Source organism: Hippocampus bargibanti, linkage group LG06, assembly GCF_051943395.1.
Source record: "Hippocampus bargibanti isolate YZ-2025 linkage group LG06, ASM5194339v1, whole genome shotgun sequence".
NCBI lineage: Eukaryota > Metazoa > Chordata > Actinopteri > Syngnathiformes > Syngnathidae > Hippocampus > Hippocampus bargibanti.
The window spans coordinates 23,120,167-23,264,345 of NC_142739.1; the positions used below are offsets into that span (position 1 = coordinate 23,120,167).

Here is a 144,179-nt window from a genome sequence, read left to right on the forward strand (position 1 = left end):
GATAGTCTTCGGGCTAGTTTGTTTTTTATTCTGGTACACTGAAATCTTGACATGTCAATGGTATCTTAGCGACATGTTCGACTTCGATGAAAACCTCCGGTGGAAGATGCCGGTAAAAGCCAGTGGCGGACCGTCAAGGCTTGCGAAGCCTTCTTTGCTGGCCTAAAAATATCGTTTTTCGTATTTCATCCATGAATTCTTATTAAATAATTCCAAATTGTATTTCAGGTTTCTTTTATTACTTTCCCACTGTTACGCTACTTCCAGATGTGTGTTTTCGTATTTAAGTATTTAACCAATCACATTTCAGCCATCTTTTGTTACCAGGGTCAGAAATCAACCTGTACGCCTTCACAATCAGTTCTGCAGGCCCCGGAGCATAAAATAAGTGTCGATCAAACTGTTGTTTTAACCAATCAGATTTCGAGTTGGCAACCCAATAGGGGTACCAACGCCATCTTGAAGGCGCTGGTCAATGTCAGAGTTTTCTCAAACTGTGATTGACTAGTCACTAGCCAATCATAGTTTGCGTAAAGTTGCTCTGATCACAAGCCGCTAGTGATAAAAGCATACTGGCCAGAGCTAGCACATTGTATCTGGATTGAGCTGCATAAGCAAATATATTTTTGTGTTGATTTAATAGCGTTTTTGTCAACCCATAATATCTGAAGAAGGAGAAGACATTGATTTGGTTGCAGATTTACTGTTAAAGCCACTTTCAAGAGGGAGTTTTCAAGAATAGATGGACATTTTTAAGAAAGGTTGGACAGCTTCGAAGCTAGCAGAAATAGCAATTAATTGCACAATTTTATGAGGTTAAAAAAGGTCGGTCAGTTATTTCCGGGCTAATGGTCCCCTCTGGTGGACTTTTTTTCAGTCTGCATTGATTCAGACATAGCACTACTGCAGGCCTAGCGATGAAATCCATAGCAGGCCACTGAGTTAGACATGTACCGGCAGAGGGATACTGGGTGGGAGGGTACCAGCACGTGAAAGGATATATGTGCTTGTGTGTGTGTTATTGTCTGTGTGTGCATGTGTGTGTGTGTGTGTGTGTGTCTGTTTGTGTGGCTTGTTTGTGTTGCAGAGGATTTGAGATTCAGGTTTGGTCTCCAGAGGTTCCCATATGCTTGTGTTTCCCTTTGTAGCTGCGAAACGGAAGCTGCAATAAACACTGGTCTTTCGTTCAACATGGTAACATCATAAAGTGTATTGACTTGTGTGTGTTTGACTAGTTCTGACCTTGTTTTCTCGAGCATTGATATGGAAACAAATATCAATAACCAAAATAGACTGAATCAATAAGGCATCGCATCCATCCGCCGTTTTCTTCCTACTAGCGAATAGTGTGTCAGAATTTTGGGCTTGAGGAAAACAGATTACACTGAAAACGCAGCGATCATTTATTGTCCTGTTCTAATACTTTTCAAAGACCTGCTGCTAACAAATTGAATGGAATTGACCTTCCACTCCCTCCCCTTTACAATACCAACTGCACCATTGTGTTGCAGCATGCCACCTCTGGTTTGCTGCCATTCAGCTCATACCTTTGAAGTATTCCCCGCCCCCACCCTCTCCCAACTCACCTATTTTCCTGTCAGAAGACCATTCTGCAGAGCCCAGGCAGACAGTGTGTTAAGGCCTTTCACCACAGTTGCTCCGGGGACCAGTCTGGAGAACATAAAGCAAAGGTTTAATCTGACATTTTTCAACGCCCTTCTCAAAAAAGATAAATGGAGGAGGGGGCGGGGGGTAAACTGAACTAGGGGGTTCGGAACGTTACAAATCAATGTCTCCACTTTGCTTAAATCGAAACTCAGTTGATTTTTCTGATGGAGGAGGCGCTTTCGTTTCTTTGGGATTCGGTGGGTGGGTTGAATTCTATATGTTGGATCCTAAATTGGATTTCAAGATAGTTACACCCCCAAATGTTTTCAAATGGTTTATTTTTCCTTCAGATTTATGCATTTGACTAAAAATCTTCTTCTTTTCCTTTCGGCTTTTCCCCTCAGGGGTCACCACAGTGAATCAGTGGCCTCCATCTATCCCGGTTTTGTGCATCCTCTTCTCTCACACCACATGCATTTGACTGAAAATAAAGAGTTTAATTTTTTTAAAGTGGGCTACTTCCTCAAGTCTCCATGGATGCATTAGAAAAATATGTTATCCATAATAGTTGGAATCTGAAGAGGTTGGGCGTGACATTAAATAAAAAATGTTTCTGTTAAAATATTGACTTTTTTTACACATTGAAAAATGCCATATACAAAAAATGTATCTGTACTGGCCAATGACCTGTCAGCATTAATGTTATTTTATACATGCCGGCAAATTTACAAACAAACAAATAAATAAACACATAACTAAATAAATAAATAAATAAATAAATAAATAAATAAATAAACTTAATCTATCAACTTTATTTTTGACATACTGAAAAATGCACAAAAAATGTATCTGCACTGGTTAATGACCTGTCAGTATAAATGTATTTTATACATGCTGACAAATGTATAAATAAACAAATAAATACATAAATAAATAAACTCTTAACCTATCAACTTTATTTTCGACATCTTGAAAAATGCACAAAAATATAGCTGCTGACTTTGAGCAAATAAACAAATGTAAATAAAAAAAAAAATAAAAGTTTGTAAATAAATAAATATATAAATAACTGAATAAACAAACAAGGAAATAAATAAATAAATAAATACCTAAATAAATAAATAAATTTTACACGTTTTTACTTGTAATATTGCGTTTAGCATTTTTTGCTTTTTCTTGGTTAATCAGATACTTTTATTGTTACGCAAGAAAAAAAAGGAAAACCCTGGCAGTCTTTTGAAAATTACAATGTACAATGAAAATAATTATGCAAAAATGGCTTTTCATTATATACACCGGTTCGGAAAAGGATTACGATACCTTTGCAAATAGACGCCATTGGCTTCTGCGTACATGTCTTTCTTCAAATTATTACTGAGATCCACTAACACCTGTAAAAGTCAAACACGTATTACCATTTACCATTTACATGTCACCAAACCTCGAGATGACCATTCAATTTTATTTCTTAGCATTCATCAAGCTTAGATTTGGCAACTAGGGCTTAGTCATGACAAAAGTGAGAACAAGAGAAAAAGATTATCCTTAAAAACAGAATATGCTACATATTTACATGAATTATGAATAGCTTTACATTTAGCAAGCTGGTTGCATCCTGAACACACTCACGGCGCCACAAATTGTACCTACTAAGCCAGCCATGGGCAAACTACGGCCCGCGGGCCACATACGGCCCGTTAGGCTTTTTAATCCGGCCCGCCGAACCTGCCCAAATTATAGTAAAAACAGTGTCTGAAACTCATGACAAAAAATTAGCGGACAACAGGGCAGATAACTGAAAAGTTGCCTGCCCCATTTTTCACAACTTGAAGCACAATGAGACAAGTAATCATATTAAAAAACATTGTCACAAAGTATAAAGTTTTTTTTTAAAAATTAAGAATGTACCTACTACAAACGCTACCTTGCTTAATTTACGGTAAATGTGCATGGCTAGATTTTGCTGCAGTAGTCGATTGTCATTGTGGTGCACAATGCAAAGTTTGCATTGCTTCCTACGAGCCACTAAGCCCCGTTCATAAGTACACTTTACAGTCACGGTTTAATGTAAATTTACGTTTTGTAGCATCACATATGTTGTTAGCTTCTTTTGAATCTTTCTTCTGGGCTGAGGTTCTGTGCATCTATTTTGGAAAATTATATGCAATTGCACGACTTTATAACGCTTGCGAAAGTCCGGAAGAAAGAAGCAGGCTTCTGATTGGCTGCCGAGTATGCAAATTTCACTGCAGGTAGTCTATGTCTGTGTGCTCGGCGACGGTACACGTGTATTGTTAGCGCGTGAAGGCGAGAGCGTCAGTGAGGAGTTTGTTGTGCGCGCGGTCAGGACAAACCATCTATGATTTGGCGGAATTTAACACAAGTAGGTATTATTTAGCTTGAATATTTCGTTGTGTAATATGTTTTGAATGTTGAAAGTGATTCCATTTTTCAATAAATGTTGATTTCTTTAACTTTGCCCCTTCAATGAAAACCTATTAAAAACAGACGCAATCTTGATGAAGCACAGTGCATATGTTATTTTAATCTATTTCCATTTCCTCCTCCAAGTATCTGCGAAATAGTATGTAAACGCCATATTCCTTGAGACAAATTTATTAACTGATCAGGGATATTTTTCACATTTGAAAGACAGTTAATAAATTGGGTTCTTACTGTGCTATGAGGTTTGTACACACTACATTTAAAGGACAACCGGCACCATTTTTTTGTGTTTCCCACTGACATCAGAAAAACGTTTTGTAGCATCTAAAATACCCAAAACAGGCAGGCTGATATTTTTAGTTAAATGAAAAACACCAATAAAAATGACTTCAAAATGAATGCGGAAATGGCCAGTTTCAGAAGGTCCCACCCCCCTGTTCGTGACGTCACGCCAATACGTCTTGCCTTTGATCGAGAATCCAAATAATGGCTTCAGATTCGGAGAAGATGTTTTCTTGTTACTCATCCAGTTATGAATATGATTCAAATAGTTATGAAGAGGAAAACATAAATGTTTGCAATTGATTCAAGGAGTCCTCCCATATCAATTCGAGCCGTCAATGACAGCAATGTAGCACCCAGAAAATGCAGAAGATTGCGCCCAAGCTCTGTTGGAAATGGGCTGATTTGTCAGCTGGGAATTTGTGTCAGCGAATATCAAATAGTTGTCTTGGTGCAACACACAACGATTCACCATGGCGTTATTTATGTGTTTTCCTTCTAATTCCGCCATCAACACGGATCAACACGAAGTTTTCAGACAAAACAAAGTACCCAAAATGCATTGTGTGTCGCTTTCTTGGTCAGGGGCGGTCCAAACGTGACGTCACATGGGGATCGTCATCAACTCGAAAACAAGACTTCGTGAATATTCAGCGCAAGTCTTAGAAGGTAAACTATAGCTATATGCTGTGGAATCTTTGTAAAATATGCTCAGTCAAAGTCATTTTATAAATTATGGACATAACTTGTCCGGAGGCGTCGGTTGTCCTTTAATGCTTTAGGTTTAGTATTTCCGGCCCAAACACTCCCTCCAAATGCTCCTGGCCCGGCCGGCCCCTCTGTCAAATTTTAGAACCCAATGCGGCCCGAGTTAAAAAGTTTGCCCATCCCTGTACTAAGCCATAAGTGTCAAAGTGAAGGCCCGGGGGCCAAATCTGGCCCGCCACATGATTTTATTTGGCCCGCGAAAGCAAATCAAGAATGTCAAGTGCCATGATGCTTGCTAAAGTGCAACCCAAAAGTTCAAATTGTCGTATGTAAACCACAATATCAGTCATTATTTTGTACTTTAAATATGAAAAATAGTTATTGATTAATTAGTTGTGCGTTCAATATGTAATATTGGGGTGGGTGAAATTTTGTAATGGCTTCTCCAAATTTATAACAGCCCCTGAGCGGAAACCGTAACGTCAATGTGGTCCACGGCAGAAAATGAGTTTGACACCCTTGTGCTAATTAGGTACGGGGCATTATTACATAACACATTGGCCATAAATTCACCTTTCCCTCCAAATAAGGTGCCAGCGTCTCCATGAATGTGTAATGTTCTCTGTGAACACAAATGAAGACGAGTCGTGCTGCCTTCGCTGCTGCCTCATGGCTCATCACCTGCGCGGCACAAACATTACCCGTGGTAAATCGCGATTGACTTGCACAATCATTCCTGTTGATCGTAGCGACCCCCCGATGCCCCTCTCACCTCAGCTCCTTGAGGCAAGGGGCCACAGCTGTGAGGTCTGCGGCTGCCGTAAACCACCCTGTAGCCGGTCTGCAGCAAGCGAAGGCCCAGGGAGCGTCCTAAATCTCCTGTTCCAAAGATACACAGTGGTTCCTGCTCTCGCTCGTGCTCTTGGGGCATTGCCATCGCTGCCCCTCTTCGTCCGAGGGGATGCAGGGATACGCTCTCCAGCTTGCAGTTTTCTGTTACACCACTTTCCACGATCATGTTGATGTGTCGGTGTTTCTTCTTGCGTTGTTATATATTGCGGTTCTGCAGCGCGTAGACATGCCTTACCCTGTTTCTCTTGAGGTTCACCGCAACGCGTGACGATCCAATTGTATATTATGACTTGGAGATAAAGAGTGAGCAAGGCGAGGTTGTTTATGACACCAATAATCGACATCACGTGTGTTGACGTGTTTGTGAGATCGTTTAGTATCTGATTTAGTGTGACTCAACACTCCACCTAACAATCAATGGGTTTGAATTTGTTTTGATTGACATTTGAGTGACAAGTTTTATTTGGCCAGACTTCGCACAGCAATCAGATGCAATTGAAATGTGATCATCAACTTCAGATTAATACAGTTCTCAGTACATTTTTGCAGTCTCATGAGATTTTAAAGCAAGCGTATCAATACTCCGGCCACCGTAAAGATAAGAAGACAATTCAGAGAGCGTGAAACATCTGCCAATGTTTACATTTAGCGTACCGTAATATGCAAAATCTATGTGAATCAAAGCATTTTAACTCATTCACTGCCATTCCAGAATGTCTTCTCAAATTTTTCCGGGTTTGGGTTTTTCTTGCGTGTGGGTGCCGATAAAGCGCTGGTCAGACTACTGGCAATGTATCAGTTTATAATTCATCCATTCATCAATTCAGTTTAGTACAGGCACCCCAATTATCAAGTTACTACACTGATGGGCACAATTTTTAGAATTACATATGACCCCTGAGACAAGAAGCGAATCGCCATAAACCACGTGTTTTAACTTCAGTTGAGTTTACTCAGCAAATTCAAAGTGTTTTCATTAGCAGGAAGTGTGGGGGGAGAAACAACAACACCAAATCACCAACGAGTGAGATTTTTAGGAAAGGGTAAGCGTAGAAAAAGAAGTTGGCCCTAAGGAAGAGCCATAAACGAGTCAAGTGGCTCTTCTATCTATCAGTTCTATTGAAATGGAGTGCGAAAAGTGAATTAATGTCTTAAAGGTTAAATATTAAATGATTTCCAGTTTGGATGCGATTCCCCTCCTCGGGTAGACATTAATGCTGTGGTTATGGACTTCACTGTAAAAGCTCTTGAGGATATGTGCTTCGTACGTTCCATAAATATAACTTAGTATTCAAATGCAGTTTGTGATGTGAATGGAAGAGGCAAATTGTCAGGAAAGGGAAAGGTGGTGTAATGCAACATCATTGCACTCTTCTCTCTTCAATCTTCTGGCCCACTTTAGGACACACACACACACATACACACTCACACACACACACATACTCGCAGAGTCAAGTAAAGTGATGTGTTCACACGGAGCAGTTCCATATGTGCCACGCTTCATTTCTGCACTGATGCATCTGTGTCATGTCACAAGTTTGCAAATGCGATCGCCGTGGGGACACGAGTACTAAATTTGCACAAATTCTTTTTCCCGGCCGCTTGGCTGGAAGAGTGAGTTTTGAAATCATAATGAATCTGTGAGCCTCGATCTCAAGCAAGGGAGTGTTGAAAATGGAAGTGAAAGGGAAGAGAAGACGGGAAGCACAAAAATCCCCTTGTCCTGAATGGGAAAATTGATTTAAATCTAAGCTGCAGTTTCATAAAGCACCAGTAACAATATCAAAGAAAAATGACCCATAATGCATTTACAGCTACAACATTACGTATACTCTCATAGGCCAATGAAATCAAATACAGGACTTCCACCAGCCATGGATGGATGGATGGCTGTACTATCATAAAAAAAATAAACTTCTTTGAAAGTATCGGACGTTTCGCTGAATAAACCTTCTCATCAATGTACCACTGCTGTACGACTGAGAGCTTACACAGATGTGTATTATAATAAATTTAAAAAAAAATATATATATATACAGTAAAGTCTCGTTATATCGATATCGGATATATCGATAGTCCCGGTTATATCGATACTATTTCTATGCACGCACGGAGAAAATTACATGCAAACAGGGTCGTATATATCGATAGTCCCGGTTATATCGATATTTTTTCGGACTCCCTTGAATATCGATATAACGAGACTTTACTGTATATATATATATATATACAGTAAAGTCTCGTTATATCGATATCGGTTATATCGATAGTACCGCTTATTACGATACTATTTTCATTTCCCTTGCACATTTCTAGTCTTTTTATGTATAATTAGTACCGTTTAGTACGATACCCGGTTATTACGATAATCCGGTTATTACGGTGCTCCTTTTCATCCCCCGCCGGCCATTTTTGTTGTTTATATCGATATATCCGTCGCGCCATTGGTCAACTTGGTCACGTGTCTTGTTACGTGAGCCGCCATCGGTCGCGCCATTGGTCGACTTGGTCACATGAGCCGCCATCGGTCGCGCTATTGGTCGACTTGGCCGTGTGACTTTGTCACGTGACACGCCATCGGTCGCGCCATTGGTCAACTTGGTCACATGTCTTGGTTACGTGTCACGCCATCAGTCGCGCCATTGGTCGACTTGGTCAGGTGACTTGGTTACGTGCCCAGCACCCGTGTAGCAGAGCCATTTTCATTTTCAGACGCTAGCTTGTGTGTAGCAGACGAGATTGAAGTGTTTGTGTTAAAAGGTAAAAATGGGAAGCAGAAGAAGATTGATGACTTTTTTAAATTGTATACATAATACAGTAAGATGTAAGCGTTGCAGTTTCCCTGTTGTGTTATGTACATGCCCACTGTACTGTATATGAATGCAATCGTTTTTTGCAACAATGTTTCTTGTTTTGTCTTCTGAAGCGCGATGATTTTGAAAATTATTAACATTCCATACTGTGTATTAAAGGACAGCCGATGTCACTTTTTATTCAAATGCAAATAAAAATGACTTCACGCCAAGACGTCTTGCATTGCTTGTGAATCCAAACAATGGCTTCAGATTCGGATAATATGCTTTCTTGTTACACATCCAGTTATGAATATGTTTCAAATACACTGTAGTTCTGAAGATTAAAGCATACATGTTTACAATCATTAAAGAATTATATGTGCCATTTTGAGGCAACATTGGGTGAACATCTCTCACCCCAAAAAAAAGGGAGCTAATGGCCAGCTCCGTTTCTTATATGGCGCTTGGCTGCCCTCTTTTGGCGGCTTTTGTTTAATGCAGTTCGGCGCAGGATCGGATATATTGAAAGTCCCGGTTATATCGATATTTTTTCGGACTCCCTTGAATATCGATATAACGAGACTTTATGTATATATATATATATATATATATATATATATATATATATATGACAGCATGATAAGGGAAAAGCCGAATGGAAAAGAACATGATAAATAAGTTATTTCCCTGAAATATCATTGAGTTTGATTTGTGTAACATGGGAGGAGTTGTGTATATTGCATCAGCATATTTAATACAAAAAGCAACTACCCTATTTTCCGGTTTATAACTGTTTATAAATATAATTGTTTTTCAAAAGATAATCCTGCTCCTAATACGCAGGTGTGCAAAGTAATATTGAGCCACAACATGTCTGGTAACTAGCTAGCTAGTTCTAGCTAGCTAGCTAAAACCTCCACTTCTAGTTAGAACAAGCTCGCGAGAGCTAGCTACCTAGCTACCTCTATTGTTCTATTATTTCCCGGGATTCAGAGACATTATTACGAATAAAAATGTTAAAATATTTGAATATTCATATTTTGGGCAGCGGAAGCATTTCTTTTTCAAGGTTTTATGTGCTGGCTCATGGCACTAAAAACATTATGTAAATATCTGTTTCTCTCTATGTGTGACTGTCTGGCAACCTGGAGGTGTACACACCTCTCCCCGAAAGTCAACTGGGATATGGTCTCCGGTTCACCAGAGAATTGAACGGGAGCAGAAGACAATTGATGAGGCGATGTTGAAATATTTACATTCCCCAACAGGTTCCGATTATTATCATGAGTGTCTGACAACATTCTGGAAAGAGTCCCTGTAGAAAAAGTCGTGTATGTCAAACGCAACCGTTGTCTTGCTCAATATATCTTGTAGGACGTGTCTTCCTGTGGGAAGATAACGGTGCAAACACGAGTGAAGATAGGAGTGAGCTCTCTGGGGAAGACTATAGTGCAGAATTTGATGGAACAAATGAAGTTTGTGGGGTGGTATGTGTGTGTTTTGGCACTTTTCTAGTTTGTGGTAATGTTTCATAAGAAGCCATATTTTCCGGTGTATAAGGCGCACCCAAAATCCTTCATTATCTTCTAAAGATGACCCTGCGCCTTTCACGCAGGTGTGCCTTATAAGTGAAGTAATGTTGAGCCACAACTGGTCTGGCCACTTCTGTCAGCAGACGACGACTCCATTTCACCCTGTAGAAGTATATTTGGAAAACTTAGATATCTTTATATTATATTGAGAAAACGTTTTTCATTCATTGAAGGTGTGCCTTATAGTCCAGTGTGTCTTATATATGGAAAAAGCTTGAAAATTCACCATTCACTGGGGGTGCACAGTAGACTCCGGTGCGCCTTATACACTGGAATATACGGTACGGCTAGTCAACCCGATAGAATAAAATACAGTATTTTTCTTGGGGGTGGGTGGGGGGGGAGTGTTGTTATCTTGAAAATTTTACGCGGCAAAAGAAAAAACGCTGACACATATCCACAAACTCAGATTGGAAGAGACTTAACCGAACGGTTAAAAACGCAGCCTCTGTCCTGGGATGCCAAATGGACTTCATCGAGGAGGTGATTGACAGCAGGATGTTAGTCAAGTTGACATTTATCTTGGACAACACGTTCCTCCCCTCACATTATACTGCAGAATCAATGAGTAGCTCCTTCAGTGCCTGACTTTTACCCCCTCGCGCAAGAAGCAGTGTCACTCCTTCCCACAACAACAACAAGACAGTTCGATTGCAGTCAATAACTATACAACATACACACAACCACATACACACCCTTGACAGCAGAATTTAGATAACCATGTTGTATAAGGCACACCTAAAAGCCTTCTTTTTCTTCATAAGATGACCTTGTGCCGAGTACACAAGTGCACCTTATATGCGAAGTCATATTGAGCCACAAGTCTCGTAACTACTCTCTGCAGCCATCGACTCCATTTCCCCCTCTAGAAGAAGCCCCTTATAATAGGGTGTGCCTTATATGTGGAAAACTTTAGATATTATATTTGGAAAACTTCGGTCATTCATTGAAGGTGCACCTTCTACTCCAGTGCCCCTCGTATATGGAAAAAGATTGAAAATACACCCATTCATAGGGGGTGCGCCTTACAGTATACTCCGATGCACCTTAAACATTGCAACATACGGTAAGACCAATTTTAGCCTTAGAGGAGACATGAAGTATTATTCTGAAAGGATGAATGATCTTTGGCAAGAAAAGTCTTAACTTCTTACAAAAAGGCTGACAGCGACCACGCCTCTTCTGTGTAAATACACTTAAAAAGATTGGGGTAGAGAGGACTGCACTGTCTCGTGTTTTGTCCCAACTTTTTGATTAACAGATCTGCTGATTGACAAACGTTAGCTAATAATGAGAGACAAAATTCTCTGTCACTCAATGGGATGTGGATAAACTAGCATCACTACTTTTCTCAAAAGATTGCCTGCACAAACACCCATCAGGATTTGCTTTGTCCTGAAACTCCCAACGTATCATTTCAGTGTATCTTGTAAAATGGTGTTGTTGATGTTGCTTGACCAATGTTGGCCATGTTTTGAAGGTGTAGCCCACCACACCAGCCATCAGCCGTCAGATTACTCCTCTACAGGTCTAATCATTGTAATTTCAGTCTTAAAGCAGCGCTTTGTTATTGACATGGAACAATTTCCGCAGACCCCTGTTTGACCGTCTTGAGTTTAGGAAATTGCCTGCCCGTGTGTTTCGAGGGGCCTCTGCTCTAATGGCAACGTGGTTGGCAATCAGTGCCTGTCAGAGATGCTTGTTCAGACACTGGAAGATTGTCTTTTACTGCCGGCAGGGGACGCAGGCATTCATTACCGATGCCCAACTTCTGCAGCCCTCTGCCAAACTATTTGTTGAGATTATATGCAAATTTAAGTGATACATTAGTAAACTGTAATCTTCTTGATTTGACTACCACACAAGTGGACGTCCCAAGCACCAACAACTATAAAACAGCAGAACATAGACATTTTAATTGGTTGTCCTTTCCACGAACTGATAGATTTGTAACCTGGCTCATGACCTCTCCCTGTGAAGGAATTTACCAAGTTGAAAATTAGTCCAAGGCCAGATCTCCTACATGAAGATGACAGTTTAACAGGCTGCGTCTGTTCACCTCAGATTCACCCCAGATTTTCTGTGCTTCCATTGTGCGTCTTCTAAGCATGAAACGTTTAAATATGATAACTTCTATTCTGTCTATTCTCTATCAGTGCCTTACTTCATGTTTACCATATAAACAGTGAATTGCCTTGCAAAATGTGACATAGTATTGAAATACTAAGATTGAAGCAATTGAAAAAAATACTTATTATCAACCATGACAACTCTGCCCATAGAAGGATAAAATCCATTAAAATATCATGATTGGACTGCCAAAGGGACTGCATAATGGTTAAAAAAAATATTGCCATGGCTCTGACATAATAATTGCTCGGATTTTCTTTTTTCTGTTGCTAGGCTTAGTTCATAAGGTCAATGAAAAAAAAAGAATTTTCTTTTGGACCAGGTTTTTTGAAAGGCCAATTAGTGACTCATCCCACTACACCCATGGACAAATAGTCTGCAAGAACAGGACACTGCCCAGACACACATGCAGAGCCCTTTGAGGATTATTCAATAGATTTTGCAGTATTTTTCAATTTCAATAACTACTCTATGCTAGTTATGCCATGTTTTCTGCTATGCACCAATCCTGCTTTCAAGATTTTGCTCTCATTTATAGGAAATGTTTCATGTTGAACCAGTAGAGGCCATAAAGAAGTATGTATATGTATATGTATGTATATATGACTCTTTTGATGATTGCATCTTGCTCGCCGATAAAACTAAATACATATTCTCGCTTTTTCGCTGTTCATTTCCTGTTTGGGCGGCAGTTGGCGTGCAATTTTGATTGGATGATACTGACTAGGTTGGCTGAAAGCGCAATTGTGATTATATAATACGGACCTAGGTGGCTGTTGATGTCGAAATAGGTAAACGCCCCCTTTTAAATAAGCCTAAGGAGTAAAAAAAAAAAGAGAAGTATCGTACACTTCAAGTTGAATGGACCGAAGGATTTGCTTCTGTGGATAGAAAAAGTTCTTTCGTGATTCTGAGTTGCACTGAAACAATACCACGAATGAAACAGTTGAATATCAGTGGCACTTTGACAAGCCCATGCTAACGTTAGCATCAATATACTTCTGCGAGAGACAGCAGAAAGCAAGCGTGCAAGCTAATGACCAGTGTGCAAGTTAGTTAGCAGTAGCTTCGGCGATGGAGCCGCCAAGTTGACTTTCATTCCGATCGTTTGGCTGGATTTTTTTTTACCAATCATGAGGAATGGAAAACTATTCATATTAATGGTGAGTATTATAACAAATTTATTTTCAATAATGCATTCAGACATTTTGTTGAAATCAGGTGCGTGTGTGTGTGTGTGTGTGTGTGTGTGTGTGTGTGTGTGTGTGTGTGTGTGTGTGTGTGTGTGTGTGTGTGTGTGTGTGTGCATGTATGCGTGTGTGTGTGTGTGTGTCTGTGTGGCTCTCACTGAAAAACATTTCTAAATATTTTACTTTTATGGCTCTCTTAGTCAAAAAGGTTCCCGACCCCTGAAGTACTGCTCTGATAGAGAATATCACTGGATCATGTTGATTTTAATGTTATGAAGTATGGCTTAATTGACTTTCATACTGAGAAAATGGGAAGACAAACATCAATATCTTCATGCAGAATATCAAGGACACATAGACTCCTGCTCACGCACGCACGGCTCTTCAAGACATGAATTCTCTAAGGAGCGTCACAAGAAATCCAGCGAGAGTTTTTAAACCAACTGAATATTTTATGCCTACCCGCAGACATCTTGCGACATTTAAAAAGGACCGTGCAGTGGGAGTGGATCGCATCGAACACATGCTTGCGCTACCATTTTGGAAATGTCAAAATGTATTTGCACCTGTGGAAAAGTTCCCCCACCGCTATGCCGAATTATTCCGTTGTAACTGATGAAGACACCAAAGCGCAGATAAACAGACAAAAAGTCTCCTTTGCGAACTTTACGGGCAACACCGCCGTTGTAAAGATTGAGAATTCCACGGGGACCTCTGCCTACATTGGATGAACATCCCATTAGGAGATATTCAGGTGAAGGCACACGGGATGTTCATTATAAAATGTAAAGCACCTACAACGAAAAAGGAGAAATAGATGAAAGAGGTTTTCCGTTCTGCGTGAGTCACCTCGACGGTTGATGAGGTGAATAAAACATGAGGGTTCAAGTGTTTTAGATCTGTATGTAAAGTCACGACTGGGGTGTTTCATTGCATGTCACTTTTTTAAAAATGGAAATTGTGTGTATGTGTGGGAGTGTGGGGGTGGAGAGTAGGCGTGGGTGGCGGAGTCTTGCATAATTTAAGTACGTCCATTAATCACATACACATTTTGTCACTCAGGGAAAGTGGAGAAAAATAAAGATGAAGGAGAAAAAGCGCTTTTGTTTTTACATCAATCATAGACTCGGTGCATGGGGCAAGCTCTAAAGGCAGTGGGGGTCTAAACTTTTTGCAGAGGGGGACAGATTTGGTGTGTTATAAATGTAGGGGGGGGACATTCTTGGTATATAACAGCAATCAATTGAAATACAGTAAAGTCTCGTTATATCGATATCGGATATATCGATAGTCCCGGTTATATCGATACTATTTCTATGCACGTACGGAGAAAATTACATGCAAACAGGGTTAGATATATCGATAGTCCCGGTTATATCGATATTTTTTCGGACTCCCTTGAATATCGATTTAACGAGACTTTACTGTACATTGTAGCGAGCCATTCTGTGTTTCATATTTGCTTTTTTATTTTAATTTCAGCTATCTGAAACATGTGATTTAGTTCATTTGAAACATGAATTGAGAATTGAAATTGGATGTTTTTAGCACTTTTATTGACATGTTTAGTAACGGTTGGATGGTAGTAAAACAATTGCTATTTTAGAGAATTGAGAGGCTAATTCCGTCAATTACTCATATACTAATTTGCTTTTTCTAATTGAGCCTTGAGATAGCAGGTAACATTGTTAACGGCCAATGTATTAATGCTACATGTAGGTTAGACAATATTGATTTTATGACAAAGTCCGCGGGCCGGATGAAAATTGCCCACGGGTCATATTTGGCAACCGGACCGGACTTTGGAAATGTCTGTTGGAGGGCAACAATTTCGATTTTGTGATGTAACAATGCCAGATCATGTCACAAATATAATAAGATTAACGTATTTTCCGGTGTATAAGGCACCTATAATAAGATTACCACATTTTCCAGTGTATAAGGCGACTTATACACCGAAGTATCAGGTGCACCCCCAATGAATGGTGTATTTTCAAACTTTTTCCATGTATAAGGCGCACCTTCCATGAATGATAAATAGTGTTCCAAGTATAATATATAAATCCAGTATATAAAAGTTTTCCAAATATAAGGCGCACACACATTATAAGGCATTACAGTACAGGCTGGGGTTACACATGACTTCTTCTACATGGGAAAATGGAGCTGCTGACAGTAATTGTGAGACCTGTTGTAGCTCAATATTACTTTACATATAAGGTGCATCTGCATATAAGGCACAGGGTCATCTTTTGAGGAAAATGAAGGCTTTTGAGTGCGTCTTATACACCGTAAATTACGATAGATATTAAATGTAGCTTGCTTAAATCAGCAGAGATCTTTATCATCTTACATTATTTCTCCCACTGTACCTATGATGCATTTATCTTCCTTTCTTTTCAGCTTTTCCCTTCAGGGGTCGCCACAGCGAATCGATGTCCTCCATCTAATCCGGTTTTGTGCATCCTCTTCTCTCACACCAGCTACCTTCATGTCCTCTTTAAGAACATCCATAAACCTCCTCTTCGGTCTTCCTCTCGGTCTCCTGCCTGGCAGTTCAAGACTCAGCATCCTTCTCCCGATATAGTCACTCTCTCTCCTCTGGACATGTCCAAACCATCTCAGTCTGGCCTCTCTGACTTTCTCTCCAAAGCCTCTAATATGAGTTGTCCTTCTTATGTACTCATTTTTGACCCTATCCAACCTGATCACTCCCAAAGAAAACCTCAACATCTTCATCTTCACCTCCAGCTCTGCTTTCTGTCTTTTCTTCAGTGGCACTGTCTCCAGTCCAAACATCATGGCTGGTCTCACCACCGTTTTATACACTTTTCCTTTCATCCTAGCTGAAACCCTTCTATCACACATCACACCTGACATTTTTCTCCAGCCGGCCCAGCCTTCCTCGACACGCTTCTTCACCTATTTTCCGCACTTTACATTGCTCTGGACAGTTGACCCAAAGTACTTAAAATCCTCCACCGCGTTTATCTCTTCTCCCTGTAGCATTTCTCTTGTACTTGGGTCCCTCTCATTCACACAAATATATTCCGTCTTGCTGCGACTGATGTTCATTCCTCTCCTTTCCAGGGGATACCTCCACATCACTAGTTTCTCCCCCACTTGTTCCCTGTTCTCGCTACAGATCACAATGTCATCTGCAAACATCAAGGTCCAAGGAGATTCTTGTCTAACATTATCTGTCAACCTGTCCATCACTCTAGCAAATAAGAAGGGGCTCAGAGCTTACTCTGGTGGAGTCCCACCTCCACCTCGAATACCTCCGTCATACCGACAGCACACCTCACAACTGTCTTACAGTCATGATACATGTCTTGCACCGCTCTGACATACTTTTCTATCACTCCAGACTTCCTCATGCAATACCACAGATCTTCTCTGGGCATTTATCTATCCATCTTAAATATTTTTATGGACATATATAGACTTAGTTAAGCCTGGCAACAAGTCTTTATACAAACGTGTGGCCAGAAAAAATGACATATGTATAATCAATGAATAGTTGTTGACTGTGAGCTATCTTTTGTCATTGCGGAAGCCTTTTGTAAAAACAAGTATGAATTTAATAGCTAGTGAGGACCAAAAGTAGGTTCTTTTCAAATGAGATTATCATAGCGTGTGCATTCATTTTCTTTACGGAAACCCATGCTGCGTATCACCGCATCTTTTGTATCCCCGCAGCCTCATTCACCACTTCAACGGGATGAAAAGTGACTGAATGTTTCGAGCTATGGATTATTAACTGCTCAAAGTGAGAGGCATAGAGGAGTTGAAGAAAGATTTACCTGAAACAAACCTTGTGATTTTCCCTTCAGTAGCCCAACTCAAATTACAGCTACAATACAATTATCACAGTCTAAGACCATAGCAGATTATGGCTGCTGTGAAAATGGTTGACACAGTAAAACCTTCCAACGTGATCACACCCGAGGCTGCACGTTGCGGAATTTGACTCTAAGACAGCGACTGGAGCTAAGCGTTCTAAGCAAACATGGTGCATCAACATGTATCTGTTGTGCTGCACACGAATGGAAGAAGCTGTCAACACAACTGAAGTTAATTTCAAGTATAAATGCTTTCATAAAGAGGTTAAAAATACCCCTCCGATGCGTTTTAATAGGATTTTTACAATTTATCAAAACTGTGTGCATAGGTGAGGCACACAGTTCTCCTGCCTCATGACAGGGGGCGCTGGTGATTACAGAGATTCTTCTTGCGCCACCTCGGCTGCAGAATAATAGAATTAGTGACAGCAAGCTACAGTAAACAGTTAGCAAGTTAAGTGCAACCATCCAGTCATTTTTCGTATTGCCTGGCCTTATTTTCAGAATGGAGGATTACATATCTAAATTGAAAGAATGTTCTAAACTGGACTTTCAATCGAAGCAGGAGATAATGATTGAAGGAAGACCAACACCGGACTGTATCGCTCACAAACGGTGAGGGAGTGAATCTCCTGGACAGCTTCTCAGCTTTTTGGCCCAGAAGGATCTCATTGAAACTATTCGTGAGGTGATAAAGTTGCTCCAGCTCGTGCTCACTGTTCCAGCTACTACAGCATCAGTGGAGCGGTCATTCTCAGCACCGAAAAGACTGAAAACATACAGTCGGAACAGGACTGATCAAGGACGACTTTCTTCACTGGCAGTGATCTCCATTGAGACAGAGAGACTTTTAAAACTGAAGAAAGATAAGGAAGGCTTCTACGAAAAAGTTACCGATGCCTTTCTTCAGAAGGAGCGGCGCATGGACTTCATTTATAAGTAAAGGTAAAGTAAAGTTTTTTTTTATTCTTTTTTATGCTATAGTTTGTATATATAAAGAATGCTGACATGACATTTTAACCAAAACACGTTAACTGTTGCCAATCAAATGGTGAATAAGCTACTCTGTGGAGTTCATATGTTTGTAAATCTGACTGTGATGATGTCAGTGCCTCACCAGCCATGAACCTCACCGCATACAATGCATACAATGGCCATATGTTATCCTCTGGGATGAGTCCTTGATTATTTTTTGGCTTCTTCTCACTTCCTTTCGCTCCCAAACAGCCTTTTTTTTTACCTCCAGATGAATCCAAATGAACAAAAGGCTTTTTGGCTGCTGCACTGACAGATGAGACAATCAAATCTCACATGTATCCTTGTCATTCCGTATCATCATATCCTTGACAAACAGCTGCTTTCCGCATACGGTGAGCGGCCACAGTGTTCACCCCCTCCAACCTCCAACCCTCCTATTCCACCCCCGGTGACTGCGGGGTAATCGTCAGCCAATTACGAGGCTGAATGGGCCGTCAGGATTTTTCGCTCCGTCTCCTCCGCCGTACCTTTGCCGGAATGAAAGAGCTGACGCTGGGAGAATACGCTGACGGAAAAGTGCGAGGCGAAAAGAATGAGAACCCCAAACTCATCACATATACGATTTCTTTCTGCTTTCTGTGGCGGAAGGCAAAAGAGGCTATGGGTGCATCTGTTGATGATGATTTGTCCAATTTTGTAACGACTGTCCACTTATTTTCCTTTTATTGTAAAGTGAACAAGGCACAGGGGTAAATCTCCTAATGAGCATGGCATTTGATCTCATTAAAAGGTCCCTGTGGGATACAATATCCTGACGTGGACCACAGATTGGCGACAGATAATGACATGCCAGCAGCCCTGTTAGATCAGCCGCATAGCAACGAACCGAGGCATTGACGGCGCGGCCTATTTGGTGATATTTCACAAATGCCGTAATTGCTAGGTTTAAAAACCTTGCCGCGATTCCTGAACAAAGACATTCCATTCAAAAGCTTTGTTTTGGTTTATGAAAGAACTCGAATTAGACATTTGACTTCTTTGACCAATCAAACGGAGCCAGGTAGTCACATGACAGGACAATAGGTCTACGCAACTTTAAGATAGAAGCAGTTTTCAAGAGCATTTTTCTATTTCACTGAATTCTTACTCAAGTAATGCGGAAAACTCATTTTTTACTTGAGTCATAGTATTCTAACTTGAGTATACCGTATTTTCTGCACTATAAGGCGCATTTAAAAGTCTTCCATTTTTTTTCAAAAGCTGATCATGTGCCTTATGATCCAGTGCCTTATATATAGAAGATGTTTTAAAATATGTTATTCGCTGAAGGTGCACCTTATAACACAGTTCATGTCATAGATATAAAAGTTTGAAAAGATGTCATTCATTTATAATTTGATGTGCCTTATATATGGAAAATGTTTCAAAATATGTTAATGAAGTCGCGCTTTATAATCGGGTTTATTTTATATATGGAAAAGTTTGAAAATGTCATTCATTTGGTGTGCCTTATAATCCAATGCGCCTTACAAATGGAAAATGTTATTAAATATGTCATTCATTGAAGGTGCTCCTTATAATGCGGTTTATTATATAGATTTAAAGATTTCAAAATATGTCATATATTTAGGTTGCAATTTATTGAAGGTGCGCCTTATAATGCGGTGCACCTTATATATGTACAGTGAGACCTCAACTTATGAACTTAATTGGTTCCCAGACAGAGTGTGTAAGGCGAAAAGTGTGTATCTCAAAAAAAAAAACAATTCCCATGGGAAACCATTAAAATGGGAATCATCCGTTCCCGGGTTTCCATAAAACATACTTTAACTAAATAAGCCTTAAAACTACACACAACATACCTTATTCTATGTATAATAAATGCTATTGTATTGTAATGAAAGAAATACACTGCATTGTATCATAAAGTCACTTTATTTACATTTGTGATGGTCATTGATGTCTTGATGGAATGGCGTTGGAGGTCAAAGGGAATTGCTATTTGGAAAGAGAGGCACATTACATGAGGACTGTAATTAAAGAAATAAAATATAAAGTTTAAGCTGTAAAATAAAGTTTTATTCACCTTTTTGATGGTCGTTGGTGGCTTATGGAAGGAGATTCGCCTTCCATAAGGACTGTTGGTAACCTAACCTCTGGTGCTGTTCGGTCGTGTGCTTCCGCCGAAGATCACTCCGCCAGCCGTGGTGGGTGTGTATTATGAAAATAGTGCTTATTATAAGGTTTAAATTTCAGAAATTTGACGTTTGTAAGACGAAAAGTTTGTAAGATAAGGTGTTTGTAATTTGAGGTCTCACTGTATATATTTTGTAAATGTATCATTAATTGAAGGTGCACCTCACAATCCGGTGCGCTTTATATGGTATATGGAAAATGCTTTAAAATGTGTATTTCATTGAAGGGGCGCCTTATAATGCGCCGTACCTTATATGTGGGCATTTAAAATATATATATATATATATATCATTAAAGGTGCGCTTAATCATCCTGAAAATATGGTAATTTATAGGTACCCTACCCACCCGTGTCCAATCCTATACTGTGGTTGTTTTACGACCAGGCCATTATGAGACCATCATTTCCCCAATATACTTTTGCCAGAGCAGTTAAAGTCCTGTTATTTCTCCATAATTAGAAAATTCCGTAACTTGGACTCATTTCACATTTCTTTGTCTCGTGTTCCTCTGAAGAGAACACAAGAATACATCCTGTCAGAGCTGATAAGACGTGTTCCTGTAGGTTTGCAATAAGAAAGAGAATTATTCATTGTCTCCTATGCTAATCTCGCATGTCCAAAAAAAATTACACGGCTGTTTGCTATTCCGTGGGATTCTATTATGTATTACGCAGCTTTCATTTCCAAACGTGTATATGTGTGAGTGCAAACGGCAGCCGACATCCTCGCAATAGTAAGGTACAAATATTTAGCAGGTAAATTCATCATTAAAAGAAAGGATGTTGTGTATTATCTCACATTCATACAAAGATTGAATTGGCAGAAAAATAAAGTGTACGGTGCTGCTATCTCTCTTGCAGTCACACACACGGCAATACAAGAGGCACGTCCGTTAAACAAAAGAGGGTGCGCGGTGACTTAAGGCAGTCGACAAAAATACCTTCACTTGCACTCATCCATCAACATGGTGAATGTTTACATCGTTTATAACCGCTCCAAATTCTAATTTCAGAATGTAGAAGGAGGTTAAGAGCGAGTTTGAGTGTGGCAAACTCTGCTTTGACGTTGCTTTCCATTGGCCATATTGTGTGTGTGTGTGTGTATGTGTGTGTGTGTGTGTGTGTGTCAGATTGTTTGAAAGACCGGTGAAAAACAGGTTCAATGAAGCTGTGCAGGGTCGCTCTGGAAGGAAAATGTCTTTTTGCGAAAATGCAAATAATTGCTAGCTGATATCACATATTCGAAATTCATCGTGTGTGTGTGTGTGTGTGTGTGTGTGTGTGTGTGTGTGTGTGTGTGTGTGTGTGTGTGTGTGTGTGTGTGTGTGTGTGTGTGTGTGTGTGTGCGCACGTGTGTGTGTGTGTATGTGTGATGCCAACGTACACCTTCTTTATGCGTGTTACCGCAATTGGCTGCCACACAACGATTCACCATTGTGTTATTTATGTAGATTTCCTCCTAATTTCGTGATCAACACGGTGTTTTCAGATGAAACTGCGGACCCAAAATGCACTGTGTGTTGCTTTCTTGGTCAGGGGCGTTCTCTCTGCGACGGCACTTCTGGCATTGGCATCAACTCGAAAACAGGACAATGAATATTCAGCGCAAATTTTAAAACGTGAAATATAGCTATATGCAGTGGAATCTTTGTAAAATGTGCTCAGTAGAAGTCATTTGAAGTGATTTTACAAATTATGGACACAACTTGTCGGGAGGTGTCTGTTGTCCTTTAAAGGACAATTGACACCATTTTTTTTGTTTCCTAACTGACATCAGAAAAACGTTTTATAGCTTCTAAAATACCCAAAACACGCAGGCTGATATTTTTAGTCAAATGCAAAACACCAAAAAAAATGACAAAATGTGCTAAAACTGCAAAAAATTGAGCTGCGAATTGGGCGTTTTCAGAAAGCCCCGCCCTCAGTTCGTGACGTCACGCCAAGACGTCTTGCCTTGCTCGAGAATCAAAACAATGGCTTCAGATTCGGAGTAGCGCTTTCTTGTTACTCATCCAGTTATGAATATGATTCGAATAGTTCTGAAAAGGAAAGCATAAATGTTTGCAATCGATTAAAGAAGATCTTCCGGGTCATTTTGAGGCGCCAGGACAGCTGTGTAGTGTCCCAGAAAATGCAGGAGATGGCGCCCAAGCTCTGTTGGAAATGGGCTGATTTGTCTGCTGGGAATTTGTGTCAGTGAATATCAAATAGTAGTCTTGGTGCAACACAACGATTCACCATCGCCTTATTAATGTGTTTTCCTTCTAATTTCGCCATCAACACGAATCAACATGAAGTTTTCAGACCAAAAAAAGGACTGCAAAATGCATTGTGTGTCGCTTTCTCGGTCAGGGGCGTTCCTGGAGTTTGTATGGATTTTTTGGGAATAATTTTATCCCAATAAGCAGGGGGAATAGGCAGTTTGATGCATCTGGCCTTGTGAAGGGCATAGGAATTGAATATCCTGTTCAACCCTGCATCCATTGCAATTTATGAATCTCTGTGTATGAGATATTTCAATGAGGGTCTATGCGTGTGAATGTATGTGTGTTTTTTCTTACAGCATTGGAAGGTTAATTACTAAATGACCAAACTGAAAGCAGCGATCTCTGACCTGTCGATGGTCGAGAGTGGCCTTGCAGAAAAAAAAATGCATAATGACTTCACATACCCTTGCCGATACCCTTCAACTTTAGTAGAATGAAGGATCCTTTGCTGTACAGCTGGAAAAAAATGTAATCATATTTGATGGGTGTTTTGTACATAATTCTTTTTACAGTTCATTATGGAGAGGAAGGTTGAACAAAATGTATTCCAAAATTGCTCAATAGATCCTCATTCGGGTAAGTGGTGAGATTTGGCCTTAAAATATATGGACACATTTTCATCTAAGTGTTGGCGAGTCAGGACTGTGCTGTGAACACCAAATCCTTTTGGCATTTTCCTTGTCATGTATCATGCCAGGTCACTGAAAGGACAACCGACGCCGCCGGACAAGTTGTGTCCATAATTTGTAAAATCACTTGAAATGACTTCTACTGAGTGTATTTTACAAAGATTCCACCGCAAATAGCTATATTTTATGTTTTAAGACTCGCGCTGAATATTCAGGAAGTCTTGTTTTCGAGTTGAGGACGATGCCTGACGTGACGCCACTTCTGGAACGCCTGCATTTGTGGTACTTGGATTGGTCTGAAAACTTCGTGTTGATCTGTGTTGATGGCGAAATTAGAAGGAAAAACACATCATAAATAATGCGATGGTGAATCGTTGTGTGTTGCACCAAGACTACTATTTCATACTAGTTGACACAAATTCACAGCAGACAAATCAGCCCATTTCCAACATTTCCATCGTGTGAATAATCTGGGATGGTACATTGGAGTCCGTGACGGCGCGAATTGATGGGAGGACTTCTTTAAACAATTGCAAACATTTATGCTTTCCTCTTCAGAACTATTTGAATCATATTCATAACTGTGTGAGTAACAAGAAAGCATCTTCTCCGAATCTGAAGCCATTGTTTTGATTCTAGAGCAAGGCAAGGCATCCTGGCGTGACATCAAAAACAAGGGAGCGGGACCTTTTGAAACTCAGCATCTCCGAGGTCATTTTGAAGTAGTTTTGGGACACTTTAACTCATTTTTATTGGTGTTTTGCATTTGACTAAAAATATCAGCCTGCGTGTTTTGCGTATTTTAGATGCTATAAAATGTTTTTCTGATGTCAGTTAGGAAACAAAAAAAATGGTGTCGGTTGTCCTTTAAGAGTTTCCAATAAAAAGCTAGAAGAATGTCCAAGAGTGTAATTCATTTCTGACTTACTCTGCCATTTATTGGTATTCAAGTGGAGCGATGATTTGCGTTTGTCCAGAAATGTCACGTTGAACTATTGCGATTCCAAATCATGCACGGAAGGTTCAAGGAACATTTTAAATTGCCCAACATGTGATTGTGAGCCTGAATGGTTGTTAGTCTATGTTTACAAACGCTCCCCTGCTGACCGACATTCGAGTTACAAATATTCGAGTTACGAACATTTGAGTTACAAACATTCAAGTTACAAACAACGGTACATACAAACATTTTTGTAGTAACATATGTCGTATTCTTTCCCGTTGTACATATCTTTATAGACCATATATTTTATTAAATGTGTATTTTTCAGTACACACCAATACAGGTTACTTATACAAGCCTTAAACATACTTATATAAACCTAAATCATACTTATATAAGCCATAAATATATTTTCCATACAAAAAATGTTAATGTGGGTTGATGCAATATATCAATATGCCTTTCTTGATACTTGCACTATCTACAGTTTTTTTTTTTATGAAATGGTTTGGCACATTTACATTTGCACAGTATACAGTTGACATTTTTATTTTGTTATGCTTAGAATATCTTGTTTTCTATCCTTTCACCCCCCCCGACCCATCCCCTTTCAAATTGCTGCTGTGGACTGCAAATTTCCCCATTGTGGGACGAATAAAGGTTTTATGATTCTGATTCTGATATAGCACTAAATCAACTTACGAACTAATTGATCTTATGAACCTATTCACCTTACGAACGATTTCACCATATAAAAAACATTCGGAATGTATCTTGTCCGTAAATTGGGGAGCGTCTGTACTTTGCTATTAGCTAGCAACCAGTTCAGGGTGTCCGCCGCCTAATGCCTGATGACGGCTGGGATAGGCTCCAGCATGCCTGTAACCCCCAGCGGATTAGAAAAATTGATGGACGGATAGATGGATATTATATGAAGGGACAAATAAAAGTAATTGCATGTCTGTTGCTGTCCTATTTGTTTTGTTTCAATACGTCCAAACATAGCCATCAAGTCCTCAGGACTACCAGTAAATGTTAATATTAGGCATCCTTTACAGAGGTACGTAGTTATACTTGCGTGCACCTTTCACAATACCAATGCCGCAGAGGATTTGTGTGAAAGTTGTCTTACAACATGAAGATCTGAAAATAGACATTTCCCAAAGGGGGAAAGGAAGTGGAAGCAAGGGAAAAATGGCTGAGTAGGTTCACGTCTGAGAGACAAAACGCCACAATTCTGGGTCAATGACAAAGATTAATTATAGATTAGAGTTGACAGTACACATGCACACAAGTACACACACATGCAAGGAAAAAAACAACACCTCCGCACAACAACACACATTTTATACAATACCCCGAAGAGGTTGTGAAAAGCCTGTTGTCATCATGTTGTAAAAGGGGGAAAATTTGCCAAAGATTTTACACTGAAAAAAAAAATTACGTCTTTGAACCAAACTATTTATCCGCATTATCATAAGCGTCACATAAGACCATGGTTTGACTGTGTACACATATGGCATTTAGTTTTTCCACATTGTACAGTACAATAAAGTTAGTGAATTGTCACAAATATTTTTTAAGAAATCAATTGTTTGGAGCACAAAAAAACCTCTCTCTCAATCTCTCACGCTCACTCTCTGTCTCGCTCTCTCTCTCTCTATATATATATATATATATACAGTGAGACCTTGGCTTACGAACTTAATTGGTTCCCAGACAGAGCGTGTAAGGCGAAAAGTGTGTATCCCCCCAAAAAATTCCCATAGGATATCATTAAAATGAGAATAATCCGTTCCCAGGTCTCCATAAAATACATTTTTCAACTAAATAAGTCTTACACAACATACCTTATTCAATGTATAAAAAAATATGCTATTGTATTGTAATGAAATAAATACACTGCACTGTTTAATAAAGTCACTTTATTTACATGTGTGATGGTTGTTGATATATATATATATATATATATATATATATATATATATATATATATATATATATATATATATATATATATATATATATATATATACATATATATATATATATATATATATATATATATATATATATATATATATATATACACATACATACATATATACACACATATATATATATATATACACACACATACATACATATATACACACACATACATACATATATACACACATACATATATATATACACACATACATACATATATACACACATACATATATATATACACACATATACATATATATATATACATATATATATATATATACATATATATACATATATATATATATATATACATATATATATATATATATATATATACATATATATATATATATATATATATATATATATATATATATATATATATATATATATATATATATATATATATAATGAGGTGATGAGGACAAATTCTGAGGTGAAGGGCCCCAGGCTGCCACATCACAGGAAGAGGTTCAACCAGAGATTGGGAGGCAAGCCCCAATGAATAATGAGATTGGGAAGCCAGCCCCAATGAATGAAATGCTGAGCGAAGCAGCAAATGACCTGAGAGATAAGATCATGGCAAGAATGAAAACTGGGCAACGAAGGCACCGATTACAACGGCTCTGTGAAGTACCACCTGAAAGTCTCATGGAAACTGTGAATGCAGCACTGAGAACGATCCCGACCGGAACCATCACGGAAACCTCACCTCAGCATCAGTGATCCTAGACATGCTTGGCTACAAGAGCAACCATGAGAGCCACGAGATTCATTACCCACCATGGAAAAGACGGTTGGAGGCCAAGATCAAGGCGGCTCGGAAAGATGTGAGTCAATTGACGGAGACCCAGAGAGGTGTGAATAAAAGGCCAATACCCAAGAGGTACATGCAGATAACCATACCTGAAGCACTTGAAACTGCCAAACAAAAGCTCCAGGCCTTGGCCAGTCGCCTAAAGAGGTACACGAAAGAGAATGAGGCCAGAAGAATAAACAGGCTGTTCGCAACACAACCTGCGAAAGTGTACGCTCAGTGGCAGGGTTCTAACAGCAGAGCAGACCCTCCAAGGCTGGAAACTGAAAGATACTGGAAAGGCATATGGGAGAAGGAGGTCGCACATAACAGCAGTGCACAATGGCTGGTGACTCTGAAAGAGGAGCACAGCAACCTCCCTGAACAGAACCCAGTTACCATCACAGCGGCAGATATACAAGAAAGAGTCTCAGGTATGAAAAACTGGACGGCACCAGGCCGGATATGGTCCACACCTACTGGCTAAAGAAACTCACAGCTCTCCACGAGCGCCTAGCAGCACAAATGAACCAGCTGCTGATGGATGGGACTCACCCAGGATGGCTAACCGAAGGGCGAACAATCCTGATCATGAAGGATTCCTCAAAGGGTGCAGTTCCTTCCAACTATCGGCCAATAACCTGTCTCTCCACAACATGGAAGCTCATGTCAGGCATCATTGCGGCTAAGATAAGTGGACACATGGATCAATACATGAGCAAAGCACAGAAAGGCATTAGTAGAGATACTAGAGGTGCCAAACATCAGCTGCTGGTTGACAGAACAGTCGCTCAAGACTGCAGGTCCCGACATACCAACCTGTGCACAGCCTGGATTGATTACAAGAAAGCATATGACTCGATGCCACACACATGGATCAATGAATGCTTGGAGTTGTATAAGGTCAACAGGACCCTGATATTCGTTGCAAACTTGATGAGGATGTGGAAAACCACACTTGAAGCCAATGGCAAGCCACTAACGCAAGTGTCCATCAAATGTGGCATATACCAAGGTGATGCACTGTCCCCACTGCTGTTCTGCATAGGACTGAACCCCCTCAGCCAGATAATCGCCAAGACAGGCTATGGATACCGCCTCAGAAATGGAGCTACGATCAGTCACCTCCTCTACATGGATGACATCAAGCTGTATGCTAAGAGCGAAAGGGACATAGACTCCCTGATCCACACAACCAGGATCTACAGCAGTGATATCGGAATGTCATTCGGGCTGGAGAAATGTAGTCGGATGGTGACTAAGAGGGGCAAGGTAGTCCACACAGAAGGGGTCTCAGTCACTGAAGGAACAATAGCAGACATTGAAAACAGCTGCAAGTACCTCGATATACCACAGGCCAATGGCAACCTCGAATTAGCAACAAGGAAAGTGGCTACGACCAAATACCTCCAGCGGGTGAGGCAAGTCCTCAGAAGCCAGCTCAATGGCAAGAACAAGACCCGGGCAATAAACAGCTATGCCCTGCCAGTGATCAGATACCCTGCAGGAATAATAAGGTGGCCAAAGGAAGAGATTCAGACCACGGATGTTAAGACCCGAAAACTCCTCACCATGCACGGAGGGTTCCATCCCAAGTCCAGCACCCTGAGACTGTACACAAGCCGTAAGGAAGGAGGCCGGGGACTAGTGAGTGTGAGAGCCACTGTCCAGGATGAAACATCCAAGCTCCATGAATACATCAAAGAGAAGGCTCCAACGGATGATGTACTCAGAGAATGTCTCAGTCAATGGGGAACAGAGGATGAGGTGCTGGAAGAGGGACAATCATGGGAGGAAAAGCCCCTACACGGGATGTACCACCGAACCATAGCAGAAGTGGCTGATCTCAAGAAGTCCTATCAGTGGCTAGAGAGGGCTGGCCTAAAGGACAGCACAGAGGCACTCATCCTGGCTGCCCAAGAGCAGGCCCTGAACACCAGAGCCATAGAGGCAGGGATATACCACACCAGACAAGACCCAAGGTGTAGGTTGTGCAAAGAGGCACCTGAGACAATCCAACACGTAACTGCAGGGTGTAAGATGCTGGCAGGGAAAGCCTACATGGAGCGCCATAACCAGGTGGCTGGCATAGTCTACCGAAACATCTGTGCGGAGTATGGACTGGAAACCCCAAGGTCAAAATGGGAAACACCTCCCAAGGTGGTGGAGAATGACCGAGCAAAAATCCTGTGGGACTTCCAGATACAGACTGACAAGATGGTAATGGCCAACCAACCAGATATTGTGGTCATAGATAAAGGGGAAAGGAAAGCCGTTGTCGTGGATGTAGCGGTCCCGAGTGATGGGAACATCAGAAAGAAGGAACATGAGAAAATCGAGAAATACCAAGGGCTCAGAGAGGAGCTGGAGAGAGCCTGGAAGGTAAAGGTGACAGTCGTGCCTGTGGTGGTCGGAGCACTTGGGGCAGTGACCCCCAAACTCGACGAGTGGTTGCAACAGATCCCGGGAACAACATCGGATATCTCGGTCCAGAAAAGCGCAGTGCTGGGAACAGCACGGATACTGCGCAGAACCCTCAAGCTTCCTGGCCTCTGGTAGAGGACCCGAGCTGAAATGGGGACAGACACATGGTGGGTGAGACGAGGATTATTTTTTTTTTTATATATATACACGTGTTCCCTGCAATTCAAATTTCAATTGCAACAATCCCTGCCACCGCAAATCCTATTCCATGTGCATTTTGCCTCCGCTCACTCATTTTTCGGAACTCGTGATTATTTTGGGCTTGGCAGAGCACTGGAAATTGCTATTCTCTTACGAGTTGCCTGGGAGTGCTGCTGAGGGATGCTGTTGAAAGACAAATTGCGGGCTACAAGTGTTGTAAATATATCCGAGCTAACCCTCAATGCCATACAAGTTAAATCTGAGCAGTGAGGACAAAAAAACCCATCGTTACTGGTCACGAGCAGAGCATCAAACAGGGGAGGAGCACCATTATGCGAACATATTTGATTTTCTTTTTTAAAACTTTATACTTCATGAACTACAGGGTCAGTTTTAACAAAAAAGGGCGGGTTGTTGGAATGGTAAATTAACAAAGAATCTAATCCAATTAGAACATTGGTGGGTTTGACCTTTTGACCTATAATTTATGAAATAGACCTTTTCGGTCACGTGACCCGAAAAAAAAATCCATTAAAATAATTGCTGAAGCGATGTCAAACAAATAAAAGTTTCAGATTGTTTTTTTTTTTTTCACAGCAATCAGTAGTCCAAGTATCAATGCCATTCTATTTACAATGAATATTCATTTGAGATTCACTGGAAGCTGAATATTCATCAAGTATTCATAAGTAGACCCCTTCTGTATGCACTCAATCTGTGAATGTTTTGTTTTTGTTTCACGATTTAGCATCGCAATGACCCAAAGGGTATATTCAAATCAACAAAAAAATCAGTTATAAAAAATAAAATGTTTTGGAATTGAATTAATTTCCCATCCAGCACTTTTCTGTGGTCAATACAACCAAAATGTTATGAGAAACTGCAGCTACTGAAGGTTTTGTGTCAACAACCTTTCTAACAGTCACTTACGATGTCCTTTTGCACAAAATTGCTCTGCTTCGATATATATTTGTTGAGGTGCAATGGCATTGACATCAACTTTATCAAGGCTAGTACTCGTGAGCCACAGATGGAACAAATTCTTCTCAAATTCCCCGCCCACATCTCGTCTTCCTCTTCCTGGCCCACCATTCCTAAGGGAGTATTTTCTAATCCCTTGAAAAACAACACCTCCGCACAACAACACACATTTTATACAATACCCCGAAGAGGTTGTGAAAAGCCTGTTGTCATCATGTTGTAAAAGGGGGAAAATTTGCCAAAGATTTTACACTGAAAAAAAAAATTACGTCTTTGAACCAAACTATTTATCCGCATTATCATAAGCGTCACATAAGACCATGGTTTGACTGTGTACACATATGGCATTTAGTTTTTCCACATTGTACAGTACAATAAAGTTAGTGAATTGTCACAAATATTTTTTAAGAAATCAATTGTTTGGAGCACAAAAAAACCTCTCTCTCAATCTCTCACGCTCACTCTCTGTCTCGCTCTCTCTCTCTCTATATATATATATATATATACAGTGAGACCTTGGCTTACGAACTTAATTGGTTCCCAGACAGAGCGTGTAAGGCGAAAAGTGTGTATCCCCCCAAAAAATTCCCATAGGATATCATTAAAATGAGAATAATCCGTTCCCAGGTCTCCATAAAATACATTTTTCAACTAAATAAGTCTTACACAACATACCTTATTCAATGTATAAAAAAATATGCTATTGTATTGTAATGAAATAAATACACTGCACTGTTTAATAAAGTCACTTTATTTACATGTGTGATGGTTGTTGATATATATATATATATATATATATATATATATATATATATATATATATATATATATATATATATATATATATATATACGTATTCCCTGCAATTCAAATTTCAATTGCAACAATCCCTGCCACCGCAAATCCTATTCCATGTGCATTTTGCCTCCGCTCACTCATTTTTCGGAACTCGTGATTATTTTGGGCTTGGCAGAGCACTGGAAATTGCTATTCTCTTACGAGTTGCCTGGGAGTGCTGCTGAGGGATGCTGTTGAAAGACAAATTGCGGGCTACAAGTGTTGTAAATATATCCGAGCTAACCCTCAATGCCATACAAGTTAAATCTGAGCATTGAGGATAAAAAAAAACTGTTTTTAATGACTGAAATGTTTGTTTTTTTATTTATCATCATTTGTTTTAGTTTGATTTTAAGAAAATCACCTCTTACAAATAAGCATTTTTTTTTCTTGGAATTCCAAATGTGTTATGTTTCCTCGATCAATTGTTTCATTTGTGCCTTTGTCGGTCGAAAAGGTGGAATAGTAAGAATACAGGATTAGGTGACATACAATGCGATGAAAAGAAATGCTATTATGGGGAAAGAAATTATCGAATCTTCAATACTTGTAGTATTTATTGGTTTTCTGCCGGTTATCTTCTTCATTGTTCGTGTATTGGAACCCATCGCTTCTGAATTTTGGGTCACTGGTCACGAGCAGAGCATCCAACAGGGGAGGAGCGCCATTATGCAAACATATTTGATTTTCTTTTTTAAAACGTTATACTTCATGAACTACAGGGTCAGTTTTAACAAAAAAGGGCGGGTTGTTGGAATGGTAAATTAACAAAGAATCTAATCCAATTAGAACATTGGTGGGTTTGACCTTTTGACCTATAATTTATGAAATAGACCTTTTCGGTCACGTGACCCGAAAAAAAATCAATTAAAATAATTGCTGAAGCGATGTCAAACAAATAAAAGTTTCAGATTGTTTTTTTTTTCACAGCAATCAGTAGTCCAAGTATCAATGCCATTCTATTTACAATGAATATTCATTTGAGATTCACTGGAAGCTGAATATTCATCAAGTATTCATAAGTAGACCCCTTCTGTATGCACTCAATCTGTGAATGTTTTGTTTTTGTTTCACGATTTAGCATCGCAATGACCCGAAGGGTATATTCAAATCAACAAAAAAATCAGCTATAAAAAATAAAATGTTTTGGAATTGAATTAATTTCCCATCCAGCACTTTTCTGTGGTCAATACAACCAAAATGTTATGAGAAACTGCAGCTACTGAAGGTTTTGTGTCAACAACCTTTCTAACAGTCACTTACGATGTCCTTTTGCACAAAATTGCTCTGCTTCGATATATATTTGTTGAGGTGCAATGGCATTGACATCAACTTTATCAAGGCTAGTACTCGTGAGCCACAGATGGAACAAATTCTTCTCAAATTCCCCGCCCACATCTCGTCTTCCTCTTCCTGGCCCACCATTCCTAAGGGAGTATTTTCTAATCCCTTGCCAATTCCCTTTGCGATCACTTCACATCTTCTGAATTCTCCTCTCTCTCTGACAGTGTACGGCGGCTTCTGGCTGCAAGGTCTGTGAGCGCAAAAAGAGAGAGAGAGAGAGAGAGAGAGAGAGACCTACGAGAGTTTTCCTTAATCCCAGGTAAGTGCAAAGCTTTTCTGTGGGAGAATTTCATTTCATCACCTCTCATCCTACACATGGAGAAGCCGGATAGGAGTTTCCTATAGTTATGAATCCAATAACTTGTGTCATACGTGTGCGTGTGTCTATGTGTGTATGAGGATGAGAAAGTGGGCAGCAGTTCGGTGGGCTGTTTACTGGAGTGAAGGTGACTTCAATAAATTCAAACTGAAGGTTAAACGGAAAAGGACGAAGTGTAGTGTGTGTGTGTGTGTGTGTGTGTGTGTGTGTGTGTGTGTGTACGCATGCATCTGTGAAAGGCAAAGTCAAGGTGGCCTCATGTCGCACGACCACACTTATCGTCTATATCTAAGCATAATAGGAATATATTAGGGTATGAGCATGCTTGCGCCTTGCCATACATTTTTTTACGAGGCGTAAACAACCAAACACATACGTGTTTTCAGGAAGTATGCAATATATCGTTTGGTCAAAAAATTGGTCTGATATGAACACTGTCAATCACAAAGTGTACAACAGGTCCTTTCTGGTCTTTTTACATTATGTTGCTCACTTGAGCTATCTAGCTGGCTACCTAGCTAGCTATCTATTTGCTATCTATTAGCTAGCTGACTGGCTATCTATCTATCTAGCTATATATTTGCTATTTATAAGCTATCTATAAGCCAGCTATCTATCTATTAGTTATCTATTAGCTACCCAGCTAACTTCCTATCTATTTGAGTTATTCGGAGGCGAGTGAACGCTGGCACATGTGGCTGCCGCTGCTCACCCTCAGAAAAACTGATCTTGTGACTGTAAAGTGACCTTGAGAGTTTTGAAAGGCACTGAGAAATGAAATGGATCATTATTATTATTATTAGTCCCAAAAATTTGTACTCACCTATCCCGTGTTCCTACAGAGTCCCAAAATTGCGGTAACCAAGAAAAACATCAGGAACACAACCATCGATTCAGATTTTGGCTCACGCATTTTTCTATGACAAAATTCTTGCAAATTGAGGACATAACCGTTTTTGGGACAATCAACTCAAACACACTGGCATTTCATGTTTTTGTGAATTTTGAAACTCATGGATACACACACACGCACACGCACACACACACACCCGCATCAAAGGCACTGCATCTGGGTAGTATATAGCGCATTGAACCTGAGGTCAACCCTAAATCATTTAAGGTCACCATAGCGACCAGATTAAATTAAAGGTCTGCTTGATAGCCCTCGCCATCCACATTAAAAACACACCCGGGCACACGGCAGCACATTAATCAAAACAGACAGAAGACGTAATGTGCATTAAAGCTCGCTTGTCCAAGTAAGAGGCCAACTTAAAAGGTTGAATGTAAGAAAGAGCTGAGCAGACTGTCCAGAAAGCAGCTGTGAGGATGCAGTTGAGACTGATTCAATTAAAGTGGAGGCTGGAAGTGGTCATTGCGCTGGTCTTCTGGCTCAGCGGTCTTGTGCCGCTCATACAGGCACCATTGGAGTCTGGGCTGCCTAATTAACAACCAAGTGAGTCTTTGCCGGCATGAAAAGTTGTTTATGTATGCAGCAAAATGGAAGCAAGGGTGGAACGACCAGAGCAGTTGCTGCTTATCCGCGACACCATACAGAGAACAAGACCTTCAATCTCAAAGGTCCAGAGGGGATGTTCTTTATATTCTTACGAGTTCAGAAGCTAACTCGCCTTGTGCGAATAATTGAGGATTTGACCAAGGGCTGCCATCTTGAAATAATATGAACGCAGGATTACCTTTTCATGGGTCAGACGATTTTCAGATCCGAGCTTCCGCACGGTGAAATTTGGCAGATACCTTTTGGTGATTTTTCTCAAGGTCTTATGAGGCAGACACCTCACAAGAAATCCATCAAGCTATTCCAGAAGCAAAAGGTCTTGGCAGACTTTTAGCTCAGCAGATGGAAGGCAGATATCATCGCCCCAAGATGGCAACAACACCTTCCTTTCAAGATGATAACAAACTGATAGAGAATAGACAGAATAGATGATATCATATTTAAAAGTTTCATGCTGTTGTATGCTCAGTTGGTCGAACACAAGGCCCACAATGGAAGCATATAAAATCTGGGGTGAATCCGAGGAGAGCAGACACAGCCTGTTAAACCGTCATCCTAAGGTAGGAAATCTGGCCTTGGACTAATTTACGACTTGGTAAACTTCTTCACAGGAAGAGGTCATTAGCCAGGTTACAAATCTATCAGTTCATGCATAGACAACCCAGTAAAGTGTCGACGTTCTATTGGTTTATGGATGTTGGTGCTTGTACCAGGGGCGTGGTATTCAAATCAAGAAGACTATGTTTTACTACTGTAGCACTTCAAATTTGTATATACTCTCAATAAATAGTTTAGTAGAGGGCTGCAGAGGTTGGACGTCGGTCGAAGAAGCGCACATGAAATGGCTTCATGAAATATGCGCCCCCTGCCGGCAGTAAAAGACAATCTTCCTGCGTTCGAGCTTTTGTTCACAGTGTCCTCACAAACATCTCTGACACAAACTGAAACGTGAAGTCACACAGAATACCACGAATAGGGAAGAGATAGAAGTATAAAGAAAATTATGTTAGTAACATTTTATAAAGATGAGGATGAGGTGAGAAGGACAGAAAGGAGAGGAAGGAAAGCGGGGTGCATCAATGGAGATCCCTGGCCTCTGGCAGGCGAACTAAGAGATGAGCCAGGACAAGCCTGTAATCCTTCACTAGAAGCTTCTTCATAAACAAAGGGGAAAGTTGGAAGTTCACTCAAACAGAAGAAGGTTCAACAGTCATTTGGAATCAACTGGAGAAAGTCTTTTCGCCAACTTACTTGGACAAACTGTTAAGGAAAGAAGTTGCAAGAATCAAATCGAGTTTTTTGCTCTGCCGTTGAACTGTGCCACAGTCTCCTTATACCAAACTGCAAGGGGTTCCAGGACAATCCAATTGTTTTTTATTTTCTCAAGTCAGAGTCTATGATATTTTCTGCCAACCAAATTGCTCAAATCACATTGTGATACGAGGATACCTTCGACATTCAGGAACTGTTTTTGACTTGTATTGTTGCTATTCCCATTTCTGAAGTTTCAATTGGACAAACAATTACAGTAAAGTCTCGTTATATCGATATCGGATATATCGATAGTCCCGGTTATATCGATACTATTTCTATGCACGCACGGAGAAAATTACGTGCAAACAGGGTCGGATATATCGATAGTCCCGGTTATATCGATATTTTTTCGGACTCCCTTGAATATCGATATAACGAGACTTTACTGTAAATACAGTGATACCTCGGTTTACCAACGCCTTAGCTAAGGAAATTTTCGGCTTACGAACGTTTTATTCACGAGAATTTAATCTTGGCATACAAACTATTTTTCTGGATACACACGGGGCGCCACAAAGAGTGATGTGTCATTCGCGAACGAGCCTGTTCGCATAACAAGGAAATGGCAGCTGACTTTTTTCGCCTCTATTCCCCGCCCGCAGTCTTCGGTTAAAGCCGCACGTGATTGGTCAAGAATACAGCAGTGGGGTGGGGGTGGGGAGGTTACAGAAACACAGTGTTGCAAATTAAAATAGATAAGCAGACGACAGAGAGTGAGAAAATTGATCGAAAACTGAAATTTGGAGTCGTTTCAACTTTATTGATAGTTCAAAGGCAGAGTGTAGATTGCAAAGTTAAAATATCCCATCAATCAGGCTCCACAAATAACCAGCACAAGCCATCTGTAGACTTGATGCAAAAAGCTATCAAGCCAGCTAAACAGAACAATTGATGAGGATAAAATTATCGCAAAGAAAGCACGGCAACTTCACTGGGATATCGTCAAGAGGCAACCTGGAAGTTCGTCATCCATTGATGATTTCAAGGTTAGCCACGGATGGTTCGAGAACTTTAAGCGTCGTACAGGGATTCATAGTGTCATTCGTCATGGTGAGGCAGCCAGTTCTGACGATAAAGCAAGATGGTGGAAGAAGAAGGCTATGTTCCTCATCAAGTGTTTAAAACTGATGAAACCAGCCACTCCATTCCATCAAGCCACCAATGACCATCACAAAGGTAAATAAAAATACTTTATAATACGCTACAGTTTATTTCTTGAATTACAATACCATAGCACATTTATTATGCATGAAATAAGGTATATTTTATGTCGTTTTAAGACTTAGAAAATTAGAATGTAGAAAATTATGTTTTATGGGGACATAAGAACAGATTATTCTCATTTTAATGGTTTCCTATGGGAAATTAATGTTTGGGATACACACTTTTTGCCTAACACACTCTGTGTGGGAACCAATTAAGTTAGTAAGCAAATGTATCACTGAAACTTCAATGGCCTCAAAATTAAACATAATATCTTCCCATCCACGTTCATTAATCAATATGATTCATGAAGTAGCTTGTCATCAGAATCAGAAAGCCTTTATTCGTCCAACAATGGGGAAATTTGACAACCATAATTGATTACAAAGGAGCGCAAAAGTTTTTGGAGAAGGAGAAGGAAGCTAAAAGTCTTGTTTGTCTTCCATTTTACCTTCGAGGCTCTGTGGTTTGGTAATTACACTTTGTTGTGCTTGAATGTTGCCGTGCAGATGACCATTTTGTGTTTGGGAGCCTTTTCCTGAGCATCTTCATCTTTATTAAGTTCATAGAGTTGCTTGTTATGTAGCCACAAGGGGACATAAGCCAGTGTCTTCTTGTGCTGGTCCCAAGCCCAGATAAATACAGAGGGTGGTGTCAGGAAGGGCATCCGACGTAAAAGCTTGGCCAAAACAAACATGCGAATCAAACCTCTGAAGATGGAGGACACTGATTCGCTATGGCGACCCCTAGAAGGGAAAAGCCAAAAGGAAAAGAAGACTTTGTTGTAGCATGTACTCCACTTCAAGACATTTTTCCCCTCTTATGTAACATATGTGACCTTCAGACATGTTTGGATTGCCAAGCACAACTATGACCCTTCCAGGCATCACTGTTGACCCTTTCTGAGCACTAAGGGGCTCACAGCCAGGCCGGATAAGAGCTTCCCCAAAATGTGCTATGACCGAACTGATAGCTCCCCATACTTTCATCTGTGCATGTTTATCAGGCATGAGGGTGGGGGGGGGGGGGAATACCCTCTGCTCTCCCTAAAACCACATTTAATCACATGCATCGTTGCTTTGAAGTATTGCAGTTAAAGTTGGGCGGACTCTGGAGCGTTCTTTCTTGTTTGACTCAAATTAGCTGAACAAAGTGTGTTGTCGCTTGTCCAGTGGGACGAACCAAAGCAGAGCTCATCTCTTATTTACTCAGCTCTGCCGCTATTTCACTAAATAGTCAAAGTCGCCATATCAAACAACCAGTCTGTAGTCACAAACAAGAAAAAAAAAAATAGCATGTGATTTCTACTACCTCATCACACTTTTGATCTCAGGCGTCACATTTTTAATGATACCTTTACAATGGCAAATAAATACCTCAGTGACGGTGTATACACATGCATTTATACTCGCAAATAAAAACACACTGGTGCACCCACGTAGTACACACGCAAAACAAAAAAAGAAAAAGTATGTAAAGTAAGCTGCGGATCCAAAGAGAATGCAATTCTACAAGAGAATGCATCAACATAATAAATAGAAAGAAAGAAAGAAAGAAAGAGAAAGAAAGAAAGAAAGAACTAGATGAATAGCTGAATAAATACTGTAAATGTTCTATTCTGTTGTTTTATTCCACATGTATAATTTGAAAGCATAATAGTGCGATAATAATACAAATAATAATAATTATGATTATAATGATAATAATGATGATGATGATAATGATGAGAATAATGTGAATAATGCGAATAATGATAATAAAGATAATAAAGGTAATAAAGATAATTGTAATTATGATAATAATGATACTACTAGTAATAATAATAATAATAATATTGAGATGAGATGAGATGAGAGATAATAATAATGCCATTCGTTGCCATTCCCAAGTGTATTCAGGAATTGAAAAATGTGGACGTGGAGCGCCATTTCCTAATTTGTTCAGGTTTTTGTTTTGTTTTTTTTTCTGTAGGGGGTGCCAATAAAGCGGTGTTCAGACCTCTGACAATGTTTTTTTTCCTTGTTACAAGGGGGCAGCATTTGCCTTTTGTACAGTCGCCACCATTTCAAGCTCAGATAACTCTAGTCTCATATAACTTAGGAATTAATTTTTTTTCTGATGGAAGAATAGAGTCTAAGGTTTCTTATGATGAATTGAATGTTTATGTAGTCCGAAAACTCAATATTCTATGGGTCCTGCTATTTGAGTGAAAATGACTAAAACCCTGGCACTGGAGTGGACACATTTCTGCACATCATATGGCAGTGAATTAGTTAATTATCACTTATTTTACTTGACATGAACATTTCATATTAAATTTCAAATCACACATATTTCATTGAAAAAAAACAGAAGTGGGCACTTGGGACGAAACGATGCATCTGTACGTCCGGTCGGGAAATATCGTGTTTTCCTCATTTGTCGTGATGCATTATTAATATATCTTTTGTTTCATCATTTGCTGTTGTGTTTCGCACCACTTCAGAACCCCGACTCTTCAGTTCTTACGACTCATCATTGCACAACATACAATTTGACATGAAAAGGCAACACGACAAGGGGACATCGGCAGGAATGGCCTACGCAGATGACCCCTTGATGCCGACGCCCCTCGGCGTCAAGGGGGTGAGCGCACTCTGGAACACTATGTGGTCCGTGAAACGACATGATACTACTTTTTTATCTTTTCGTGACATTTCAGATAGTAGCGAACTCTATATTCTTTTTCCACAGTCTGTATTGACACCACCGACACACACAACCAAAAAGGAATATAAATCCCTCATTTGGATGCGTATATTTTTTATTCTCTGTATTTCTCTCTTGCTCCTAATATTCTTTCTGACCATACATAAACACATCTCCGAGAAATTATGGCAACTACGGCAATTACATTGAACCTACTGGTAAATGTAAGTTCCATTTACATTTAAAGGACAACCGACGTCACTTTTTTGTTTCCTAACTGACATAAAAAAAACGTTTTATAGCATCTAAAATACCCAAAACACGCAGTATGATATTTTTATTCAAATGCAAAACACCAATAAAAATGACTTAAAGTGTCCAAAATCTGCAAAAAATTGAGCTGCGAATTGGGCATTTTCAGAAAGTCCCGCCCCCAGTTTGTGATGTCACGCCAAGACGTCTTGCATTGCTGGAAAATGAAGAAAAACAATGGCTTCAGATTCGGAGAATATGCTTTCTTTTTACACATCCAGTTATCAATATGATTCAAATAGTTCTGAAGAGGAAAGCATACGTGTTTGCAATCGATTAAAGAATTTATTCCGTGCCATTTTGAGGCAACATTGGGGGGGGATGTATCACCAAAAAAGAGGCAGAAATGGCGACCAAGCTCCGTGTGAGGAATTAATCAGCCCGTTTCCACAGGCTGATAAATTCCTTACATGGAGCTTGGTCGCCCTCTTCTGGCTCTTTTTGATGCAACATGACGTTTTCAGACCAAACAAGTACAGCAAAATATATTGACGTGATGGAAGGACTGCTACAATGTGTCCTTTTTTCGGTCAGGGGCGTTCCTTCAGTGACGTCACGTACGGACTCGTCACCAACTCAAAAGCAAGACTTCCGGAATATTCAGCGCGAGTCTTAAAACGTAAAATATAGCTATATGCGGTGGAATCTTTGAAAAATATGCTCAGTAGAAGTCATTTGAAGCCATTTTACAAATTATGGACACAACTTGTCCGGAGACGTCGGTTGTCCTTTAAATGATAGACTACTTCATTACATTCAATCCAGCGTGTAAAAACCATTATGCACGTACATGGCCGTGGCCGCAAGGCATGTGGACATACGTAACTGTTGTTCCTTCTGAAACATGGGCACACCCACACATACACTCAGCAATAAATCTCAATGTTCACCCATTGACGAAGGCACATATGAGAGTGGTAAATTCTAATACCAATTCCCTCATTCTGGTTTACGTGCGCACAAGTGGCTCAATTCCCAGCTGATGTTGTTTTAGCATCTGTAATATCTCTCATCAGATATGTTATGTTCATTATTATTAAAATTATACTGAAAGGAAAAGTACAAATGGAATCAATCCGTTTCAAGATCAAATCATCGCCCTCATTCAGCCTTTTTGTGAATGCCATAATTGCACGAACATTTTAATATTGCTTACCGTTCATTCAGTATATCGATGCGACCTTGAAAAAAAAATAAAACATACAACTTATATATTTTGACCCTAAACAGAAATTTTAGATGGATAAATGTTAAAATATAAATTATTAACACGCATGGCAACAAATAAAGAGAGTTATTTTTACTGATATATGTAATTTCAGTGTTTCATAAAGGGGGCAATTATTTTGGAAACTTTGATTTCATTTTGGTGAAACAGAAGAAGGGAATTTTCACAGAAAATAAAACAGTTGGTTGCAAAATATTCAAATATTATATATAATAATCTCCATTGTGGGACTATGAAAGGCTGATTCCAAATCTGATTATGTACTTATTTATTATTCATTATTTACGGATTTTTTATTTATTTATTTATTTATTTATCAGTTATCATATTTATTTATGGTTTTTTTATTTTTGTCTGTTTGTTTATTTGTGCATTTATTTCTATATTTCTATATTTGTATATTAGTATATTAGCATATTAGCATATTAGCATATTAGTATATTAGTATGTATATTTGTATATTTATATATTGATTGATTGCTGACTGATTTATCTGTGTATAAATTTATTCATTTGTTTAGTTATTTATTAGTTGTTTATTTATTATTGTTTTATTGTATTTATTTTTTGAGTGCAACCGATTGTAAGTCATGTTTAGTGTTGACCAGAGGTGTCAAAGCTCTTAGCTGAGGTTCTGGTAGGTGTTGGGAGAAAAAGAGCAGTTTATGATATGCCTGAATCAGTGTTCTGTAATCATAGAACAAGTAACTCAATGTGCTTCAGATCCGCAGACTTGAGACAAACGGGCCACTTTGTTGAAACGGAGGAGCTCAGAGAGGTAAGGTGGTGCGAGGCCATTTAAAGATTAGAAAACAAATAATAGAATTGTAAAATGTACATGGACGAGATGCCACAGTAGGAGTTATATGCTCCCTCTTATGAGTACCGGTTAAGCATCAGCAAAATAAAGTTCTGAGGGCCAGAACATTCATTTTCAGTAATGTAACTTTCCTTGGGGGGGGAAGAAATCCCTGGCTTGACATTGTGCATCTTTCATTAATGGCTCGGTAGGACCACACAGTTATAACATCGCTCCTGAGTTGCAGTTCTTTGAGGTATGTTTTACAAATCTGCAGTATTGTTCCCTCACTCGTCACCCACTGAATGGGTTCATCAATGGCACGCTGCACACTGCAAACTGTGGCATGAAAAATATTTTTATGCTGTGAGTTTGAACGATCGTGACACAATTTTACTCTAATTTGACAAGTCACCGATCTATCGTCAGTTGACTGCCCAACATCTGCCGGCGTAGGCTCCATATCACTATGACCCTAAACAGAACAAGCGGTTTGGAAAATGAATGTCTGGACTGACGTTGCGCTGTGCAAAAATACTATCCCTGCCGATGAATCTGACACGAGGAACGTCACGATGTGGTCTGTAGCCAAGCAAAGTGAGTTTTGACAACGTGAGATCCAACGGGGGCTCTTTGGAGGGGATCAGGGACACACATGTACAGTAAGTATCATCACTCACACACTCCTCCCGGTTTCTAGATCCTAATGGTGAGCACAATGCCTATGAAGGCAATATGCAGGCCGGTTGCAATATTTCCGCAGCTTATAAGCAGATACAAGAAGGGAAAAGAGCCAGAGGCAGCAACTGGGGAAAACAGATACCACCATGATTTTTGCCTTCTCTCCGCGTCCTCGCCACCCGCCGAGCCCGACCCCCACATCCTGATTCTCCTTTTTTTTCCTGCACAGACTGTACTGCCTCATTTCAAGCAGTAATGAGTGCAGCAGGCGCAGGCAGAGAGCAATGAAGAGAGGCGGTACTTAAGGGAATTGGAGTGTTTAAAATATATCGAAAGGTTTCCTCTTGTGCAAACATTCACAACCGGCCTCTTGTTCATGTGTCAACAAACGAAACACAATTAGTGTGTATCGGTCACCTGATTTGTGTCTTCAAAAGAACACAAAAATTCTAATGAGTTTTATTTTCTTTTTCAAAAATCTGCACAGATTTTTATTTAGATATTTATTTATTGCTAATATCATTTGCATTGTTTTGGTTTCGAGCACACAGAAAATGCACCGCTTAGAAAGGCTCAAATAGATATACAGTAAAGTCTCGTTATATCGATATTCAAGGGAGTCCGAAAAAATATCGATATAACCGGGACTATCAATATATCCGACCCTGTTTGCATGTAATTTTCTCCGTGCGTGCATAGAAATAGTATCGATATAACCGGGACTATCGATATATCCAATATCGATATAACGAGACTTTACTGTAGTATGAATTAGACATCATCTAAAGCAGAAAGTATGAAGGGACTTTCCTTTTCCCAGCATGATATGGTGTTAATCCCGAAATAATAAATAAATAAATCACACCAAACCTACGCTGATGCTGAATTAAAACTTTCGCCCTGGAAACCAGTCATGTTGACCGACAATACTTTAATGATTATGATATAATATATGATATAATACACAACTCAATAAAATGGTACTCAGTCCACAGTATATTACGTTTTAGGACCACATAAACATTCAATTCAGCATAAGAAACCTTAGTCTCTCTTATTTCATCAGAAAAAAAGTTAATTCTTAAGTTATATGGTTCTGGAGATATTTGAGCTTGAAATGGTGGCGGATGAACAAAATCGATTAGTCACAATACAATACATACATATTGATTTATATAGCTCTTTAACAACAGCTGAAGCTGGAACAAAGCGCTAACATGGACAAAAAGCAAATGCTGCCCCCTCGTGGAAGGGAAAAAAACATTGCCAGAGGTCTGACCAGCACTTTATCGACAGCCCCGCAAGAAAAAAAACCAAAAGCCAAATAAATTCGGGAATGGCGCTCCATGTCACACTTTTCAATTCCCGAATAAATTCGGGGATGGCAGTGAATGAGTTCATATTTGTGTCAAATAGACATGGTCTTTTAGCGTTATGGATTTTACAAAGTTAATAAGAAGTTAATAAGAAAATAAAAGTCGGAATATTTCACAGATGAAAGGTAATTTATGGTAATACATTAACACACCGCATTGCAGATTATTCATCCATCCATTTTGTTTTTGCAACATGTATCTCCGTGAGGATCACGGGGGAGGGGGGGGGTTGGAGCCTATCACGGTAGACTTTTGATGAGAGGCAGGGTACACCAATCAATTTCAGGATATTCAAAGACCCAGTTGTTGGAAAATAATGCTAAAAAGATAGCACTGTTGCGATTGATGACCGTTTCTAAGTGTGACATGTGATCTCACATCATATACACTGATACCTTGGCTTACGAACTTAATTGGTTACTAGACAGAGTGTGTAAGGCGAAAAGTGTGCATCTAAAAAATTATTTTCCCCTAGGAAACCATTAAAATGAGAATAATCCGTTCCCAGGTCCCCATAAAACTTAATTTTCTGCTTTCTAATTTTCTAAACCTTAAAACGACACAAAATATACCTTATTTTATGTATAATAAATGTGCTTTGTGTTTTGTTGTTTTTTCACTTTTGTTTTTTTTGTTACAAGCTGTGTCGTCACCCTTTCGTGTGTGTGTGTGTGTGTGTTTGTATGACTAGTCTTGTGAGGACTACGAACATTTTATACCATACGTCGTGAGGACATTTTTGACAAGTGAGAACCTTTTGGTCGGCCCTCACAAGTTTTTCATTCTAAAGGCTTCTAGTGGGTCTATATATGCATCTGTTAAAGTTCCAGAGAGGTCCTCACTAATTCACCCAAATGATTTTTTTGGTGTGTATTTTTATTTCACTTGGATACACACACTTTTTACTCACTGTGTGTGTTTATGTGTGTGTGTGTCCGTGGTTAACGAGAGAAAAAAGTTCATACCACAAAAAGCAAAATGACATTTTAACCAAATTCACTACAGCGGTGAGGACTTTGAATGTAGCCATTCAGAAACCTCACTCCTGCTGTTATTTCAGTAAGTCTACTTTTTATTTATTTGTTTTTAAAGAAGTTGAAGTGGGAAATAGGGTGACATTTAGTGTTCAAATGTAACACTAGTTCTTCTCTAAACTTATCAGCAACGGTGGTCCTCACTCTTTATCTGGAGTTATCCGGACCTCACAAAACCATTGAAAGAGGACCGTGTGTGTGTGTGTGTGTGTGTGTGTGTGTGTGTGTGTGTGTGTGTGTGTGTGTGTGTGTGTGTGTTTTTTTCTCACTCTCTGTCGTCTGCCTGTCTCTTTAATGTTTAACGCCCCCGCCCCCCTCACTGCTGCGTTCTTGACCAATCACGTGGCTTTAACCGAAGACTGGGGGCGGGGAATTTTCTTGTTAGTGGAATAGGCTCGTTCGCGAACGACACATCACTCATTGTGGCAACTCCGCGTGTATTCCGAAAAATAATTCATATGCCACGGTAAAATTTCCATAAATGTAACGTTCGTAAACCGAAAAGTTCGTACGGCAAAGGGTTTGTAAACCGAGGTAGCACTGTACAGAAAATAACTATGGCATCACTGGATGGAAAGATTCATTTTTCATCTTTTCCCGTGTCTATCGTGAAAAGCCGAAGGAATTCCAGATGTGTCGAAAGACAAAATTGAGAGCCATCACACACACACACGCTCACACACACGCTCACGCACACGCACACGCACACACACACACGCACACGCACACACACACACACACACACACACACACACACACACACACACACACACACACACACACACACACACACACACACACACACACACACACACACATGATGGCTTGCAGCCTTACCTTGAATTACACCACATGCAGCTGGGAGGCCACTTGCTCCCAAGCTGCAATGTCATCTTCAAAGAACTCAGACTTTGGAAAAGATAGCTATTTGGACCTGATTTGCCCTGACCTTGAACACATTAAAGACTTGGCAGAGAAGTCCAAGGACTATGAGGTTACTCTGTGTTAGTGGAACTCTAGAATGTGTTCCCCTGGAGCAAACGCATGCATCTCGCCTATCATTTTCTAAAGTATATACGGATCCTAGTTGAACTGAAGCCGATCTAGTTGACTATTTAGGAAAAGGCAAGGCACACCCTGAACTGATTCCCAGCCAATCACAGTGTGCAAGAGCTTACACACGTGGTGGGCTGTCATTGCCTGCAAGGCCTTCTCTGCTGGCCTAAAAATATCTGAATCAAAGACTTATGTTAATTATATTTTGTCCATGAATTCTTATTAAAGAGTTCAAAATTGTCCTTTAGCTTCCTTTCATTACTTTTCCCCTGTTGTGCTGCTCCCAAATATGTGTTTTCATATTCAACCTTTTTTAACCAATCACATTTCAGCTTTCATTTGTTACAAGGGTCAGAAATCTACCTGGACGGCTTCCCAATCAGTTCAAACTATGATTGGCTAGTCACATGATTGGCTTGTCATTAGCCAATCGTAGTATCACTAGTTGCTAGTGCAAATACTGTACATTTTTGTGTCGATTTAATTTGCAGTTTTGCAAACCCACAATGGCTGAAGGAGGAGAAGAAATGGATTTGGTTACAGGTATACTGTTTTCAAGAATAAAAGGACATCATCAAAGTTAGACGGCTCCGAAACTAGCTAAAATAGCAAATAGTATTGCAAATTTTTGAGGTAATCATGAATCCACACGTTCATAGTAAAAATGTGAACAGTTTAATGACAGTATTTCTTCAGTTTCTTTGAGTGATAAGTTATTTCTGGACAACGGCACCCTCAAGTGGACCTGTAGTAAATCACACCACACTCGCAGTTGTGGGTTGATTCAGACGTAGCACTACTGAAGGCCTAGGAGTGACGTGCATGGGCCGCATAATGTTTTTATCAATTGAAAATGTTTCAGATTCCACAGAAGTCTTCTGTTTTCATCACGGTCTTCATTTTACGATGGCAAGCATTGCTGAGCAGAGGCCCCGACCCACAAGACTGCCGTGTGAATCGGAGAAGAGCTCAAGAAAATTGTGTCTTTCGGGTCACATCGGAAGGAGGTTAGATGTTCACCAAATTCAAATGCAAACCGATCTGCCAGATTTGCTTCAGGACGCCATGAAAGATTTCAACTGACGTCACAACACAGATTGAAGTTGCATTGGTGAAAATTTTTACCCCCTTTCCTCCCTCCCTCCATCCAAAGCATTTAACTTCCCCATATCTGGTTTCTTAATGAACCAAACATATATGATTTTGGAATATGGGAGGAAGCTTCAGTGCGAGATTCTACTACATCCTAATTGTAAGGCAGACAAAATCACTATTCCAGCAGACAAAGACGATTTGTTTCGACATTGTAATGTGTTTGTTTCTTTCTTTAGAACACAAATGTGGCTCTGGTTTTACAATTTGTCTTTCCGCTATCAGAAATGGCAATCTTTGTGGGCATCTTGAGTCACTAAAAGATACATTAATGGTCATAAATAACCACTCACCATAGGGGAGCATTTTTCATCAATTTTTCTTGAAGCGAATTTCACAGAAAATTGACAGTTATCTTCTAAAGGAGAAAAAAAATCCACTTTTTAAGCAACAAAAAAAAGTTGCCTCCTGTCAATCAAGCGCATAAAAATAAGCAATAAAAAAAAACAAATCTAATTTTCAGTTTGTCCAAATCTATTAGACTGGCGTCTTTGGTCTGTGTTTTCAAAGCCATTAAATATTGTGGATGGGAAAAATAACAGACGCTTTCTACTAACAAGTCACCCAGTTCAGATGCATGCAATCAGGCTCTAGCAGTACACAAATGCAATCGAATGATATTCACAATCATAAATTCATGAAACATTTACCTAGAAATAATAGTAACAATAATACATTTCATTTATAAACACCTTTCAAAACTCTCACGGACACTTTCCAATCACAAGAACATAAAAAAGCCTCTCATTAGCATTTTTTAACGTACCATATTTTCTGGTCTATAAGGCACACCGGAGTATAAGGCGCACCCCCAATGAATGGTGTAATTTTGAAACGTTTCCATATATATAAGGTGCACCGGACTATATGGTGCACTTTCAATGAATGACAGAAGTTTTCCAAATATAATATATAAATGTTAAAAAAAAAATCCAAGGTGTACCACATTATAAGGTGCTACAGAATAGGCTGGGGTTACGCACTACTTTTTCTACAGGGGGAAATGAAGTTGTGGCTGATTGTAGTAGTTGCGAGATGTGTTGTGGCTCAATAATACTTCACATATATGGCGCACCAGTGTATAAGGCGCAGGGTCATCATTTGAAAAAAAAATCAAGTCTTTTGGGTGCACCTTATACAATGGAAAATACAGTAATACTTTGGCCATTATTTTCTCAACTCAATCACCGCCATTACCATATTTATTCAGGAATTGCAAATATGACATTGTCATGATCTGGTTGGCGACCAACTGGTGGCGCTGTCGGCCCCGCCTGCACCTGCACAGGTGCTGGTCGTTACAATCAGTGACACTTAAAAGGACTCCCGGCAGGACCATTTGGTGTCGGGTAATTGTTGAATGTCATTGTTGCACTGTTGAACGCATTGTATGCTGTTGTATGCATTGTGTGCGGTGCATGTGTTTGTTTAACCTTGGCAGACTTTTAATCTTGGTTTTCTTTTGATACTTTGTATTTTTTCTGTTCAGATGATTTTGATGTTTTAGATTTTGTTCCTGCTGACTTTATTTTAATACCATTTATCAAACACAACCTCCTGCTCCCTCCTGCCTGCTTTTTGGGATCCGCACCCGCGATCACCACCTTGAAAACCGTTACAGACATAGAGCGCCATTCCCGAATTTGTTCGGGTTTTTGTTTTTCTTGCTAGGGTGCCGATAAAGTGCTGCTAAGATCTCTGGAAATGTTTTTCCCTTCCACAAGGAGGCAGTATTTCCTTTTTTTCCATATCAACACTTTGTTCCAGCTTTAGCTGTTCTTAAAGCGCTGTATAAATCCATATGTATCTATTGCATTGTATGTTGTTCAGCCACCCCCATTTCAAGCTCAAATATATCCAGAACCATATTATTTAGGAATTAACTATTTCTTCTTGATGAAATAATAGAGTACCGTAACGTCCGGACTAAAAAGTACACCGGATTATAAGCCTCACCCAGTTCATTTATAAAGGACAAACAATTTTGTACATACATAAATCGCACCTGTCTATAAGCAGCATGCTTATAGAAACACGGTGCACAGAAAACCTTTTCAAAGTTTTAATAATATGCCTTAACTTTTCTTTCAAAACAGTGCCTGTTATGCGGCAGCAACACAACATGCATTAGGGCAATCACACACCCCGAACTGGTAAAAAAAAAAAGTGAGACAAGGAAGCAACACATTAGCACTCGCTAAAAGGTCTGGGTATACAAAAACATACAAGGAATAAATACGTTAGCAGACTTGTGCAAATGTTGCTCTTCACATACGGCAAGTTTTGGTAAACAATTAAGCAACCCATTGAACACGGAGGGCCACTTCAAATGCACGATCCACACGCGTAGTTAGCGTAGTTACATTAACTTGTGTCTTCCTCGGCCCATATACTTGCCGTGTCTCACGCTAACCTTTAGTGCTCGAGCGCCCCGTGGCGGCTGTTAGAAAAAAAGTGCATAAATTGGCCGCATCGTTAATTGCATAAACTGCAGGGTTGACAGCTTGTGACAAAAGTTGCGCCCTATAGTCCGGAAATTACGGTCTAAGCTTTCTAATGCTGTATTGAAATTTGATGTAGTCCTAAAAGTTAATATTCTGTGGGTCCTAGAATTTGAGTGACAATGACAAAACCCCTGGCACTGGAGTGGACACATTTTTGAACATATCTGGATGTGAATGAGTTAATTAGTGTAATTTCATCAAACCAGAAATAGATTGAATAAAATGGACTAAAAGTCTTGATTCCTGACATTAGCAGAACTGTTGTAGGAAAAAAAAATGCTGAAAAGGGGTTTCTTTTAATAGCGTTGCAGCGGCTGCTTTAGTTTCAGCACCGCGTTTGTGATCAGCTCCTGGAATTCGCTATCCAAGCGACTTCTCATACGATTGCCTCGAAACTCAGCATTATTGAATTCATGTCAGATTAATAAACCAAATCCTAAACAAACCCGCCGCTCTCCGAGTGCGCGCACCCGCCCGCACTCGCGCCGACAGACTTGAGTGGAAAGCAATGCATCCTCACCGAGTGGAATTTCATCCATACGCACGTGCTGACACCGAATAGATCAACAGGGAGCGAAAGGGGGGGGGGGGGGTGGCGCAGGCGGAAATCGCAGAGAGAGAGTGAGGGGATGGGGACAAGAGAGAGTGTGTGTATATTTCTTCCGTGGGAAAGAATTTGATCCACATCAGCTTGCCTTGATCGGCTCCAGCCTTCCACCATAACTCAAGGGGATGGATTTACGCCTCCGCCACCACGGGATTTAATTCATAGCACGGGGGGGACATCTTAAATCTGGTGCCAATCAATAGACACCATCAAGAAACAGAGGAGAAGGGTTGCTGGGAAGGGAGGGAGGAAAGGAGGGAGGGAGAGTGTCACACCTCCTCCTCCTTTTCCAACATTTTTCCGAGCTTGGAGTAGGAGCTGCAAAAGTGCATCAACCCAAAGAGGAAAAAGCGATGAGGGGCAAAGAGGTGGGGGGTGAAATACAAAAAAAAGGCTTGCATTCATTCATCTGAGCCTGACCGAGGACAGCATGCCAAGCGGGGCACACTCCAACGACTCAGTTTGCTTCCAAATTACCCCCCCTCACGGACCTCCTTTTCTAACCAAACTCCAGATCCTTCTTTCTTTCGCATATACTTCTCATCTGTACACTCCATGTGCACAAGTGAGTAGCAGTGGGCTTTGGTGGTAGTGGTGGGGATACAGCGGCGGTCCTCACCTGCGACGCCGCAAGGAGGTGAGGTAAAGGCGGCTGTGCATGGGCCCCCCAATTCCCGCGAGTCCACCCGGGATGGCGTGCGGCGCCTGTTACTACCTGGTGATCAGCTCCACGCATCTTAGCAACGGACACTTTCGCCGCGTCAAGGGGGTGTTCAGGGGTCCGCTATGCACCACGGCAACGTGCGAGTCACCGGTAAGTACTCTCTGCTTCACTATTTTTCAGTTTTCTGATATTTCTATATGAATAGAATACTTCGTTGTTATCTTTTCACCCTTTCTTTAAATTTCGCTGCTGTCGATTGAAAATGTCCCCATTGTGGGACTATTAAACGCTTTCTGATTCTGATATTCCTGTACAGTATGACCCAAAAAGATGCATACCCATGAAAATTTCAATTGTGGCTTTGATTAAAAAGCTATTTATTTCAAATTACAACCACACTTTATTCAGTTTATGGAAACCCATTCACCAGAGTTTCATCTATTTCTGTAAATTTTTAGTCAATTTATGGCTTTTCCAAAATGTGTTCCAAATGTCCACCATTTCGTTGCAAGCAAACCTGTACTCGTCTGACAAAGTTGTCAATCACTTTTACACACCCCTATTTCGGGAGGGTGACCCAAAAAGATGCGTCCTACTGAGTCCCTCACTGCAGCAATGTTTTCTCCGAAAAGAGGAGTGTGTAAAAGTGATTGACAACTTTGTCAGACGAGTACAGGGTTGCTTGCAACAAAATGGTGGACTTTTGGAACACATCATAAAAATTGACAGAAATAGCTGATACTCAATGATCTTCCATAAACTGAATAATGTGTGGTTGTAATTTGAAATAAATAGCTCTTTAAACAAAGCCACAATCAAGATTTTCATGGGTATGCATCTTTTTGGGTCACCCTGGCTTTCTGCTTCTGCTGTTCCTGTTTCGGTACAGTTATGCCTGGAGATTTTTTGCCATTTGCAGTTATAGAGTCGTAGAAAACTCTCACATCAAGCGGATCTCACGACATTGTTGATGAGTGCACTATACTGCTTTTCTGATTATTATTATGAGGCTGATAGGAATGTGAATGCTCCAATTGGGTATTCAGGCAAGAAAGTCATTGTCACCGCATGCTTATTTCCCCTCCCGGGGCAATGGAAATGAAACAAATGGAATTGTATTAGAGTGCTTTCAGGAAGAGATGAGCTGCCTTGTTGTAAATAGCTTACCTCAGGTGTGTTACTAATAGGACGAGTGGAGCTATGTGTGTGCAAGTGTGTGAGTGTGTAAGGGGTTAAGGGGGGAGGTGCTGGTGGTACCGGACCAGCTTACTAAACTAACTCCATGACCTTTTCCGAATGCGGCTGTTTCTTTTCACTCACCAAATGGCATTTTGTGTCAAACAAGTGTGTGTGAGAGAGAAAGAGAGAGAGAGAGAGAGAGCGAGAGAGAGAGAGAGAGAGAGAGAGAGAGAGAGAGAGAGAGAGAGAGAGAGAGAGAGAGAGAGAGAGAGAGAGAGAGAGAGAGAGAGAGAGAGAGTCTGTATACACACTTTGCCATGAGTTCTGAATGTAAGACAAGTCAGTATTGGAACTGTTTGCTGTGTGAGACAGAAAAAGAAGCAGCTGATGTACTGTATACCTTATTTTCCCGTGTATAAGGCGCATTGGTATTCCAGATTTAAAAAAAGTCTGTTTTGATTGCATCTGTAGGCCGTTTGACGGTAAATCGAAATATACCGTATTAACCACACTATAAGGTGAACCTGAAAGCCTTCAATTTTTTCAAAGCTGACAAATTCTTCTTCTTCTTCCTATTATTATTCGATGAGAAGGTTTCTTCAGCCGTCATCTGTACTTTTTTGAAGGTGTCGGACGTTTCGCCTCCTATCCAAGAGGCTTTGTCAGCGAACTAAAGTCTTACTGGTCGTATCGGCCCTATTTACACAGCTTACACAGAGGTATTATTTATTATTATTTTTTTTTTATATGTTTATGAATTTTTTATGTTTCTATTTATTTATTTATGAATTTATTGATTTATGCAATTATTTATTTGTGGATTTTTTACAGTATTTATTTATTTAATTTATTTATATGCTCATTTATTTGTTTAATTATTTAACATTTCTGACCAATTAGTTTAACGCATCCAATCCACTTTATACATATATGGAAAACGTTTTAAAATATGCCATTCGTTGAAGGTGCGCCTTCTATATGGCCGGTGCATCTTGTATTTGGAAATGTTTAAAAAAATATATATATATATGTCATTCATTGTCTGCTTTATAATCCCGTGCTTCTTATATCTGGAAACATTTTTTTTTTAATATGCAATTCATTGAGGGTGCGCGTTATAATCTGGTGCGCTTTGTAAATCAGAAAATACGGTATTTACTATCGTGGTTGACTGTGACTGGCTGGCAACCAGTACAGGGCCCACCCACATCAAGATAAGTGATCTAATAACAGAATGGATATTTTATACAGATATTTGCTTCTAATATATTTGATTCTCAGATCATCAGATTATTAGACCCAGCTCATTCGGACGACCGTATTTTCTGGTGTAGAAGGCGCACCAAATAAAGCATTGATTTTCTTCAAAGGATGACCATGAGCCTTATATGCAGGTGCGCCTTGTATGTGAAGTAATATTGAGCCACAACAGGTAACGACTATCAGCAGCCACTGACTCCGTTTCCCCCCAGTAGAAGAGGTGGTGCGTAACTCCAGCCTCTACTATAGTGCCTTATATTTGGGAAACATATATTTATATATTATATTTGGATTTTTTTTCATTCAAGGTGCGTTTTATAGTCCAGTGCGCCTTACATATGGAAAAAGTTTGAAAATACACCATTCATATCCACCTTATACTCCGGTGCGCTTTATAAACCGGAAAATACGGTAACTCATCCACTGCCATTCACGAATTTATTCGGGAAGTGAAAATATGACATATTTATTTATTCATGCTTGGGTGCAGATAAACCGCTGGCCATGACCTCTGGCAATGTTTATTGTCTTTTCCACAAGGGGGCAGTATTTCATTTTTTCCATGTTATAATAATAATAATAATAATAATAATAATAATAATAATAATAATACATTTAATTTAGTGCTTTGTTACAGCTTTGAATGTTGTTAAAGCATTATATAAACCAATGGGTATGTTCTGCATTGCTTTTTGGACAGCCACCCTCATTTGAAGCTCATATAACTCCAGACTTATAATTTAGGAAGTAACTGTTTCTTTCCGGTCCGCCTTATAGATGCAAAAGGTGTGCAAATACAACATGTATTTGGGTGTACCTGATATTCCGATGCGCCATATACACGGGAAAATACGGTAATTTGAGACATGCATGAAATGCATACAATGCAACATGCAGACATCCATTATGGCCTGTGAACTTTATGGCGCTTGAAAAAGAGACTCGTCGCGCGGTTAATCCGTCACATTATACAACATCTTTCTTGACAATCTTACATGTGTCGAAATGTCGCGCCTCAAATATTGAAGCGTGACACGCTGTATTAACTCTGCGTTTCATCTGTCCGCCTTCACCTCTCAAGTCGCTCTTTTGATGTCTCATCCGTGTGTTGCTGCGCTCACTTATCATCGCCCTCGCGCTCTTCTCTTTGGCACATGCAAACAATCACGCGACAGCCAATCAAATGTTCTTCGTTACGTCAGGTCATGAAACTTTTGAACTGTGTGGAAAATGGAATCCGCACGTCACTAACACACTCTGACTTGTTCTCTTCCAAAAAAAACATGCATGTTTGGTTCTCGTGAACGCAGATAATGTCCATGTTTGAAAAGGGTTGTTTTTCTGTATGTGCCCTGTGATTGGCTGCAGACCACTGGGGGGATTTCATCCGCCTCTCACCCAGTGGTCACTGAGATAGATAGTCCAGCTCACGATCCTGATCAGAACGTGCGAAAGAAAATGGATAAGTCACAAAATACCATACGATTCGGCATGTGATCTATGCTTGCTTTTTTTCCCCATGAATTTTTGTGGAAATTCAGATAAGCATGTGTGCAGGAAGGGGTTATTGTTTTTTTCTCTCTCTGCATATGTTGCTTAATTGAGCATAAATCCGCAAAAGGAATAACAGTGCAATTTTTGAATCGTAGGTGATATGGCAATAAGAAAACAAACTTCTCAGGAAATAGCATTAAAATAATTGGTCAGAGATGTGAAATAAACAATAAATAATGAGAGTAGTTATTTAATTATTAAATACATATATACATACATAAATAATGGCACTAATAATGACAATAAATAAATAATGACACTGATAATAATAATAATAATAACGATGTTAATAATAATAATGTCAGGTATTTGAACACCTACAATACACTGTCTGTAAGTAAGGAATCTGCTTAACATTAATAATAATAACAACAACAACAACAACAACAACAGCAATAATAATAATAATAATAATAATAATAATAATAATAATAATAATAGCACCAATAACAATAACAATAAAAACAATAATAATAATAATAATAAACAATACTAATAATAATAAAAACAAAACAACAACAGTTATAATATAATAATAGTAATAATAATAATAATAATAACACGAAATAGTAAAACAATTATTTTTAAATACATATACACATCAATAATGAATAACAATAATACACAAATAAATACATAAATAAATACATGAATAAATAAACAAATAATGAAAAAATGAAATAATATTGAAAATAATACAAATGACAATAATAAAAACAATATTAATAATAAAAATAACAAAAAATAACAGTTATAATATAATTCAAATTCCACAAATTCCTTGTGTGTTCTACATACTTGGCAATAAAGATGATTCTGATTCTGATTCTGATAACAATTATGATAATACGTCTGTGTAAGTGTCATGATCTGGTTGGCGACCAACGGGGGGCGCTGTCGGCCCCTCCTGCACCTGCACAGGTGCTGGTCATCCCGGTCAGATTGGCGACCAGCGGGTAGCGACGTCAGCCCTGCCGGCAGCCTCGCAGGTGCTGGTCGTTATAATCAATGACACTTAAAAGGACACCTGGCACGATCATCCAGTGCCGATTCATTGTTTGTTTGCTGCTTGCAGCATGCATCGTGTATGTGTTTGTTTAACCTTGGCGGACTTTTACACTTGGTTTTCTTTTGCTACTTTGTATTTTTTCCATTCAGATCATTTTGATGTTTTACATTTTGTTCCTGCTGACTTTATTTTAATACAATTTGTCAAACAACCTCCTGCTCCCTCCTGCCTGCTTTTTGGGATCCGAACCCGCCATCACCACCTTGCAAAGCTTGACAGAATGAATCGGCCAACCATCGGATCCCGCAGGTACATCGGACCCGTCTCATTTCCACCCTGTGCCTGGCAATGCTACGTCCACGTTAGCGCGAGACTCGTCGAGTTTGAATCGCGTCACTCGACGAGCCGCAACGTCCACGTAAACGTCCGGCCGAGACCTCCTTCCAGGTGGCCGTCCAGGGTGACACTGGGTGACTGGCATTGCACGCCCACGTCCAGCCACGCTGTCGTCGTGCATGACGAATGGAGTCTCATCCACGACGAGCCGTGCAACGTCCGCGTCAACGTCAGTCCGAGACCCCACTCACCGCTGGATCCCGGAGCGGCTCTGGACTGGTCTCGTTCCCCCGGAGCCGGGCAGTTCACGCCCACGTCGGCGTCCGGCCGAGACCTGGTCCCATACGGCCGTACGGGGTGCCATTCTGCGCCTGGCAGTTCGACGTCCACGCAGAGCCATGCGCCGTCGCGTGAACGTGCGAGAGGGATCGCACTCGTGCCCACGACGATCCGTGCCGCGTCTTCGTCCACCCCAGGCCGAGTCCCGTTCCCATCAGGCCGCCGCCCGTCGTGTGCTGGAGAGGCAGCAATTGCCCTCTCCACCGACCGTTCCCTGGCGAGTGGACCTTTTGGGAGACTGTTGGGACTTCTGGAAGCAGCCCCTTGAAGGGGGGGGTACTGTCATGATCTGGTTGGCGACCAACGGGGGGCGCTGTCGGCCCCTCCTGCACCTGCACAGGTGCTGGTCGTCCCGGTCAGATTGGCGACCAGCGGGTAGCGACGTCAGCCCTGCCGGCAGCCTCGCAGGTGCTGGTCGTTATAATCAATGACACTTAAAAGGACACCTGGCACGATCATCCGGTGCCGATTCATTGTTTGTTTGCTGCTTGCAGCATGCATCGTGTACGTGTTTGTTTAACCTTGGCGGACTTTTACACTTGGTTTTCTTTTGCTACTTTGTATTTTTTCCATTCAGATCATTTTGATGTTTTACATTTTGTTCCTGCTGACTTTATTTTAATACAATTTGTCAAACAACCTCCTGCTCCCTCCTGCCTGCTTTTTGGGATCCGAACCCGCCATCACCACCTCGAAAACCGTGACAGTAAGCTGTCAGTCGATTATGATAATAATAAGAGTAGTAAAAACAATACTAATAATGAAATTAAAAACAATCAAATTAATAATAATGATATTTCATCACTTTGCTGCTGTAAAATGTAAATTTCTCCACTGCGAGACAAATAGGAGAAGAAGAAGAAGAAGATAAAGAAGAAAAATAACAAGAACACGTAGTAGAAGTGATCAATGCCCAAGTGTGGCCTTTTCTTTGAATTGCAAAGTGAAATAGTGCTGGCTTAAGAAAACTATTTTTGTTGTGCTCTCGTGTAAAATTGATTGCATGTATAAAAGACGGTCTTCATCACAACAAGATGCGGCTTTTCGGAAGAAAAACTGTATTGACAGGGACTCCAAGTTAAAAGGTTGTCTGTAAAGGTTTTAGCGGCAATCACATGTGTCGATCAATTAGGTAACTTTTTCTTTTTGTACAGCAAGTCTTTTTTAATGCAAAATGTTGACTTTCACTCTCGGCAGATTGCAGGCAAATCAAATGCCCTCTTAAATGCGTTTCAGTCGTGAATGATACTACTGCAAGGAGGCTTTTTTTCAGATTGATAATGAAGTAAAAGGAGCGGATGAGTGGACATTTATGCACGTAACGCGGATTGTGTCACCTGTGATTTGTAATTGAACAATGCGCTGTTTATACTTTCCTGGCATGAGGACGCTTTACTTAATTTAACAGGAAGCACAAACAGGATGGAATATTATTACAGAGTAATGAGGCATCAAGCATCTATTTAAACCGGGGTATCACTTTAGTGTTATTAAGTTGTGAAGCGGAAGAGGTCTTCGGCGCGTTTGAATTCTGTTTGCGATGTGGCTTGGGGGCGGGAAAGGGGGGAAGATAAAGCCGGTTCCACGTTGATAAAAATGAATCTACATGAGCAAAGCTTTGAACGTTAGATAAAAGCAGACTGAGCGGGTCTCGGGAAGGTCAGACAAATATACACACTTCTATTTATCCGCATCCGTGTAGACACGGCCCAATTTATGTGCCTGTCAGAAGGATAAACAGTGTTGTGGTCAAGCCGTTCGAACGGCATCGTGTGTGTTTTGCTGAAATATTGCGCCTTGGTGAGATTTTGCTTCTCGCAAGGTGAGCGGGAACTGTCCTTCACTCAGGATGGTAACTTTGTACATATTGACATTGTAACTGATTAATTAATCAAACGGAGCATGGCACTATCGGTTATGGTTGTTAAAACGTAGAAAATGTACGGCAACAAAAAATGGCGAGAAAAAAATGGGAACAAAATGGCGGGAAAAAAGACATAGATAGTTAAAAATATATAGAGCTAGCTCGCTAGATAGCTCGATAGCTACAGTAGATAGCTCGATAGCTAAATAGCCAGATAGCTCAAAATATATAGAGCGAGCTAGATAGATAGCTAAATAGCTACAGCAGATAGCTCGATAGCTAGATAGCCAGATAGTTAGATAGCTAGCTTGATACAGAGCTAAATAACTAGATAGATAGCGAGATAGTGAGATAGCGAGATAGGTCGATAGCGAGATAGCTAGATAGTGCCATGCCTTATTCGTTTGCATGAATGGCAACCTGTTAATGACACTTGTCAAAAGATTTTGTTGCATCAATGAAAATATCTCAAAAATTGTGTCAAAAACACACTTAGACACACGATTATTTAAAATTTGCCGTTGACCAGTGTTGTCTTTCCTACATTGAGTGCTAGCCGGCCTATCACAATCGCTGACACTAATAGAGGGACAGAGATGTGCTGTTGCGGGTAAATACATAATTTATCAAACAATAACGGCACAGTGGTTGGGGAAATTATTTCGGCAAGAACAGCCGTTCCAAGATCTCTCGCGGTTACAACATCGGGAATGTCGGACCTCACGAAAGTGGATCAATCGCTGGCACAGACACTTCAGCTCCATAGGTGCCAAGGGCAAATAAGTAGGGCATTCCTTTTTTGATAAAACTTGTCTTTAATAAGCTCTTGAGAACTCTTGAGAACTTGAGTTGATCGGGCTTGCAACGCCTTCTGCGCTTGACTCGGAAGCATGCAATTACATTTCTAATCTAAATTCTCATCCATCAAATTCCATGAAATTATTATTCACTAATTCCCAAATTACAGTGTTACTTTGGCTTACGAACTTAATTGGTTCCCAGACAGAGTGTGTCAGGCGAAAAGTGTGTATCCCCAAAATTAATTTCCCATAGGAAACCATTAAAACGAGAAGAATCTGTTCCCAGGTCCCCATAAAACATAATTTTCTACTTTCAAACTACATAAAATATACCTTATTTTATGTATAATAAATGTGCTATGGTATTATAATTAAAGAAATAAACTGTACTATATAATAAAGTCGTGTTATTTACCTTTGTGATAGTCGTTGATGGCTTGATGGAATGGAGTGGCCGGTTTCCTCAGCATTAAACACTTGAAACGTAACCTTCTTCTTTCAGCATCTTGAGGAATGATCCCTTGTAGGTGCTTTCTCTGTGATAATTTTATCTAGTTCCTCATCGATTGTGTTCTGTTAACCTGGGTTGAGAGCTTTTTGCATCAAGTGGACAGATGGCTTGTGCGGGTTGCTTGTGGAGCCTGATTGATGGGATATTTTAACCTTGCTGTCTACACTCTGCCTTTGTACTATCAAAGTTGAAACTCTCTCAGTATCTTCTGCCTGTCTCTTTAATGTTTAAATCACTACTGCGTTCTTGACCAATCACGTGGCTTTAACCGAAGACTGGGTACGGGGAATAGAGGACCAAAACAGTCGGCTGCCATTTTGTTCTTAGAAAAATGGGCTCGTTCGCGAACGACACATCACTCATTGCGGCGCTCCGTGTGTATCCCGAAAAAAGTTCGCATGCCAAGGTAAAATGTTCATAAATTTAACGTTCGTAAACCTAAAAGTTCATAAACCAAGGGGTTCGTAAACTGAGGTATCACTGTATTCTGTTACATTTTTGCAGACTTTCTCAGGTGCGTACGCTTCATTTGCCCCCATCCGATTCCACTCTGATTAAATGTAAACAAAATGAGCAACAGGGCTGTTTGATGAATCAGTCGTATTTCCAAATTCGCCTCACAATAATCTCAAGAGTAACATTACAATCTTACAATCGTTTTGTGGAAGCAAGCCAAGGTTGTTCGTAGTGTTCCGTGCACGTGAATACAGTCATAAATCAGCATCTGGAATCCGTGTAATGCATTTTGACTGACATTGTGTTTTTTCTATTTCTTAAACAGATATTGATGCTGAATTAATTCTGATGATGTATGCGGCAATGCTGTTATATTGCATTTTAGTGGAATATCAGGGCTTTCTTACATGACAGTGGCAGTATGCGTAAAGAGGTGGATTAAGTCCGTTCAATCCCCCACGAAATTAAGACCCGGGTGCCAAAAGCACGGCTCACCACTGGCAATGATACTCTCAAAACATTTTGCTGGAGAACTGTTATTATCACCATGGCTCCAACAGCTCTGTGTTCTGTCATTAATTGCTTTGACTGTATTCCTAGAATAAAACAAATGGAGGCGGGGGGTCTACCTGAGAACTATTTTGAATGTTTTTTTCTTGAAATTCCAAGAAATGCTGTTGTCATAGAAATGAATACTGACACTATCCTACTTATGAGCATTGGAGTTAGGAAAAACGGCACATACGAACATTTTTGTAGTAGCACCTAGTATTCTCTCCAGTTGTACATGTACTTAGCTTTATAGAGCCTATATTTTATTAAATGTTTATTTTTCAGGACAAATCAATACAAATTACTGATATAAACCTTAAACATACTTATACAAGCCTTAAATATACGGTGATACCTCAGCTTACAAACTTAATTGGTTCCGAGAAAGTGTGTGTAAGGTGAATAGTTCGTCTGCCAAACATTTATTTCCATAAGAAAGCATTAAAATGAGAATAATCAGTCCCCAGATCCACATAAAACGTACATTTCTCCTAAATAAGCCTTAAAACTACACAAAATATACCTTATTTATGTATAATAAATGTGCTATTGTGTTGTAATTAAATAAATAAACTGTACTTTATAATAAAATCATTTTATTTACCTTTGTGATGGTCGATGTAGTTGCCTCTTGATGATATCCGAGTGAAGTTCCCGTGCTTTCTCTGCGATAATACCCTCACTCACACTGTCCCCTGCTAGCTGCTTTTCTGTAATCCAAATTAATAGAAGTTTTCTATTGCCTGACACCGGTGCTTAGACAACACGGAAATACCCTTAGCCACACACACACCCTTAATAGCTTCCTTGTACTTAAGGATGGTAACAATGGGAAACAAATTCCATACAAAATATAGCACTGAATCAACTTACAAACAAATTCAGACCGTTCAGAAGGTATGTCATTCGTAAATTGGGGAGCGTCTGTATAGTAGTTGTTTGAAATGTCTTTTAGTTTTCACTATGTTCCACAATCAACGTTTTTTTGATATCAGCACGAGGGGGTCACCCTTGACTGGGGAAGATACACACATGTAAATTTACTCATACATGTAGGGTTCGCTATATCGCTTTTTTTTCGTCTATTGCAGTTAGTCATGGACCGCATTAACTGTGATAAACGGGGGATTACTGTGCTGTACATTATTTTAAAATCTCCATCACCACCACTCCAAAAAAATATTTCAGAAACACAAGCCTTGCATTAGTGAAGCAGTCCACAGCAGGGATTTATCACAAAGCGCCTGTCATCTCATCAAGGATGGAGTCAGAAAAGTGAGCGTCAACAACTGCCCCCACTGTGACGGCGACCTTCTGCGTGCCGTCCCTGCGGGATGCCTCCGTACGTCCATATTCAACATTACTCCTCATCGCCAATTAGCCACTGTGACAGGGTCTCGACGATGTGCCTCAACTGTCATCCTCCTCATTACAAACAGTTACTGATGAGCCAGTTTTCCAATTCTCATTGCCGCTTTTAATGATTTTTATTGAGGGCGGGCGGTGAGACCAAATAAACAAGAGGATAGAGGCTCATCTCAGAATGAATTCAGGAACATGGGCCTATTGGAGAACCCAAGTAGAATATTTTATAGCCTTGTGCATGCATACTAAACTGAACATAGGCTTTGATGTATATTTAACTGCTGTTGAAGAAAAAGATAAATCTGTGCCTGCTTTCAAAATGAGTGCCAATGCCCCAGTATGTGACTATGAGAATGCGTGTAGCGGGCCCTACATGTCAATCCTAGGCCTTCAGTCGTCCTATGTCTGAATCAATCAGCTGCAAGTGTGGTATTACGACACGTCCACTTGAGAGTGCCGTTGGTGGGGAAATGACTTGTGACTTGAAGAAACTTGAGAAATACTGTCATTAAAATGTTCGAATTTTTACTATGAACGTGTGGATTCATGATATCCTCATAAAATTGCAATATTATTGGCTATTTTTGCTAGCTTTGGAGCTGTCCGACCTGAATGAACAATAATATCATTTGCTTGTGTAGCTCGCTACAGATACAGTGTGCTAGCGCTGGCCAGTATGCTCTTATCACTAGCAATAATGATACTATGATTGGCTAGTGACTAGCCAATCATGTGCTAGCCAATGGATTTCATCGCTAGGACTTCAGTAGTGCTATGTCTGGAAACAACTGACCGACCTTTCTTAACGATGCACATTTTTTATTGACAAGTCCTTCTTGAAAATGGCTTTAAACGTATATCTGCAACCAAATCCATTTTTCTCCTCCTTCACCCATTTTAGGTTGACAAAACCGCTATTATATCAACACAAAAATATATTTGCTGATGCAGCTCGCTACGGATACAATCTGCTAGCTCTGGCCTTTATGCTCTTATGACTAGCGACTAATTATACTATGATTGGCTCCAGGCTATTGGCTGAAATTATCCTGTAACTGTAAAGTGACCTTGAGAGTTTTGAAAGGCGCTTATGAATAAAATGTATTATTATTACTGACGAGCCAATCATGTGACTAGCCTACCATAGTTTGCAAAAACTCTGACGTTTCCAGCGCCTTCCAGCAGGCCTTGAGTAACCAACTCGAAATTTGATTGGTTAAAGCAACAGTTTCATAGAAATCTATGTTCACGCTCCAGGGCCTTCAGAACTAATTGTGAAGGCGTTCAGGTTGATTTCTGACCTTGGAAGCAAACGATGGCTGAAAAGTGATTGATTAAATGTTTAAATACAAAACACACATGTGGAAGCAGCACAAGGGGGGCGGGCAATGAAAGGAAGGTGAAAGACAATTTGGAATTATTTAATAAGAATTCATGGACAAAATATGACCCTTGAAGCTTCGGAGTTGTCCAACCTGAATGAACAACAATATTATTTGCTTACGCAGATAGCTACAGATGAAGTGTGCAGTGCTAGATCTGGCCAGTATGCCCTCATCACGAGCGATAGTGATACTATGATTGGCTACTGACTAACCAATCATAGTATGCGAAACACATCTGGAAGCAGCACAGTGAGGGGAAAGCAATGAAAGGAAGCTGAAAGACAATTTGGAATTATTTAGTAAGAATTCATGGACACATTATAATTCACATTAGTCTGGGATTCAGATATTTTTAGGCCAGCAAAGAAGGCCTTGCAGGCCCTAACGGCCCAAAACCGGTATATACATTTTTTGTGCTTGTATTTGCATCTGAAAGCAGTAATCTTATTTATCTTATTTAATTTCATCAACTGATCTCCACCACCCCAGCGCGCCATATTAAATTAACAGCCTTGAGCGCATTTTTTCCCCCTGCGGCTATGGAGACTGAAATGAATGAAATGTGGTTGTTGTATTGTATAGCATAACTAACATTTCTTCAGCTTGTGAAGTTGTGTACTGCCCCTGAGTTGTATTTAGCAGAGTGGCTGAGAAGTAGATTCCATTTTGCAGTTGGATTTAAAGGGTTTAACGGAAGGTTGAAATGAAATAAAAGCAGCCATCGAGTTGTTTCTTCAACATTGCAAAGGTTGTTATGGATTCAAGGCTCTCCAATACTGCGCTCAATCATGATCGCACACACATACACACCAAAGTAAAACCAACCGTTTTAAAGTGTACAGCGAGTGTCGTGTATGACCGGCTCATTCCTGCTGACCACTGCAAAGTGCTCCTGCTGATCACCACTTATGTTCGCCATCACACTCAATGTGACCATTTGTGTGCCCATGTGTGTGCGTCTGTGTGTGTTTAGGGGAGAAAGGTGGATAATTGGAACGGATGGGTGAGCTGGGACAAAGCAAAAGAGGGAGAGGGAGCGAATGAGACGCTCTGCATTGATTTTAACACTCTCTCAAGCTCTTTATTGACATTTCATTTAGCTAATGAATTCATTAGCGCTTCATAGCATAATAACCTCCACTTGATAGCGAGGATGGTTTCTCCCCGAGGAAAGACGCTATGTTTACGCTACGGCTCTTCACCATTTTCTTTTCTAAACTCAATCTGTGCTCTTCTTTGATTTGATTTTCTCCCCAGTGTCCTTATTTCTTATCTTTGACTTCACACGTTTAGCTCGTGTATGTTTCCCAACTGCAAATAGAACCACCAGAGCAGGCGTCGCCACATGCCATTTAGGGAAAGTGGTTTCCAGTTTGCGTTTTGGGTGACCATGTTCATCTACTTTACTCTGTCACACATATATTCTCACATGATCAGAATCAGAATCAGAATCATCTTTATTGCCAAGTATTAGAGAATTGACAGCAGGTGGAGAACGGCCGGGAGAGGCAGCCCCCCCCCCCCCCCTGTCAACTCGCTCGTGTTTATAAAAAAAAAAAAAAAAAAAAAAAAAAAAAAAAAAAAAAAAAAAAAAAAAAAAAATCGCTTTTCGAACAGGGTCTTGGAACGAATTATGGTCGACACTGTAATTATTTTACTTGATATTTACTGATTATTTATGTATTCTTTATTACATATTTTTATTTATTTATGTTTACTCGCTATTTACTTATTTAGGCATTTATTTTTACTCGATAATTACTCATTATTTACTTATTGCATATTTATTTATTTATATTTACTCCCTATTTACGTTACTTCACCAAGGGATGACTCATTCACGTGTCTGTATTTGACCTTTGACCTGCTGTTTTTATTGCTCTACACACACAAACACAAACATAAACGCACACCCACAAACACACACACACAAACACACACAACAAAGCCTGAACTCACACGACTTGAAAGACCATTTGAGCCTTTTGATAAATTATTTGTCCGACCATCAGGAGGGCAGCGCATGATAAAACAGAACTAAAAAAGCACGTGGGCAACACACATTATGCCATCGCATTGGATACATGATGCTTAAGCACCACTCTGATATTTTTGATTTTCAAGAGTTTCCCGTTTTCATTCAGCCATTTTATCCATAAATACACTTTTAAAATGAATGCAGTATAGTTATTTTCTACTCCTGGAATTGTACCTTAAAATAACATCTTGGCATTGTGCAATAAAATATCTAGTTTATTATCAGCCAGGGGGGTTCTGGGGGGTGTGTTGAGTTTATAAGAAAAGAAAAAAAAGATATAAAAGTTTTATGGGCACTCAAAAAGCACCTTCGCTCCAGGCCGTTAATTTCGGCCCTCTCCTCGGTCATTCTACTTTAGCCTTCAAGGCCTGCTGTGGTGCTTCGGGAGAACATACATTATTGTTTTATCGTTGTTATTTTATTTTAATTTTGCTTTATTTCCCTCATATACCCCCCCCACCCCCCAACATGAATTAATGCTGCGAGAACACTTAAACGTCCCATTTGGGAAGCATGAAAGTCGTCATCACAAATTCCTTCGACTTGGGTGATCATTCTATCCTACAAACATGGTCCCATTTTATAACTGGAGTAGAGTAAAATGACAATCATGGTTCTTCATATTTGGAGATGTTTTGGGGGAGGAAGGGGAAATAAATTATCATTATAATCCAAATTGGATGTTAACCATATATCATAGGTATCAAAGTTGAGGCCCGGGGGCAAAATCTGGCCCCCACATCATGTTATTCGGCCCGCGAAAGCAAATCCAACGTTCAAAAGTTCAAACCAAAATTTCAAATTGTCGTATGTAAAACACAATAGTAATTATTTTTGAGTTCTAATTCGAAAGCACGTTTTTCATTAATTTGTCGTGCGCTCTATATGTAATAAGTGGAGGGAATTAAACATTCTAATGGCTTCCCCAAATTCATACCGGCCGACGAGAAAAGAAACCGTAACTACAATGTGGCAATATTTTGTGACCTTTGCCATACATGTTAGCATAGCAAGCCAGCATAAGTCAAGAAAATGTGTACAAAGTGGATCATGCGAGAATATATGTGTGACAGAGTAAAATTATATGCATGATGTCCTTCCATTTTTTTATTTTCATCGACCAAGAGCCAAATTGTGCATCTGACAACGAAGATGCACTTTTTTCCCAGACCAATAATACAATACAATACATCTTGATTTATATAGCGCTTTGAACAATAGCTAAAGCTGTAACATGGACAAATAACATATACAGGTAATAAAGCCGTCACAAAGATACAAGAAAGCACTAGGGAGTAGAATTAAGATCAAGTCTGAATCACGCCAAAGAGTACAAGCAAGTTTTGAGGCAGGTTTGAAAGATGGGCAGATATATGTATGGTATAATCTGGTGCGCATTATATATAGAGAATTTTAAAATACAGTTATACCATTCATTGAAGATGCGATTTATAATCCTTATAATTCGGAAAATACGGTAAGACAAAGAGAGGACATGTGTCATGATCTGTTTTTGTTGATTTGTTTGGATTTAGTTTTGTTTCTTGTCCCCCCCACCCCAAGTGTCTCTTTTTTTTACGTGTCTTGCCTTGATCGTTAGGTTTTTGTGGCAACTTGTTGTCGCCAGCCTGGTCTTATTTGCTCCCTCCAGCCACTCGTATCTTGTCCAGGGGGTTCCTGGGTTGTCTTGTTAGTTTGCTTGTATTTTGTTCCCTGTTTTTTTTTTGTTTTGGTCAGTAACTGTTTCTGTTGTCTTTTGTCATATTTTTTTCTCAATGTTGTACATGTAAATCAATATGTATTGTATAATGTAGAACTGTCTTAATGTGTGTTTATTCCATGCATTGACTTTAAACTTAAACTACACTTTAAACTCAAAGGACAACCGACGTCACTTTTTTTGTTTCTTAACTGACATCAGAAAAACGTTGTATAGCATCTAAAATACCCAAAACACGCAGTATGATATTTTTATTCAAATGCAAAACAAATAAAAATGACTTAAAGTGTCCAAAATCATTGCTGCACAATCAAAACAATGGCTTCAGATTCGGAGAATATGCTTTCTTGTTACACATCCAGTTATGAATATGATTCAAATAGTTCTGAAGAGGAAAGCATACATGTTTGCAATCGATTAAAGAATTTATTCTGTGCCATTTTGAGGCAACATTGGGGGGGAAAACCCAAAAAGAGGCAGAATATGTGGCGTCCAAGCTCCTGTGAGAAATTAATCCACCGTTTTTGAAAATGATATGCAAATGCACCCAGAGTATGTCAATTGCGCAGAGTATGTCAATTGCCAAACGAACCAAAATTTAAAATTGCCAGACGAACCAAAATTCTGAAATTTCAAAACAAACGAATATTTCAAAATCGGAATAAAGCAAACGTTTAATTTGAAAAATAAAATAAAATCTGGAAAAAATTGTCAGCCACCCGGGCAGAGAGGTTCTGGAAGTTGTACGCCCGGCGTACAAGTTACAAGCCTCGGGCATCCGGGCAGACGTTTTTTCAAACACTGATAATAATATTGCATTTTATTTATAAGTGCATTTCAAAATTGTGCCCTCCCAAGAATTTTGCATGCCTCCGCATAAAAATTGTAAACATGCACACCTGCATGCAGCAGATGTCCTACCTCTCAGTTGGCGTATTACCTTGGGGCAGATGTTTGCCTGTGTGACCATTAGTGATCACAGCATCAGATAATTACCTGGAGTCACACCAGCACAAATAAAGACATTTTATCTTCTACAATTAATGAGTGTTTGATAATTAGCAGGCGCTTAGCCAACCATCTGGAACAGCAGCTTCGGTTCAAAGTGAATGACACGCTGAGGAAGCAAATAAAACATGCAACCCCCCAAAAAAAACTCACAATTACAGATGTGGATTTTAAGAGGTGGCGGATCGAAAAGATTTGTGTCGAGTGGGCTCACTAACTGTAAAGAAATTGGGAACTACTACTCCAATTCATGCAAATGGATGCCAGTTACATTTGCACTGTTGACATCATGTATTGAAGCAAATAACATTGAATTACATATTATGATGAAAAATGTATTTTATAAAAGTAATTATTCTATAAAATTAAGTCTATATATAGACACATACCTACTATTTGCCGGTGTATAAGGGGCACCTGAGTATAAGGCCCCTCCACACACCAATACTAATACTAATAATAACAACAATAATAATAATAATAATAATAATAATAATACATTTTATTTATAAGCGCATTTCAAACTCTCAAGGACACTAACTCATTCACTACCAGTGTGCAAACGTGTCCACTCCAGTGCCAGGGTTTTTGTCATTGAGTTTCAGGACCCACAGAATAGTTTTAGGACGACATAAACATTCAATACAGCCTAAGCAACCTTAGACTCTCTTCTTTCATCAGAAAAAAAAGTTAATTCCTAAATTATATGGGTCTGGAGTTATATGAGCTTGAAATGAGGCCGGCTGTCCAAAATATAATGCAATACATACATATTGGTTTATATAGCACTTTAACAGCTGAAGCCGGAACAAAGCACTAACATCGAAAAAGGGAAATGCTGCCCCTATTGGAAAAGAAAAACATTGCCAGAGGCCATGACCACCGCTTTATTGGGACCTTAGCTTTAAAAAAAAAATAAACCCAAACAAATTCAGGAATGGCGATCTATGTCATATTTTCAATTCCTGAATAAATTTGTGAATGGCAGTGAATGAGTTAATGACCGTATTTTCTGGTGTATAAGGGGCACCGGAGTATAAGGCGCACCCCCAATGAATGGTGTGTTTTCAAACTTTTTCCATATATAAGACACAACGGAGTATTAGGTGCACCTTCAATGAATAAAAAATGTTTTCCAAATATAATCAGTGTTTGAAATAGCGTCTACCCCGTGGCCCGGGGCGTACAACTTTTACATCGGGCGTACAACTTTCAAAACGTCTCGGCCCGAGTGGCTGACAACTTCTTCAAGAAAAAAGTGTTTTTTTTTTTCAAATCAAATCTTTGTTGTATTCTAAATAAATCAACAGCGACTGTCACATCTCGTTGCCATCCGGGGCGCGCCCCGCCCCTCCTGTCACCTCCTCCGCCAATCTTGGGAGACGGCCCCTCCAATCATCATTCACCTGGGTTCCCACAGCTGATTGTCATTCACTGATTGTGCCTCCTGACTATATCTGTCTGCCGCTCACTACCGTCTCCGTCGGAGTATTTTTGGTCATTGCCGTTTCCACTTCCGTGTTGCCAGGTCTGCTGTCATTTAGTTATCTTCCTCCACTCTTGCCTGTTTGTTATTATTTGATGCATGTTCCAGTAAAGACTCTTGATCCATCCAAGCCTGTCACGCCGTGTATTTCGGGTCCTACCCTATCGCCAAGAGTCCGTCGCTCGAGTTCTGCCTCCTTGCACTCGAGCGTAGTCACACAATACTCCGACCACCCATGGACCCCGCCGGCGATGACAGGTATTTTGCCGCCCTTGTGCAAGAGGCGGAGCGTTCGAGCCAGCTGGCCCAGGCGATTGAGGAAATGCGCTACGCCACTTCCTCGCTGGCTCAACGCCTCAAGGAGATGGAAACATGCATCGCCACCCTCACTGTTCCTTCCCCCCCGCCCGTGGGCAGGCACACTCCCCCGCTACCCCAACCCTCACGCTACGCAGGCGAAACCGAGCGCTGCGCTCAATTCCTCATGCAGTGTGCGCTCGTGTTTGAACAACATCCTGACGCCTACGTTAGCGATGAGGCTAAGGTAGCCTTCATCACCAGCCTGCTCGCGGGAGAAGCCGAAACATGGGTGCTGGCGGTACGAGAGTCCCGACCGGAGCTGTGCGCCTCGTATCCGGACTTCGTAGCCGAGATACGCCGGGTGTTTCACCATCCAGTGACGGAGGTCGAGGCGGAAGGGAGAATCCTCGACTGCGTCCAAGGGGCCCGTTCGGCCGCAGAATACTCCGTCGCTTTCCGGATCCAGGCCGCTGGCAGCGGCTACGGCGACCGAGCGTTGAGGGGGGTGTTTCGTCGCGGCTTGAATTCCGACCTAAAGGACGAGTTGGCTACCCGCGACGCCGGCACCACCTTCGACGACCTCGTCGAGATTGTCATCGGCTTGGATCATCGTCTCCGAGAGCGGCGAAAGGAGCTGAGCGACCGACGGCCCGAGGTACCCCGAAGCCGACCTCGGTCGACCACACCCGGCAGCGACCGCGCGCAGCCCCAGGAGGGACTCCTTGAACCTATGGTGATAGGGGGGGGAGACGACCGCGCCAACCCGAGGGTTCGTCGCACCCGAGGCCCCCAGCCTAGGACCCACGGCCAATGTAAGTCCCCGCCGAAACGGCGTCCGTTGGGGGCTAAGTCCACAACACGAGTCACACGGTTGGAGCTGGAAAGTGAACTATTTGGCCCCTCCAGCTCCCAAAGAGTGTGGGTACTAGTGGACTCGGGGGCCGACGGGTGCATCATCGACCCCCACTTGGCCGACCTTTTGGGCTGCCAACTTATAGATCTCCTTCCCCCTAATGAGATCGTCGACCTGGATGGCCGATTATTAGCCCGGGTCACCCACCTCACGGCCCCACTTAAGCTCCGAGTGGCGGGCAACCATGTGGAGCACCGCCAATTTTTTGTTATGCCCTCCCGGAACGCGCCATTGGTCTTGGGTCTCCCCTGGCTCAAGGCCCATGACCCATCCATTTCTTGGGAGGGCCCCACCATTCAGGGCTGGAGCCCCTACTGCTACGCAAACTGCCTGCGGTCGGCTACGGCAGGGCGTAACCCCTCCCGCGGTGGCCCGCCCGAGGCCATCTGCCTCAAAGGCGTGCCACATTGCTACCACGACCTGCGGGTGGTGTTCAGCAAAGACAACGCCCAATCCCTGCCGCCCCACCGACCGTATGACTGTGCTATTGACTTGCAGCCAGGGGCTCCATTACCGGACTCCAGACTTTACCACATTTCACAACCGGAACGGGAAGCCCTGAGCACTTACATAGACTCCTCTCTAGCGGCGGGACTCATTCGCCCGTCACGTTCCCCGCTGGGCGCAGGGTTTTTCTTTATCGACAAAAAGGACGGATCCCTGCGCCCATGCGTTGACTACCGGGGCCTGAACGACATCACCATCCGCAACAAATACCCTCTCCCCCTCATGGATTCGGCCTTCGCGCCCCTTCAGTCCGCCACCATTTTTTCAAAATTAGACCTTCGCAGCGCCTACCATTTGGTCCGAATCCGTGAGGGGGATGAATGGAAGACAGCCTTTAAGACACCTTTAGGGCACTTTGAATACCTGGTGATACCGTTCGGGCTCACGAACGCGCCGGCCGTATTCCAGAATTTGATAAATGATGTGCTCAGGGACTTCCTCAATGTTTTTGTTTTTGTTTACCTAGATGACATTCTTATTTTTTCTCGCTCTGCAGAAGAACACCGGCAACACGTCCGACGGGTCCTGGCGCGGCTCCTGCAAAACCGGCTCTATGTGAAGGCAGAGAAGTGTGACTTCCATGTCCGCTCTCTGTCGTTCCTGGGGTTTGTTGTGGAGCAGGGGCAGCTCAGGGCCGACCCCGCCAAAACCAAAGCGGTGGTAGAATGGCCGATCCCAAAGACGCGCAAGCAGCTTCAGCGGTTTTTGGGGTTTGCCAACTTCTACCGCCGCTTCATTCGCGGGTATAGTCAGAAGGCACTCCCCCTCACTAACCTCACGTCCACCAAGCTCCCTTTCAGGTGGACTCCCGATGCTGAGGGGGCTTTCAACCGCCTCCGTCGTGCCTTCACCAACCCCCCTGTTCTGCGTCATCCCGACCCGGAGCTCCCGTTCACGGTCGAGGTTGACGCATCCGAGTCCGGAGTAGGGGCCGTCCTTTCCCAGCGCTCTCACACCGACCAGAAGCTACGCCCATGCGCCTTCTTCTCCCGCCGGCTCAGCCCCGCCGAAGCCAATTATGACGTCGGCAATCGGGAACTGCTGGCGGTCGTCCTGGCCCTGCAGGAATGGAGACACTGGCTTGAGGGAGCGAAACACCCCTTCACCGTCTACACGGATCACAAAAACCTGGCGGCCATCCGGTCGGCCAAGAGACTTAACTCACGGCAGGCCCGATGGTCACTCTTCCTCACCCGTTTTGACTTTTCTCTCACCTACTGCCCAGGGTCACAGAACACCAAGCCCAACGCCCTATCCCGTATCCATGAGCCGGCAGAAAGGGAGGAGACCACCGCCAACATCCTGCCGGCCCAGCGCATCCTGGGCGCCCTGAGGTGGGAGGTTGAGAGAAAAGTCCAGCAAGCCCAGGGAACTACCACCATCCCCAGGGGCTGTCCCAAGGATCGCCTGTTCGTTCCCCCCCCCCCTCTACGCACTGAGGTGCTTATCTGGGGGCACACATCTAAGATAGCCTGCCACCCGGGGGTCAACAGGACGATCCAAGTCATCGCCCAACGGTTCTGGTGGCCGGGGTTTAGGAGGGACATCACCCTCTTCGTGAAGACCTGCCCGACCTGCGCCCGTGGAAAGGCCTCCCACCAGCCCCCGGCCGGATTCCTCCAGCCCCTACCGGTGCCGTCCAGACCCTGGTCCCACATCTCCGTCGACTTCGTGACAGGCCTTCCCCCCTCCCGTGGCAAGACGGTCGTCCTCACCGTAGTGGACCGATTCTCCAAGTCGGCCCACTTCGTTCCGTTAACCAGGTTGCCGTCCGCTACCGAGACGGCTCAACTCCTGGTTAACCATGTCGTCCGTCTCCACGGGATTCCGACGAACATCGTGTCGGACCGGGGACCGCAGTTCGTGTCCAAGGTATGGAAGCGTTTCTGTCGGTCCCTAGGGGCATCGGCGAGCATGTCGTCTGGTTACCACCCCCAGACCAACAGACAGACGGAGAGGAAGAACCAGGACCTGGAGGCGGCCCTCCGGTGCGTGTGCCTCCACAACCCGGCGTCGTGGGCCCTGCACCTACCCTGGGTGGAGTACGCCCACAACTCCCTGGTCTCCGCAGCCACAGGTCGGTCCCCATTCATGTCCGCCTGTGGCTATCAGCCGCCCTTGTTTCCCACACAGGAAGGCCAGGTGGAGGTCCCGTCTATCGATCATCACCTCAGACGGGCCCACAGAGTCTGGAAGGAGACCAGGGACGCCCTGTCACGCACCGCATCCCGGAACCGGCGGGTGGCAGACCGCCATCGGCGGCAAGCACCCAGCTACCAGGTCGGGCAGGAGGTCTGGCTATCCACGAAGGACCTTCGGCTGGCAGGGTCCTCGGCCAAGCTGGGCCCACGCTTCACGGGTCCCTTCCCCATCGAGGCCATCCTCAGCCCGGTCTCGGGCCACCATGCGGATCCACCCCGTGTTTCATGTTTCCCTCCTCAAGCCAGTGGAGACCAGCCCCTTAGCCCCCACGCCCGCCCGCCCACCTCCCCCCCGGATATTGGACGACGGACCAGTCTATACCGTGCGGGAGATACTGGACTCCAGGCGCAGGGGCAGAGGAGTGCAGTACCTGGTCGACTGGGAGGGCTATGGACCTGAGGAACGTCAATGGGTCCCACGTTCCTGGATCCTCGACCCATCCCTCACCCGGGCGTTCCATGCGGCTCACCCATCCAAACCTGGTGGGCCGCCGAGAGGCGTCCCTTGAGGGGGGGGCACTGTCACATCTCGTTGCCATCCGGGGCGCACCCCGCCCCTCCTGTCACCTCCTCCGCCAATCTTGGGAGACGGCCCCTCCGATCATCATTCACCTGGGTTCCCACAGCTGATTGTCATTCACTGATTGTGCCTCCTGACTATATCTGTCTGCCGCTCACTACCGTCTCCGTCGGAGTATTTTTGGTCATTGCCGTTTCCACTTCCGTGTTGCCAGGTCTGCTGTCATTTAGTTATCTTCCTCCACTCTTCCCTGTTTGTTATTATTTGATGCATGTTCCAGTAAAGACTCTTGATCCATCCAAGCCTGTCACGCCGTGTATTTCGGGTCCTACCCTATCGCCAAGAGTCCGTCGCTCGAGTTCTGCCTCCTTGCACTCGAGCGTCGTCACAGCTACAAGCAAACCGCTACAAGCCACGTGGAAATTGTTTGGCAATTTGCATACTCGGCACCGGCAGTCAATCAGAAGCCTGTTTCGTGCTTCGGACTACACCGTGACTGAAGAGTGTACTTGAGAGTTTTGAAAGCCGCTTAGAAAGAGGAATCCACGTGGCTTTGAGCAGACAACGCAACGCAAACATTGCATTGTGCATCATGACGACAAACGACAACTGGAGCAAAATCCTCAGCCAGGGATAGTTCCCATAAATTAAGCAAGGGAGCATTTGTGGTAGGTACTTCCTTAATTAAAAAAAAATCCTTTATACTTTGCAACAATGTTTTTTTTTTTTGCGATTAGTCATCTTATTGTGTTTCAAGTTGTGAAAAATGGGGCAGGCAACTTTATAGCCAGGCAGGCAACTTTTCAGAGTTGTCTGCCCAGGTAGTGTCCACTAACTTTTGTCATGAGTTTCAGACACTGATATAATATATAAATATTGAAATATTTTCCAAATATAAGGGACATCCAAGGCGCTACACTAGAGTCTGGGCTTACGCACTACTTCTACAGGGGGATTTGGAGTCAGTGGTGGCTGTGATTAGCTGCCTGTGGCTCAATATTACTTCATATCTAGGGTGCACCTGTGTATAAGGCGTCATATTTTGAAGAAAATGAAGGCTTTTGGAAGCGCCTTATACACAAGAAAATACACTCACTTTTTGGTGTGTTGACCAATTGCACTGGTCACCACATTTTTGTGAAATTATTTAACCAAGAAATGTTAGATTTTTTTTCTGCTCTGTTTGTCCAACATGCCAACCAGTCGACCACTGATTATTATTTTGTTATTTTTCCCTTATTCTTTTCCAAGAATAAACACATGTGGGCCTTGTCTGGGGTCATCATGATGGTGACCCTCATCTTCCTCAAGCCCTTTCACATTTCTCTATTGCTCTTTTTCTCATTTCTCCTGCACATTCATTTTTCAGGAGGGCACTTTTGGACTCCTGTGTGTGTGTGTCTGTATCCAGTTGCTATATACTGTATATCGGAGCCGTGTGCATTTTGAGCGAGAGAAATGCAATAATATCGACATTGATCCTTCAAGGAATTTTCCATTCAATAACTTCCATTTTTCTGCTTCTGTAGCTGGATTCATGCATCAATAGGTGTTAGAGGGTCTAGAAATGATCTCGGAGATTCATTAATTAATTCGCTCTTCCATTTATTTGTTATAGGTCTTTGGACCTGTGTGTTAGAATGCCGGCGGTGTGTGCTTTTCCGAGGTTGACATGCAGCCTGGGTTAAGAGCAGCTCAGACAAATTAATTATCTCTCCTCTGGAGGAGGGATGATTCACCGCGGGTGGGAGATGCTGCGAACCAGCACCCTCTGGTTGAGCGCAAGCCAACAAATTACTCCCAGTCCAAGACAGACCAAAGGGGCTCCTTCTGGTAAAGCAACCTGGAATTCAATTCATCCTTGGTTTGATCTTTGGTGCCAACTTGCACACAGGCGGATGCTTTGTGAAAATAAGCGACTATAAGAGGTTGTGTAGGCATTTTATAATTCACAGATCAAAGAAGGTGAAGACTTTCAATGGCTACGTCTCGGCTCCCCAAAAAGAGCTGATGACATAAGATCAAGACTTTGTGCTGCATCGCTTTGCTATCCCGCTTTTGCTCTGCTGGTTGGAGCATGACACAAACGAAGGATGCCCAACTAAAAAGAAAGTGGAATAATTATTCAAAATGTTGCATGCACATTCCAGATTGATTTAGAGACTTTAGTCGTTCCTTGAGAAAAAAAAAATTGTCTGGAGGTGCGAGTTGGGGAAAAAATAGGACGCTTGTATTTATCATGGGAGTACCAAAAAAAAAAAAAAAAGTCAATTGTGCCTCAAGTTTCATTTTGCAATTTGATGGTGTTATTTTAACTCATTCACTGACAGACTATGTGTAATGAGTTTGAATTAACCCAACTAAGTGCAAAAATTAGTCCACTCCAGTGACAGGGTTTTAGTCATTGTCACTCAAATTCCAGGACCCACAGAATATTCAGTTTAAGGACTACATAAACGTTCAGTACAGCGTTAGAAACCTTAGACTATCTTCTTTCATCAAGAAAAAAAGGAGTTGATTCCTAAATTATGAGTCTGGAGTTATGAGCTTGAAATGAGGCCGGCTGTCCAAAATGCAATGCAATACATACATATTGGTTTATATAGGGCCTTAACAACAGCTGAAGCTGGAATAACATGGGTAAAAAAAGGAAATCCTGCTCCCTTGTGGAAAAAAACATGTCCAGAGGCCATGGCTAGCGCTTCACTGGCACCCAAGCATGAAAAAGCAAAACCCGAACAAATTCGGGATTGGCGCTCAGTCATATTTTCAATTCCCGAATAAATTTGTGAATGGCAGAGAATGAGTTAATTTGAGGTTTTTTTTTTCACGCTTTAATCGCAAATGTTGGAAGTTAGTGCAAAAAATATCACCTGAACACGTGCATCAAATGACAGCACTGTGTTTTGGTCCGATTGCTGATGCATTGTTGATTTGTGCGAATTGACTTAAAATTTGTGTGAAATGAGGGTCTGTGTGCAGTTAAAAATGAGCGAATTTTGAATCCAACATCAATTATTTGCATGTTTTGTCATATTCTGCTTTGGTTGTCTTAAATGTGCACATCAGAAGCCAATTTCAAGATTGTAATCGTGAAAACGAGTGCAGTGTTTACTCCGCATATAGAGTCAAATCATATTAAATGGACATAAAAGGAAAGTTCCTCTTATTATGGGGTGTCCTCATACATTTTATTTATGAAGCACTTATATATATATATATATATATATATATATATATATAATAGCTTCACGCTCCAATGTGGTATCAGTAACAATCTCCACTATCAAAACATACATCCGAATTACTCATTCCGTTTGTCCCGGGCAGTTTTAACATGAGCCACAATGGTGTCAACAATCCACCGCTATTATCATGAGCCACAGCAAGATTTGTTTTTTAAACTCTTTGTGGAGATTGAAATGCTAAATGCTTAGCACTGTGCACAGGAAGTGTTTTGCTGTTCATGAACCACCAAAACCTGGCTTCTTCTTTCACACACGGGCAGGGAGCCTACGCCGTCTATCAGTTTGCGTGTGTCACTTTGGAATGATGGTGTTTGGATATGTTGCTGCACTGCATCGGTGCGTGCTGAGAGGACTACTCTGAGGATTAGTCAGAACACTAAAATGGGAAAGCAGGTGTGGAAAAGACTGACAAATTGAAAGGGAAACCCCACGCTTGAGAGTCATTTTGTATGTGGGTGCGCAAGTGTGTGATCATTTCATGGGTGTTCATCACTTCCTCCGGTCTTCCTTCGCCGTTAAACCCACAGGCAAGCAGTAAACGCATACTCTGGATCTGCTTCCTTTAACTACATATTTTTCCTCCATGACATTCCTGCTGCCTCGCTCTTTCTTCTTCGCTTTTTTTTTTCTTGGGCTCATTTTAGTCACTCCGTTTGTGAGTGTGTGTGTATGTGTGGGGAGGATATTCTTGGGAATTCATATGCAAAATCCCCCTGTGAACTAGAAAAAAAGCCACACATGCACACAAATGAGAGGCTTGCAGAATAAGGCGCTTCTTGGCCTATGCTGAGTTCACTTAATCCAACTGAGGTGTGACAACAAGGTTAGCATGTTGAAGAGGAATCCACGTGGCTTTGAGCAGACAACGCAACGCAAACATTGCATTGTGCATCATGACGACAAACGACAACTGGAGCAAAATCCTCAGCCAGGGATAGTTCCCATAAATTAAGCAAGGGAGCATTTGTGGTAGGTACTTCCTTAATTAAAAAAAAATCCTTTATACTTTGCAACAATGTTTTTTTTTTTTGCGATTAGTCATCTTATTGTGTTTCAAGTTGTGAAAAATGGGGCAGGCAACTTTATAGCCAGGCAGGCAACTTTTCAGAGTTGTCTGCCCAGCTAGTGTCCACTAACTTTTGTCATGAGTTTCAGACACTGATATAATATATAAATATTGAAATATTTTCCAAATATAAGGGACATCCAAGGCGCTACACTAGAGTCTGGGCTTACGCACTACTTCTACAGGGGGATTTGGAGTCAGTGGTGGCTGTGATTAGCTGCCTGTGGCTCAATATTACTTCATATCTAGGGTGCACCTGTGTATAAGGCGTCATATTTTGAAGAAAATGAAGGCTTTTGGAAGCGCCTTATACACAAGAAAATACACTAACTTTTTGGTGTGTTGACCAATTGCACTGGTCACCACATTTTTGTGAAATTATTTAACCAAGAAATGTTAGATTTTTTTCTGCTCTGTTTGTCCAACATGCCAACCAGTCGACCACTGATTATTATTTTGTTATTTTTCCCTTATTCTTTTCCAAGAATAAACACATGTGGGCCTTGTCTGGGGTCATCATGATGGTGACCCTCATCTTCCTCAAGCCCTTTCACATTTATCTATTGCTCTTTTTCTCATTTCTCCTGCACATTCATTTTTCAGGAGGGCACTTTTGGACTCCTGTGTGTGTGTGTCTGTATCCAGTTGCTATATACTGTATATCGGAGCCGTGTGCATTTTGAGCGAGAGAAATGCAATAATATCGACATTGATCCTTCAAGGAATTTTCCATTCAATAACTTCCATTTTTCTGCTTCTGTAGCTGGATTCATGCATCAATAGGTGTTAGAGGGTCTACAAATGATCTCGGAGATTCATTAATTAATTCGCTCTTCCATTTATTTGTTATAGGTCTTTGGACCTGTGTGTTAGAATGCCGGCGGTGTGTGCTTTTCCGAGGTTGACATGCAGCCTGGGTTAAGAGCAGCTCAGACAAATTAATTATCTCTCCTCTGGAGGAGGGATGATTCACCGCGGGTGGGAGATGCTGCGAACCAGCACCCTCTGGTTGAGCGCAAGCCAACAAATTACTCCCAGTCCAAGACAGACCAAAGGGGCTCCTTCTGGTAAAGCAACCTGGAATTCAATTCATCCTTGGTTTGATCTTTGGTGCCAACTTGCACACAGACGGATGCTTTGTGAAAATAAGCGTCTATAAGAGGTTGTGTAGGCATTTTATAATTCACAGATCAAAGAAGGTGAAGACTTTCAATGGCTACGTCTCGGCTCCCCAAAAAGAGCTGATGACATAAGATCAAGACTGTGCTGCATCGCTTTGCTATCCCGCTTTTGCTCTGCTGGTTGGAGCATGACATAAACGAAGGATGCCCAACTAAAAAGAAAGTGGAATAATTATTCAAAATGTTGCATGCACATTCCAGATTGATTTAGAGACTTTAGTTGTTCCTTGAGGAAAAAAAAATGTCTGGAGGTGTGAGTTGGGGGAAAAAATAGGACGCTTGTATTTATCATGGGAGTACCAAAAAAAAAAGTTAATTCTGCCTCAAGTTTCATTTTGCAATTTGATGGTGTTATTTTAACTCATTCACTGCCAGACTATGTGTAATGAGTTTGAATTAACCCAACTAAGTGCAAAAATTAGTCCACTCCAGTGACAGGGTTTTAGTCATTGTCACTCAAATTCCAGGACCCACAGAATATTCAGTTTAAGGACTACATAAACGTTCAGTACAGCGTTAGAAACCTTAGACTATCTTCTTTCATCAAGAAAAAAAGGAGTTGATTCCTAAATTATGAGTCTGGAGTTATGAGCTTGAAATGAGGCCGGCTGTCCAAAATGCAATGCAATACATACATATTGGTTTATATAGGGCCTTAACAACAGCTGAAGCTGGAATAACATGGGTAAAAAAAGGAAATCCTGCTCCCTTGTGGAAAAAAACATGTCCAGAGGCCATGGCTAGCGCTTCACTGGCACCCAAGCATGAAAAAGCAAAACCCGAACAAATTCGGGATTGGCGCTCAGTCATATTTTCAATTCCCGAATAAATTTGTGAATGGCAGAGAATGAGTTAATTTGAGGTTTTTTTTTTCACGCTTTAATCGCAAATGTTGGAAGTTAGTGCAAAAAATATCACCTGAACACGTGCATCAAATGACAGCACTGTGTTTTGGTCCGATTGCTGATGCATTGTTGATTTGTGCGAATTGACTTAAAATTTGTGTGAAATGAGGGTCTGTGTGCAGTTAAAAATGAGCGAATTTTGAATCCAACATCAATTATTTGCATGTTTTGTCATATTCTGCTTTGGTTGTCTTAAATGTGCACATCAGAAGCCAATTTCAAGATTGTAATCGTGAAAACGAGTGCAGTGTTTACTCCGCATATAGAGTCAAATCATATTAAATGGACATAAAAGGAAAGTTCCTCTTATTATGGGGTGTCCTCATACATTTTATTTATGAAGCACTTATATATATATATATATATATATATATATATATATAATAGCTTCACGCTCCAATGTGGTATCAGTAACAATCTCCACTATCAAAACATACATCCGAATTACTCATTCCGTTTGTCCCGGGCAGTTTTAACATGAGCCACAATGGTGTCAACAATCCACCGCTATTATCATGAGCCACAGCAAGATTTGTTTTTTAAACTCTTTGTGGAGATTGAAATGCTAAATGCTTAGCACTGTGCACAGGAAGTGTTTTGCTGTTCATGAACCACCAAAACCTGGCTTCTTCTTTCACACACGGGCAGGGAGCCTACGCCGTCTATCAGTTTGCGTGTGTCACTTTGGCATGATGGTGTTTGGATATGTTGCTGCACTGCATCGGTGCGTGCTGAGAGGACTACTCTGAGGATTAGTCAGAACACTAAAATGGGAAAGCAGGTGTGGAAAAGACTGACGAATTGAAAGGGAAACCCCACGCTTGAGAGTCATTTTGTATGTGGGTGCGCAAGTGTGTGATCATTTCATGGGTGTTCATCACTTCCTCCGGTCTTCCTTCGCCGTTAAACCCACAGGCAAGCAGTAAACGCATACTCTGGATCTGCTTCCTTTAACTACATATTTTTCCTCCATGACATTCTTGCTGCCTCGCTCTTTCTTCTTCGCTTTTTTTTTTCTTGGGCTCATTTTAGTCAGCTCCGATTGTGTGTGTGTGTGTGTATGTGTGGGGGGATATTCTTGGGAATTCATATGCAAAATCCCCCTGTGAACTAGAAAAAAAAGCCACACATGCACACAAATGAGAGGCTTGCAGAATAAGGCGCTTCTTGGCCTATGCTGAGTTCACTTAATCCAACTGAGGTGTGACAACAAGGTTAGCATGTTGGAAACGGTAAAAAAAAAAAAGAGCGGCTCTTCTGAGCACTGACAAATCATAAAACAAGCCAAATTCTTGCATGTGTTGTCTTTGAACGTGGGCTTTAAAAGGAAAAAAAGGAGTGTGTTATCGATGTAAATGAGTGTCATTGGCTAAGGAGGCGGCATAATTCCCAAGCCTGATGAATGTCTTAATGATTCATCAGCCTGTCTGAAGCAGGCATCAATAATGGATAACAGAGTGGGACACGCAAGATCGCTCGCCCCTTGATTACAGTACTCCACAACCCGATGTCCCACTTCTTGCTTCTTCCCATCTCCCACCCGCGAGAATAAGGAAATGCCAAACAAAAGCCTCTTTCACACCCACCCATGTGCAACTCCCTCTCAATTGATTCCAATAAAGCTTAATGTCATCTCACCTCTCACATCCTTAATAAAATCTCATCTGCTCCTCATTTCCTGCCTCTGTTTCTTTTCTCTTAATCCAATCACATGAAAAAGAAGGATGGGTGGAGAGGCAGAGTGACGTGAGGGCAAATCACATTGACAATACAGGAGCAAGCCACAAAATAATCTGCACTATATATTCCCATACAGACAGACAGACAGATATTTTTTTCACTCAGTATCTGTACATTCCCATGGTTATATTTAATGTGAACATGTGTTCAGAAAACCTATTGAATGCACAAAAAGATATAAAAAGAAAGCCAAATCCCTCCTTCATGAACCTCAAAAACTGTTCTCATTCACCTTTTGCCAATCACCCCCCCCCCCCGTCCCCACTTCCATTCCAAAAGTTCCTGAGTTGGTCGGATTTAGCTGAGCGCTAAGAATGTTGCCATGTAATCTCCAAATCGCATTAATCTTGTTTCCCAAATCTCCTTTCCCTCCAACACTGATTACCTTCATCCTCTTAACTTGTCTTTCTTTTCATTTGTGCCATCAGTCTTCAACGTCAGCTTAACAGTCCCAATTTGATCACGTCAACAAAACACAGACGCAATCCTCTCAGAGGACGTCACTCAGCAAGTGATAAGAGTGCGTGCGTTTCAGCAAAATTTTCAACAAGGCCTTTTGTGTAAATATCAAGAGGGTGCACTCTATTTTTTTTCACAGAAGGTACTTCACACTGGAGATGACATTTTTTTGGAAAGTTGAAAGAACACTGATGGAAGAGTGACTGAATTGACAAGTGCTGTCAAGACTTAAAGAGCAAAACAAGGAAAGAGAGCGACGCTGAGTGAGAGAATAGACCATTGTTGCGGAAAAGCAGGAAAAAAAACAAGGATGAAGTGTAGACAGGCGCAAAATCTCAGCAACCTAACCATCGAAAGGTTGGCGCTTTCAATAGACTGTACTTCCTTGTCTTTCTCCTGCCTCAGAACTGCCGTGGAGGGAAAACAAGAACAAACAACAGGCTCCACGCGGAGCATAATTACAGCATACATGTTTTGTCAAAGAAAAAAAGACCAAGAGACAAGCTCACCACTACATCCGTCACACTCGTCGTGCTTTGTCTTCCTGTAATTGCTTTTATAGTGTACGCTATAATGTGTGCGGAAAAGAACCAGGAAAAGCAAAAATTGCTTTTCAGAGAAACAAATACAAGTCCCTAAAGAGTGCGACGAGTGTGTAGAGGGGGAAAAAAAAGATAAATATCCATAAATAAATAAATATGGATCCATCGGGATATTTGGGGAAAATATTAATTTCGTGTGCATCAGTGTAAGAATGGTTTGGGATTGTTAAAGACCGGTAAATGTATTGATTTACTTTTTGTATTATTAACTCATTCACTGCCATTCACAAATGTATTTGGGAATTGAAAATATGACACAGAGCGCCATTCCCAAATGTATTTTGGTTTTGTTTTTTCTTGCTTGGGAGCCGATAAAGCGCTAACCGGACCTCTGGCAGTGATTTTTCCTTTCCACAAGGGGGTAGCATTGCCCTTTTTCCCATGTTACCGCTTTGTTCTAACGTCAGCTGTTGTTAACGCGCTATATAAACCAATAGGTATGTATTGCATTGTATTTTGGACAGTCACTCTCATTTCAAGTTTATATAACTCCAGACCCATATAATTTAGGAATTAACTCTCTTTTTTCTGATGAAAGAAAAGAGTCTAAGGTTTCTTACACTGTATTGAATGTTTATGTAGTCCTATAACTCAATATTCTGAGGGTCCTGGAATTGGAGTGACAATGACAAAAACCCTGGCACGAGAGTGGACACATTTTTGCATGACTGGCAGTGAATTAGTTAAATCTGTCACAATTCGCAAGGCAGTGGTGGGGGTGGAATCCCCAAAAAAACAGGCAAGAGTGAGGAGCAGGGTGTATTTGACAAATTGTATTTAAGTCGGCAGGAACCAAATCTCAAACAAGTCATCAGAAAAAAAGTCCAAAGTAGCAAACAAAACCCTGAGTAAACCATGACAAGAAGAAACAAACCTGACAGGGAGAAACAAATAATGACCCGACACTGAATGGTCATGCGGGGAGTTTTCTAACTGCCACGGATTTAAATGACCAACACCTGTGTACCTGCAGGCGGGGCCCTACAATTTCACCCGTTGGTCGCAAACCAAAACGTGACAAAATCCAGTTAGCTAGCTCAAAGCAAGTTTTTTGTTTGCATTAAACATTGTGTTCAACCTTTATTTCAGTTGAGTATTTATGAAAGGATTTATTTTTTTGCATTTTCGGTGGTTATTTGGTTCATTGTTCAATACTACAATAACCTGTTTTTTTCTCCAACAAGCGATTTTAAAAAAAAAGTGCAGCCATCCCCTTTGTTCACCTTATCCCGCACACTATGAGAAGTGGATTTTGGCCCCCAACAGAGCCGATCAATGAGAGCGTGCACCGCATCTCAAAGGCACCCGTAGAAAAGAGATAAAACTGGATGTTCGGATGGACGGGGGGGAAGCAATGGGGTAGCGGGAAAAGATTCTCACCGCTCACTAGAAAGGTTCTTTGGACTCACATTTTGATGGACAGGGAATTAAATGTTGCTAGTGATCTTATTGGTTGGGGCCTTGGGACTTATCATGGATTTATGATTTGTGCTTCAAGCCAGCACAACAAAATAAACAGGCCTTTATTCTCCCCCTTATCATACTTGTAGTTAACAGCACTCGGTCTTGCCAAATCCAATACGAGTATGTCACTTTAAAAAAAAAGATCTTTTCTGTAGTTGTCATTTGCGGTGTTATTCAAGTAAGCAAAGCTGTTTTTTATACAATTCCTTATTTTACTACAAGAAAAAAAAAAACCTTATTTTGCTACAAAAACGCAAAAGGTGCTCCATTTTGTGCCCCCAGCGCAAAGTGAGGTTGAATCGGATGCACAATTTGATGGGAAAGGGTGTTTGCGCCGTTGTGGGAGTGAAGCCGGTCCATCTCATTCGCTTTAAATACAGCACAGAGTGACCTTTTTGTAAAGATAAACATAGTGTAAAATGTTTGGGTCCCGGAATAGTTATTGGCATAACAATTGCAAGAAAAGGTCTTACACTTAATCGATTACGTCCGTAACTAGTAGTCAATACAGACTGTCCCCTACTTACAGAAACATTCGAGTTATGAACAATGGTACATTGGGTGGATATTATTGGCACAACAATGCAAGAAAAGGTCTTACGTTAATCGATTACGTCCTAACTAGTAGTCAATACAGACTGTCCCCTACTTACGAACATTCGAGTTACGAACAATGGTACATTGGGTGGATATTATTGGCATAACAATGCAAGAAAAGGTCTTACATAAATTGATTGCGTCCTAACTAGTAGTCAATACAGACTTTCCCCTACTTACGAACATTCGAGTTACGAACAATGGTACATAAAACATTTTTTTGTATTAAGATATATTTTATTAGATGTTTATTTTTCAGTACAAACTAATACAGGCTACTTATACAAGCCTTAACATACTTAGATAAGCCTTAAACATACATTCCATAAAAAATATAGCACTGAAGCAACTTACGAACGAATTCCCCTTACGAACAACCTTTTGAAAGGTATCTCGTTCGTAAATTGGGGAGCGTCTGTCATCTTCGGTGTAAAATAAATATGCAATACGTTACGTATCACAATGTCAACTGGATGCACTTTTATTCCAATATCCATAGCGCTTTGCTTTTGTTTTGGCCTATTCTTATCCCATGTGTTTACCAGTCATCTTCATTGACACTTTGTGACTTATCCAGCCATGTTTTTGTTGACTTGTCATTTAGTTTCCTGCTCAGTCTTGAATGCATTATTGTTCCTGTCAAGTTGTTTTTATTTTTCCCGTCATAACTTTGTTTGTTTGAGGGTTTTTTTACAGGACTTTGTATGAGTCATGGATTATTTTTTTTTCCTAGTGTGCCCTTGTAAGTGTTTCTTACCTGCACCTTTTAGATTGGATTGGATATGCCTTTATTAGTCTCACAGTGGAGAAATTTACATTTCACAGCAGCAAAGTGATGAAAGGTAGATTCAGTACCATAATAGAATCATGACATCAATGAAATAATTCAATCCGGATGAACACACAATAGAAATGCTGCAAAAAAATTTAGAAAGCAAGTAATATTCTAGAACACTGGCATCAAAGTCAAGGCTCGCGGGCCAAATTTGGCCCGTCACATCATTTTATTCGGCCTGCGAAAGCAAATCAAACAATGATACTTGTTAAAGTCCAAACCAAAATTGCAAATTGTCATATGTAAATCACAATAACAGTTATTATCTTGACTTCAGATTAGAAAACTAGTTTCCTTAATTCTTGTGTGTTCTGGATGTATTATGTGGAGAAGATGAAACAATTTAATGGTTTCCCCGAATTCATAATGGCCGTCGAGAGGAATCCACAATTACACAGCCCGTTGCAAAAAATGACTGACACCAGTTCTAGAAGCTAGATTTTAAAAATACAAATATAATGGAAGTCTCTGTATAGAATTCTGACGGTTTAAACATGAGTTCTTAGGACCACAGAATTTCCACGCATGCTATGCAATGCCCACTGAGAATTGAATATCGTACAACATGAAATCCAATATTCTTTCGAAAATAATTGTGATGCAAAGTTTGAAGATCAAATCCGAGGGGGCGCGGCCAACAACAAAGGGCAGGTTGTGCATTAGCAAATATAATCTGCTCATTATTTATTCATTCAGTTTGTTTCATGCATGCTGCTCAACCTCAAAGGTCAGAGAGAAGAACAATGTTTTTCTTTGTCAGGCAAGAAGCCAGAAAACAGATGAAAAACGGATGAGCAGTGAGGCTTATGGGACTGTTCCTCAATCTGCTATTCTTTTCCCTGCTGCTGTCGCAGCGACGACGGTTCGGGTTCACGGGCATAGGAGCCATTTTGAGAATAGGTGACAAATTGAGACGTATTGTTGAACAACATTCAGGCTACATTTGTTTATCTGCGTTGTGAAAAATCATCGTAGCTAGCTCATTGCTTTTCTTCGCGTTTACAATTATTGAGCACGTGGCACCAAGAAACGCTCCTGTTGAATTTATGCAAGTGGAGCATTTATCACACTCGTCGAGCGTCAAATTATCATTGACGTTGGCACAGCTGCATCATTCAACTCAGCCACTGAGAGTTTATGGAGGGGGGAAATGTCTGGGGGTGTTTTTCCATCCACATCATCCTGACACTTTTTTCATTTGCAGTCCCAAAATGTATTTTTCTTCAGTTTTTTTTGGACTCCCCTTGTCACATGAGAAATGTTCTCAAAATATTTTGTTGTTTTTATTTTCACTCTGGTTGCAAGTGTGAAATTGCCTCTGCAGTGCCAGCAAATGGCACACTGCAACCACACAGACTCACCCAAAAATTATCGAGCCATTTCTTCGTTCTGCTTATCCTCACAAGGGACGTATGGATTGCTGGAGCCTATCCCAGCCGTCTTCGGACACTAAGCGGGGGACACACTGAACCGGTTGTGTTATTCAAGTAAGCAAAGCTGTTTTTTATACAATTCCTTATTTTACTACAAGAAAAAAAAAAACCTTATTTTGCTACAAAAACGCAAAAGGTGCTCCATTTTGTGCCCCCAGCGCAAAGTGAGGTTGAATTGGATGCACAATTTGATGGGAAAGGGTGTTTGCGCCGTTGTGGGAGTGAAGCCGGTCATCTCATTCGCTTTAAATACAGCACAGAGTGACCTTTGTAAAGATAAACATAGTGGAAAATGTTTGGGTGGATATTATTGGCATAACAATGCAAGAAAAGGTCTTACATTAATCGATTACGTCCTAACTAGTAGTCAATACAGACTGTCCCCTACTTACAAACATTCGAGTTATGAACAATGGTACATTGGGTGGATATTATTGGCACAACAATGCAAGAAAAGGTCTTACGTTAATCGATTGCGTCCTAACTAGTAGTCAATACAGACCGTCCCCTACTTACGAACATTCGAGTTACAAACAATGGTACATTGGGTGGATATTATTGGTATAACAATGCAAGAAAAGGTCTTACATAAATTGATTGCGTCCTAACTAGTAGTCAATACAGACTGTCCCCTACTTACGAACATTCGAGTTCCGAACAATGGTACATAAAACATTTTTTTGTATTAAGATATATTTTATTAGATGTTTATTTTTCAGTACAAACTAATACAGGCTACTTATACAAGCCGTAACATACTTAGATAAGCCTTAAACATACATTCCATAAAAAATATAGCACTGAAGCAACTTACGAACGAATTCCCCTTACGAACAACCTTTTGAAAGGTATCTCGTTCGTAAATTGGGGAGCGTCTGTCATCTTCGGTGTAAAATAAATATGCAATACGTTACGTATCACAATGTCAACTGGATGCACTTTTATTCCAATATCCATAGCGCTTTGCTTTTGTTTTGGCCTATTCTTATCCCTATGTATTTACCAGTCATCTTCATTGACACTTTGTGACTTATCCAGCCATGTTTTTGTTGACTTGTCATTTAGTTTCCTACTCAGTCTTGAATGCATTATTACTCCTGTCAAGTTATTTTTATTTTTCCCGTCATAACTTTGTTTGTTTGAGGGTTTTTTTACAGGACTTTGTATGAGTCATGGATTAGTTTTTTTGCCCCTGTAAGTGTTTCTTACCTGCACCTTTTAGATTCAGTACCATAATAGACTCATGACATCAATGAAATAATTCAATCCGTATGAACATACAATAGAAATGCTGCACAAAAACTTAGAAAGCAAGTAACATGCTAGAACACTGGCGTCAAAGTCGAGGCTCGCGGGCCAAATTTGGCCCATCACATCATTTTATTCGGCCTGCGAAAGCAAATCAAACAATGATGCTTGTTAAAGTCCAAACCAAAATTGCAAATTGTCATACGTAAATCACAATAACAGCTATTATCTTGACTTCAGATTACATTAGAAAACTAGAGTTTCCTTAATTTGTTGTGTGTTCTGTATGTAATATGTGGAGAAGATGAAACATTCTAATGGTTTCCCCTAATTCATAATGGCCGTCGAGAGGAAACCATAATTACACAGCCCGTTGCAAAAAATGACTGACACCAGTTCTAAAAGCTAGATTTTAAAAATAAAAATATAATGGAAGTCTCTGTATAGAATTCTGACGATTTAAATATGAGTTTTTAGGAGCACAGAATTTCCACGCATGCTATGCAATGCCCACTGAGAATTGAATATCGTACAACATGAAATCCAATATTCTTTCGAAAATAATTGTGATGCAAAGTTTGAAGATCAAATCCGAGGAGGCGCGGCCAACAACAAAGGGCAGGTTGTGCATTAGCAAATATAATCTGCTCATTATTTATTCATTCAGTTTGTTTCATGCATGCTGCTCAACCTCAAAGGTCAGAGAGAAGAACAATGTTTTTCTTTGTCAGGCAAGAAGCCAGAAAACAGATGAAAAACGGATGAGCAGTGAGGCTTATGGGACTGTTCCTCAATCTGCTATTCTTTTCCCTGCTGCTGTCGCAGCGACGACGGTTCGGGTTCACGGGCATAGGAGCCATTTTGAGAATAGGTGACAAATTGAGACGTATTGTTGAACAACATTCAGGCTACATTTGTTAATCTGCGTTGTGAAAAATCATCGTAGCTAGCTCATTGCTTTTCTTCGCGTTTACAATTATTGAGCACGTGGCACCAAGAAACGCTCCTGTTGAATTTATGCAAGTGGAGCATTTATCACACTCGTCGAGCGTCAAATTATCATTGACGTTGGCACAGCTGCATCATTCAACTCAGCCACTGAGAGTTTATGGAGGGGGGAAATGTCTGGGGGTGTTTTTCCATCCACATCATCCTGACACTTTTTTCATTTGCGGTCCCAAAATGTATTTTTCTTCAGTTTTTTTTGGACTCCCCTTGTCACATGAGAAATGTTCTCAAAATATTTTGTTGTTTTTATTTTCACTCTGGTTGCAAGTGTGAAATTGCCTCTGCAGTGCCAGCAAATGGCACACTGCAACCACACAGACTCACCCAAAAATTATCGAGCCATTTCTTCGTTCTGCTTATCCTCACAAGGGACGTATGGATTGCTGGAGCCTATCCCAGCCGTCTTCGGGCACTAAGCGGGGGACACACTGAACCGGTTGCCAGTCAATCGCAGGGCACACAGAGACTAAGAATCTTTCACGCTCACACTCACGCTGAGGGATAATTTGGAGCGTTCAATAAGCGTGCCAAAAAACTGGACTTGTGTACTGTAAATATGTGTTGATGCAATACAGCTACATAGTGTATATCAATATACCTTTTTTTGATACTTGCACTATGTATGTTTTTTTATGACACAGTTTTGCACATTTACAGTATACATCTCAATCTGCTGACATTTTTACTATGCTTAGAATATCTTGTGTTTTTTTTTTAAATCCTTTCAACCCCCCCATTTGCCCCCTCCAATTGCTTCTGCGGACTGCAAATTTCCCCACTGTGGGACAATTAAAGGTTTTCTGATTATGATTCAGATGCATGTTTTCGGAATCTGAGAGGAAACCAGAGGACCTGGAGAAAACCCACGCGGGCCGGGGAGAACATGCAAACTCAGCACAGGGAAGCCGGACCGGGTCTTAAAGTCACGACCGTTTGCTAAAAACTTGAATAACACAATTATTATTTTTTAAATGTATTTTATTATTATCATTATCATCGTTATCATTATTATTCCTATTATTATTATTATTTATTTGTTTTTGTTCCAGTTTTATTTATTTATTTATTTAGTCATTCATCCATCAATCCATTTTCCGTACCACTTTTTCCTCATTAGGGTTGCGGGGGGTGCTGGAGCTTATCCCAGCCGTCTTCGGGCACCAGGCGGGGGACACCCTGAATTGGTTGCCAGCCAATCAAAGGGCACACAGAGACCATCCATCCACACTGATACTCACACCTAGGGACAATTTGGAGTGTTAATCTGCCTGCCATGCATGTTTTTGGAATGTGGGAGGAAACCGGAGGACCCGGAGAAAACCCACGCGGGCCCGGGGAGAACATGCAAACTCCACACAAGGAGGCCGGACCAGGTCTTGAACGCACGACCTCTGCACTGTGAAACCGGTGTGCTAACCACTCGACTACCGGGCCACCTTTATTTATTTAGTTATTTATCATCTTCAACATTTTTTTTAATTCAATTTGAAATTTTCGTTTCAGAGTTTAGCTAGCATCATGGAACTTCACGTTTGATTTGCTTCCGCAGGCCGAATAAAATGATATGGTGGGCCAAATTTGGCCCCCGGGCCTTGACTTTGACACCGGTAAAGTACACAGTATATAAAACATTGTTCATTCTGCTCCCACAAATTGATTTAATCTCTACTGCGACGAAACACCAATGTCAACCCTATCCCATCTGTCTTTCTGTACACACGTCAATTGCACAGATTTGGAAAAAGATTCCAACGGTGGTTTGCACAAACGCGTAAAACAGGAGGAGACAGAAGCACGCAGGCGAGACAAAGACATTGAGGGCATGCAGATACTCACGCATCCGTCAAATAAATAACCTGAGGGTAGTGGCCATGAAGGCATAATAAAGCCAGTCAAGGGAGATGCATTAGGGTTGTAAATATCAGCTCATTATCACTCTGCTGTCTCGTTTGGCACTGTGTACGTGTGTGTGAGTGTGACTTTGTCTAACGGAGATCTTTAGGTCATGACAGGAGCAAACGTGTCATTAGCTCCATAAGGCACCGCACAAAGAAAAAAAATAAACAAAATAAAACAAGCAGGACATTTTTCATGCAGAAATAAATGTGTATGACAGAGACAGATACCAAATAGATTAAGAGAGCAAACATATTTGCCAGCGCAAATGGAATTGTCCAGGCGAAGATGCTAATTATGGATTAAGATAATTAAATGCCTAATTGGGCGAGATAAACACTTACAAATTGCATGCTGAGTTGATACGACAAGGCCCAGACGTGATTAAGAATCATCACAATTCAACAAACGTCATCACGTCTTTAGTTTTTGACACCATTTCGCAGCAGCACAGACATTGAAAATTTCTGGCTCACATTTTCATTGCAATTGATGGATTGAAAAAAAACATTTTTTTAGAGGAAATCAGTCGCAAGTCTCCATCACACAAACGAACAAACAAATAAATAAATAAATAAATTAAAACTTATAAAAAATAACAATCAGCAATTCTAAACTTTAAAATAAAACAATAAAAAATTTAAAATCCAAAATAAAAAAAAAAAAAAAAAAAAAAAAATCCAAAAAAAAAAAAAAAAAAAAATGAAATCCAAAATTCAAAATCCAAAATACAACATAATAAAATACAAAGTAAAATACAAAGTATCTCCTCTTCTTTTCCTTTCGGCTTTTCCCTTCAAGGGGTCGCCACAGCAAATCAGTGTCGTATAAAACATAAAATATAAAACACAAAATATAAAATATAAACACCAAAAATCAAATATCAAATCAAAATAGAAATTACGAATTTCAAAATACGAAATACAAATTATAAAATTTAAAATAAAATCAATATTCATTGGAAAATAAAAATGAATAAATAAATGAACAAATAAATAAACAAATAAAAAATACAATACATAAATAAAACACTAAAAAACAACTACATAAATATATAAAAATTTAAATATATGAATATATGAACACATAAAGGCCTAAATAAATACATAAAGAAAGCGAACACAGACATGTACAAACAAACAAACAAATAATTCAATAAATAGATAATAAATAAATAAATAGAACTCACAGTCTGTCATGAACATGGAACTCACCGTCTGTCATGAACATGGAGGTGGAGGTGGAGGACCTCCAAAAGGTGTGCTGGAGGGAGGATCATGGTAGACTTGAGAAAATGTCAAACACAGAGAAAACCTAACTCCAAAACTCATTCCTAAAAAAATACAGCAGTGGCCGTTGCAGCAGCAGAACACAAAGTTACAGAAACAATGTCAAAAACAATGACCAAAAGTAGTTGGGCAGGCCGTCTTTTTAACAGAAAACCTAACGAGATGACGGTCAACAGGTGTGCTGCTGAAGGAGGAGCCCGACGGTCGATCGCAAACAGATCCAACATGGTCATAGGCTAACTACAAACTCCCATAGTCCGTTCCCTTAATTTCAATTTAGAAAAAGTAAAACAAAAATGCCACTTCAAAGTTGCAGGTGAAAATTATGTTTGTCACAGTATTTTAATCTTGTATTCGTCATATTTTCATAATTTATTTTGTATTATTTTCTTAACCCTTTCATGCACACTGCAACCTGATAACACAATAAACTGTCCATTGGATAATTGCTGTCGATGAATGGGGTTAATGTCGATGTGGTATTGGACCTTCTTCTTTTTCCGGGCACTGCTTTTACCTTCAATACTCAGAGGTCAATCAGCTCTGACCTTTAACTCATTCATAAAGTCAGAACATGCTCCCAGCGAAGCATCATTCCAATATTACAGACTCCATTTGTGATACAGTCCATCTCGCGGTAACAGAGGATATTTTTTATTTCCGTGGGCAGGCTCAAAGTATTTATTTCATTGATATTTTCATGACTCGTTATTCATTTGAACTTTTATTGAAATATTTTTATGGCTCATTTTATTCATTCGACATGCTGGTAATTTTTTGGTCTAGTTTAGTCATAACAGTTAATACCACTGGTGTGAAAGTCTTGGGCCAGGGCCCAAATGTGGTCCGCCAGATCATTTTATTCGGTCCACAAAAGCAAAACTAACTTGTGAAATTTCATAATCCTTACTAAAATCTGTACCAAAATTTCAAATTATCGTATAAAAACCATAATAGCTCATTATTTTTACTTCAAATTTGAAAATAGTTATTCATTCATATGTTGTGTGCTCTGTATGTAATATATGGAGGGATTAAACATCCTAATGGCTACCCCAAATTCATAACAGCCCCGTAGAGAAAACCATAACTACAATGTGGCCTTTGGCAAAAAATTAGTTTATTTATGTACTGTATGTATTCTTTCCTCTACAGTAGTTTGTCTCAATAAGCATAGAACAGAGAGAATCTGATAACAGAACTTTTGTTGCCGTTGGCCTTTTTTCCCCTCCTCCCATTGCTTCTCGGATTGATTATGCATGCAGAGATTTGTTTTGTCCTATTTATTCTTTTTTTTTGGCCAAGTTTGGTTCAGAATATAGTTTAGTCGTGATCGTAATTACAAAAAAAGATAAATATTGACCCCCATTCTAGCATTCTTAACATTAGGGATTTGCCGCCACTGCCAAACTTGTGTGGAGTGACACAAATCGTCATTTAAAATGTTATTTGATCCGAGCACACAATCAATCATCAACTTGCAGCCGCAGCAGAAAAAAAACGTTTTTTTTGTGTACAGTAACTGGAAAAAGTTGAAAGGCAAAAAAATAAATAAAAAATACGACCGGTATTTTTGAAGAAAAGCGAACGCATACACAAAAGTAATGAAGACATATGAAGGTGCTGAAAGAAAGGATCCATTCTCCATGGCACACACGTTCAATGTGAGCCACAACCAGGGTGTCTCTCGCGGCATCTTTTTCATGAATATATTGTATATCATTATTTTACAATGCACAGAGAGACGAAAAAGCAGACAGGTTAAAATGTAAAAAAAAAAATGCTTTAAGCGTGACTTTCTTGGCTGCAACAGATTCAATTACATCCTGCCAGTTTTGCTTGATCAGTCTTCCTATTTTAGACTCCATAAGCGAACATAGTGATGACGAGCCTGGAAATGTATTGAGATCATTCAGATGCGTGGACATTAGTTATGCTTTTTATTCCTGTGATCGGGTTGACAGATGTGCTTTGAATTATGCATATGGACGCTGGTGCATGACAGTAAAGGACAACTCATATTTAGTAGAGAAATTCAGCTCATTGGGTATCAGTGTAACTGGCGTCAATATTGAATCATTGGTTGCCATGACAGCAAAATATAATTTATTTGGTCTTGTTGTTTTGTAAAAGTGTTTAACGTTTCTATGTGAACCTTCATATTTATGTTTTTCTTAAAGTAGTCATTTTGTCATGACCACCTATGGTTATGTGTCATGTGTTTCGATGTACAGTGATACCTCAGCTTATGAAGGCTTCAGCTCACGAACTTTTCGCCTCACGAACATTAAATTCGCAAGTATATAGTCTTGGCTGACGAACTAGGTTTTGGCGGACGAACCAAACCACACGGCGCCACGGTGGCTGGCGAACTAGTTTTCGTCACCCCCTTTCTTTTAGTGCGGATGTGCTTTGTTATCGAGTGTAGTACTTTTGCTATTATGGGATTGAAAAAGAAAAATACCCCCAATACCCCCACCACAGGCTAGTGGTAAATCGAAGAGGACACAAAAGAAAATTACGGTCAAGCAGAAGGAGATACAGAAAAACACAAATGAGGTGTGCGTTATTGTGACTTAGCATCCCAGTACCAGTATGCTAAGTCGACCATTGCTACGTGTGCTAAGGATGTGTTGTCTAAGCAACGGTCTCAGGCAATAGAAGACGTTAAAAAACTTCTGCTGGATTGGATTAACGAAAAGCTGCTAGCAGGGGACAGTGTTAGTGATGGTATTATCGCTGAGAAAGCACGGATATCATCAAGAGGCAACTACATCAACGACATTCACAAAGGTAAATAAAAAACACTTTATGATACAGGACAGTTTATTTCTTTAATTACAATACAATAGCACATTTATTATAATTATACATAAAATAAGGTATATTTGTGTAGTTTTGAGGCTTATTTACTCGAAAATTATGTTTTATGGGGAGCTGGGAACGGATTATTCTCATTTTAATGGTTTCTTATGGGAAATAAATGTTTGGAAGATGAACTTTTTGACCTACACACACTTTCTGGGAATCAATTAAGTTCGTAAGCTGATGTATCACTGTAATTGTGAGAGAGAGAACAACAGTCGATTCAACGTCATTAGTTTGTCTACACATTGCACACGGGACGTTATTAATTTGTTTATTTACTGTATGTCTTGTCGAACAGATTGTAGTAATGCCGATTGTTGTTTTAAATACCTCTTAGTTTTCACGGTGTTCCACAATAAACATTTTGGGACATCAGTACGAGGCGTCATCCTTGACCGGGGTAGATACAATCAGCATGGCAAGTTGTGACTTTCAACGTCGTCTTTTCTCATGAACAGCCCACTGACTTTTCAACAGATAATTACACAAGTATGTGGTCGTCGGTTTTGTGGCCTCCCCCGCCAAAACGGGACAAATACACACACACACACTGCTCTCAATCTCATCACAGTGGTGGCACTCAAGAGAAAGGCCGTTCTAGGTGATTGGATCATTTCCTAGTCATGGATTTAGGTTTGCGAGAAAGATCGATAAAACACACACACACACACACACACACACACACACACACACACACACACACACACACACACACACACACACACACGCACACACGCACACACACACACACACACACACACACACACACACGCACACACACGCACACACACACACACACACGCACACAAGCGCGCACACGCAGGATCAATGTATATTACTTACCTTTCTGCAGAGATTCCTGTCAGCCTGCTCGAACCGCTCTGCCTCCAAATCGAATATGGACAAAAGTATTGAGACGGCTTTTATCAAATAGCCCTTTATTAGGCAACCAACGTCATTGTTCATTTTATCTTGTAAAAACTCAACTACCCCAATAAGTCAGAAAAAAAGAGTTTTCTCAGCCAATCAGCGACAAAAGCTAATTGGATGTTTTGCAATGTCCAGCGAAATGCTTTTATAGGGTCCAGCTTTTGAATTTTGGAGCCGATAGAGGTTTTATTATTCCTCTGATTCACAACCACCACAACACTACAATCGCATGTGATGATAGTTGATAGCAGTGGCAGGCCGTGGATTTCACCGCTAGGCCTTCAGTAGTGCTGAATCAATCCACAGCAGCGAATGTGGTGTGATTCACGACACGTCCATTAGAGGGTGTCGACAGCAAGGAAATAACTTGTGACTTGTAGAAACTTAAAAAATATTGTTATTAAACTGTTCTAATGAACGTGTGGATTCATGATAACCTCATAAAATTGCAACATTATTTGCTATTTTTGTTAGCTTCGGAGATGTCCAACCTGAATGAATGATGCCTATCTGCTGTCTCTCTTGTTTCTATTTATAATTGTATTTTATTTATTGTATTCTATTTGTGATTGTATTTTATTTATTATAGTAGCTATGCTTGTCTGTGACTGTAAAGTGTTGTTGAGAGCTTTGAAAGCTTTTTTTTATTATTATTATTATTATTATTATTCTTGAAAAGTCCATCATGAAAATGGCTTTAACAGTATATCAGCAACCAAATCCATTTCTTCTCCTTCCGCCATTGTGGGTTGACAAAACCGCCATTAAATCAACACGATATATTTGCTTATGCAGCTCGCTACAGATACAGTAATACTGCTTGTCTGTGACTGTAAAGTGTCCTTGAGAGCTTTGAAAGGCACTTAAAATGTAATGTATTATTATTATTATTATTATTATTATTGTATTATTCTTGAAATCAACATGATATATTTGCTTATGCAGCGCGCTACAGATACCGTAATAATAATAATAATAATAATAATAATAATAATAATAATAATAATAATAATAATAATAATACATTTGATTTCTAAGCGGCTTTCAAAACTCTCAAGGACACTTTACAGTCATGGGATTTTTTTTGTGTGGGTGAGCAACGGCAGCCATTCGCGCCAGCGTTCACTCTACCCGGAAGTAGCACAGAAGAGGGAAGGAAAGAAAGAAAGGAAACAAAAAAACCTATATAACAAATACAGTAGAGTCTCGTTATATCGATATTGGATATATCGATAGTCCCGGTTATATCGATACTATTTCTATGCACGTACGGAGAAAATTACATGCAAACAGGGTCGGATATATCGATAATCCCGGTTATATCGATATTTTTTCGGACTCCCTTGAATATCGATATAACGAGACTTTACTGTAATATGACAACACAAAGACACAAAGAGTCATTCATTCTTCAGCACTTGCTTGCCTTGGATCTTTCAATTCGCCAAAGTTAACAAATGACGAACACCTTCCGTTCTCGAGAAGAAGAAAACACCAGGATGGTTTTAGAACAACTTGTTGGTCTTCATCACAACTAATTTAAACATGCATCTGTGTGCTAGCGGCTAGTAATACTATGATTGGCTGGTGACTAGCCAATCATGTAACTAGTCAATCATAGTACGCGAAAAGTCAGACGTTTAGGGTGTTATTCAGATATTTGGCTTTGCAGACCTTGATGGTCCACCACTGGATTATTGCGAGTAGTTTGTGGTTGCTTTTGAAGTGAACTTCTTTATTTTCAGAATGCCTGTTATGTGTGTCAGAAATTAATCAGTCTTTTTATTATTTTGAATGATAATTAATGTAAGAAAAACATGGGTGGTATCGATTGTTTGGTCTTGGTGAGTACTCGAACCATATTAGTATCTGTAAGGAAAAAAAAGTGGAATGCCCCTCAGAGTTTGTCATTTATGTTTTCATTGCATCGTTTTTACCTCATTTGCATCATGGAGGTCACTATAAAAGCTTTCTATCTTCAGTTGTAGGTTTTTTTTCCTGTCGCATATCAACAAAGTTGAATTGACAGTTGAGCCTCTCAAAGACGCCGCTTTATAAGACAGTCTACACACGGATCTGCATGCACTGTGAAACCGCAAATGCCTCATTAAATCAAATATGGATCCCGCGATCGCTTCGCCGATACTTGGGTAGTTGGAGCAATTCGAAAGGCAACGCGTCATTAATGGTGGCGGTCACATACTTGTAAGCAGAGAGCGAGTCGACTTTGAAAGGGGGTCTTCTCAAGGCCATTATTGCTTCTTCCTGTGCGGTCTTATATCCCAATACATTTGTCCATCTGGCGCACCTGCAGATTGAATGAGTGAAAAGTGATGTTTTTAATTAAAATCACCTTCATGTGCACATCAGGGATCATTAGTCTCAATGGTAATATTACAGTAATATGGAGCTGTGTCAAACTGGATGACCCCTGGCCTCGCTTCACAGACGGCGTTCGACAGAAGGAGAAAAGGGTATACGGGGGGGCTATAAAAGTGGGAGGCGGGGGGGGGGGGGGGTAACGAGTATGGCAAGAAGGATGGAGTTGGGAAAAGAAGTATAGAAAGAAGCGACAAGCTCAAATTAAATTCCCATCATGTCAGTGTAGAACAGAATTCAATAGTGTTTATTGGCAGACCCCAGCCTGGGGGAAATTACATTCTGAAGCGGAGCATGGAATGAATGCACGCACACTCACACACACATATATACATTGACTGTGCACAATCCTGCGTGTTTTGAGACCTGGGGGAGATTGGGGGGGGGGGGGGGGGCTGGAATCCAGTGGCAGATGTGAGCATGAAGACTAGTGATGTATCCCCTGGAGTCCACGTACCAAGACTGTCCTTGTTCTGCACAGACATCTGTTGTGAGTTTATTTCTCTGATACATTTTTTCACACAAAAACATCAACCGTCCCGGTTGATGTTTTTGTTTTTTGTGCACCAAAGTCCAAGTGGTGCATTATGGATGATCCATACGGCTGTTCCACCCTCGCTCCTTCCATGAGTGTCATTTTGATGTAACAGAGGTTTTTCTTGTATAAAGGAACCAAACACAAGTATTTATTCGACAAAAAAAATAGACAATTTAATTTAAAGCAGATTCTTTACTTACAGACAGTGTATTATAGGTGTTCAAATACCTGACATGTTTCGGCGGCGGAAGGCGGAAGTATACGCCGAAACATGTCAGGTATTTGAACACCTATAACACACTGTCTGTAAGTGAAGAAACTACAGTAAAGTCTCGTTATATCGATATCGGATATATCGATAGTCGCGGTTATATCGATACTATTTCTATGCACGCACGGAGAAAATTACATGCAAACAGGGTCTGATATATCGATAGTCCCGGTTATATCGATATTTTTTCGGACTCCCTTGAATATCGATATAACGAGACTTTACTGTACTTTAAATTAGATATCAAGTAGACAGGATGAACTTAGTACAACGAAAAAAATAGACAATTTTGTATGTTTTCATGGCATAATAGCAGGAGTGAAAAAAATATAGGATGAGTTTAGAGAATAAAACTTTGATATGATAATTAAGTCATTCACTGCCAGATGTATGTAAAAATGTTTTTGTCATTGTCACTCAAATTCCAGGACCCACTGAATATTGAGTTTTAGGGCTATACAAACATTCAATACAGCGTTACAAAATAATTATAATGCATTTAATTTCCAAGCGCCTTTCTGAACACCCTAAGAACACTTTACAATAAAAAAAACAATACACGGAACAATAAAACCATAAATAAAATGATAAATAATAAAATAACTGATTGAAATAGACCATGAAGGCAATTTTAAACAGATGAGTTTTGAGGTGGGATTTGAAAGTAGGAAGGGAGTCAATATTACGGATGTTGGGTGGAAGTGAATTCCAGAGTTCGGGAGCAAAGCGGCTGAAAGCTCTGTACCCTATTGTGGTGAGACGGGCAGAAGGCACATTGAGGTGAAGGAAAGATGAGGATCTGAGGGACCGAGAGGGAACGGAGATTTGAAGAAGATCAGACATATAGGGGTATTTTGAAGGAACATTTAGAATCTCTTCTTTCATCATAAAAAAAGAATTCATTCCTAAATTATATGGGTTTGGAGTTATATGAGCTTGAAATGAGGATGGCTGTCCAAAATACAATGCAGTACATACATATTGGTTTATATAGTGCATTAACAATAGCAGAAGCTGGAACAAAGTGCTAACATGGAAAAAAATGGAAATGCTGCCCCCTTGTGGAAGGGAAAAATATTGCCAGTGGTCTGGCTCGTGCTTTATCGGCACCTCAGCAAGAAAAATCACAACCCGAACAAATTCGGGAAAGTCGCTCGACGTCGTATTTTCAATTCCCAAATAAATTCGGGAATGACAGTAAATGAGTTAAAACAAAGCAGCAAGATTGCTATTCTGGCTAACTATCTTTCTATTCCACTGCATTCAAACTTTGATGGTCAATGTACCCAAATCCCCATTGGTTTTGTTCGAGCAATTCGCTATTCGAACACATTTTAAACATCTTTTACATTTTATTTTCTCGGACTTCCTGTCATCGTGTCACATTCTGTCCGTCTTTACATCATTTTATGTTGTCGGACGTCCTGTCATGACGTCACATTCTGTCCGCCTTTATAAAAGCTCTCCCAACCAGCCCCTCCAGTTTAAAGAATCGTTTTGTTTTTACTTTTGATTCCTTTGATTCCTTTATTCATTCACAGTTTTAATTAGACTCCATCTTTCCGTCTTTTATCACGATAGCCACAAGTCACCTCCAGCCTATGTTGAGAAATACATTACAATTGGACTAAATTGCTCATACAGAGAAAACCTTCGTACCTACACAGGCAATTTAAAGTCAGCCGAGTATGCATGACTTTGTAATGCGGGAGGAAACCTTGATCAACTCAAAAAGCCACAAGGACATGAATTGCAACTCAACAGGAGTGCTGATGTTGAGAGTCGAAGGCTGCCTAAAAAGGTTGCTCAATTGGACTCGGTTCGGCAGACCATCGTGCAAGGTTGTCCTTTTGTATTGTAAAAAAAAAAAAAAAAAAAGTTTTTTCTTCTCCCGCTATTGGCTGGCAACTGGTTCAGTTGCCGGCCAATTTATTCGGGAATTGAAAAGCGTGATCTTGAGCACAATTCCCAAATTTGTTAGGGTTTTGGTTTTTTGTGTGGAGGGGGTGCTGATAAAGCGCTGGTCAGACCTCTGACAATGTTTTATCCCTTCCACCAGGGGGCAGTATTTGCCTTTTGTCCATGTTAGCGCTTTGTTACAACTACAGCTGTAGTTAAAGCGCAACATAAGTCAATATGTATTGTATTGTATTTTATACAGCCGCCCCCATTTCAAGCTTAGATAACTCCAGACCCATATAATTTAGGGATTAACGTTTTTTTTCTGATGAAAGAAGAGAATCTAAGGTTTATTACGCTGAATTGAATGTTTATGTAGTCCTAAAACGCAATATTCTGTGGGTCCTGAAATTCAAGTGACAATGACAAAAACCCTGACACTGTAGTGGAAGCATTTTTGCACGAGTTTAAAAAAATTAATAACTTTTTAATTAAAATAAAAATAAAAATTATGTCTTGACAGTAGACCATGATGGAAATATTTTTAAGAAAATGGCATCTCTGTTTGAGAGATGAGATTTTGCTAATTACTACTATAATTAATACTGTACATGTGTCTGATAGACGTTATGCCCTAATATTCATGACGAATACCCGATTTAATGTCGGTGGACTTCCCAACGTTCACATCGTCCGGCAGTGAATGAGTTAATGGCCATAGGCAGAGCACATGTCCGAGTTCTTCCGATAAAAAAATGTCTCCATGCAGATTAGCTGTAAACGGCCTTTCGGTTCTGTCACTTTTTTTTTTTGCCTCCATCGCCTTTCGTCATCGTCCTCTATTGTTCTCTCTGACATTATCCGTGCATGTTTATCCCCCTCAGGAGCGTTCCGAGCGAGCGTTGGGCTGCTCAGCGGAGGATCTGAAGTCTCTTTTTTACTGCGATCTGTGTGACAAGCAGTACCTGCGCCACCAGGAGTTTGACAACCACATCAACTCCTACGACCACGCACACAAACAGGTACATGACGAGCTTCTGGAAAACAAACAAAAAAACACATTTGTTTTATAATGAAATTATACGTTGATGTCAAGCTGCTTCTCAAGCCTACTTGAAAAATGCCGCAATCCACCGCGCCCTACCAAGCACACTTTCACAAGCTCATCACATTTCAATTTCAATCAGGAGAAACTAATAAGAAAAGGAGAAAGATGAGAAATGACGAAGGGCAATTAATATTTGATGCGAAGACGAGGAATAGACTGGTACTTCGACCCCAGCAGGAAGCACATGGCCTTGGGATGACATCTTATGAATTCTGACGGCAAGGAGCGATGACATCAGTGATGAAGAGTGAGCCTCAATGCAGAAATGTATATTGATGTGCATTTAGAAGGGATAAAATTTGCATTGGTGGAGACTTGGGTCAAAACCGTGCCAATGGTGGGAAGACATAGTGAGGAACATTTGAGTTTAACTCATTCACTGCCAAACGATGTGCAAAAATGTGTCCAGTCCATTGCCAGGGTTTTCGTCATTTACATTGAAATTGAAGGAACCTTAGAATATTGACTTTTAAGACTATAGAAACATTCAATGCAGCGTAAGAAACCTTAGACTCTCTTCTTTCATCGGAAAAAAAGGTTAATTTTTAAATTATATGGATCTGGAGTTATATGAGCTTCAAATGAGGGTGGCTGTCTAAATTAACAACAGCTGAAGCTGGAACAAAGCGCAAACATGGAGAAAAGGGAAATTCTGCCCTCATGTGGAAGGGAAAAACATTTCCAGAGTCCATGGCCAGTGCTTTATCGACACCAAAGCAAGAAAAAAAACAAACACGAACAAATTTGAGAATGGCCCCAATGTTTGGTGTATTTTCAAATTTTTTCCACATAGAAGGCACACCGGACTATTTGGCGCACCGGCCTCAAGGCGCACCTTCAACAAATGAAAAAAGTATGTAAATATGTATATAAAAGTTTTCCAAATACAAGGCACACCAACATTATAAAGCGCTACAGTGGAGGCTTCTACAGGGGGAAATAGAGTCCATGGCTAAAATACACCATTCGTTGGGTGTGCGCCTTATAGACCGGTGCAGTGCGTCTTATACACATGAGAATACAGTATTTAAAATTTGCTGGGATTCATAAAATTTATTTGTCCCAGATAGACGGATGATTTGACCTAGTTACTAACCTCTTATAATGAACAAATTTACCATATTTTCAGGTGTATAAGGCGCACCAGAGAATAAGGCGCACCCCGAATGAATGGTGTATTTTCAAACTTTTTCCATATATTTTTCGGGAAACACACGGAGCGCCACAATGAGTGATGGGGACCTGGGAACAGATTATTCTCATTTTAATGGTTTTGTATGGGAAATTAATGTTTGGAATACACACTTCGCCATACACACTTTCAGGGAACCAATTAAGGTCGTAAGCCAAGGTATCACTGTATTTGAAAAACATTTTTCATTCATTGTAGATGCGCCTGATAGTCCAGTGCACCTTATAGAGTATATAGTTCGGATGCCAAGATTATATTCTGGCAAATTTAACGTTCGTAAGGCGAAAAGTTCGTTAGCTAAAGTGTTCGTAAGCCGAGGTATCACTGTGTATAAAACCTTTCCAAATATAAGGCACACCGACGTTATAAGGCGCTACAGTAGAGACTTGTACAGGGGGAAATAGCGTCGATGGCTGCTAACAGTAGTTGTTGAGACCTGTTGTGGCACAATATTACGAACCTGCGTAGAAAGGCACAGGGTCGTCTTTAGAAGAAGACTAAGGCTTTTGGGTGTGCCTTATACACCAGAAAATACAGTAATATAAAATGGTAACTTTCACTAATAATAATTTAGAGATATATTATTTTGGAAAAGAGATTTTTTTTTGTTGTTGTTGTCTATTCGTATTTCCATCGGACACACATGCACACGCACGCACACAAACCTAAAACAAAAGCAAAACTATTAGTCATGACTCAAGTATGATTGTATTATTCCAGTTTGGACAAGATGAGGTCAATGGTGGGTTAAGAAAAGGCCCGCCAGCAGGTTTCCTCCTGTGCTCTGCTTTCCTTCCCATTTCCATACGCAAACTCTGCTTTGGACTAACAAGTTGAAATTTCCGCTATTAGAACATTCGCATTTGGCTTTGCGCTACAATAAACGTCCAGACGTCTTCCAAGCAAGACGCCCACACCGAGCCAGGAAATGAACGTTAAATAAAATGCTTCCCGCACTGTCATTGTTCTTTGGGAATGAATTGAAGCAACTGCGGGCCAATGTTAATGCTTTGTTTTAGCCGGCGGCAAGCACGTGAAACAAGTGCACGAGGGACTGAGCTGACAGTAGCCACTGGCGCCGGGGGAACACACACATACTGCACGCTGGCTGCCCGAGCAAGCAGACGGCAGATGAAATTCCAGCTGAAAACCGCTTCCCTGTAGGAGTATTGGCTTTAGAAAATGGCAAGCTGATTGCATTTGCGGCGTCTTCTCACCCGTTACCATCGATTCAGGGGGGTTGAACCTGTCTGCAAAGAGCTCGTCTTAGCATTTACCGGTCATGGCTGAAATTGCTTCGTTAAAGAGGACATTGATTCACTGTGGCGACCCCTGAGGGGAAAAGCTGAAAGGAAAAGAAGAAAGAGACATCACTACATTTGCATGCAGGTGTCCACCAAAAAGGAAGTGAGGCAGCATCGGAAGGGGTATTGATTTGTGTTGATTGAATTTGACAGGCGAGACGGACACGTTGTGGACAGCAAGGGTGGGACATGATGTCAGACATATGACATAAAGTCCTATTTAACTCATTCACTGCTGGACGATGTGCAAAAATGTGTTCACTCCAGTGCCAGGGTTTTTGTCATTGTCACTCAAATTCCAGGACCCTCAGAATATTGAGTTTTACGACTACATAAACATTCAATACAGCCTAACAAACCTTAGACTCTCTTCTTTCCTCAGAAAAAAAGTTTATTCCTAAATTATATGGCTCTGGAGTTACATGAGCTGGAAATGAGGGCGGCTGTCCAAAATACAATACAATATATATACGTATATTGGTTTATATAGCGCTTTAACAACAGCTGAAGCTGGAACAAAGTGCGAATATGGAAAAAAAGGATTTTCTGCCCCTAGTGGAAGGAAATAAAACATTTCCAGAGGTCATGGCCAGTGCTTTATCTGCACTCAAGCATAAAAAAAAACATTTGGGAATGGCGCTTTACGTCATATTTTCAATTCCTGAATACATTTGTGAATGGCAGTGAATGAGTGAATATTACTCAAAGATCTGTCATTTAAAAAATCCTCCAAACTTGACACAGGCTCTCAAAGCAAACACACACACAAGCTGACTCGGATTAAATTGAAGCTCTGAATATATTCTTTTGATTGACACTGCTTGAGAGGTATCGGTTACCTCCACCAAACATGGTTGGCTTGTTAATTAGCAGGCGCTGTATTTATCTCCAATATCAATTTCCATGAAATTTCTTTGACGAGGCAAAACAACCCTGGGGTTGTACATCCAAATTAAACTCAATATGCAAACTGATTCATCCAGAACCAGAATTAAAAAAATAAATATAATAATTTTATAAATTATAATAATTTAATAAATTAACAAAAAAATGTTTCAAAGAATATGTAGACTCATTTAAATGTTACTGAGATGGAGTGAGGTGCTCTCACTTCCATTCATCTCATAGTAGAGTGGCTACAATGTAAATTATCTGACCTGTCATTCCCAATCTTCAAGTTTTTTTGTAACATTGTGTTCGTTCAATAAAGCAATAAAATTAGAATGGACCGTATTTATCGGTGTATAAAGGGACCAAGGAGTATCAAGCGCACCAAACATGTAAATAAACACAGACACACATAAATGCATAAATAAATAAATAAATAAATAAATAAATAAATAAATAAATAAATACATACATATATATAGACATGTAAATAAATGCATTAATGAATAAACAAATAAAATCATAAACAAATGCAATAATAAATAAATAAACACATACATAAACACGGAAATAAATGCATAAATAAATAAACTTGTGCCTAAACACACAAATATATGCATAAATAAATGCATACATAAATAATTACAAATTAATATACACATAAATAACCATGTCATAAATAAATAAATAAATAAATACATGCATACATAAATAATTACAAATTAATATACACATAAATAACCATGTCATAAATAAATAAATAAATAAATAAATAGGCATGTAAATGAACGCACAAATAAATAAATAAAACCATAAATAAACACATACATAAACGTGGAAATAAATGCACAAATAAATAAAGACTTGTAAATAAACACATAAATAACTGTATAAATAAAGAAATAAAGAAATAAAACCATAAATAAATAAACACATACATAAATGCAGAAACACATGCATTAAAAAATAAATAAACACACAAGTAAATACATAAATAAATATACACAGAAATAACCAAGTCAATAAACACATAAATAAATAAATAAATAAATAAATAAATAAAACCATAAATAAACGCATACATAAACATGGAAATAAATGCACAAATAAATAAAGACATGTAAATAAACACGTAAATAAATGCAGAAATAAAGAAATAAAACCATAAATAAACACATACATAAACACGGAAATACATGCATAAATAAAAACAATAAACACGCAAGTAAATACATAAATAAATATACACAGAAATAACCATGTCCATAAACACATAAATAAATAAATAAATAAATAAATAAATAAATAAATAAATACAACCATCCCAACAAGGTGCTTCTTCATTATTGCCCCCAGTGATCCGATAGTGGGATGTTAAGCATCAAATGATAATGTGAAAAGACAAGCGCTTGTGTAAGACTCAACATAGATTAACCTGACATCTGTCATCGCTTGTGCTGAATCGAGGTGTGAAAGAGAGTCGGTGTATAAATAGATCCCATGTCTGAGGGGCTAATCTGATGTGCGTGCATGCAAGTGCCTGTGATACATTCTGGATGATAGGTGGGAATGAGTAACACCATGTGGGAGAGGGGTGGAGGGGGTAGGGGGGGTCTGAACATAATATTCATATTGTGAGGGAAAAAATGGAATTATATGTGGCGTGACAGTTAACGGCAAGATTTCCACGTGTTTGGTGGAGAGGTTTGGGAGGGATGTCTGATGACAATGCCGCAGCTATTCCCCAACTCCAGAGTTCCAGCTTCGCCTTCAGATGCAGACAAGCAGACAAAGACCGCCACATAAACATGCACACCTGCCAAGTGTGGATAAAAGAAGGATTACAGTGTGTCAGAAAAGGAAATGGGAAAATAGTGGCGCGAGAGAATGGCCACAACTTCAATGACAGTCACATTTCACCTAAATAAATTTGTGAATGCGTGAGTTTTTTTAATTGCTATGACATGTTTTTAATTGCAATAAAAAAAGAAAAGATCCAAAAATATACAAGTCGATCAAAAGTTGAAATTGTTAAACTGCTCGGAAAAGCATCGGATAACCCCTTCAAGTTCACTGTTGGTGTATAAATGACGCATCATCATGCTCATCATCATGCTCATCATCATCATCATCATCATCATCATCATCATCATCATCATCATCATCATCATCATCATCATCATCCTCATCCTCATCCTCATCCTCATCCTCATCCTCATCATCATCCTCATCATCATCATCATGTCAATCAATGATCTGAACTGTGAGAATTCATTTTTATTTATTTTTGCATTTGAGCTCATGCTGGTCATTGATCAAAATGCGCTTTCATCTTTTCTCACTGGGGTTAATTGGGCACATGTTATGAGAAGAAACATCCACAAACGCAAAGTGCAATTTGAAAATCAAATAAGTCATTCCCCCCTCAACCCTTTTTGTGAATGTGTATTTACCGCAGAGGCTGAAGGAACTCAAACAGAGGGAGTTTGCTCGCAACGTAGCCTCTAAGTCATGGAAAGACCAACGCAAACAGGAGAAAGCTCTTCGACGTCTGCATCAGCGTGCGCGGCTGCAGCAGGAATGCCAGCGGTGAGTGTGTGCGGACATGTAAAATAAGATCAAGACACCATCGAGGTTAGAGTGCATCACATCAATTCAATGTTTCTTCAATTTGATGGTTGCATGCACAGATGTGGGAGCACTCAGTCGCCCCTGCATGGTCTACAGGTGAAGTAAATATAAGATGAGGATACTGGCTCTCCTAGAAAGGTGTTTTAGGGCCACAATGAAATGGAAAAAAAGAATGATATGAATAAAATATTGGGAATAAGTTTTTAAAAAGAACAAATTTGCAGGAAAAAAAGTAATCATTTCATTAACTAAAAGTGGGTATCATTAAATCGTTAATACTACTACTACTACTACTACTACTAATAATAATAATAATAATAATAATAATAATAATAATAATAATTATTATTATTATTATTATTATTATTATTATTATTATACATTTCATTTATTAGTGCCGGGCGGCCCGGTAGTTGAGTGGTTAGCACACCGGCTTCACAGTGCAGAGGTCGTGCGTTCAAGACCTGGTCCGGCCTCTCTGTGTGGAGTTTGCATGTTCTCCCTGGACCCGCGTGGGTTTTCTCCGGGTTCTCCGGTTTCCTCCCACACTCCAAAAACATGCATGGCAGGCAGATTGACCACTCCAAACTGTCCCTAGGTGTGAGTGTGAAAGTGACTGTTGTATGTCTTTGTGTGCCCTGCGATTGGCTGGCAACCAATTCAGGGCCCGCCTCGTGCCCGAAGACAGCTGAGATAGGCTCCAGCAACCCCCGCAACCCTAATGAGGAATAAGCGGCACGGAAAATGAGATGAGATCAGAGATTCATTGATGCCTTTCAAAACTCTCAAGGTCACTTAACAGTCAGAGGATACGTTTTTCTGTGGGTGAGCAGCGGCAGCCACACGCGCCAGCGTTCACTCAAATAGAATAGTAAGACAAATAGATAGAAAGCTAGCTAGCAAGCCAATAGATAGCTAATAGCTATCCAGCTAAAGCCTGCAAGTTAGCTTTTGTACGGTATTACAGAAAGGACAAAGAGAATTGACTTAGCACAACATTTCTTACTAATGTTATTTCTTACTAATGTTATTCTTACTAATGTCTTACAAACGAAGAAGAACAAAAGAATCCATTGTCATGATCATATTCGAAAATGATCAAATCTGCTTGCAATCTGAAGTCATTATTGTTATCGCTTGACAAAATTGCTACACTGTTTGCCCAAAATGACTGAATGCAAACTAACTCAATATGTTTTGCATTAACTGTCATTACAGTGGCCAAGGGAGGACTTTTGAGCTCAAGACTGCTGTCAAACTTGTCAGCCAGCAGCAAGACAGAAGCACGGCGTACAAAGCCGGCAGCCCTGTGGACAAATTTGAAGCTTTCAAACACACACACAGGCCCTCAGCCAAACATGGTGGTCCGTCTCCACCGAGGCACCAGCGAGAAAATCCATGCCGGCCTCTCTCCCATACACCACTGGTTGCTCAGTCCGACTCCCTGCTAATCAGTCATCCAGAGTCCGATAAAAGTCCTCCTGCGGTGAATCAGCAACCGCATGTAGGCTGGCAGCTGCCGCTGGAGGGACGGGGCAGAGTCGGCGGCAGACGTGGGGTGTCCTTCTGTTTTTCGCGAAGGGGGCCGCGACTGGAGCCCTCCGCCTCGGTTTTCTCGGACCAGGAGGAGGAGGAGAAAGAGAGACGGCAGCAAATGAGAAAGCGGATTGAGGGTCTTTTGGAAGACATTGAAAGGGAAATTGAGGACGTTGGTCAAAGAAAAATGGAAGAAAAATGCACAAAGGACGTGGAAATAAGGGAGACCTTGAAAGATAATCAAAACATTGATTTAGCACACTCATCATCACAGGCATCAGGAGCAGACCTCGGTGCGCACATTTATGTTCTGTGTAAGGATGGTTCCATCTGTGCTCCATGGCCTGTCAGCTTACTCAAGTTCACCAAGTGTGAGCCGTGCATCTCTTATAGCTGCAACCCAAACTGCACAAAGCAACCCCAAACAGCAGAACAACTTGCACAGGATCAACTATGTGATCTCCCGGATGAACCGAAATCATGTGAGTCAGCTATTCTTACCCCAAACACTCATTACTGTTTACAAAAAGGGATGGGTTTTGCGCACGAACCAAAAACAGAGAAGAATGTTGGGACAGAAGCACCCAAGTTTGGTGAGAACAAAAACCTTTCATCATCAGGAGGAGGATCGGAAGGGTCGTCACGCATGCTAAGTATAGAGCATCATGTGCGGGCGCCCTCCTTTCCGTTTGACCCCACTCATAGTGACAGCTCTGACACAAACCCCCCAACTCCTCTGGGAGACAGATTAGCAGGCACAGGGGGGATCGAGGAGAGAGCCATCTCAGCCCTAAACTGCAAATTAGAATCTGTCACCAAGCTTGGCACACGAAAGACATGCATCGGCTCGGCAAGGTGTGTGAGAGGGAGTGAGACTGCGTGCAAGAGTGCCAGCGATCCTCATCCGCAAGGAAGTATCTCATGCAGAAAAAGTAAACAAAGCACAAAGAAGCCCAAGCTGAAAAATAGAAAGACAGGGAGAAAGCGAAAGTCCACAAATAAGCGCAAGCCGGTAAGATGCAAAGTGAGGAGTGTTGTCTCTGCGGTCTCCAATGTGATCGCCAAAGGAGGAGAGACTGGAGACGGTTGGCGTGACACAAAGGGACAACTTGGGAACAGCTGTCTACCAGGGAGAGCTGAGGCTAAGCCAGTTTATGTCTCTGTCAGGAAGATGAGGCCTCCCAGGAGTATCTGCTCAGCATCCCAGTTCTTACTCGGCAGGGAGCGAGGGGAACCCTGCCGGGCCTTTTCGCAGTTTGCCAGATGCATGCCCGACACAGAAGAGAAGCCAATCCCCCGGAGATCTGGTTGCTCCTTACACTCTTTCTCAACAGGATCTAACACCAAGCTGTTTTGGGAATCGGGTCACCATAGCAACCCCAGGAGTTTCATTGACTGCAGTTACCCTGACAACAGCTGTAGTGACAGCCCGGCCAAAAAAAGAAAACTTCTCCACAGGGACAAGAGATTCATTCACAGTAACAGAAGTGTTTTAAGACGTTATGGGGAGACAGACAAAGGAAGAGAAAGCAAGAGGCGCATAGGATCCAAAGGTGGAGGCTTGGTCTCGAACCAGTGGGAGTTGATAGAGGAGAATGGCAGACTGACTTCTGGATGGAGATGGAGAAAGAAAGCGTTAGGATGGGACTGGGGAAGTCGGTATAGCATAAGTCCAAGCAGCAGGGAGAGGACAAGCATGGAAGATGTCGATTGGGACAAGTTGACATGGGGAAGCAGCGACAGTTGGGAAGAAAGCAGGACGCAAAGGTCCAGCTCAGGGTCCAGAACAGGTACTGACAACAAGAGGAGCCCCAGCTGTGCATTGGAATCTGCAGGAACAGGACGCTCTAACTTTATGTGTGAGCCTAGCCCTGAATGGTGGACAAGTAGGCACATATACAGTCCACCAAGGGCGTTTCAACCACATGAGTGCAGCAGATCCCAAAGGCCACGTTCCTGCAGCCCATGCAGTAGCAGCAGCCGCAGCAGCAGCCCTGTATCTGAGCTCAGCTGGGAATGGAGCAAGAGCAGTACCTCTTCAAGTATGATGCAAGGGAGGCTGGCATCTAAGGTAAACGCACAAAGTAACTTCACATCTCTTCCACCCGACCTCACCTTCAATGCTGAGGATGCTTCATCAGACCCCACTGCACATATCTGTGACATGGAAACGTCTCAGATGGAAAGGACCAAATCACTGTCAGACCCTGACTATGAAACTCCTGTTTCTACGTCCACAAACAAGAACATCCCATGCCAAAGTGAATCCATACCACAGAAACCAATGCGGACATTGCAGCTCCCCCTCATTGGGAAGCTCCCTGCGATCCAGACAAAAGCAAGGAGGAGAAAAAAAGAGTTGGAAAAGATTCAGAGGGAGGGTGGTGATGAGGAGGCGAGGCAGAAGTTGGACAGTGCACATCCATTGGGCTTGGCCCAATCAATCCAAAGCAATACACCAAATCCACGTGCGGCGCAGATTGGGACTGATGACGAGAAGACAGGTGCAGAGTCAACTCAGCCAATCAGCTTTAGTCCAGAGGAGATGGACAAGTATCGGCTCCTTCAAGAACAGGCCAGAGAGCACATGCAGAAAGTTCTGGAACAGAGTGAAGAGAACACAAATGTGCCCTTGGAGACAAACATCACATGCACCACAAAGAACGACGACTGTGGTACTCCAGAGGAGGCATACATGCCCGGACCCTCAATCAAGGCCACGCGGAATCCTCACACAATGCCAACAGGTCTCAATCCACAAGAAAGACTTTTGTGCATGAACCCGCAAGAGGATTTGATGCTACCTTTGGCTTTGGGTCTCCCTACCCTTCCTCCCCTTGCATTGACCCCTCCTTTCGCCAACCTCCATCATTTAATTTTACAGCACCCGGCATTCTCCACAGTTAATTCCGCCACCTCACACCCCTCTCCTGATGTCCAACCAGGTCAACTCGCTCATTCACTTACCCACTCCCACCCGAGCCTACCTCATTACTTTCAACCTTCTCCGTTACCTCTCACATCCCTCTTACCCTCCATCTTCCTCGCTCACCAAGCCGTCCCTTTACTCCCTCCTCCGCCTCCCCCGCCAATGTCCTCCTTACACGCAAACCCTCTTTCCACTCTAACCCTGCAGCCTTCCCACAATCTGCGGCCTTTCATGGACACAGTCTGGCGAGTTAGGTTCCAGCAGAAGGCCTTGTGACAGGCGCAGACCATGTTCATTAATTTTTCATAGCAAGAGAGAGCACGTTCTTGGAAATGTGCTGGTCAAGGATCAATTTGAGGTCCTGTCCGCATATACAGTGCGTTATTGATGGCGTTTCGTTTCAATCGAAAATATGTTTCTACATTAATCCCCTACCGCATGGTAGCTGACGGCGACACAACTGACTTTGATCATTTGCTTTGTCGATCATTAAACCTTATAATGAAGGGAACGGTGCACCTGCTATTCAAAGACAAGCTGGGCTTGTGTCATCTTTCTTCTTTGTATTTGGCCCGCTACCTTTGAAGTATAACACGTATGCCCCTGATAAAGACGTGGGAGAGGAAATTGCATTGCTGCATTTTAAACAGAAATGAAGTTTTTGTACAAGGACTACTTTCTCCGGGTACTCCGGTTTCCGGGCAGGCTGATTGAACACTCCAAATTGTCCGTAGGTGTGATTGCGAGAGTGACTACTGTAGTTTATCTTTGTGTGCCCTGCGATTGCCTGGCAACCAATTCAGGGTGTCCCCCGCCTAGTGCCCGAAGACGGCTTGGATAGGCTCCAGCACCCCCCGCGACTCTAATGAGGAATAAGCGGTACAGAAAATGGATGGATGGGTGGATGGATGGACTACTTTCACTTTCATGCGTTTGAATTGAGCAGGTCCTGAATGTGTCCTAAATTCGGATAAAGATTTGGGGGAGCTCCCTTGAAATGCTTCTCTTTGTTTTTGAGAATTAAAGAAGGTATTGAAAATATAATCCCCATAACTCCAAAATTTTTACAAAGTTATGAATTTGAAAGCTAAACTTGAAGACACTAACCTACTAAATTGTTATAACAAGCTGAGCTAGATCCGTACTTATACGAGCAGCTGGATTGCAGTAGTCGTCACCTGTATATCTGTGTTTTCTCGACATTATTTTGTATTTTGTAAATACTCTAACATAAATTTCAATCATGACAAACAACAAGATGAAAGCTCATCTGTATTTCACTGTATACTTCAAAACATCAAATGACTTTAGTGACGATGTCACATTTCCCCACCCACATATATTTATGAAAGTTGTTGCGGCAGCAGTCTTATCTGTGCAGAAATAAAAGTCACTTTGAATAAATAACAAAGCGTTCATGGTTTATGTGTGTGTGTATGGAATTTTCAGTCATCGCTCGATCGTGGTGGATCTAAAGTGCTGCCTCATCTTTGGTGGTTTAACAGTTCCATAATATAGTCAATTAAGACACAATTTCAGGAATGTGCAAACGAGAAAGGAATTCCTTTGTTATTAATTTCACACTTGACGGGTAGGCAAGCATTTTAGAGACCAGAGAAATGTTTACAAACTACCTATTAAAAAAAGTCAATTTTCTGGAATATGTCCCCATTAGGTAATTGGGGCACTTTCTCCACATTATGGCCCCGATTATCATTTAGAGTGCGAGTGGTTGTATGTGTGTATGTGTGCGTGCGTGTGTGCATGTGATTGCAAATTTAGGGAAAAAGACATGATCTTTATCTTTTTCGCCGAAACAAGAAATCAAACGGACTGTGTGAAATATAGAGCAGCAATAATTAGCAGCTGTTACAGCATCAAACCTCCTCATCTCCAGTCTCTCAGACACACAATGCTCTGTCCTTAGCCCCTAGTTTAATTCTCAGAAATATATATATATATATATATATATATATATATATATATATATATATATATATATATATATATATATATATATATATATATATATATATATAGTAAAGTCTCGTTATATCGATATCGGATATATCGATAGTCCCGGTTATATCGATACTATTTCTATGCACGCATGGAGAAAATTACATGCAAACAGGGTCGGATATATCGATAGTCCCGGTTATATCGATATTTTTCGGACTCCCTTGAATATCGATATAACGAGACTTTACTGTATATATATATATATATATATATATATATATATATATATATATATATATATATATATATATATATATATATATATATATATATATATAGTATTAAAATAACGTCAGCAGGAACAAAATCTAAAACATCAAAGTCATCTGAACAGAAAAGAACAAAGTATCAAAGAAAACCATGAGTAAAAATCTGCCAAGATGAAACAAACCTGACAGGGTGCAGCAAACACCTTCACAGTACAATGCAATGACACGACCCCGAACGGTCGTGCTGGGAGTCCACTGATGATGACGACCAGCACCTGTGCAACTGAGGGCGGGGCCGTCAGCACTATACGTTGGTCGCCAACCAGAACGTGACAGTCTGCCACAGATTGGAACGACCACCACCTGTTCAGGTGCCGGTGGGATCGACAGCGCCACCCGTTGGTCGCTAATCAGATCGTGACAGTTTTAAGGCTTAGAAAATTAGAAAGTAGAAAATTCTGTTTTATGGGGACCTGGGAACTGATTTTTCTAATTTTAATGGTTTCTATGGGAAATCACACTTTTCGCCTTACACACTGTCTGGGAAAAAGGTATCACTGTATATACACACATATATATATATATATATATATATATATATATATATATTACTTTTTCTTGTTTTTTTTCTCAAGCCTCTCCATCTTCCAAGAGCAACTCCAGTGAGATGACACAACAGCCCTCTGACATACGTCAGGATTGACCTCCATCCTTCTTTTTTTTCCTCCACATAAAAGCACTTAGAAGAGGTAAATACGATCAAGCGTGGATGTGTTTTGAGCTTGTTCATAAAGCAAATGTCATCCACAGCGAAGGAACTGTGCCACAGAACAAAGAGCACACAAGAGAGCAACACTCTGGAGCCACGGAGAAATTAATCACAGCATTTTCTGTCATTGACTGATTAAATCATTTCCGAAGCCTTGAGATTTGCCTGCTTGTGTGTTGAAGTGTGCGTGTGTGTTTACGTGGGTGTCTGTGTGCGCGTCTATGCATGTACAAGACTTGATTTATGATGGAGAGCGAATGGTTTTCTCTCTCAATCTCTCCTGTGAATTAATGAGGTATAAAAACTAAGGCTGGCACTCGGTCAAATACTCCAGCCGTCACTGTGAGCTTGCTGCAGGATAGCTATTGGCAACAACAACCATGATTGTGTTATGGATACAAAAGAAGGAAAAAATAAATAAATAAAATGGCTACTGAGGCGACTCATCAACTTAAATTGTGCCGTTATTAAAACAAAAACAAAAAAAAAGCTTTCATCCTCTATTTTTATTTGTGCTCCACCAAGCCTCCTCTTTGATTCAAGCAGGTCAGCGGTGCTGCATTCAGATCCCCCAACTGTACTCTAAGTGTAGGAGAAAAAGACACAAAATGCGCAAATATGCTTTGTATGCTCTGATTCTACGAAAAGAGAAGCCGGTATTGTGACGACAGCATTCTGACAATGTGGCTAAAAGGCTCCAGAGCTTCACGGAATATTGTTGATTTGTGGTTCGTTTCTTTTCTTTGAGTGTGTATGTGAGTGTGCGTATGAGTGTGTGATACACTTGACATTTACCACAATACATGGAAGGGGATGGCGTATAATAACGGGTTACTGTACTTCAATATGCTTCAAATCTTTTAATACAAGTCTGCCAGTGTGAAGAAAGTTTGTTCCAAAGTATAAGATGAAAGTTTAGTCGCTGGGTCAATATCATCATGAAGTGCCGCTGGTGTCTTCATCAGAATCACTCAGTCATCATAAAAACGTCGCAGAATAATGAAACTCGGCGGTGTTATTTTAATGTGTCAAACATTTGCACACTCGCCAGTACAATGACAGGTCTGTTAAAATATGTTCCATTTTCGTATGTGTGTGTGCCATTTGTTGTCAATGGATGTTCACAGTTTTGCATGCTCATTACATTCTGCATAATGAGTGATCAAACAGCTTTTTTACATGGTTTTATCATCAAAAAATAATTTGATAAAACGGCAAATTTCAGTCATTCATTTTCAATTTTCATGATCACAATGAATATTTTAGAGCTATCCTAAAATTTCTTTCAATATGGTTTAAACGCCCCTCATAAAGCCAAGTCAAGTCAAAAATTCCCGCTCCCCCCGCACGTGTAAATGTAACACTCTGATGTAAACTTTGATTTTAAAACAGACAGACAGGCCGACCAGCTGACCGACAGGCCCATCGACAGACCGACCGACCGAACGACAGACCGACCGACAGACAGACAAACACACAGACAGGCTGAGAGACAGACCAACAGACGAAAGATATACTGAGCGACAAACCGACCCACGGTCTGACCGACCGACAGACCGACCGAAAGACCGACAGACCTACCGACAGACAGATCGACTGACAGACCGACTGACAGACCGACAGCAGACCAACAGAGCGACCGATAGACCGACCGACAGAGCCACTGACCGACCGACCGAAAGACCGACCGACAGAACGACAGACCAACCGACAGAAAGACCGACCGACAGAATGACAGACCGATCGACCGACCGACCGACAGACCTACTGACAGACAGACCGATCGACTGACAGACCGACAGCAGACCGACAGAGCGACCGATAGATCTACCGACAGACACATTGAAAGACAGACCGACCGAAAAACCAACAGACAGACCGACCGACAGATAGATAAATAGATAAAACCATCCCTTTTTACTCATCTCTGTGATAGACCATTTGCCTTTTTTACCGCCACTTGCTGTTAACTGAAAGTAACATCACAGTGCCTAAGGGTTTGTGAGTCTCACATGACCAAACCCAAGAGAACAGGTGACCAGTAAACTGCATTGAAACCAAAACACGTTCCTGCATGAGAGCAAATAAAATGTGATCCTATCTTCCACCCAGATCGTTTCAAAGCACAGTGACTGAACCCTCCATTTCTCATTCACAAAGTGAATGGAAAAGGTGATCCTTTTCAGAGTGCACAAATATTGGTTAAGAGTTCTACGCATGAACTATACTGTTTGATACTTTCTTCACATCACCGCAATAACTTTTGTGAGCTTTTGAGCTTCAGCTCAAAGAGTAAAACACTCTTGGGTCAAGAGGCACTTCTGCTACGGCAACACAACACAAGTGGCTTCAGGATGTTTAAAAAAGTTTGACATCAAAAAGTCGTTATTCAGAAGGCAATACACTAAAAAAAGCCTTGATGCTAAAGTATGCTAGCATAGTTCTGGTTTCTTGATTGTCTTTATATTGGTTTTTGTTTGCATAAGAGTCTTGTTTTGCTGACATCAAGTTCTAATTTATGGATTTAAGGATTAGAAGAGGCTGGGGGCTCAATGATATGCTGAATTTTTGCAGTTACCCAAGCACATGACACTGTCAGCCTACTCTTTACACTCATCTGCACATGTACAGACATGCACACACATACACAGGTAGACACGTGGTGCTTAATGTATTATAGAGAGGAGAGATGGAGGTGTGTCTGTGTTTACTAATACTAAGATGCAATACTTGCAAAGAAAAGCATGGCTAATTCCCTGGGTATGTTATCTCAGAGAGGCAGATGTCCCTACCAATGATTACAATGTGGATTACCGCACACACAAGCACAGCAAAACTGCGTGCCCAGTGTCGATGCAAAAAAAAAAAAAAAAATCCATAAAAAATTCTATCCTCAGAAAATAGAGTGCACGTAGTGCAACAAAATAATGACTTTTCACCAGGGCCCATTTAGAGACACAATTAGTTCCAGAAGAATCCAAAAGAAAAGTTTGTTTCCCTTTCCCAAAACTTTTATTTGTTACTGATTTTGACTTCTTGACCGATTGATTGCAGAAAAAAAACGTATTTCCCCAAAAGGATCACTTTGAGACAAATCCAAATGCAATGAAATGATCACCTTAAGCTCCGGAGTGCTGCCAGTACGAGCGAACCCATCACGTCAGTCAGTTGCAAGGACTGTAAAGCCTACTGGAGGTCAACCGTGCTGCATCCATTCAGCCGGCTAATCCATCCAGTGTAAGAAATGGTTTCTCAGCACACGCGAAAGGTCGCATGATTAATGGCGTCCCACGGTGGCTGTCAGAAAAAAGAACCCTTGGGTCACAAACCCGTGGGTTCAATTATGTCATTAATGCAGTTTGAATGCACGGTCACGGCCGGAATATCACACCGATGACAGACATGCACTTCCTGCCTGTCATTAGTCAACCAAAAAGAACAAATGACCTCTTTTGTGTCGCTTTCAAGAACGCTGACACTCAGAAGCAACACAGCAACGTCTTACAAAGGACGACGCCCCATGCAGGATAGTAAAGCTTGGCATTGAAAGGAAACAGTTCAAACTCGAGTGGTCATTCTCTTCAGCCTTGGAGGAGAAATATGATGGATTCTACCCTCTCACAGTGTAACTCTTGCAATCTGTGACAAATACCATGAATATCAAGAATGATTGCACAAGGAAAAGTGGGAAGTCTTGAATTTTCTGACCTGTATAAGGGCACTGGAATACCACTCAACTTAGCAGATAAAAGTTTCAAAGTCAGAGATAAAAATATCTACCGTATTTTTAGATGTATAAGGCACCCAAAAGCCTTGATTTCCGTCAACAGATGACCCTGTACCTTATATGCTGGCGCGCCTTAAATGTGAAGTAATATTGAGCCACAACAGGTCTTGCAACTCCTGTCAGCAGCCACCGACTCCATTTCCCCCCATATTAGTAATAAGTAGTGCGTAACCCGAGCATCGACTGTAGTGCCTTATGTTTTGTGCCTTACATTTGGAAAACCTTATATATTTAGATATTATATTTGGACAATATTTTTCATTCATTGCGGGTTCGTCATGTAGTCCGGTGCGCCTTATACATGGAAAAAAGTTAGAAAATACACTTTTCATTGAGTGTGCACATGATACACGGGAAAATACAGTAATAATATAACAGGTCTCGCAACTACTGTCAGTAGCCACCGACTCCATTTCCACCCCGTACAAGTAGTGCCTAGACCCAGCCTCTACTGCAATAATAATACATTTTATTTTAAGCGCCGTTCAAAGCTCTCAAGGACTTTTTACAGTCACAGACAAGCATAGATACTATAATAAATAAAATACAATTACAAATAGCGCCTTATAATGTGAATCTTTTGGGTATTTGCTGTTCGCTGGAAGGAAATGGGAGTGGTTCCTTCCATTTATAAATCTCATGGTTGTGTTAAGATGTCCATTTGCTGTCTCTGTGTGACCTGAACACTATAGGGCACAATATACTGCTGCAGACTACATGGTGGGTTGCTGAGATGCTTAGTGTGAAAGTTGTTGCGCCTCATTTTGCTCCAACAAACTTGAAGAGCAGTTTGTTTCTGAAGTTTACTTTGGCTGCTGCCCCTTTTATGTTCTTTGAAAGAAAGGTTTCAATCAAGGGTCACTTCAAGGTAGGTTGGATTTGCGGCATTCTTAAATTTAAGACCAAAGAGTGAGACGTTAAGTTTCTTTGCAGCCTTGGCATTGTGGGGATGGAAAACACTTGAGACTGTATGCGGATTTAGGCTGATTTAGTCATTTGTTTAGTTTTGGGTGGAAAAGTGTGGGCAGGCATTCCATTCCGGGGACTTGTATGCAAACTAAAACAAATTCATTTTCAATCCTGTGTCACCCTTTAAAGAAATATGCTGCCTCTGCAAATGCCAAGATGTTGTCATTAAGATGCATTATGTGCTGAGAATGATGAGAAGAACCTTGCAAGGCATACAAAAGTAAAATGAAATCCGGGCTCCTCACCAACGTTTAATGGATTCTTCCTTTGGCCTGCTTCCTAACTTTTGCACCATCAAATGTCAATGAAACGAGCAAACCTGTAAAATGTAATAAATATGTAAATGCTTTTTTGTTCATAGATTGACCTTCCTTCATTTCCAATAATCCAGGATGTTTTCTGTTTTTTTCCAAACACTCACTTTGAGGTAATCAGGCACCGATTATATCATACAGGGATATGCGATACAGTGATACCTCAGCTGACGAACGTTTTAGCTGACAAACGTTTAACCTTACAAACATGACAAACTCGTTGTTGGGAAACACACGGAGCGCCACAATGGCTAGCAGACTGGTTTTCGGTGGAAGAACATCAAACCACACGGTCGAACAGCGCCACCGTGGCTGGCGGACTAGTTTTCCACACCCACTTTCAGTGCACTCAGTGCAGACATGGTTTGTTATCCAGTGGATAATATGAAAACACATTTAAAAAAATGTTATTAACAGTCTATAAATTTGTAGTTTTATCAGAAGGAGTCATGGAGGATGAATGGTTTCAAACGTATTCCTGTACTGTATGTGTGAAGATCTTACGGTGAAGATGGTGGTCAGGGTGCGGAGGGTCCAGCACCCTGACCACCATCTTTTCCAGCAACTCCAAAATCCAGCAGAATTTTAAACAACTTCTCACTCTATCCATTAACTCTCTAAACAGTAACCCAAAATTATAAGTGTATAGTGCCTCTTTGCAATTTTGCAAAACCCTGTGGAACAGCATCCCGTTATATTATAGTCATTGGATTGGATTGGATATGCCTTTATTAGTCTCACAGTGGAGAAATTTACATTTCACAGCAGCAAAGTGATGAAAGGAATAAAAGTAGAAAAACAAACAAACAAACAAAACACAAAATACAAAAATACAAAATACAAATACAATACAATATTCATTCATTTCATTTAGTTCATTGTGGCTCCAGCTTTGTACTCACTTGAAACTCAGTTGTTCTTAGGGGTACCAATTACATGAAGGAATTACATTAGATTTCCAGCAGCTCCTGTATTTTGTTTTTCTACTTCTATCCTTTCCTCTTCCTTTCATAACTTTGCTTCTGTGAAATGTAAATTTCTCCATTGCGAGATGAATAAAGATACATCCAATCCAATTACATTAGCCTTTATTGGTGTCCTCCATACTTATTTGTCATGTCAAATTCCTTGTGTTTTCAACGCACTTGGCCTATACATGATTCTGATTCTGAGAATGACGGTGACAAAATTTAACTCCCACCCACCCAAACAAAGGATCCCATTTCGCACCAATTAAAAGAACCAAATGTGTCAAAATGGACGCGGAAAACCATTCCACAGAGGAACTGGTCCTGTGACTGTGGGGTGACCTTGAGTTTTGAAAGGCGCTTAGAAATGAAATGTATTATTTATTATTGTTGTTGTGTATTTGACATCTAGTCACTATCTTTCTAGCAAGCTGGCTGTCTAGCTCACTATCTATGAGGTGTCTAGCTAGCTAGCTAAATGGCTATTAGCTAGTTAGCTAGCTAGCTTTCTATCTATTTGAGTTACTTCCAGGTTGAGTGAACGCGGGCGCGTGTGGCTGCCACTGCCCAGCCATAGAACAACTTATCCTGTGACTGTAAAGTGATCTTGAGTGTTTTTAAAGGCATTAATAAATGAAATGTATTATTATTGCTATTATTAATTATTGTTATTATTATTATTGTTATATTATTCCAGTTGTATATATTCGATTTGATTGGTTAGATTTACCTTTATTAGTCTCGCAGTGGAGATTATTAGTGGATTATTACATTTCTTTACATTATTATTGTAATTTACCATGCCCTTGCTTTCAAGAATCCGATTCTAGCAAAGATAAGAGATAGAGGCCAGCTATGCTGTGTAGTGAGTGTCCTTTCCTCGTGATTGAATGTGTGTCCTTGTGTGAAAATCACGTTGTGCCCTCTCAGGGAGTAAAAAAAATACTCTGGTGATGCTGATGCACAGGTGTGAGAATGGCCAAGGATTTGGAGATTACCCGAGGCTTTGTGCATGCACCATGGCCCACTCACAATAGGTCACCTCAGAAATAACTACAAAGGGCTGACCGACCATGTTCAGTCACCCCTGGAGTCATTAAACACACGTACGTTGACACGCACACCCACACAAATGTAAGAACATGTAATTATGCAGCCAAATGCTGGATGACAGCCTCGCTGTAGGTAGTCAGTGCTTAAAGCCTGCACTACTGCTACATTATCATACACTATAAACCTCACACACACACAAACACACGCTAAAAATGTATTGAAAAAGGCCTTGACACTCTAACAACAGATCATATCGCGTTAGGCGGTGATAAAATGCAACTAGTATCACATATCCGAGACTGCAGAGATTTATTTGACATCTTCGCGATTACACAAAAAAAAAAAAAAAAAACAGCACTGAAGCAGCACATATCGCAACCTTCATATTGTGAAACGGTTTGCTCAGCTTGCAGCCAGATCACAATCATCAGGACAAAGATTTCAGATAATGTTTCCATTTACAGTCGACTAAATCCTTCAAAGAGGAGTGAGTGTGTGTGTTGGTGTGTGGGATATGCATGGTGAACTGAATTTGACTTGGTCTAATACTTGCATGGTTTGTAATGAAGATGTGGGTTTTCATTGTATCATCACTTGGAAAGCATCTTTCTATTTTTACAAGGCCAACACGTCACGGTGAAAGTGCACAATTTTGACACAGTGCAAAATTATTCAAGCACATAGTAAATTCAAAGATTCATCAGAATCCGAAAGTCCCGCAACGGGAAAATTTGCATACAGTATAGTTTCCCCCCTGCACTGTGACATCCGTGAATGCGTTTTTTTTGGGGGGGGGTTTTGCCGTGTGTATTGTTTGTGTCCCCAGAAAGTGTGACTCTAGTGTTTGGTTTTCAAGGAAGATCACATGACATTTTAGGACGAAATGGGGCAGAAAGCTATGTAATCATAAAGGTTCCAATACTTATTGTATACTGTACATATACATTACACACAAAAATCCAGTGGTAATCAGCATTAAGGGTAAAGCAAAAATGCATGGAAACAAAAGTCACAGAAAATACATGCATGGAAATAGAGTTCGAAAAGGTATTTGTTGATTCATTGATCAAATATCAGTTATTTTCTTGGTAAGCTCATGTTTCAGTACCGTATTTTCCGGTGTATAAGGTGCCCCGAAAAGCCTTCATTTTCTTCAACGGATGACCCGCGCCTTATACACCGGTTATATGTGAAGTCGAATTGACAATAACAATAATACTTTTAGTTCATAAGCGCCTTTCAAAACTCTCAAGGTCACTTTACAGTCACAGGATAAGTTTATTTTTGAGCCACAACAGGTCTCGCGCATACTTTCAGCAGCCACCGACGCCATTTCCCCCTGTAGTAGTAAACAGTGCGTAATACCAGCCTCTATTCTAGCAAATAATAATGTGGTGTGCCTTATATTTGGAACAACTTTATATTTTTAGAAATTATTAAAACTTTTTTCATTCATTGAAATAATCAGATGCACCTTATATGTGGAAAAAATACACCATTCATTGGGGGCGCGCCTTATACTTCGGTGCGCCTTATACACAGGAAAATACGGTAAGCTGTGCAAAAGGTACTTGAAAAATTAAAGAGGATTGATATGTGCATTCAAAAACTTAACGGTTAAATTAAGTTCATCTTTAAAAATAAAGGCAAATCCAATCCAATCCAATCCAAAATTTGAGCGCATTCTAGGTTTAGCTTGAAATTGCGCCCACAATCCCGATTCCCTATATGCAAGCACGTCAGTAAATTTACATGTTAAACCACCATTGATTGGCATTCTTGACGACAAATGATGAATCATTTAAATCCGCTTGTGACCCCAACCACTTCTTTCCCTCTCTTTCGTGACACAACTGTCACTTTGACATTAAAGCAGCACTGTCAGTGAAAAGTATAGCCTGCTGCTCCGTTCTCTGACATTGAAGATTGCGGTCTGATATTTACTTGGCTCGAAAAGTGGCAAGAAACTAAAGAGTCTAAGCGTCTCAAAATGACAGTGATGTTGCTTCAATGAAAATTTTAATAATCTGGAAAAAGAAGTAATGAAATACAGTAAAGTCTCGTTATATCGATATCGGATATATCGATAGTCCCGGTTATATCGATACTATTTCTATGCACGCACGGAGAAAATTACATGCAAACAGGGTCGGATATATCGATAGTCCCGGTTATATCGATATTTTTTCGGACTCCCTTGAATATCAATATAACGAGACTTTACTGTAATATCATATTTTCTGGTGAAGGCCCACCCAAAAGCCTAGATTTTCTTTAAGATGAGCCTGCGCCTTATATGCAGGTGCGCCTTATACATGAAGTACGGTAATATTGAGCTACAACAGGTCTCGCAATGACTGTCAGCAGCCATTCACTCCATTTCTCCCTATAGAAGAAGTAGTGTGTAACCCCAGCCTCTACTGTAGCGCCTTTTAATGTGGTGTGCCTTTTAATTGGAAAACTTTTGTATTTTTATATATATTTGTAAAACTTTTTTTATTCATTGAAGATGCGCTTTATAGTCCGGTGCACCTTATATATGGAAAACGTTAAAATACACCATTCATTGGGGGTGGGCCTTATACTTCAGTGTGGCTTATACACCGGGAAATACAGTAATAAAAAAAAAAACTACAAAAGAATTCCATATAGGTGGGACCCTGACAGTTGATCTGAAAAAGACAATTTGTAGTAGTTTTGGTGAGTCAACGATGTGCATTAGTCCAAGTGCACGGGATACAAGCTTGGCCCTTCATGTGAGAAACAAAACTGGTTTTGGTTGAATCAAAATAACCAAAAACCAAAAAACAACCAGTTGTCTTGAGGTTCTCATTACAGTCAGAAGAATTTGTTGCAGGGAGAATGTAGTGTGGAATGTCAGCATATCGATTCAGAGCATAACTTGTGAAATAGGCTTTATGAGATTTCTGAAGACAAAAACACCAAGAAAGCATTTAACAAAGAGCTCAATTGACTGAGTCAGCCACTGCTTTTAATTGACTTCAATTCAGTTCTCCTATAAACAAGTGTTTGGCCAATGGAAAGGCACTTAATAGGAATTGAAAAGACAAATGTGATATACAAAACAGGGAGTATTGTCAGTCAGTGTTCCATGGGTGTATCCTCCTCTTTGGCCTCCTCCTCGTCACTAACGGGTTCGTAGTCATCATCAATCGCGACTTCGGACTCCTCGCCCTCCAATTCTCCTCCGAGCTCGCCCAGCACCTGCTCCACATGCTCCAACATGGGTTGGTCATCACAGCGGAGCTTGCTGTGCAGCTGCCAAACACAAAAAAAGGATTGACATGAGCGATCCGTTTAGAAAAAAAGTATCTCATACAAAAAGGAAGTTTAGACATAGGATACAAGCATATTCTTTCATATCAGGTTTAAGTGGCCTTCCATTAATTATAAAAAAAAAACATGTCAAGGCTCCGAGAACGTCTGTGCAGGCTCTCCGTCACACAGGACTGGTCCATTGATGAAAAGGTTTCTTAAGCCGTCATCTGTACTTCATTGAAGGTGTCGGACATTTCGCCCCTCATCCTAAAAGCTTCGTCAGCGAACTAAAGTGCTGGTAACCTGGCCCTATATCCCTAATGGACAGAAATGGTCGTGCAAGACCTCTGCTTTGATAGGTCCTTCTCTAAGGCTGGGGAAGCAGTGGACCACTCCCTTAAGCCAATCTGATTACTTCTATTGCTCTATCCCTGACTCTGATTTCACCTCATTAGCCAATCTGATTACTTATCCACTCTGATTCCCCCTATAGTTCTCTCTCTGGCACTGTATTCACCTCATTAGCCAATTTGATTCCCTCTAATGTTCTATCCGTGAAACTGGGTTATCTTATTAGCATAATTAAGCCTACGTGCTACCGGCCTAAGAAGTCTGTTGGCTCAAAGACGTAAAAGCAATGACATAATGTACATGCATATAATTAAATGCATGTGTGCTATTTACATGTACGTGCATTAAGAATTTAAGGATTCTCCAGCTTTCAGAAAAACCAATTCCAGTCAAAAATGTCTCTGGAGTGTGATAAAAATCTTTAACCTTCCAGCCAGCTTTGACAGCGTATTAGAATACGTACAACTTTACTCTGACCTTGAGCTAAACAATCCTGTCAAGTCGAGTCTTGCTGGTATAGTCATTTCCTTGCTCGATCGAATCCTTGCGTCCCTGGATTGTCACGCTAACAAACGAGTCCGCTGAATTTAGCAGAGCAAAGTTGAGATGTCAGCAAACAGCCACTTGGAGGGGAGGGAAATGCGCAGCTCTGGCACTTTAAGTCTCCATGTGCCGGTTTAGGATAGCTGAATTATCATTGAGTCGCTTGTATGCTGCCAGCGAGGCTCGCAAAACAGTGGCAAACAGATTTTTGCTTTCATTTGGCAAATTAGCTTCTTTAGTGGAACATCCCGCTTTCATAACTTAGCTGCTCTGTTACTTTCAGGTCGAGTGAATGGCTGCCGCTGCTCACAAAAAAAAACAAACACTGTGACCTTGAAAATTTTGAAAGGTGCTCATAAATTAAATGTATTGGATTGGATTGGGTTTGCCTTTATTAGTCTCGCAGTGGAGAAATTTACATTTCACAGCAGCGAAGTATTAGTATTATTATGACAGAAAGGGGGGGGGGGAACAATACAACACAATACATATTGATTTATACAGCGCTTTAAAAATACCTGAAACTTAACATGGACTGCTATCATTTACAGGTAATAAAGCAGTCACAAAGATGGTAGAAAGCACCATGGAGTGAAACTAAGATTAAGTCGGAATCATGCTGAGTCAAATACAAAGAGTACAAGTGTGTTTTGAGGCATTTTTTTTAAGATGGGCAGCGAGGGGGCTTGTCGAATGTTCAGTGGGAGGTCATTTCAGAAAGTGGAACCAGCAACAGAAAATGCTCGATCCCTTCTGAGCCTCTGTTTAGTTCTTGACACATGTCATCATGTCTGGTCAGCAGACCTGAGGCGCCAGGAAGGTGTGTAGTGGTGGATTAGCTTTAAAGGTTTGAAGACAAATAAGATCTTGGAAACAACTCTAAAATGGATAGGGAGCCAGAGTAGGAGTTATATACTCCCTCTTATGAGTACCAGTAAAGAGGTGAGCAGCAGCATTCTGGACTAGCTGGAGACGCTTCATGGAGGATTGTCTGACTCTAAAGTAAAGCGGATTACAGTAATCGAGCAGAGATGTGACAAAGGCATAAATTACTACTTCAAGGTGCTCATGAGAAAGGATAAGTTTTATTTTAGCCAACTGCCGAAGATGAAAGAAGCTGGATTTACAACAACACAAATTTGTTGGTTAAGTTTAAAATCACTGTCCAGTTTAAGGCCCAATTTGAGACTGTTGACTTCATGCATGTGGCCTGCAATGTACTTTTTCGGAAAACTTTCATCATCATAATGTCATGGGGCAGATTGAACAACAGGACACACACACAAAAGTAACATTTCACTTTATGCTGCAATGTCGCAAAAAAAAGGAAGTCCATTCGTGCTACATGTTAGAGCAGCGGTATCAGTCATTTTTTGCCGCGGGCCAAGTTGTAGTTATAGTTCCCTCTCGAGGGCCGTTATGAATTTGGGGAAGCCATGATAATAATAATAATACATTTAATTTCAAGCGCTTTTCAAAAAACCCAAGGACACTTTACAATAAAAACAATAAAACAAAGCACATAACAATAAAACCATAAGTAAAATGATAAATAATAAAATAGCAGATTGAACTAGACATTGAAAGCAATTTTAAACAGATGGGCTTTGAGGTGGGACTTGAAAATAGGGAGGGAGTCAATATTACGGATGTTGGGTGGAAGTGAATTCCAGAGTTTGGGAGCAGAGCGGCTGAAAGCTCTGCATCCCATCGTGGTGAGACGGGCGGAGGGCACATAGAGGTGAAGGGAGGGTGAGGATCTGAGGGACCGAGAGGGAACAGAGATTTGAAGCAGGTCAGAAAGATAGGGAGGGGTAAGGTTATGGATGGCTTTGAATGTAAACAGAAGTTTTTTTTAATTTGATTCGATGTTTAACAGGGAGCCAGTGGAGTTGCTGGAGGACAGGGGTGATTGATGAATTTGATGAAATTGATGAATAACTAGTTTTCAAATCTAAAGTCAAGAAGAATGACTGTTATTGTGGTTTAAATGGGACAATTTGAAATTTTGCTTTGGAATTTAACAAGCATCATGGAACTTGACATGCTTGATTTGCTTTCGCGGGCCGAATAAAATGATATGGTGGGCCAGATCTGGCCCCTGGGCCTTGACTTTGATACCTGTGTGTTGGATTGAACAAGAATTCAACCACAACTGAATCTAACCCTTCCCCAAATTATTCCTGTATTTACTTAGAAATATATAAAATTATTACCGGAACTTCTGAAAGCAACATATTTACATTGAATACTGCAGTCTCTCAGTGCATATGGCTATGAAACAAACTATCAAATTTGCTATATTGGTGAAATATTGCAAGCAAGAACCCCCACTAAAAAAAATTCCCAACGCAGCGAGCAGATTTATCTCTGTAAAATACTCCGCTTGTGTGTAATTACTGAACTCAAAGGCGGAGCGGGGTGATAAAATTGCTTCCCCTGCCACTGAGGACGGGAAGCAGAGCGCTGTAATTTTCAGTGTGTAAATGCAGAGTAAGCAGAGTGCAAAGATTTATGCTTATTTTTTTAAGCAAGAGAATCAAAACTAAAGAGAAGTTGTAAGAGCCCATAGTAATAAGAATCCTATCGAGTTCTCAAGTGCGGGGTCGCAAGGCCGGCAGAGAAGAGACGAGTGCATGTGACTGCTTTGCTAAAGCGGCAGGCTCCAAGCGACATCCTGACACGGATTGTCAAGGGAACTCATTTGGATCGTAACAATGTGGGCTTGCAGTGTGTGTGTGTGTGTGTGTGTGTGTGTGTGTGTGTGTGTGTGTGTGTGTGCGCATTTAAGAGGATGCTTTCTCTACAGGTTTCAGCTTCTAAGGGACAGAAAAAGAAATTGTGGGGAGCGGGGTATGGAGGACCCAGGTACAAAATCATATGCACTACCTCCACTACTTCGCCATCTCTTGCATACAAACACCCGAGGAGAATTTAACAAAAAAATAAATAAAAATAATATATGGATTGTCACTCTCAAAGGCTCTGAGACGTCAATTGCCTTTGAGTAAAAGTTTGTTCTGTGATCACTGTAGCTAATGACTAATACAGTGAATAATTGCATGTTGCAGCCTTGGGTCTTACTCATATCATATATTATAACATATCACACATTGCATAAGGGACATCTTGTCAGAAGATACCCTATCTTACAAGTAACAGTGTTGAATCGGTGGCTACTGACAGTCGTTGCGAGACCTGTAGGGACTAAACATTATTTCATATACAGTGGGGCCTCGGTTTACGAACACCTTGCCTAACGAAATTTTCGGTTTCCGAACGTTAAATTGATGAAATTTAAACCTTGGATTAAGCACTACTTTTCGGGATAAACACGGCGCGCCGCCCCACCACGGCTGGCGGAGTAATCTTCGGCGGAAGAACACCAAAGCACACCACTGAACAGCGCCCCAGCTGGCCTACCTTTCCACACCCCCTGTCTATGAGTGCACACGTCGATCGTCTTCAATCGATACTTTTGCTGTTATGTGACGGAAAAAGACCCCACCACAGGCTCGTGTTCAGCCGAAGAAGACACAAAACAAAATTACAGTAGATGAGAAGGAGATCATTGAGAAACACGAACGAGGTGTGCGTTTGTCTGATTTAGCGGCCCGGTACCGATATGCTAAGTTCACCATTGCTACCATCCTTCGCAACAAAGCTTTACACAAAGGCTTTATTTACTCAATGCTTTCACGTGACTAATGACACCGAACTTGTCACATGCGAGTTGACAGCTCGGGCGAGGCAGCCGCTCCAGACCTTCGCCAGCTGCTGTCAATCCCCTAATCACCGGCACTGGGACATTTAAACGAGTCGCTGTCACCAGCGCCGGACGACGCCTCGCCAGTGTGTTGGACTTGATAGTTTGCTTCGCCAGAGGTGATTATTAGCCGCGATCGGGTAAATTTGTTGCTTTCCGGGATCGCTTATGGACCCCCCCCCCCCATGTGCCATTTTATTTTGCCTAGCTTGATAGGCTGGACGGTCGCCCCCGCCCGCCTACTCGCTGCACCCCTTTTTGGTTTCTTTTGTCGCATTATTCCGGGTCCGTGGAATCATCAGACCCGCGCCTTTTGTTGTAATAAAATCTCCGCCAGCACCTACGGGACTCGAACTGGATGCAGATGACATCGTGGAGCTTATTGCTGACCATAATGAGGTCCTCAACACAGAGGATTTGATTTGCCTTCAAGAGGACAAGCATAAGCAAGCCAATCAGGAGTTGTCATCTGAGGGCGAGGAGGAGGAGATGGCTGCAGCATCAAGTGAGAGCTAGCGTAGCAGCAGAGTGATGACTATCATTTATTTTTTAACATGACTTAAGGCCAACTATGTTGTGTAGTACCGTCTTTTCAGCAGTATAATGGCCTTTAAATGGTTTTTATATATAGGGCGCATTGTTGAAGGTTTTCCAAATATAATATATAAAAGTTTTCCAAATATAAGACACACCGGAGTAGAAGGCGCAACTTCAATGAATGAAAAAGGTTTTCCATATCTAATATATAAAAGTTTTCCAAATAAAAGATATACAGTCATTGCGAGACCTGTTGTGGCTCAATATTATTTCATACATAAGGCGCCCCAGCGCATAAGGCGCAGGTTAATCTTTGGAGGAAAATGAAGGCTTTTGGGGGCGCCTTATACACCGGAAAACCCAGTACTCGAATTGTTGCGGTGGTCAACTCATACTAGCGTAGCAGCAGAATGATGACTATCATTTCTTTATTTTTTTACCATGACTTAAGTTCAACTATGTTGTGTAGTACCATAGTTTTTGCAATATAATTACCTATCTTTAAATGGTTTCCATATAAAGGGCGCATTGTATTATAAGGCGCATGGAATAGAAGCTAGAATCGTGGCTGCGTTGCATTATGCATCCGCTCAATGGAGCAACACTCAAGAGAATACAATACGAAACAGTCGGGTTGATATAGAGCACAGGTGTCGAAGTCAAGGCCCGAAGGCCAAATCTGGCCAGCCACATCAAATTATTCGGCCCGCATATCAAACTTTTATAAAAGTCATTATTTTTTACTTCTGATTTGAAAACTGATTTGATCCTCTCCTCTCACAATGTAAAACAGTTCTTGGCAACTTTTAACAAATACCATAAGTGTCAAGAATTACTGCACAATGAAAAGTGGGAAATCTTGAATTTTTATTTTTATAAGTGCACTATAATACCACTCAACTTAGGATATATAAGTTACAAAGTCAGAGACCAAAATATCCACTGTATTTTCTGGTCAATAGGGCACACCCAAAAGCCTTGATTTTCTCCGAAAGATGGCCCTGCGCCATATACGCAGGTATGCCTTAAATGTGAAGTAATATTGAGCTACAAAAGGTCTGGCAACTACTGTCAGCAGCTACCGACGCCATTTCCCCTTATAAAACATAAGTAGTGCATAACCCCAGCCGCTACTGTGGCGCCTTATAATGTGGTTTGCCTTATTTTTGGAAAACTTTGGGAAAAAAATTGTATATATTATTTCTGGGTAACTTTTTTCATTCCTTCAAGGTGCGCCTTATAAATGGAAACAGTTTGAAAAGACAAAATTCATTGGGGGTGCGCCTTACTTCGCACCTTTTACACCGGAAAATACGGTAATATGAAACATTTTAATGTCTTCTTCAAATTCATACAATTACAAGTAATATAGTACCTTCACAACCGCTACAGCTAGAACGAAGCACATTTAAAATACGGCAAATCCAAGATATGACAATATTGATCGATATCTAGAATGTGTCAGATTCTAAAGCACATTGGTGGCTTTTAATAATAATACATTTCATTTTTAATCGCCTTTCAAAACTGAAGGTCACTTTATAGTCACAGGATACATTTTGATCAAAAGTAAGGGATTTTAAATGCTCAGACCAAGAGATTGTTATATATAGAGTTTGAAGAATGCTGAGTGAGTTGTTCCCTTCAGTGAGGGCCAGATGATAAACCAGCATGCACAAAGAGGCTCTAGTTCTGGCAGGACTACTCGTGACTGCTTGAGCATGGCAACATGGCAGCTCATAATGCCTTCAGCACACATCACTGTACTGGAGAAACCTTCTTATTAACGTTATTTTCCTCTTATTCCACAAGCTCAAGAGGGTAATCGGAGAGGCCAGTTCAAAAGACATGCAAGACATATATATCTCGTGACACCACGCTTGGATCTTTGAAGACACATCTGCTATTTTATCTGAAGTAGAAATCTTAAACCCTGTGTTTCCCTGTGTCACACACTTAAAAAAGGTATGACTAAGTTCGCTATATATCGACACAACCTTTCAACACTTCTGCACACGATGACGCCAAGGTCAGATCTTATTTCATTTTTCATCTTTTCACGGCACGAAGAGCTGCCACGAGAAGCGTTGTGTGCTTGAGTGTGTAATCACATTACTTTTTCAAGGTCCACTTTGCTCTTCGTTCATGTAGCCTCAAGCACTCTTTCCTCACACCTAACCCACACATCCCCCGGGGGCCCTGTTGTTTACAAGAGGATGCTGGTGACATAACCTGAATTGTTCGCACACCGGAATGTTCCTTAGTCGAGCACCAACATGGCAGATCTGACCGGTACGTCTACTTCATTATAACCATTTCTGTCTGTCGTTCATTAGTTATTTAAGTATGTATGCAAGTAGGTAAGTAAGAAGGTAAGTAAGTAGGTAAGTAGATAAGTAAGTAGGAAAGTAAGTAGGTAAGTAGTAGGAAAGTATGTAAGTACCGCTATTATTCGAGTATAACCGGCAAATTGGCATTCTCATGTTTATTATGTTTGTTAAAGTCATAAGTGCCTTGCATGCTGGGTCCGAGAGGACAGTAATTTCATCTGTGCTGTATGTCATGCATATTAGCATATTTGACAATAAAGCTGACTTTGACTTGCACACGTGTGTATAACGCGCACCCCTAATTTTCAATTAAAAATTGGTATAAAATTTTGTTTCACTTTTTCTCGGCTCAGACCAAGCGTTGTAAGCGACAACACATGCGTCCATGATAAAAATCATTTATTGACAATGTAAACAGTGAATGACAATTTCACACTGAATAAAAAGTCTGGATATTGGTAATTGTGCAAAACAGCAATGCTTAACTCACGTTTCAGTGTGGGCGAGGAAAGGAAATGAAGTGTAGCTAAAGAAATGGTAATCAACAATAAAATAAAGGAATGTGCGTGATCCGGGTCTTTCCGAGAATCGAAACTGAAGGGCGAGAATACCCCTGGAAATGCTGCCCCCTCCTGGAAGGGATGAAGCATTAAATATATATATGAGAATTTCTTTCCCAGGCCTCGTTTAGAATGCGCACCCAAACCTTTAGTTCTTTTTAGGTCGAACATTTTCCACGTTATATTCGAATAAATACGGTACATAAGTAAATAAATAAATAAATAAATAAATAAATAAATAAATAAATAGCTAGATAGCTTGCGAGAAAGATAGACAAACAGCTCAATAGATAGACAGCTCAATAGCTAGCTAGCGAGACAGATAGATAGAGCGTGGAGCGCCATTCTCAAATTTGTTCGGGTTTTGTTTTTTCTTGCGGGTGTTGCCGATAAATCCCTGGTCAGACCTGTGGCATTGTTTTTTCCCTTCCACGAGGGAGCAGCATTTGCCTTTTGTCCATGTTAGCGCTTTGTTACAACTTCAGCTGTTGTTTAAGCGCAATATAAATCGATATGTATGTATTTTGTATGTTGTACAGTCACCCCCATTTCAAGCTCAGATAACTCCAGACCCATATATAACTTCGGAATTAACTATTTTTTTTCTAATGAAAGAAGAGAGTATAAGGTATCTTACGCTGCATTAAGTGTTTATAGAGTCCAAAAACTCAATATTCTGTGGGTCCTGCAATTTGAGTGAAAATGACAAAAACCCTGGCATAGGAATGGAGACATTTTTGCAACATCATCTGGCAGTGAATGAGTTAGATGTTCGCACTCGTTTCTGAAAGTTGCTTGACTGATTTGCCGCGATTTACTCGTTAACTTTTTTCGAAGGCCGATTACACACTGCAACTTGGTTTAGATGGCGTGCAGCGCAGCGCGGTGACAGCGACATGGCCAAAGCTTGCCTGTACAGTACTTGACATTGGTTGCTAAGCGACTGAATGTTAAGTTGAGCCATCTCCTGCTGGTTTGGACATCATGGAAAATGCGGCCTCGCAAGTCGGATTTGTCACTCTCACAAAAGAAGGCCTCCATGTTACTTGTGAAAAGTGGTAAGCGTAAATAAAATAGAAATATAAAAAGACGCTGTGTATGAGTGAAGTGTACTGCTTCCATCAAAAGTAGTTGAAATATTTCATCAATGTTACCTTCTTTGCATTTGTCAAATGCAATCGGGCCGCTTCCTTGAGCGCTGACCGTTCCTCTTCCTCCACTTCTGTGAGTGCTCCCCCCTCTCTTTCCTGCTGTTCTTTGGCTCTCTCTAACTGCAGGTAGCAAACCCAACCAGAGAGATACCACACCTGGGAGACATAGAGAGTAAAAATATGTACAGTGATACCTCGGCTTACAAACGCTTTAGCTACCGAACCTTTCGCCTTACGAACGTTAAATTTGCGACAATATAATCTTGGCATATAAAAGTTTTTTCGGGAAATACACGGAGCGCCACAATGAGTGCTGTGTCGTTCGCAAACGAGCCGGTTCTTGGAGCTCCTAAAAAGAAGCTGGAAATGGCAGCCGACTTTTTTTGTCCTCTATTCCCCGACCCCAGTCTTCGGTGAAAGCCGCACGTGATTGGTCAAGATCCATGGGAGAGGAGGGAGGGGACACACACAGCAGTGGCGGGGGGGGGGGGGGGGGGGGGGGGGGGGTTAACTGAAACACAGAGCTGCACATGAACAGGAAAGGCAGACGACAGAGCTTGAAACAAAAAACAAAAGTGCAAAGGTGAGAAGGTGGATAGAAAACTTACAAATGAAATTTATTATTATTATTATAAAACAGTGAAATTTGGACTCGTTTCAACTTTATTGATAGTTAAAAGGCTGAGTGTAGACTGCAAGGTTAAAATATCCCATCAATCAGGCTCCACAAATAACCTGCACAAGCCATCTGTACAATTTGAAGGGAAAAGACAAGCAAGGGAAACCAGCTATTAATGAAGTTTCTAGTGTGTCTCCGTGCATCTGTTGCTGTTGTAATATCACAACTTCCAAGATGTACAACCCAGAGCTCCTTGAGACAATTTATGCAAAAAGATATCCATTCCATCAAGCCATCAACGACCATCACAAAGGTAAATAAAATGACTTTATTATACAGTACAGTTTATTTCTTTAATTACAATACCATAGCACATCTATTATACATAAAATAATGTATGTTGTGTGTAGTTTTAAGGCTTATTTAGTTGAAAATTATGTTTTATGGGGAACTGGGAACTGATTATTCTCATTTTAATTGTTTCCCATGGGGAATTGATGTTTGGAATACACACTTTTAGCCTTAAACACACTTTCTGGTAACAATTTAAGTTCGTAAGCCAAGGTATCACTGTATTCTTATTATTATTATTTCAGAAAGTGGAGGAATCTAAATAGCATTCTTTGTTGACCTTCTCCCGTTCCTTTTTGTGTAGTGATGCAAAAACATAATCCGATGACAATACGATTACCGTGTTTTCCGGTGTATAAGGCGCACCACAGTATAAGGCGCACCCCCAATGAATAGTTTATTTTAAAACTTTTTACATACATGTATAAGATGCACCGAACTATAAGGCGCACCTTAAATGAATGAAAAAAAGTTTTCCAAATAAAATGTATAAATATATAAAGTTTTCTAAATATAAGGCACACCACATTATAAGATGCTACAGTAGAGGTTTGGGTTACGGAACCACTTTTTCTACAGGGGAAACTTGACCTGTTGTGGCTCAATATTCACATATAAGGCGCATCTGTGTATAAGGCGCAGGGTCATCTTTTGAAGTCAAGGCTTTTGGGTGCGCCTTATACACTGGAAAATATGATACTTTCCAAATGAAAAAAAGTTTTGCTGATGTTAGTTTCTTAGATCTATAAACAAAAAAGCGCAACAGCGATGAAATATTGGAAGAAAAAAAGCATTACAATGCAAATGAATTTGCCCCAGGACAATCGCTTGATCTGCAACGAAAATCAGAGGCGTTACTGGGACCATTACACTGACTTTACCCGGGGCTAAATATGTTTTTTAAATCTATAACCTCCGATAATTAGTCGTCCAATACAAATAAGAAACATGGCGCATTGGTATGCCAATTCTTTTCGAGCAGTCTCAAGAAGCTCACAGGTGCATAAAACAGCTTTCTTTCTGGATCATTCTACTTTTGAAATAAAGTGAAAATCTCATTTCAGCATGGTTCAGTGTTTGTATGCACACTGCAAACAACGCTGAACAGAACAGATCACATTTTTAGTCGATAACGCAGATACAATGACAAAATGTGCCCATTTCAAGATGTTGTGCAGTCAATGTGAAAGTGAAGGTCAAAGTACCACATGCTTTTATGTTGAGCATTTCTATATGAGCACTATGATACTAATTACAGCTCGGCAACAAACCTGCTTAAGGATGCTTACAAGGCATGTAACATTCCATTCCCCTCAGGCACTAACCGCCTGGAAAATGACACATTTTCCCCATTGCTGTCAACGGCAGAAATATACAGAAAGTGGCAAATAATGAGAGCGGCATTTACTGAAGGCTATTCATGGACAACATCAGCGTAAAATGTTTGCACAATGCAATGTTGCATTCAAATGATGATTACCATGTTCGCGTCGGAGCCAAGATAAGCTTTCACATTTATGACACCTGCAATTTCATCCCACAATCCCGCTTTAGGGGTGCCACAGTACTTTTTAATTAAAATCCTTTGAGATGTTCATGATTTATATTTGTTTAAAAAAAAGAATAACCGCATTAGCACAATGAACCATTTTTGTAGTTTATTGATGTCATGGCCAGCTGCTCCCAATTACAGTGAATTTTCCCCAACGGCCCTCTAATTCCAGTTTGCTGTAACACTTGCACTCGCATATTCCACTCTGTGAAAAACTAATTTTTGGATGTCTGGAATTGGCCACTTACTAATTACCGTATTTTCTGTTGTATAAGGCGCGCGCTAAAGCCTCCATTGTCTTCAAAAGATGACCGTGCGCCTTATATGCAAGTGTGCATATTGCCCTAAGTCAAACTTAGCCAAATACCAAAACACTTAAATCGATCGGGGTCATCTCCAAAGAAAAAGAAAAAATAATTACATCTAATACTGCTTTATTGTGTGCATAGTACACCAAGTGTTGTGTTTAAAAACCTTGTGCTGCATGTCAAGGTGTCTCTCCGGCTTCACTAAATGGTTCCAAGCAATTGATGAGAAATAATTAGGTCGCATACAAGATATTTTCCTAGGTCACTTTGACTAGCTCAAGATGAGCCTTGGTTCCAGTCTGTAAAGTTGCTCGACATCCTGCTCATATAGAAAACCTTCTTTTCCTTTCGGCTTTTACCCTTAGGGGTCGCCACAGCGAATCGATGTCCTCCATCTATCCCGGTTTTGCGCATCCTCTTCTCTCACACCAGCTACCTTCATGTTCTCTTTGACCACATCCATAAACCTCCTCTTCGGTCTTCCTCTCGGTCTCCTGCCTGGCAGTTCAAGGCTCAGCATCCTTCTCCCGATATAGTCACTCTCTCTCCTCTGGACATGTCCAAACCATCTCAGTCTGGCCTCTCTGACTTTCTCTCCAAAGCCTCTAATATGAGTTGTCCCTCTAATGTACTCATTCCTGCTCATCTATAAAACCAAATTCTAATAATATTGGGACACTGAAACAAGCATAAATAAAAACAGAAAACAATGAGGTGCAACTCATTCTGGCACGTCTGCTGCCAATTTTCATTAGCTAAGCATTTAACGACTGCCAAGCTGCCGATTACTTGTCAGACTATTGACCTTGTTGCTGCTCCTTCTCAAATGTTTGTTTTTATGACATCTCGCTCTTGTTAACAGTGTTCTTGTTTCCTTAATTCCACGTTTTGTCTGTATAGTCATGATTTAGTTATTTGATCTTGCTTCTGGTTTATCGTGTGAATTGGACTCTGGTCATTTTGCTTCTTTTGTCAGCATGCTGAGAGTGATATAGGGTTTTAACCTGACTCATTCAGGCTACAACAAGGCCAAATGCAACAGTTTTCAAAACTGCATCAATATTTAGAAAAAGCAAGAATTTTTGACCCACGCTCAAAGTGCTTGTGACATTCACATCTCAGCAAAATTCAAACACGCTTTTCAAAGTGTGTTTAAGTTGACAAAGAAATTAGCAAAATCAAACTGATATCTCCACGTCTAAAATATATACACTCCAGCAGTAAACCATTTCTGCAATCATCAGACTCTCGTTCCCATTTGGATTAATCAGGCAGAAACTTCCACTGCCAGTATCAGTGATATATATATATATATATATATATATATATATATATATATATATATATATAAATCCGCGTCTCACCCACCATGGGTGGTGTCTGTCCCCCATTTTAGCTCGGGTCCTCTACCAGAGTCCAGGAAGCTTGAGGGTTCTGCGCAGTATCCGTGCTGTTCCCAGCACTGCGCTTTTCTGGACCGAGATATTCGATGTTGTTCCCGGGATCTGTTGCAACCACTCGTCGAGTTTGGGGGTCACTGCCCCGAGTGCTCTGACCACCACAGGCACGACTGTCACCTTTACCTTCCAGGCTCTTTCCAGCTCCTCTCTGAGCCCTTGGTATTTCTCGATTTTCTCATGTTCCTTCTTTCTGATGTTTCCATCACTCTGGACCGCTACATCCACGACAACGGCTTTCTTTTCCCCTTTATCTATGAGCACGATATCTGGTTGGCCATTACCATCTTGTCGCTGTATCTGGAAGTCCCACAGGATCTTTGCTCGGTCATTCTCCACCACCTTGGGAGGTGTTTCCCATTTTGACCTTGGGGTTTCCAGTCCATACTCCGCACAGATGTTTCGGTAGACTATGCCAGCCACCTGGTTATGGCGCTCCATGTAGGCTTTCCCTGCCAGCATCTTACACCCTGCAGCCTCTCTCTCTCTCTCTCGTTATATCGATATCGGATATATTGATAGTCCCGGTTATATCGATACTATTTCTATGCACGCACGGAGAAAATTACATGCAAACAGGGTCGGATATATCGATAGTCCCGGTTATATCGATATTTTTTCGGACTCCCTTGAATATCGATATAACGAGACTTTACTGTATATATATATATATAAACTGTTGGTTGGTATGTGTAGACTGGAGGGGCTGCATTTGCAAATTTGCATTGTCACCGCGGAATCTCCACAGTAAATTTTAAAGTTCAGCCCCCTGATGACTGCTCTCAATCTGTCAGATGAGGTATGTGTGTGTGAGCATGTGTGTGAGCCTGAGGGAGAGTGTGGGAGAGACAATGTTGTGCTCTTTGACACTCAGTGGCACACCTTGGCTTTCTGCATCGCTCACCGGGGGGGATTTTCAAGTGCTGAGGGACCACAGAGTTCTCATTCGTGCACAGAAAAAGTCTGCCAGTCATGCCCCTCTCTGATGAACATGCAGTTTCAGACACGAAGAGCAGACATGTTTTCATGCGGGCATGAAAACACATCCACTGCAGTCGAACTAAAGCAACTTAGTTGAAAGTGTCCTCTCACTTTTTGCTTGCAAAACTGTTTTGGTAAAAGATGACCCCATTTGACATTTTTAATTAATAGAACACCACCCCCAAATGTGCGTGGGTGTCTGTCATTATGATTTGATTGATTATTACTCTTACTATTATTATTAATACTACAGTAGGACCTTGGCTTACGAACTTAATTGGTTCCCAGACAGTGTGTAAGGCGAAAAGTGTGTATCCCAAACATTAATTTCCCATCAGAAACCATTAAAATGAGAATAATCCCTTCCCAGGTCCCCATAAAATATAATTTTCTACTTTCTAATTTTCTAAGCCTTAAAACTACACAAAATATACCTTATTTTATGTATAATAAATGTGGTATAGTATTATGATTAAAGAAATAAACTGTACTGTACAATAAAGTTATTTTATTTACCTTTGTGGTCGTTAATGGCTTGATGTGAAGTGTCCGGTTTCCTCAGCATTAAACACTTGATGAGGAACATAGGCTTCTTTCACCATCTTGAGGAATGATCCCTTGTCGATGCTTTCTCTGTGATAATTGTATCTAGTTCTTCATCAATTGTGATCTGTTTAGCTGGGTTGATAGCTTTTTGCATCAAGTGTACAGATGACTTGTGCGGGTTATTTGTGGAGCCTGATTGATGGGATATTTTCACTGTTTTCTATCCATTTTCTCACTATTCTCACACTCTCACCCTTTTGTTTTTTTGTTTCAAGCTCTGTCATCTCCCTTGCTTGTGTGTGTGTTTTCTCACTCTCTCGATGTCTGCCTGTCTCTTTAATGTTTAACCCTCCCCCCCACTGCTGGGTTCTTGACCAATTACGCGGCTTTAACTGAATACGCCATTTTGTTTTCGGGAGAATGGCCTCACTCTCACTCCATCTGTAACCCACTGCTGCGTTCTTGACCATTCACGTGGCTTTAACCGAAGACTGGGGGCGGGGAATATAGGACAAAAACAGTGGCCACCATTTTCTTGTGAGGAGAACGGGCTCGTTCGCGAACGACACATCACTCATTGTGGCAGCTCCGTGTGTATCCCGAAAAATAGTTCGTCTGCCAAGGTAAAATTTTCATAAATGTAACGTTCGGAAGCTGAAACGTTCCTAAGCCAAGGGGTTCGTAAACCGAGGTTTCACTGTATTACTATGATTACTATCATTATGACTATTATCATTACAGTTATTACCATTTTTATTCTTATTCTTATTAGTTAGCCTTTAGTCTTGCAGAGGAGAATTTTACATTTTACAGCAGCAAAGTGATGAAAGTAAGAGGAAAGGAAAGGAAGAAGTAGAAAACCAAATATAGGAGCTGCAGTAAAGGCAGCCACGCTCGTGGCGCCATCTTGAAGTAAAAAAACTAAACGAAAAATGTGAAGTGTCCTTTTCACCAGTGGATCAGAGACGTCATGGTGGAATGTGCACGTCTGCTATAAGCTAAATGTTAAAAGCAAACACGAAGCTGTAGAATCCATTGACGAAAAGAGATTGTGTCATATCTCCTGCCCCACGTAAATCCGCTTCAATTCCAAGCCGCGACAGTTCCACGTACATCAGCTCTCTTATTACAAAAAATTCACACCTCAGAACACAATGTTACACTTATGAACAATTTAGAGTCTTCAATTAACAGTAGATGGCAGTTGGGATTAGAACCCCCAAAACTCCAAACTCTAAGGAAAGAGTGTTGTTTCCTCACATCACTGCTTTTGTGAAAGGATATCCAATTTTTTCTGGGGTTATTTATTACACTTCAGCAAATTTCGTTCTTTTTCCTAGGGCCAGACAATTTGGGGTGGGAGGGGATCAGGAAAAGAAGATTGATATTCCTGTAAGTAATCCTGTCTACAAAGCTCTCCGCTCAATTGCTCGCACAAGTGAGGGGAAACAGCAGTCAATCCCAACAGCTGACTTGTGAAGTGAACATCAATTTAAAAGTGAAAGTAACTCCGAAC

General features: G+C 40.7%; 3 protein-coding genes and 1 long non-coding RNA gene across 5 annotated transcripts in view; 2 read left to right on the plus strand and 2 right to left on the minus strand.

Moving 5' to 3' along the window:
* Positions 1–6,479, minus strand: part of LOC148896844 (metalloreductase STEAP4-like) — a 19,745-nt gene extending 13,266 nt beyond the window's left edge. The window contains 4 exon segments of the mRNA XM_088998765.1: positions 1,587–1,671; positions 2,929–2,999; positions 5,617–5,724; positions 5,816–6,479. Of these exon segments, the coding sequence (XP_088854891.1) occupies positions 1,587–1,671; positions 2,929–2,999; positions 5,617–5,724; positions 5,816–6,061 (510 nt within the window). The 5' untranslated portion in view covers positions 6,062–6,479.
* Positions 3,922–5,923, plus strand: LOC148896845 (uncharacterized). The gene is made up of 3 exons (XR_016115303.1): positions 3,922–3,991; positions 4,921–5,004; positions 5,793–5,923. It is a non-coding gene; the product is annotated as an uncharacterized LOC148896845 (long non-coding RNA).
* A 44,253-nt stretch (positions 6,480–50,732) lies between the features above and the next one.
* On the plus strand, positions 50,733–114,892 carry znf804b (zinc finger protein 804B). The gene is made up of 4 exons (XM_088999355.1): positions 50,733–51,644; positions 103,538–103,675; positions 109,604–109,734; positions 110,995–114,892. The coding sequence occupies exons 1-4, from the start codon at positions 51,489–51,491 to the stop codon at positions 114,515–114,517; spliced, it is 3,948 nt and encodes a 1,315-aa protein (XP_088855481.1). The 5' UTR covers positions 50,733–51,488; the 3' UTR covers positions 114,518–114,892.
* A 10,236-nt stretch (positions 114,893–125,128) lies between these two features.
* Positions 125,129–144,179, minus strand: part of LOC148896847 (uncharacterized) — a 34,035-nt gene continuing 14,984 nt past the window's right edge. For both annotated transcript variants that reach the window (XM_088999524.1, XM_088999523.1), the window contains 2 exons: positions 136,853–137,005; positions 125,129–127,611 (listed from right to left, as the gene is read on the minus strand). In XM_088999524.1, coding sequence (XP_088855650.1) covers positions 127,435–127,611; positions 136,853–137,005 — 330 coding nt within the window. In that variant the 3' untranslated portion in view covers positions 125,129–127,434. The remainder of the gene's footprint in view (positions 127,612–136,852; positions 137,006–144,179) is intronic.

Excerpts from the sequence above, each read along its gene's own strand:
- znf804b (XM_088999355.1), top strand. The coding sequence starts at position 51,489 with ATGGGCCCCCCAATTCCCGCGAGTCCACCCGGGATGGCGTGCGGCGCC. Across the intron at positions 51,645-103,537 it reads CGGCAACGTGCGAGTCACCG|GAGCGTTCCGAGCGAGCGTT; the intron begins GTAAGTACTCTC and ends TATCCCCCTCAG. Across the intron at positions 109,735-110,994 it reads CTGCAGCAGGAATGCCAGCG|TGGCCAAGGGAGGACTTTTG; the intron begins GTGAGTGTGTGC and ends CTGTCATTACAG.